The sequence below is a fragment of the Erithacus rubecula genome (assembly GCF_903797595.1).
Source record: "Erithacus rubecula genome assembly, chromosome: 18".
In the NCBI taxonomy this organism is placed as follows: Eukaryota; Metazoa; Chordata; class Aves; order Passeriformes; family Muscicapidae; genus Erithacus; species Erithacus rubecula.
This window is the reverse complement of record NC_136670.1, coordinates 8,827,975-8,942,755: the sequence shown is the minus strand read 5'-3', so window position 1 is coordinate 8,942,755 and position 114,781 is coordinate 8,827,975. Positions and strand designations below refer to the sequence as shown.

General features: G+C 46.8%; 1 protein-coding gene across 3 annotated transcripts; it reads right to left on the bottom strand.

Moving 5' to 3' along the window:
- Window positions 1-28,088: 28,088 nt before the first annotated feature.
- Window positions 28,089-103,642, bottom strand: KCNQ2 (potassium voltage-gated channel subfamily Q member 2). 3 transcript variants are annotated; one of them, XM_079321704.1, is made up of 18 exons: window positions 103,341-103,642; window positions 78,901-78,991; window positions 77,959-78,085; window positions 76,141-76,316; window positions 75,153-75,278; window positions 72,905-73,015; window positions 71,928-72,023; window positions 71,172-71,266; window positions 67,842-67,871; window positions 63,891-63,959; window positions 61,962-61,991; window positions 56,493-56,546; window positions 49,278-49,501; window positions 48,375-48,483; window positions 47,714-47,845; window positions 44,848-44,955; window positions 39,103-39,226; window positions 28,089-38,413 (listed from the first exon to the last, which is right to left on the bottom strand). In XM_079321704.1, the coding sequence occupies exons 1-18, from the start codon at window positions 103,634-103,636 to the stop codon at window positions 37,712-37,714; spliced, it is 2,700 nt and encodes an 899-aa protein (XP_079177830.1). In that variant the 5' UTR covers window positions 103,637-103,642; the 3' UTR covers window positions 28,089-37,711. The 3 variants fall into 3 exon arrangements, with proteins under 3 accessions (XP_079177830.1, XP_079177831.1, XP_079177832.1); XM_079321705.1 differs by lacking the exon at window positions 56,493-56,546 and having other exon boundaries at window positions 49,278-49,497; window positions 61,958-61,991; XM_079321706.1 differs by lacking the exons at window positions 44,848-44,955; window positions 56,493-56,546 and having other exon boundaries at window positions 49,278-49,497; window positions 61,958-61,991.
- Between the last annotated feature and the right edge of the window lie 11,139 nt (window positions 103,643-114,781).

The following is a 114,781-nucleotide window of genomic DNA, read 5'->3' as shown; positions in this document are numbered from 1 at the left end:
AATTCCTGGGAAAACGCAAGCAGGACAATGATTTCCACAAGGATCCATGTTTTCAGGCACCCAGAAGGTGCCAGCCACGCTCCCCCCACTGCTGGGAAGGAGGAATCTGGATTTCCCTGCATTTCCCAGGTTTGGCAGTGGCAGGACAGTTCCTTCCTGCAGTTTCCCGTTCTAATTCCCCACCTCCTTCCCCTGGATCTCTGCTCCTGGCTGTGTGGGACAATGCCAGGTGTGAGCAGAGCCCAGAGCTGCCCTTCAGGGGAGAACTGACAACCAGGAAAGTCTGAACCAGCTAAGTGTGCACAAGGGAGGCTTTGTGAGCCTAATGAGAGGTAATTAGAACTTCTCCAACGCCATCCTCCAAAGGCCTGATGAATATTTATTGCCCTCTTATGGACTGCTCCCAGGTATTCTCCAAGATCAGTGGTAGTTTTTTGGGGAAGGCAGTGATATATGGACTTTTAAAGCAATTCTTTTCCAGAATTGCAGGGGTCTGTGTAACTTACATGACTTTTACATACTTTTTAAAGTATTACAGGGGAGCACAATGACTTTTCTCAGGATATATATGAGAGGTGACCTGATCTTAGTAGAAATCTGTTATTTCTACACTATTTGGAGTTACACTGATGAGTTGAGACATTATTTGCACCTTGGGCACCATTGGTCACTGGCTCTCAGGAGCAGGGGAAAGTTTCTGGGTCCAGAGAGTAAAAGTCCAGCAGTGACACAGACACAGCAGCTTCAGATCTAATAATGTTCAGGTTCTTGGGGTGTGACCCCTCAAACCATCCAAAGACAGAAGTAAGGCTGAGTTTCTGGGTTAAACCTGGGCTACCAAGGCAGGATTTTGGAGGATTTTAGTAATACCTGCCTGAAAAAATTTCATACATGAACAAAAGCCACTGAACCCAACCCTCACAAGGCTGGCTTGTGAATGCCTTTCCTTTAAAACTACAAATTTTGGAGCCATGAAACATCCTATATTTTATATTATTTTAAATGTTGATTTGTAAATCTTATATTTGAAGCTGAAGTAAGAAAGGAAATTAGAAATTCACAAACAAATTAAAAATGAAAACAAATCATCTTTAAAACATGATGATTTTAAGCTTTTTCTTGAGATTTTCATTGGTTTTCATTTGTTTGGAGAAAAGGTGCCATGCACAAGCAATTTGTCCTTCTCCTACACAGCATCACCCATCTGCACTGAAAACCAGCAACCACAAACCCATGTGAGAAAGAGCAGAGGAGAGAGAGGGAGAGAAGGAGGGAAGGAGAGAGGGAGAGAAGGAGAGAAGGAGGGAAGGAGAGAGGGAGAGGAGAGAAGGGGAGAAGTTTAACAACCTGAGAAATTCAGTCAAGAAGGAAAGTTGCTGCAAGGCATGTGCTGTGCAGAGGGCTGAGGTGGGATTTCAGGGCCTTTTATACTTTTTTTAAGCACAGGGAACGTGCTTTGAAGAAAACATGGTTTATCTAAGTGGGAGTTTGTGCTCCTGATCCAAACCCCAGCAGGGGTGATACACAAGGCTCTGGCCATGCACCAGCAGTCAAGCACTGGGAGTGATTTACACATCTCATGGTGCAACTCTGTTTAAAATTATGGCACTTGTGTCTCTGAAAACACTCAGGGACCTTGAATATTCAGGCTCCATGCAAAGAAAAAAAAAAAGAAAAAAAGAATTAACCACTGATGCTGTACCACCCCACACTCAGCATTCCAGGGAGATGAACTGAAGAGCTTGCCTGCACTTGTGGTTACACAACTCACAAATCAACCCCCCCCCTCAACACACATCTCTGCAAGACACACAAGATAAATATAGAGAAGGCAATATCTCAGCTAATTAAGCTCTCACAAAGGTGAACTGCTGCAAGTTTAATTAGCTGCTGATGTTCCTCCTGCAAGGGTGTTTAAATCAAAGTCAGCTTCATCTGGATCTAATTTGTGGTGCACAGTGATGTGGAGGGGTGAGCAGACTTTCACCTTTTGCTGGAAGCAGCACATCATCTCAGGCACAGGGGAAATGAGGTAAATGACATCACCAGGCTCCTCTGGGCAATGTGTTACATTTTTCTGTTGGAATTATTCATCTGTTATTTGTGCCTCTTTCTACTGAAGATGCTGGGCTCGAAAATCCAATTGCACAATTCACCACAGTAATCCTGGTTTAATGGGAAAATGCCCATGGGAGGGCTGTGAGGGGCATGGGGCCTTGGGTGACCCTTTCCAAGTGAATCCCATCTCAGAGATCCAACTGGAGGTTACCAGAGCTCCTGGTTTGCTTCCCCAGGGACTGAGCCTCTCTTGATGGCATCTAAACAGAAGATAAATCAGTGTTTTTCAACAAAGGTAGAAATCTGATGCAGGGGAGAGGGGCTGTAAATAATCACTCCTGAGTGTCCATTTCTCCCTGTAGCCAGAGCCAGAGCTGCTGATCCAAGTCAGGGCTGTTCCCAAAGCTGGAGCAGCACCATTCCCCCTAGAGCAGCAGCTTGGTGCTCCCTGTGCAGTGGGGGCCAATTCATAAATCATTACAAGTGCTACTTTTAATTAAATCTTGAAACCATCAGCTTTCCTAAGCTAAAGTTAAAATCCTACCCATTAGCAGAAAACTCTCCAGAGCTGGAGAGAAGTGATCAAAAGCAGATGGAGAAGAAATAAACACATGGCAACTATTACAATTTTCAAATTGGGTTCTTTACCAGCTATATCCAAAAACTTTCTCCTCTCAGAAGTAAATCTTCTTTTGAGAGTGTAATATAAACTGGCACCAAAATTTCTGGCAGCTTTCAAACTCTGCCCTACACCCCCAAAAGGGAGAAGGCTCCCAGCCAGACAATGGGAAGCTCATCAGGAGCATCCAAGGAGAAAGGGAGGTCAAACACCATCACCACTTCTTGAGCCAAAACCAGCTAAACAGGAGGTGCTCTGGTTCAAAATTAACAATGGTTTTCCATGTGCAGAAAACCAGCATTTTCCTACTTATTCCTTTATGAAGAGACTGGACAGACAGTGGATTTAAATGGATTTAAATGGATCAATTTAAATATACAGCAGTGAAACCATCTCTCCCCTCCCCTCTTTCTTAGATTTAAAATCAAAAGAGAATCTTAATTCTGTCTGAACATGTCAGCTGTTCTGGTCTGCCCATGTGCCATCTCATCCCAGAGTGGGTGAGAGCTGACTGGAAATGGTTTGCCACGGGTGATTTAAAATATTTTTTTCCAAAAGCAAATCTTATGAGTCTGAAGCTGTCCTGAGAAATGTTAATAATGTTTGTCTCCTCTAATTTAGAATAATCCACAGACCTTTGATTCCACATCTTCCCAGCAGTATCAACAAACAATTAGTACTTTTGATGAAACTTGTTTATGCTTTCTTTACTTTCAAATGAACAGAAGGTATGACTTCCTAAAATAAAATTTTAAAAAAGGGAGAAAACCAGAATATGTCAGTAGGAATGAATTACATAGTGCCTGGAAGAGAACAATTAATAGCCTCTGAGTAGCTGAGTAGGAGCTACAAAAATCATTTGTATCCTAACAGGATTTCCTTTTGTAAAGGAAAACATGAAATATAAATCAGCGATTGACATATCTCCTTGGGGAAAAAGAGAGAAAAAGTGATGGATGACAGATGGCAGAGAAGTGACAGCACACTCTGCAGAGATGCTCAAATCATTTGTTGACAAGGGGAGTTTAAAAGCTTGAACGAAATGAGATAATTCTGCTCACACATTTAGTCAGATAGTGCTGAACTGGTTTTGTGATGAAGGCAGAAAATGCTATTTAAAGTTTCTGAAGATCTGGGAAAAAAAAAAAAACCTAGCTCAGGGATGATAATTTTCTTTAAAGTCCAAGTTGTGAAAATATGATAAAGCATTGGCAAAACATTTTCTTCAGGATAAGACTTGAAAGCCAGTACTGGAAATAGGTTAAATAAACATAACTTTACTGTCACAAGAAATTATAATTTTGCATCTTCCCTAAACATCTTTTTATTTTTAGGCAGGCGGTAGGAACTCTTTAAAGCCTCACTTAAAACACCCATATATTTATATCTATACATAAATATTTATATATACAAAATATATTTCATATACAAATATATAGATAAATACATAGGCAAGTAAATATTAACCACCTCATGTATAATTTTATATTTTTACATATTGCTTTTTTTATTGTCAGTCATTGATCAATGAGGAACAATGAAAGGAAACTTCAAAAAGTACCAAATGGGATTGAGGCCAAACAAAGTGGAACCAAACTTTAAAGTCATGTCTGATTCTTCCAGAGGTTTCTCAGGAGCTCAAGAAGCCAATACAATCCCTTGTTTTGTTTGTGTGGAGCAGCTCTGCAAAGCCCAATCTGTCAATAACAGATTTGGATCATCCCAGACCAGGAGAAATCAATGCCATGAGCTCTGCCAGAGCTGGGTTAAATTTGGTTTCTATTTGGTGCTGGTTACATGTACAAATGATGGATGGAAACTGGTTCATCTGCTCCCTTCCTCATGACATTTAAAATTGCAAATGACCAGGAAAAGAATCCAAAAAGAGCACTTTTCAGCTTTCAATAGAGACCATAAGCTCTCTCTACGTAGTAGAGAAACAAATATTTTTCCTAGGTACTTTTAAATACAATGTGCTGTGAGCCAGAGGTGCTCAGACAGGACAGGGGCGGTGGGATGTGCACATGGACCCAGCCATGGGTGGTTTCTCAATTCACAGCCCTGTGACCAACCCACCTAAATTTTGCAGCATGATACAAATTCAAAACCTAACACTTAAAAAATAATGGAAATAATTAGCAGAGCTACTTGACAGCCTGTGGCTGGATAAATTCACATCCACACTTAGTGTGGAGTGGATATAAAGTCTTAAGAAATGTGGGACCTTCCTGAAAAGAGCATCACCTCTGCACAGGATCTGCTGCAGACCAGTCTGAGGGTAACTCTCCACCTCTAAAAAGAGGAAACATGAAACAAGAAAGGTTTTAACAAGAAGGAATTCACTGAATCTATGTAAATTGCAAGGTCTACTTTAATAGGGTTAACAAATCTTTGTTAGCATAGAGAGCTGTGCATGGAGTGGAGTTTTTCAGGGCTATTAACTCTCATACCTTGTTGGTTGGGACTGTCATGCAGCAGAGAAATGTGATTTCTGTACATTGCATTTGCTTGCAAAGCCTGGGGCGTTTCAGGAGAGGGCCACCCTCGGATCTGAGCTGTTTGCTCAGGCTGAGCAGAAGAGGATCCCTACTGCTCCTCCTGCTCAGTGGAGCAGCTGGCTGTCTCCAGCAGAGGAACTGGCTGAGGGTCGAGCAGCAGGGAGATAACCTTGCCCTGCAGGGATGGGCCATTTTATGTATTCATCAGCCATTCCCTGGCATGCAACAGCAGCATAGCAATGAGCTGCTCCCACCCTTTCCTCTCCACATCCTAGGAGTCAGGCAGAAGATGAAGCTAAGCTTCCTGATAAACCTAGTTCTGTTCTTTTTCCCTTCATTTTTCAGTTGAAAGACAAAGCAGAAAAGAAAGAAAAAAAAAAGAGAGAGAAAGGAAAAGACTGGAGAATGGAAATTTCATGGGGGGAGCAACATCTTTAGGGTCATGAAGTGAAGCAAGGAAAAAGCTGCTAAGACAAAACCTAACACTGTGGATCTTCCAAGTTCCTCATTAATAGCACCTGCTCAGAGGCTTCTCTCTTTTCTTTTCTGCAAACTTTTTCACTTTTTCCATCCCCACAAAAGCTATCTTTCCAAATGTTTTTTTGTTTGCTGCAAATGAAGCAAGTGGAAGCTGATTCACAGAGATGCAGGTGCCTCTGTTCTGGTGGGTCAGTACAACCTGAAGCCTCAGAGGAGAGACAGGAGAAAGCACTCAGGTTTCCAGGAATGCATGAAAAAAGGATAGGTGAACCAAGATGATAAATAATTATCCTTTTGGTGCACACTTCAAAGAAACAAGTGAATTCTTTCTGTGGTGAGCAAGGGCAGTCTGTACCCCTGTTCTTGTGGCTCAGCGGGAAGTGAGTATTGGGGGTTTGTTAACACAGATGGAAAATTTCCATCCCTTTTTCTGCACCTCATGGAGGTGCCAAGCATCAGCTCCAGCAGCACCAGCAAAGCAATAAAGTTGGGAGCAGGCTGCTGCACTCCCTGCCTGTGTTTACTGCAGGGAGAATGAGTCCTTGTCAGGACTAATTCTGTAATGGGAGTGACAACCATTTAGGGGCTGAGTGGTGTCATTAGATGTGGCTCGCCTGCTCTCCAGCTACTTTTGCTGGCAATTTGTCTTTCAAGATGTGCAGGAGGGGATGAGGGGAGGAGGGAGTGCAAAGGGTTATTTATTTCCAAACCTTTCTGACAGGAAATAGTGGGATCCTGCAGGATGAGGGGGTCTCTTGGGTGAGGCATGGAGAAGAGTATGGGAATGGGAAAATAGCCCCAAATCTACTCTTCATCACGATGTGTGAATCTCTGATGTTCCCCCACATTCCCCTGAGCATTTGCAGGTGTCAGGGAACAGGCAGCAGCTCCCAGTGGGAAGGGAACCCTTTTCCTGCACAGCAACACTCAGGATTTCTCACACACCCAGAGGACTGCTGGATCCTTATTTTCATATCACTCTTGTGTCACTTTTGTAGACATAACAGTGCACATTCATCCAGGGTTTCCCTCCTGGAATTGCAGAGGAAGGAAGTGTTAAGCCCATTACAAACATGCTTTTTGAGTGACAGCTTAAAAAAACTTCAGACTGCAAAGCAAGTTGTCCCCTAGTCAAATATTAATTACCATTATTCACTGTGGAAAATAAAAGTTGTGGTGGCTGTCAGACACTCATGTCAGCTCAACGAGAGCTTGACTTTGATCAAGGGCAAACAAAATAGGGAAGGAGAGCAAGGTGCTGTTTGAGCTGGAAATTAAGTTGATTCTCATTTTTTGGGATCTCACCCTGAAGCCACAAACCAGCCTGGGCTTTGCTGGAACAACACTCTTCCCATGACACCTGCACTGGCAAAAGCTTTGCACTTCTCATTAGTCAACAGGATAACAAATTTTACTCTTTCTTTGGACAGAAAGAAACCAATGTGATGAGAGATGTGGAGAGGGTAAAACTCAACCAGAACCTGAAAGAGCCTGGACAGGCTCCCCTTGGCTTTGTTCCACCTGCCCACCCAGGCTGGCTGTGCCTTCCCTGATTCTCCAGGACCAGAGGAGCCTTGGTGCCAGCAGCTGGAGCCATGGCTGTGTCCTGTGCAGGTGCCCAGCTGAGCCCTGGCCCTGCAGCTAATCTGCCCTGACAGCAAATGAAGACATTTCCCCTCTTCTCCTGTGGACAGCCATTCCCTAAAACAATTTGGTTTTTTTCAGTGCTCTCACTGAAAGAAGCAGAGATGCACTGAAATGATTGAATTGACTCAGGGAAGATGGTTAATCACATTTAGTGGTGTGACACGCTGGAGCCTCGCTGCACTGATACAGTTTTATGAATCATGTTCCCACAGGGCACAAAGGAGTTGTACAGTTTTATATAACAACATGCATTTAGGTGATAAATCCCCCATGTACTTTACCTGGATGGCTCCACAGATCCCCACAAATGCTGCACCTGCTGATTTTTGTGTATTTGGGGGGGGATTTTTGGATTCATTTACACATACAATTAGCAGGGTTGACAGCAGCTATTCTTAGGAGAGGGCAGGCAGGCTGGGATTTAAAATTAATACAGATGTTAGACAGAATTAATGTTGATAAAATATTTCATCTCCAATCTTAGTATAAACCAAAAGGCAGTGGTGGGTTATTATTTTTTCAGTTGTCAGGTGAAAGTTAGATTTACACAGTGCTGAAGGAAGAGGGTGGAAGAGAAAGCTGCTGGGCTCTCAGCAGCCCCAAGCTCTCACTTGGAAATAATAATTTATGGAGCTGACATTCTGTGGACAGAAACCTGAGGGCAAGTCAGCCCTGTGAGGGGAAGGACACATCTGAGGGATGTGAAGTGTGAGGTCCACATTGCTGTGAGTGCTGGCATGTGTGATGGATGGGCAAGAAGTTCAAGTGAGTGCAATAATGGATTATGAAAGCTGTCCTCACTCTGGGAAGAAGAATTGCCCAGGTGCTGAAAGAAGCAGCAGCAATGGTGCCACAGGGAATGAAATCCTTTATTTCTGTCACTGGAGCCATGCCTGGAGGTCATGTTTAGGATCTGCATGTCAGAGAGATTCTGCATTGTGCAATTTATTTTCTGTCTCCTTGATGTTGATTGATTTACTGACCTTGAGTCCAACACCTTGCCCTGTGAGCAGCCCACAACCTGTGCTGCTCTTTGTCCAGCCTCTTCCCTCTCAGTTATCTCTCCATGCATAATCTAGGAATCTTGTTTGAATTCAGTACAAAATAACAGTCTTGTACTACTGCATAATGTAACATGGGCTGAGCCTATTGCAGGGACTTGAGAACATGCAGGTGAGGGAGAAACATCTCTATTATCTATTCATGCCTAAAGAAGCTGAAAGACAGGGCTCTGCTGTCCTAGGGAGTGTGGAAACTCGGTGGGGAAAGGTGTTCTCTGTAAAATGAGCCTCCTGACACCTCTGAGAGCAGAGGCTCAGCCACCCCAGGGGTTCCCTTCCAGCCCTGCTGTGTGCCTGGACAGGGAGGGTGTCCTGCTGCATCCCTGCTTTGGAAGAAGGTGGGATCTGAACTCTGGCCTCTGCATCCCAGAGCAGAGCCCTGAAACAGCTCCTGACTAAAACAAACCCAGCACATCCCCAACCCCTGGTGTTACCAGGCTCCAGCAGCTCTGCTCTGCCTGGCTGGGCTTGGTGGCTCTCCCTGCTGGACTCTGTGTCCTGCCCCCTTTCCCTGTTGTAATCACTTTGCAATCTCAATTTCTGTCGCCTGGCTGCCCTTCCCTCCCTTTTCTTTTATTTCCACTTTTCCAGACATTCTCCCTGCTCCATCCTCCCTTCCCTCTCCCCGCTGTCCCTCCTTTCATTCCCCTTCCCTCTCCATCCTTTCTGAGCTGAGCTTTTGTTCTGCTCCCTCTTCTGCGCTGCCTTTCTGTGTACAGCATGTCTGTACAAATCCTGTGTGTGATAAAGCCTGGAAAAGTGCCCCTCTGAGACCCTTTTCCTCTCGCAGAACAGACAGCCCTTTGTGCCAAAGTAATGACTCAGCACTGCCACTGCTCAGGAAAGAGGGATGCAGATGAGCTGCCCGGGCTTTGGACTGAATCTGTGCCTCCAAGATGATGCTCCAAGTGAAAACAGCGAGATGAGAATGGGGAGAAATTATTCAACAACATGAAATTAACTTTCAGCTTTGTTTCCCTCTGCCTGGATGGACCAGAGGCTGGACAAAAAAAAAGCAGCTCCTCTCTTGCTCCTGTGCATGCAAAGATTTCCCAGGGGTTTGTGCAACTTGAAACATAATTGTATTATAAACAGAAATTGCAGCATTTTGTCAGCTTTCAGCTACGTGTTCTTGAGTGGTCACTTGTCAGTTTGACTCCAGCATCCTTTATCAGTCACTTTATGCCATGGCATTTCAGCTTGAAGACAACCAGCTGCATCTTTCAACATTGCCCACTTGATCTGGCTGCCAGTTTCTCTCTGACTCACAGCAATTTATTTTAAGCAAAAAAGAGTCATGAAATATTTATCCTTTTTCTTGAGTAACTTGAAACTGGAGGCAAAATGTAACATTTTTGCTTTTCCTCTTCCACCTCCATGTCTCTCTGAACTGCTCCATTCACTCTCTCTGGGATGAGAGAGCTCAGGATAGCCAGCAGCATCACTTTACAGCTATTGGGATTTCTCTGTGGGACAAGGGCATGAGAGTCTCAGTAACACCAAACTCCTTTCACCTTCTGCCCATCCCCACAAATTCACCCTGTGCAGCTCTGTGTCCAAACCTGCCTTCCTGGTTCTGCTGTGAGTTTCCAGCACCACTTCTGGAGACAGGTAATTGCACACTTTCTCTAGGGATTTTTTATTTTATCCTAAAGGAAGTACCAGAACTCACTGTTATTGTAAATTTGAAAATCACAAAGCAATCTACTGATTATCTTTGTGTACTTTTGGTGCTCTTGGCTTCCTTTAGAGATGGCTTGCCCTCATCTATCACCATTGGGAAATGGGGAAAGGCCCTACTAGAGCTCCTTGGTGGCCTCTATAGGGATAGAGTGGGACCAAGCTGACTTTACCCCCATGAGATAATAATAAACCCGTGGGAGGAGGTGATTAGTGGAACAGATTCCACAGGCACCCTTCTGCCTCTAATCTGTCTGTTGTCATCCTGCTGCTGCTCTTAGGTCCAAACAGCCAGGCAAGGACACAGCCACGCATTTCTGTGAGGTTTATATCAATCTTCTGACTTTTCATTTTACTGGGGTGGATTTTTTTTATTTATGGAAGGTATAGCATTGGGCCTGGCTTGGGCTGTGGATAATCTCCGCTTAGAGCTTTTTGATCCATTTTCCAAAAAGATTATTTTAATCTCTTCCTCCCTTCCCCCAGCACATCTCACCACACCAAGGGATAATTATTTATCCTCTTGGCTCACCTCACTCCCACTGGGCCCTGTGTAATGCTGGCCAGATGCCTGGAGCAGAGGAGACAGGGTGAGTTTTGTGCAGGGATGCGATGGGACACGGTGTCAGTGATTTGAGAAGCAGCACAAAAGGACTAAATCCACACTGAAGTAAACTATCACAAACAATAGTTTTGTTGCTTGCCTGTGCCCTGAGCCAGGCAGAGGCCAGGCTGAGCCTGGATTGAGCAGTCCCTGGGATGCTCTGCTTTGCTATTTGGAATTATTCTGCTGAGCAAGAAGAGAGCAAACAGGAAAACCCTTCAGGCAGAGCCAGCCAGGTCCCCAGCACCCAACACATTTCACCAGCAAAAAAAGGCAGCAGCTGAGACCTTCTGCCTGTTCAGCTGCTCAGTGAGAGCAGCACTGAGTTTTCTCTGGAAGAAATGATCATATGCATGTTCAGAACCCCTAAATTCTCCCAAAATGAGTCTGTTATTTCCTTCAAAGGCTGCTCTAAAGCCCACTCTGGGAATGGCTGGGTTTGGTCTTCAAGATGGTAATTTGGGAGAATGTCACCAATCTTAGACCACGTGGAGCTGATAAAGGGAATTGGAAATTCACTCAAAAATATTATTCAGAGTGCATATTTTCCCCTTTCTCTTCCTCCTGCTTTTGTCTTTAGCAATCCCCTCTTCCTGCTCACCCAGTCCTGGAGAGTAATTTGTCTCTTCATAGCTTGTGGAGCCTACTTGAAAAGGTTCAATTAGTGAAAAAAGGTTCTGGCTCTGTGTTTGCAGCACTTCCATCCCCTGGTTTTGCTGAACCTCTGTCTTCATGGAGATTACACACTCATCTTAATTAGGAAGTGGAAGAGGAAAAGAGAAGCTTTTTAGCCTGCATTATTCAACTTTGATCTGACTCATTCCCTTTCATTCTGGAAGAAAAACATTTCAAAGACTTCCAGGATCCTCAGTCTAATGGCATTGACCAGAGGCACTGTCAGTCTTGCTGGAGAAGAGAAGAATGCACTGATATCACTGTTTCTCACAGAGTGTAATAATGCCCTTCTTAGAAACCAGCTTTCATTAGACAAATTTCTAAATTTAAGGTCATATTCTTCTCCTAGGGTGATTCTCATTTAAGAGTCTATAATGCATTCATATCTTATATTTTGGTTAGCTTTACCCAGGGAGAGAAATGATTCTTTGTCTCCTACTTTAGTTTCACAGGCAGTTATCAAACACACTTAAATACACTGAATACTTTTAAAAAAATTCATGGGCTTTACCCTCAAAAAGGAGTAGGGACTCTAAATTCAACTTTCTCCTGGTGCAGCATTGAGACATCGAGAGAAATTATTTACAAACTGGGCTGAGCTAGATTGTGACATCCTGCTCACTAATATTTGTTTAACAAACATCACAAACACAATCAGCTTCTGAGGGTTTTCTGGAGAAGTGTTGGGGATTTTTTGCCATTTTTTCAGGTGATGTTTGCTTTAAACATTAAATGTAGTCGTGGGGTTGGCAATGTATTGCTGGGTACCCCCAGAGATGCCCCATTCTGTAAGGGAAATGCACATAATAGAGGAGGTGACTGCACCTACACTAAATTACACCCCAAATCTTCCCAGCCTCTGTCATTACTGTGGTTTGAAGAGCAAATGGCACAGTGGAAATGTCCTGGGAGGTGTCTCTGGAGCTCACACTTGTGCCTCACTGCTGTAGCTGTCACCCTGCTGTCCTCCCCAGGCTGTGCAGAGCCTTCAGCAATAATGCATTATTAACACCCTCTTTCTGGGCACCAGAAATCAAACATTAATAGACTCATACAAAGTGCTCCAGTTCAGATTACTCCTTTCTTCCTCCTTTCTTTTGCTAACTGATGCCAATACAAAGCACACTCGGAGCTGGGGGTTGGCTCAGGGTGGAATTTCACCACAAAGTTACTTTCAGAAAAAGGGAAGGTTTGGTGAAGTTTTGGTTCACTTGGTCACAACTAAATACCTGCTGCAAGGTGGAAAATCCAGCTTTTGCTGATCTGTGGAATATGGAGCTTCCTCTGAGGTTTAATAATTAAAGAAAAACAAGCAACCACTCCCTGCAGAGCACACCCACCCTGCTGGTGTCCCAGAGCAGACCAGAGAGTTTCTCACTGACATCTCCAACTACCTTTATTTTAAATAATAATAAAAATATTTTTTTATACAGTGTATGTGATTTTCAAAATCAGGCAGTCCTTTCCTCCAAAAGCTCCCATTCAGTTCTAACAATTCCTCTTGATTTCAACAAAGGAGGACCCAGGGAGATTCTAAGGCTTTGTGCAAGTCTTCAAGTTGTCTCCAGCAAGGAAATACAGTGAGACAAATTTCTCAGTCTTTCAGCTGCCTTCTACCCTTCACAGGACACAGACTTTTCATTTCAAATGCCAAAAGGCTTTTTTTTTTTTTTTTTTTTTTTTTTTCTGAATAACCCATGCCACAGTGTCAAGATTTGTCAGATTGTTCTTTGAAAGGGCCATGGGAAACTGGGCAGTGAAATGGAATTCACTTTGCAACCTTGCTGCCCTTTTAAAACTACAAATAATAGAGCATCAAAAATAAAATCATATCTTAAAAAGCAGATTAGAATGAGGAAACCTGCTTCCCAGGCTGTCCGAAATAAGGAAGATCTTATAACTCCAACCCTAAATTTTCTATCCTGGCAACACTGACCCAGTACTGTCCTTCAGTCACAGGGCATCACCAATTCCTGACCTGGAGATGTTTTGTCAGACACAGAGGCTGGGAAAGAGTCCAGGATCTGCCATCCAAGGGTTAGCCAAGGATCCTATTTATAGATTGTTCTGGTGACAAATGAAACCTGAAGCTGCCTGGCCAGGGCTGAGGGCAGAGCCCCCTCCCACCCCCTGAGCACTGCTGTGCTATCAGCTCTGCCTCAGCACAGCCAGGTATGAATAAAATATCACATGAATACATTCATCCCACCTGGAGAGCTTGTCTGACACACTGAGAACCAGCCAGCTCTGTTTAATAAAGAGCTTCAAAGGAGCTGGTTACACCAATCTGTTGTATCTTTCAAATGCAGCTTAAATTGGACTTTCTTTTCTTTTTATTATTTATTTATTTTAACAAGATCCAGCAAAAAGACATCTGAGGATGGTGTCAAATTTTACATTAGTTCCTGTAATATGGGAGAATCAAATTAATTTCAAGCTATAGCAGGAGTGATTTTTTTAATTTAGAAAAAGACAGCAAAGAATGATGCCAAATGCAGCCTGGCTGAAGATGGACAATTGGGCAATAAATAGATTTCCAAGTTGTAATGAGCAGGAAGTAATTGGTAAGGGGAAGTGTTTATCCTTGCAGTGTTGACCCCAGAAAGAACTTGCCTGTTCCCACACACAGCACTGTCATGCTGGAATAATCAGTGCAGTACTAGAGCCTGGGACAAGTCCACAGGACCTGAGGACACATTTGGTGACCTCTGGAACATGAACTATTGCAGAATAACAGTGAGGTGGAGAAGAAGAGACAAACCAATGAGAAAAAAAGAGGAATGTTTTTTCCATTTCACTTTTTGTGATGAATATAGCACAAAGCCATTACTTTAGAGTTCACTCTGAATTAATTTCAATGGCACATTTAGGTAAGAACTCCTGCTCCTCACAAAGGTGTCAGACACTGTGTGTCCAGTGCTATTCCAAGCATTGAGCAAGTTTCTATATTTTCAATTTTCTATATTTTTATATTCCTATATTTCTATATAAATATATTCTATATCTAGGTTTTCCCCTGTTGGATGAATCACATCCAAACCAGGTTTATATTTGGCTCTCTAATTCAGCTCATTCCTTCATGGCCTTCCAGGATGGAATGCTCTCCCTCTTCTCTGCCTACCTAAGTGTGTCATTAGCTTCTCATTTTATTTGGTGTCTTACCTGGTTTCCAACTTTCTTAAAGTATTATTTTGATCACCTCAACTGTTCCAGCCCCTTTCTGTGTCATGCCTGGCACAGGTAGGGCCAGATCATCAGAGGAGATACAAATCTGCATAATTCCAGTGAACATCATGGAATTCAGCTGGTTTTTTGCAACCTCTGGATGTGACTGACAGATCTTGCAGGAGCCAAATGAGGTTTTGATGCACCCTGGAGTGTGTGTGTCAGAGTGACTCAGAGCCTGTGGAGGTGGGAATAGTGCCTGGGCACAAATAACATTTTACTTTTTTTTTTTTGTTATTTCTGTTGTTTTCTCTGCTTAAGGTAAAAGAATGAGCTCAATTAATTCCAATATATTTTCCCTTCACATTCTAACTCTCCTTCCCATAATAGTTTTTCCTCCAAGGTGTCAATAGGAGCATCCTTCTCTACAAAATACCAATCAAGAGGATTCCAGTTAATTGCTTCCTCAAACCCTTATAAGCTAAACAAGCCAACCCACAGTTCTTTAATTCCCTTTTGCTTTCTGTTATTCTGGGCTGGTCAGTGCTTGGGGATGCTGCTGATAAGCTAATAGCTGATTAGGACTCTAATCACGTGCCATCTGGAATGAAAAGATGACTCCAGGGAGAAGCAGAACACAGATTTAGTCTTTCTGAGGGAGAGAGCTGCTGTGCCTGTGGAGTGGCCAAGGGGGAGGTGGCAGGGATGGCCTGGGGACAGGGATGGGGACAAGTCCCTTTGCTGCTTGTGGTAGAGGCAAATCTCCTCTCCTGGCTGGATGCACAGGAAAGGCACAGCTGGGTTTGCTGCTGGAAATGCTGCCACTCCTCTTTGAAGTGCTCAGGAAATATAATCTTGTTTTTCCAGACTCTCATCTATCTCATATAAACTAAGGGCTGCCAAACACTTCAGTCCTGCTTGGGAAGGTGTGAAAAGAAGATTTATACATCTGTCCTTCACCCCAAAGATGGGTTCTGCCTCACTTTTCCCAGACAGGATCTGGGTCTTTGTGCTACAGAACACTTCTCACCTCAGTCAGTGCCTGTAATATAGTGAATATCTGGTAATCTGACTCCACCAGCTCAGGACAGGCTTCTTTTGGGTCAGCTTGAGTGGTCAGGACCTGAGTGCCATGACTTGAGTGTAGGAGCACAGCCATCCTCCCTCCCCGTGCCTGAGATGGGAACAGGCATCTGGGATGTGCAGCCCAAATCCACAAAGGAACATCTGCACAGCCAGCTCTGCTGCCCTCAACCTGGGGGTCAACAGAAAACCTCTGTTGTGGTGTGTAACCTCAGCTAAAAGGAGAGCAGGCAAAGAAAACAAGATATTGTCTGGATAGAGTCCTCTGAGCTCCTTTCTGAGGGCACAGAGCCAGTGACAGCTCAGTTATCCTGCAAAAAAGCTGGATGCTCCCCTGAGCTGTGCTCACTAAACACTGGGAGCAGGCAGCTCCTGCCCCAACAGGAAAGGAGCTGCTCTGGGCCAGCACAGAGTGCAGCCAGGCTTTCACCTTGCCTTGGACTTGTCTACAAGGTGATGCTGATCTTGACCTTTCCATGCTCTAAAAACGGCTGTGAATGAAAGATCTTAATTTGTTTTGGTTTTTCTCAGTATGTGTTTAAAGAACATGCTGGAGCACCCAGGTGGGGCACTGCAGGATGGAGAGGCACCAGCTCCAGCTGGAGCCAGGGATAGTGGAGCCCCATTGGGAGCTGCTGTTGATGGGAGCAGAGGTTTGATGGGGAGATCAGCATCACTCCTCCAGAGAGAGAGAGAGGGAAGGCACAAAGCCCTGGACCTGTGCAGAGCTGCCTGCCTGCACCTGGTAAGTGTTCTGCTGGGTTGGGCTGTGTGAGCAGACAAGGCTGGGGGGATAAACACAGAGGTTTTGTGTTCAGGTAACTCAGTGCACAGCCAGGAACACAGCAGGGTCACCTCAGCCAGGGACTGTCCCCAGGCCCTCAGTGCAGCAGGGTTTCTCTTCCATAAGTGTGCATTTTAATGGCTGAAAGAGGGTGTCTGTGCTTTTTATTTTTTCTTGGTGGGATTTTTTTCCCCACTTAATTAAGCATTTGGTATTTGATCAGTTTATTCAAACATCTCTGATGCCTATTTCCTCCACCCCCTCCTGCCCAGAAGGTCTCAGCATCTCACAGCCTGAAGGGTGGATGGAGGAAACTGCTATTTTCATTTCACAGGGAGCTGAGGGATGGAGAAGGAAAGTGATTGATCAAGATTAATCTATGGTAAAGCAGAGCCCCTCATCCCAAATCCTACCTCGTGTGTTATCCTTGCTCTGTCTGCCTTTAATAAGAGCAGATTTGGTCCTAGAAATCAGGCTCCATTCATGCTCAATGCAGCATGAAATCCTCCACTCTTTACTACATCTCTGGAGACCTGGGCTCTTCTATGTGAGATTTGGCTTTCAGCTCTGACTCCTGATTTTAATTTCCATCATCTACAGGTGCTTGGCTCGAGAGCCTGCCCTGCTGCTGCTCCTGAATGCTAATTCAGCCACGCTGTGTGGAAGAGCTGCTGTAAATGTGATAAGGAAGCACTGGGAGCTAGTGCCAGAGCCTCAGCTGATTGCAAACTGATACTGCTGCCTTGTTTAAGTGGAAAATTAGATGAGAAAAAAATGATTAAAATATGGTAGACATTTTCTTCGGGCTCTTTTGAGGGCTATACTTTCTTGATGCATTCCAATAAGAACTCTATTCCCTATGCCCTTGTAATACAGAGCAACTGCAACTGCCTGTCAGACAGTACATGGCTAACTGCTGCCTTTTCTCTGCTCTGTTGTAATTAAGGCACCAGGAATGTTTGTGGGATTTGGGCCCTTGCTTTTAACGAGGGTTGGGCTTGTGCCCCCATTTTAATCAAGTATGGGACTGGTTATTATTAATGTAGGACTCTGGATGCACATGACTGCTTCCAGAGTTAATGAAGATGGATTCCTTTCCCAGAATAGATTACAGACACAGGTCCTGCAACCTCTGATTGTGAGGTGTTCTTGGGGAGTAAATCATGAGCTGCTGCAAGCTGACAGAACCCTGAAGATCAGCAAGAACTGCCCCTCCTGAGGATGCTCTTGTGGTGGGAAATGATTAGGAGGCAAATGAGATTTTCTTACTTTGGATAAAATTTAGGCTGGGGTCTAGAAAATAAAAAAACAGCAAGAAATGAATCCTGGAATGCCCCATCCCTGGAAGTGTTTCAGTCCAGGTTAGGTGGAGCAGCCTGGGATAGTGGAAGGTGCCCAAGCCATTCTGTGATACAGTGATTTTGAATGCCAAAAAGCCAGTTTTTTCCAGGCATCAGGTTACTGCCTTCTTGACACTTTGCTGTTCTCACTCCCCATCCATCACACCCACCAGTGTGTCTGTGTCTGCACCCTGAGACACAAGCCCCCCTTGTCACAATATTCCTTATTCTGGTGTCCTTTCTGCCCTTCATGTGCCCTAAGGCAGATCTGCACCTCCGTGTGTCCAACTGCACAATAAAAACACTGATGTTTCTTGCTTAGTTCAACAATTTTCAGGCAAATCACATCCATTTTGTATCTGTGCATCTTTGTGCACAGTGGTGCATGATGGCAGCTGGGGGGTCTTGGAGACAGAATAATAGAAATACTAACTGAGTGAGAAAAATATGGGAAAATAGGACAGTGTGAAGGGCAGGGATAAAATCCACAAGGTCAGGAATTTCCAGCCATGTCTGGCCTGATCAAGTGCTGGCATTAGTCCTGCTTCAAGCTGGAGGTTGGATTAGAGGCTCCCAGGAGCACTGTCCAGCCAGCACTGCTATGATCTGGAGATTACTCATACAGTCAGCACTTCAGCACATGCTGAATTGCACCAGTTTTAAAACAGAGAAGTTGGGTGAATAAATTTCTGTCCCCTGAGATTCATGCCTGATTTGCATTTGAAGAAACATCCTTGGTGTTTAATCTCCTGTAAGGCAACTCAGTTGTGCAGAGAAGAAAAGGGAAGGACAGAGGGGAGCCCCCCAATTTGTTTCCATAATCCACATCAGCATGGCCAGGCTCAGGGTGCCAGGTAACATGGCAAAGTTAGGCTGATTTAATGAGGAATCTTAAGCAAATGAAATTCAGCATCCAAAAGGATGAAAGCACAGATGAGGGTTTCTTCTCTCTTCTGCTGAGCTGAAACTTGTCATGCCATGACTTGATTTCATTTGATTATGTGCTTACATGATTTGGCAGAGAAACTGCACAAGTGTAGCACTTGTCTATGGGTCTGTTAAGTTTAGATAACTGAGTGCTGCCTCTATTTTGATAAGGACTTTATTTTGATAAGAGCAGCCCACTGCTGGGTCATCAGCAGAGTCAAAATTGAGTCAACCCTTCTGCTGTTCAGCTTCAGGCTTCCCCTGCAGGTTTCCTGTGGAGGCTGGGAATTGTCCATCCCTGGGGACATTCAGAAATGGCAAAATAGCCTGAGCAGACTGGTCTGACCAAAGCTGGGTCTGACTTCAAAGCTGGGTCTGACTTCAAAGCTGGGTCTAACACCATGGTCCTCTCTGCTTGAGCACCCAGGGGCTCCTCCAGCCCTCCATGGTGTCACAGGGGGAAATGAGCTGGGTTTTCCTCAGCAAAAACACTCAGATCAGCACTTACACAGGCAGGGCCCATATGAATTACAGTGTCAGGAAAATTTACCAAAGCATGAAATTCCCCCTTCACCCTGAGTGTATTGGAATTGATTCATTCTCCTGAGAAATGTGCTCTCCCTTCCTTCACTTCTCTTTCAATCTGCTCTGAACACCCACATTGAAAACTTGGGGTTGGTCCCAGCATTTTTTAATGTGCTGGTTTGTAGATCTGCTGGCTGGAATGAGTGATTGCAGTAAACACTCCTTAAAAAGAGAGTGATGAAATACCCTTTTAACTTTCCATCTTCCTAATCTGTCATCATACTAGAGCAAGCTTGGTAGGCTCTGTGCAATCAAACCCTTCCACATTTAAACAGAATTCTGCTTTCAAGCAATTGGTGTACAAAATTCCAGAGATATGCTGTCCCTTTTGAAAATTTCACAGCCCAGGATATTCCCACACTAAAATCTGTTTTACTCCATATTTTTCTAGATTTTAACTAATCTTAACGTCAACTGCCAAAAATGGGAGTTTTCAGCATAAATATATTTTTACCTGGCAGTAGCACCTACCCTCCCTTACCTGTCAATAATTTTATTAGAATTAAAATTTTTACAAATTCCAGAAAAACTTGATATGAAGAAGACTCAATGTATCATCCTTCATTTCTGCTGTATATTCAGGGTGTTCTGCTTCCAAGCAAAGGAGATTTTAACTGTTTGATCATCCACACTTCATCTTCTTCTTCCTGTAGGATATAATGCTCTATAGAAGCTGATCCATGCTGAATGACCAGCTGTTCTAAAATGCCTTTGAGAAAACAAAATGGTTTGATTGCAGCTTCTAAGTCATGAAATCATGAAAAAAGAAAGAAAGAAAAAGAGAATTGGAATACAGAATGTGCCAGAACTGGTTGTTCTCCCAGTGGTTTGTGAGGAGTGGGATTTGCCTGTTGGGATGCCAAGGGCAGCAGCATCTGTTAGTGAGTGTTTCGATAGCTGCACACCTTGGGGACACGAGCAAAGGTTCTCAGGGACAGCCTGAAGCCTCAAATGCTCCTGTGAAACTGCAGATCCTCTCCTGCTGCAGAGGGGGTGGCACCAGAGTTAAGGAAATGCAAACCCATTTGGAATGCAAATTACCAAGGCAACAGTTTGCATTGAGAAATAGCAGCTCTGAATGTCAGGGAAAGAGTTTTAGAGGCTTCCTCTGCTTCATATCAGGCAAGTTCTGCAAATGTGGGCAGGCTGCTATTTCCAGAAATCTGGGCTGGAAAGGGAAAATAGTCTGGACAGGTTTTCTAATAATTTCCATGGGAGCAGTGACCTGGGAGAGCTCTGATCTGTGAGAGACCTTCATGGGAAGCCTGGGATGATGGGGGGGTCCCAAAGTGGGTTTGCAAGAGCAGAATTGGGGAGAAGATGGTCCAAGCTTCTGGAGACAGTGAGAGGATGATTTGAGAACATGACACAAGCTTGCTGAACAGCAATAGCAGAACAGGAGATGTCTGAACAGGCAATGCCAAAGGCTGGAGTTTAAAAAACAAGAGGGGAAGCACCAGAGATGGGCCAGGATTGACATTGTTTTGGAAGAGGAAGATTCAGGGGTCTTGTCTCAGCTTGTGACCTGATACTTCTCCCTCATGTGCTGTAAAATCTGTTTTGCTCACAATGTTGTTTTTTTTTTTTTTTTTTTTTGCAACAGCGTTTCAGGTTAAAAAGAAAATTCCACAGAGCTTTCCAAGGAAACAGAAGCTGATGTTACCTCAACAGCTTCAGCCACCCCTTGCCAAGTTCTGCTCTGGCACAAACAGGTCTCTTCCATCTGCTGTGTATTTCCAGCTCTCTAAATTGGTGTTCTGTGCATGTGATCTATTCTGTGTAACAGAAAACTTCATGGACCATTTCTAGCAGCTCCCTCTGTCCCTGGCTCTGCAGACCATGGTGGGTTTTCTGCCAGCACAGCCCATTGGGGCATCCTAGCCCATCCTGGGCTTGGACCCCCAAAAATATCCCTGAACCACTTTAAAATATACAACTCCAGGTAGAACAGCATCTCCAGCACCTGAAGAAACTGGGATTTGCAAGATGCTTTGTTCCTCCAGGGCATTGTGCTCAGATCTAGAGGAAAGGAATCAATACTTCCAAAAGTACTACCCAGTTTCACTTTGTTTTAATTTCGTGCCCTGGCCACCATTACAGTTAAGAATAGCAGTAACTGCTGTTATTGCAGACTGTTTTACCCACACACACTTCTTTACAGAAAGGCAAACTTCCACAGAACTCTTCTTTAAAAAGAAATTTTCTATTGAAAGAAGACCCGAGGCACTGGATAACATTTTCTTTAAATTGTCCAATTAAAACCAAAGTGTCCAAGAGCTAATAATCAAAGCAGATGTTAGCTGAAAATCTAAACCAATTATTTTTAAAATCTGCTCTTGATGGACTTATGCTAATGAACTGTTTTATTATCATGAGAAATTGTAGCTTGTGCTGTGGTTTTAACAGTCTAATTACAGAGATAACACTTGTTTTGTGTGCCCATGATAAGCACAGACTTTTAATTCACTCAGCAAATAGTGGCATGACAGTAATTGGCCAGGACTCTGCATCTGCAGCTCTACAGAAGGCAAAAACCAAGAGCTCTCAACCTCTGAAGAAGCATTCAGAGCTTCTCTGAATCTTCTCTCCCTGGGGGATTAATGAGTGTTTCCAGCAGAGCATTTTTTTCAGTGGTTGTGCCTGTGTAGGAAAGCTGCCTTGACTGTGCAGAGAGCTGGTGGCTGGAGGTTTATTTTAAAAAATATTTAAGATATTTATTTATTTTCTGTGCCTGCCTTTACTGCTCCAGAGAAGGAGAGAACACTGGAGATCATATCCCTGAGATGCTGAAGAGCAGACTGTGCTGCTGTTATGTTGACTTATGATTTCCAATACAAGGAATTAATTAAGTGCTTTTAAAAATCCTTGGGAAGAGAGCAGATCCTCATAACAACCCCCAGGCAAGGGGAAATCTCTGCCCAGCAGGGTCAGTTTGGAGCTTTCTTCACAAGCCCTTTGCTCACATGAAAAACAAAACTTGGCTTTTCCTTTTATTTTGCCAACATTACTGCAGGTACTTTAGCCAAAGGCAAGAGAACAGAACCTCTCTTTTTCTCTGCAGAAGTTGCTCTTTTTTTATTTTTCTTTTTCTTGGCATAAATCATACCTTGCACAAAAATGAGAAGTACAGTGCAAGGACCCACAAGAGCAAGGATTTCCAGAAATCAGGCACCAATCCCATCTACCACCACATCTATGAGATGCCTGGAAATTTCTCTGACCTCATATTAACATAACATCAATAAACAGAAAAGTTTTAAGACTTTTTCCAGAACCATGTGAGCAAAGCTCTGTGTGTTGCCTTCAGCAGGGTCTGTCTTTGTCAGATGCCTTCAGTGTAGGAATCCAAAACTGACCAGCAGCCAATGGGGAACAGTGTTCACAAAACCACTTACCTGGACTCTGCTTCAAAAGGGCTGAATTGGGCAAAATCCCCACTGCAATAAGTCTTTATTCAGAATGCAGAGGTAGATTCTGCTGCCTGTGTTTCTCTCCTGCCTACATCAGCTGTCCAGCCTGAGAAAATTGCCAAGCTATAATCAAGATATTTTTCAAGTGACTCTGACTGCCAAATAAATGTGAAGGTCATGGGGCTGTTTTCTCCCTCCTTTTTCTAAAATCCATTTTCATACAGATCAATATCTGTGAAGACTAAAGGAGAAAACAGGCTTTGGGAATCAAACTTTTTCTTTTTAGAAGCAGGGCAAGAACAAGAGGCTGTGCAGCAGTGCTGTGTTAAGGAGCAGGATTTATCATTGCAAGCCAAGGTTGGCTTCTCTTTCATTCTTCAGCTGGATCCTTCCTTTCAGGGACTCTCATTTCTTCCTTGTACAGCAAGAGGGTGAATGCTGAATAAAGATCAGCACCTGGCACATCCATTCACTGACAGTTTAAAGGAATTGTGTCTTTGCATAGCACAGGACTGAGCTTTCATCCCATTCATTGATACTGGTGGTTCCTCTGTACTGGAAATTTTGGAATTTAAAGACTTGAAAAGTTCCTTGCTTGCTTTTTTGTTTTTCTAGATCCTCATTCACCTGGGATGATTGAGGTGCAGCTTTGAGATTCAATCCCTTTGATCAAAATTCCCATTTTGCAGGCAGTGTGGTGAAAAACCTATTTAAGATTTACTCCTACACAACCCCATAATGAGACAGATAATATTCTCAAATGCTGCTGAACTTTGTGTTGGTGATATTGGGATTTTTGGTGCCTCCTCCAAGCTAAGCCTCAGCCACTGGCCACAGCAGGAGCCTCCACCCTGTCCCTGTGTGTCCCAAAGCCACCATGTGAGTGCACAGGCTGCTCTGTCAAACACTTTGGGATGCTGTGGGGAAAAGGGATTTTTGAAGAGCTCATATTTCTGCAAAACCATGGTATTTATCCCACATTTGCTAAACTCCAGCCCATGAAAGCACCATTTTTTTTTTTTTTTTGTATTTTGTGTAACACCACCTCACCCACTTTACAGCTGCAGAAATTTGATTTGCAAACAATCTGCTTTTATTCCTCTCTCAGCCACCCCATTTCTGTATTGAACACCCTCCCTATCAATATCCATCACAGAGCATCTCCTTCAAAGGCCAATTTCAGCCTCCCAGCCCTCTCTTCATTAGGAAGGGATGAAGTAAATCAGCTCTTCAGCTGGTCCCAAGGCTCCCAGGCTGTGGTGGAAGATGAATTGCACCATTGCCTTTTATGAGTAATGCAGAGCAATCATAGCAGGCCTTTACAAAGGGCCATACATCTTCCAAGAACTCTGTGTCCATTAGCTAAATAGCTCTGCTCCACACAGGGCAGCCTGCAGCTGTGCAAGATGGGGAGAAATAGTGCAGCTATCCCTCCAGCTGACACACACCTGAACCTGTGTGGGGAATCCTTCCTTTCTCACAGGACAAACCTCTGGATATGCATGAGGTGAGCACAGTCTCTGTAATCTGCAGGACACAATGCAGGTGAAATAACTCAGGGTCAGCTTATCAGCTCTGCATTAACAAATATCCCAAATTAAACGTGAGGAGCCATGGACTCTGGAAATAAAACTCCTGCACCCTCTGCTGGGGAGATGCCCGTGGCACATCAACCATGTCCTGTTTGGATGCTGCTTTTTCACAGGACTTGAATCTAAAATTCCTTATTTTACCATGGAAATACTCACAGGGATGTGTCTGAGATGAGGAAAACAAGACAGGATCTCCACCCACCCCAGCCCTTCCTGCCATGCTGAACAAAAAGCCTGCAGACCTCAGATGAGGAGGAAGCCTTGAATAATATATTCAGTGCTATCAATAAATCATGCAATAAAACCTAAATAATGTTTCTTCTCCTCCCATCCTCAGCTTGAAGGGCAAGAGGCCAGGAAACATTAATATTCCTGCCTCTGGTTTTTCCCACACAGTAACTTTTCCCACTTCACAGAATACCCCATTCCTTGCAAGAAAACATGTTTTGCCCCATTTTGAACCTGGTTTCATTGTATGCCTTTATTTTTACCAACAGAGCTGTTTCCACTCTGCAAAAAGAAGGGTGAGGCATCCTAAGGAAGACTTGTTAAATCAGGGAAGACCCCAAATTTGTCTGCTTTCTTCCTTTATTTAGGAGAAATGAAATCCAGATGCTTTGGGCTGCCGAGGTGGGTTGGGCACAGCCTGTGCTCAGTTCTGGGAGCAATCTGCTTCTCCCCAGACAAGCAGCCCCAGGGTACCTGGTTGTGATACTTCCCTCAGTGTGTGTGGTGTTTAGCTGTAATCACCAGCAGGAATGTGTTTTCCTGGACTCTGCAGGACCCAGGAGTTGTGCAGGAAAAGGGATGAGTGAGGGTGCTGCACCGAGGGGATGCTGAGCAGGGTTTCCAGCCAGCAGCAGGTTCCTTCTGCCCTCTAGGGTCCAGCTCGCCTCCCTCCCTCCAGAGAGCAGCTCCAGCTTTTCTGCAGGATGGCTGGAGAGGAAATTTCAGCTTTGAGCCACTCCAAAACCTGCCCTAATGGTGCTCCACTGATGAGAGCAGATGGGATTATGTGCTGCACCAGTTCTCCCAGTCCTTTGTGCCTTGCTGCTGTTTGGTTCAACCCTCAATTAAAAGTGTATTCATGGGTTTATATTCACTGGCTTCTTCATACTCTGGTTTCAATAAAAACTTCAGCTGGGTAGGAAAAGCCCAACTACAAAATAATATTTTAGCAATTACTCTTTAAGAAATCAGGACCTGAAAAGACACAGCAACTGTGGTTTTTATTTAGTTTGGAGAACCAGCCCCAAACCCATGCACTGCTTTTATGCCCAAAAAGGACTTGAGCAGAATGCTACATGAATTAAAAATATGCCAGTATAAAAAAACCCTCTAACCAGTGCTGACCAGTAACAGAGGGAGAAAAAGAAACAGCAAGGATTTCCACTAATTTTTGGTACTAGAAAGTTGGAGAGATAAAGTGTGTCAGTGCATCTAAAACATTTGTTCAATAAATCATTGGGAAATGTGTAATTTATAGGTCTAGTAATGGGGAATATCTGGAACTGGCTCAACTGAAGCTAAGAAATCTCTGAGTGGAAAGAGGAGCTCAGAGACATTTGTTTGTTTTGTTGAACAACCATGGTGTAAAGTGTAATCTTATCAGATTTTAGGTGTGTCCAAAACCTCCCCTCTCCATCTCTGACTTGTCTCATATTAACAGTCTTTTGAGGGCAAGGAGAAAGAAATTTGCTCATGAGTTTTGTATGAAAAGTCTCATGTTCCATTATTCACCAAATCCCTTATTCATGCCAAATTACATAATCCTTTAAAGTGTGTTCCTTCTTCCTTCCACTTCAATTTCTGTCTGCCTTTCTCTTTAACTATTAACTTCCTTATATAAAGAGAGTGACCACCTTGCTGCAAATGGTTTCTCTTTCTAGAAAGACACTTTATGCCCTAACCACCATTAAGTTACTATTGATGGAAACAGGGTTTCATCAGGAAACAGCTGCCAAGAAAGTAATAAGGGTAAATTACACCTCAGAGCAGAGCTGGAGTAGCATTTAATGGATCAGAGAGATTTCATTCACTGTTCTGCCACTGAGTTATTGCACAGCTTCTTAAGGGGAAAAGGTTTCTGCCCACCCTGAGCTCAAAATCAGAATCCTGGAATCAGGTGTTATCAAGAACAAAAGCTGGTTGGCTTTTTTTTCACCTTGGAGTGAGAAGTGTCAGCTTTGTGTGTCTTAAATGCAGTGCTCAAAAGTAGGACTGAGGTTTTACAAATTGCACCTTAATCTTGCAACACCTGCTTACACCTCCAGTGAATAAGGAAGAAATGTTCCTTTAATTTTCAAGTAGATTAAATGGTTTAATTAGTCAGCAAACAGAGCAACAAGATTGGGTTTCTGCTTAGGATCAGAGTACAGCAGAGTTTTTGGCATTGATTTCCTCCTGCAGAACTTCAGGCTGCATATGCAATCCCAAATAACTGGGCTAATTTGGGAAAATCACTTTTACTTAAATTCTGGAATTTAGTTGGAGCCAGGGGCTCTGAACTTGCATGTGATCATGGTTGAGTTGCTGAGGGTTGTTGTCACAGCTCCTGGGACCCAGCTCCCTGCATCCTGATGGGCCAAGAGCTAAACAGCACTGAGGGCAAATAGTTTGGATAAAATCAATTTCAATGAAGGAGCTTTATCTGTGAGAAGACAGGTAGATGTGTTCCTGTGATAGCAACCATAAAGAGTTTGTATTCATATAATTTTTTTCTAAGACTCCTGTATTTATTTCTGCTGCAGGGAAAGTTCCTTCCTGATTTTTCCAGTCTGTGAGGAGGCCAATGCCCAATGAAAAGCAGTGACTCCTCCTGCTGGTCTCCTCTCTTGGCTTGGCACACGTGTGAGAAAAGGCTGTGGGTCTGCTTGGCAGCTCTGCTCTGGCACAGCAGGTGCCAAGTCTGGCTCCAGCAGCATCCCCGTGGGATGCAGCAGGACAGTGTTTGGATGCAGCTCATAATCCTGTGCAGACAGCTGGGAATGTGCCTCAGCAAACTGAGAATTTCCCTGTTTATCTCTCTGGTGTGAAAAATAATGAGATCAAACAGAATGATGCTGTTGAAGCCCACTCAGTGTGCTGTATCCACTGGGAAATGCTCACACCTGGATTCTCTAATAGCTCTGGGGAGGATGGAGCTGCTGGAGGCTTTGAGCCAAGGGCTCTGGCACAAGCAGGGGCTGCTGTGCCTGGGCAGGCTGCTCATCCTGCCAAGCTCTGGCACTGCCTTGCCCAAAAGACTGGCAGGCTGTCTAAAACCCAGGCTCTGGATCATCCAGAGTCTCATGCTGCATCACTCTGGAAAAAAATATCAGCATGGAGGAAGGGATTTATCTTTTCTCTTACAAAATGGAACTGCTGTTTCTTCAGCCAAGATCACTACAGGAAACACTGTCAGTCAATCCACTTTGCTCCATGACAGTGCTCCAAAATCCAGATTTTTTGATTTAGGGCTGGTAAGCAAAGAAACTCATGGGTAACTCCCTTCCCAGTGCTCCTTCTTGGCTCTGAGCCCACCTCAATGACACCAACCTCCATTTTTAGCAGGGTAGATTTAGATGAGGAGCTGGCACAGGGGTGAAAATCTTCAGTAACCATGTTTTATCTGTCAGGATGTTGTTGATGTAGAACCTTAAGAGAGTCAATATTGTTAAAGGACTCCAAAGGGGCAGTGTCCTTGTAACTAAGGGCACTGAGATTTATAAGCTTGATTTTATGCTTCAGAAAGAAAAATGTATTCTAATATTGGAAATAAAAATGTGTGGAGATTTAATGTTAGGAAATCAGGTCCCCATTTCTCTTCATCAGCCATTAAATACGTCCCCAAAGTACCAAGAAATCCCCAGAAATAAAGAAACAAAGAGAACAGAAGAAGTGCAAAGAAAAATAAATGTGTATTTCATCTCATGAAGGTTAAATCTCTGGTATTTTTACTGAATGAAATTTTCCATTCTGATGCTTCGAGGCTTAAATTAATGATTGTGATTATTTAATTTTCCTCCATTTCCCTTCCAGTTGCAACGTCTCTGTTGGTTTTCACACCACACATGAAGAGTTTTGCAGCTGCCACAGTCATTCTTGTGAAGGTACAAGCTGACCCACGCTCAATGCTTCAGTGTAAAAGTCTGGGCTATGTTGCTTTTCCACGGTGCTCATGTAAAACCATGTGTGACTGTGTCTGTCAGCTTCTAGCCAGTCCCTTAGGAAAAATACAGGTCATTCCCTTGGCACCTGTCCCTATAAAATGTACATTGCACAAAGTCATGATTGAAATGTACAGAGGAAATTACACATTCGCCAACAGAAGAAAATAAAAAAGGGGGGGGAAAAAATAAGAGAGAAAAGAAAATCCGATTGCTATTTTACAAGAGAAAAGTGTGTCTCATTCCATACATACAAAATGTTTTCAAATTGTACATAAGTACCAAAGGCATTATGAGAGATTCTTTGGAGATGAAACGAAAGTGCAAGAAAGCCAAGGCAACAGAGCAAATGAAAGGAAGCAAAGCAGCAGCTGTCTTTGCTTTCTAAAGGACAACCAAACTTCCCCTGGTGGGAAATTCACCTCTCAGCTCTCACTGTCAGGACAAAAACACAAACCATTTGCAGCCCAGGTAAGGCCAGGCAAGGCCAGATGCTGTTATAAACCATGGTAGTGCCAAGGTATCTCAGGGAAGCAGCAGCACTCTGGCAGTGGGTGTACCCTCTGCTCAGTGACCTGTTTAGGGCTGAACGAGCTCTTGCAGCTGAGAACTTTGGACCCAGAGATGAATTTCAGGTCAATGAAAAAAATTGATTAGTATTTATTCAAGGCATCCAGCAGTATTAAACCAGGAAAGTCAGCTGTTCATGCCTTTGTTTATTCAGATTAAACACTGAAGGGTAAGCTCTACCCAATATAAATCTTTTATCTGTGAAAATACTGGCAGAATTCATTCCTAGAGGATGAGTCATTTGGTGAGGCTGGTGAAATCTCTGTTATAGGGGCTATTGGAGTCTGTGGGTTGATCTCCTTGAAAAATCAGATTTATTTATTATAATATGGTCCTTTCTTCCATAACTCTAAGATCAAAGATGGGCTTTTAAAGTTTCCTTTCTTCAACACCTCTTACCTAGGGGGTTTTAAATATAGGTAAAGGCAAGACCCATGGGGCACTGGGATGCTCTGCTTGGGTAGCAGGTTTGTGGGAGACCCTGGCACTGCCCTGAGTCAGCAGCGCTGCCGTGGGACACCCTGGCACAGCAGGAAAAGACTTTGCCCCTGGATCTCCAAAGGCACAGGACAACTGTTTGGCCACACATCTTAGGAATGGGCTTTTTCGGACTTCAAGTTGGCACTGGCTACTCTGTAATATTTGTTTGTTTGAAAGGAAGCCAAAGAAATTATCACTCAAGGAACTGCATCACTGCTGCACGGCCTGTGCTGCTTTCAGAAGTGGGATTTCTCCTTGGCATGGCAATCACACACCAATCCCCTCTGCAAATCTTCCTTTTTGACCTAAACAAATCATTGAAAAAGTGATTTGGTTTTGTTTTCATCTGTTTTGGCAAAGAACACGTGTGCACACGTGTTCACACCCACATGCACGTACAGCCACACGTGGGTGCATGGACTCCAACCACATGCACACACTTCTGCAGCCAAAGTTGTGTTGTCCTTTTATCTTGCATGTTATGACAAAGATAAACTGTGAGCTTCATTCAATCTGTACAGAATTTACAGTTCAGATGAATAGCAATGAAGAATACATAGGAATACAGTAGCTGGTGAGTATTTATGGGCTGTGTGTGTTTGTTTTGTTCAGGTATTTTTTAATTAACATCACAGAGGCAATCTTGTATTTTAGCTTCCTGATAAAATCTGTTTAAAGAAGCATTCAAATGCAGTGAATTTTTTAACAAAACAGGATGTTCATTTTTCCCCTTTCCCAGTTATGTTGAGTCACATCACAAACCAGGCAGGTGACACTTTGGTGTCTGTTCAATGCACATATGTTGATTACATGTAGAGATACCTATCAGCACATGGCATGTAATGTGCAATCCGTGTGCAGTACATGTGGATAATGTGCCAAAGTGACACCAAGCAAGATAAATTTTATAAATACAGTGTCTATATTGGAGAAACAGGAATATAGGTTTAGTGTGTGCAGCGTTGTTGCTGTATAAGAACAGTGGCACCCACCTATATGAATTACTGATAAAAGAATAAAACATTTATAAGAATAATTTATTGAATCTCCTAAAGCATTTGATACACCACGCAGCAACTGCAACTATGTTTAAAATCTGCTCTTGGTTTAAAATAACAAAATCTCTGTCATTTATCAGCTATATCTTGTTTTGCCTCGATGTTCCTGAAAGTCTCAGGTACTTTACAATGTGCGTGAATTTTTTGAGGAAAAGTGAAGAAACTTCAAATTTTAGGTGTTTGGGGGGAGGAAAGAGTAACCAACAAAGAAAGGTCTCCATCCTGCCTGCTGACAGGAGCGTGGGATGACTCCAGCTCCAGGGAAGATGCTGGACCAGTGTGAAGAACCAGGCAGGACAGAAAAGACCTGTCACCAGCCTTGGTGACTTGTCATCAGGTCCTCAGCAAGGCTGACCATGGTGTCTGTGGAGGTACTAAAGAACTGAGACCTCCATATCCAATCTGTGATTAATGCTTTTCATGAGCATCACTGCATATGGAAAGCACTGGGTCATGGCCATTGTCATGCTTAAGGGATTACTGTGAAATGCTGCTGATTTAATGGGAGGTGCCCATGGCATATAAAAATAAAGAGAAGTTTCCCCATTGTGGCTTGCAAGGCTTGTGCTGACCTTTTCTTGTGTGGAGTGGAAGGGAGAGAGCATCTCCCCAAGTCCACAGTCATCAGTGTCAAATGGAGATGAAATTCCAGCAGAGGCTTTGCTGACAGTGACATTCAGCCTTGTTTTGGGGTCAGGACCATTATAAATGGAGGTTCTGGCATGGCTTCTGCCTGAAATCATTAACCCTGCCCTAAAATTATAGGCATAGCTGCAGGTGAAATCCAGCCTGGGCTTGGCACTGAGCTTTGGAAAGCCTTGTGGTGAGCTCAGGTTTCTCAAAACCAAGCAAACAAATGCTGCTTGAACAATTCACCTGCAGCTGTATTTACAGGAATTGGGAGAGGGCAAGATGCTTCCAGGTTCACTGGCAGCTTTGGAAACAGCACAGCTTGGACCAGCTGCTTTCCAGTTCTCCCCATGCCCAAGCTGGAGCCTGGCATGCACAGCCACATCTGTGGGTTGCCAAAAGGGACAAGGGTCTTGAAAACAGCTCTTGATTCAGAGAGAAAAAACATCTACACTGGTAGAGCTTGTGAGCTCTTCTAGATGTTCACCTGGACAAGAAAACCTGAGCCAGACCCTCATCCCTGTTCAGCTTTAATCAGCTAAAGCCATGGGGCACAGAGAGCAACACAGACCCCATCCCTGCATGGAAAAGCTCCAGCAGAACAAGCCAGGGATGTGTTGAGGCCACAGTGGCTCAATGAGGAAGCAAATTAATTGCCAATAAAAAGCAAAACTGTCATCCTAACAAAACACAAAGGCTCTGTGGGCATCTGGTGATGCCAGGCCAAGTCTCAGAGCAGAGTTCTGGCATTACAGCTTCCCTGGTAAATAGTCTGGGGAAGGAAGGGGAGGATATGGGGCCAGGGTCAAACCAGGCCAGCAGTGCCAAGAGATGTGAGAGACTGCAAACACCAGCAAATGGACAAAACCTGAAGGTCTCATAACAGCCTGGTACTGCAGTAGGGAGAACACTGGCAAAATATTTATGGAGATGAAAATGTAGCTCAGTGCCACTCTGTAAGGAGAGTGAGAGATGCTTCCATGAGGAGTGGTTATGGCACAGCTGCAGGGTGCCCGAGACCACCAAGGCTCTGGAGAGGGGTGGGTGAATTTCCAGAGTGGTTTCCAAGGTTTGGAAGTCACACCCTCCCCTGTGCCTCGGGCTGTGCTGCAGGCACAAAAGCACATGGCACCCCAGGGCTGGCTGCAGGTGGAGAATCCTACAGGAACTAAGGCAGACACATGGCACGTCCCACACCTGTGGGTTCAAATGGCATCTTTGAAATGAAGACCAGGCCTCCACCCTTGGCACTGCCTGCTCCTCCAAACCCACAGAAAGGACTATGTGGGATGCTCTTTTTCAGGATGGGAAGGAGGTTGTGACACACAGCCAACAATATTCCTATTTCTTCCTCCCCATTTGCTCGTTTGAAGGAACCACAGGTACAAACATGGTTTTTCACCCCGCAGTCACAAGCAGAAATGGAGTCTGTGCATGCTGTGTCAGAGGGATGGGGTGATGGCCAGCTGCAGCATGAAAGACACTTGGTGTATCAGTGTTACCTACAGAAGGCTCCCTGGGAGGACAGCCCCTCCTCAGAGTGATGCTTTTGGCAATGTTACCTTGTCAGGTACTACAGCAATCTGGGAGTGCAGATACAGCTGGAGCATACTGCTCTCTACTCATCTCAGGCTGCATGCAGTAGCAGGCAAAATTGAGAGTACAGTCAGTGAGATAGTCCAGAAAGCACATTCATAAGTTAAAAAGGACCCTGCTGCTACCTAAATTCAAAGCATGATTAATAGTGTATCAAAAGGTGTGTGATCCCTCTCCCTCTAGACACTAAGGTAAGGCAAGCAGTATTGTGTCACTGGGGCATCAAACACTAAGATATACTAAAGAAGATTCCTATGCAGTATTATTATCCTTATTATTAAAAACCCACCCTATTGTTATTGTTAAAAAAAAAAAACAGTGAACCCACACCCCTGCTCTGAGCAGGTTTTGCTCTGTGAGGCAGAAAAGTCGGGGTGTTTGTGTGCTAAAAGCAAAGGTTTGCTTTCACACCTCTGAGCAGCAGTGACCCGCAGGGCTCGGGGGGCTGCTGCCCCCAGCCCTCCCCACAGCCCCCTCCTCAGTGCCACCTGCAGCTGAAGGAGCTTTTGTATCTGATTTCCTTGTTTCTGGCTCAGGAAAAGGAAGCTGATGAGAAGAGAGGAGCTGACCCGTGATGGAGAGAGGATGGAGGGGATGTGGATGTGCAGCTGTGGGTTGGGAAGAAAGGGCTGGAGGCTCAGGGCTCACTCAGTCTGATGGAGAATAGAAATCCTTATCCTGACCCTGGGCTTTTTAACATTCCCAATGAAATACTCACTGCTAAGGGTCTTTGTGTGGGACAACTTTGGGCAAATCCCTTAGAAATTTCAGTTTCTCTTTAAATATTTATATTTTAGTCTTAGCAATAATGTTGCTGTAACCACGGTGTTCTGAGGATATCAGGAAAATGAGATTTCCAGTTGCTCCCTCTTGGGAAAAGTATGAGTGAAGGTGTTTTTCTTTTCTCTTAGGTAATTATCTGTAAGAGGAGCATTTGTATCTGAGGTGATGCTCTGGCTTCTCAGGTAGCTTATACAAACTTTTCCTAAAAATTCACATAATTTAAAATTTTAAAAATCAAGTAAAAATGTAAAAATATACCTATTTATCCATAAATAGCAATGACCCTGCAAAATTTATTTGGACCTGTTAAGCAGCATTGAAACAAAATGCATTTTTAGAAAATCTGATCTATCACATAGTCTGTGTAAAGAAACAGAATGGCTTTCTGAGCAGGATGAGGGGTTTGGTTTTGGTAAGCTCCTTGACATTTTTTGCTTTAAAAACTGTTATTAAGAAAACGGGTCAACAAGGAAATTCACATACAAAATCTGCACTTGAGTAACATTAAAGTCCCTTCCCAAATATTGGGAAATTTGACTTATGGCTGTTCTTCTGTCTCGGGGTCACATTATGAAAGGCAACCTTGCAACATCTCCAGCCACATCTCCTGTTCAGAGAACTCCTCAGACCACCTGAACTCACCCTTAGACCTGAAGAACCCAAAATTTTACTGTGGCTTCATGTCCCAGCCCCAGGCATTGCTTCATCCCACGGGTGGGCCAATTACAGGATTTCTATCCAGACCTAGACCCAGATTATGGGGGAAAAAAAAGCCCAGAATTTTCTTGGAGACCAGAGCTCAGGCTCTGGTCCAAGGTCTGGCTTTACACTCAGCACAGACAAACCTGGAACCAGGCACAGAACCAAGTGTGGGCATGGAGCAGCTCAAGATGGTCTGGAAATTTGGCTTTCGCATCTTCAGCTCTCTTTAGACTCCTCTGTCCACACTTGGCATCACCTAGAACTTGTTTCTGTCCTCCAAAATATATGGAATAAGATTTAGGAGGAAGAGGGGAGCAAAGAGTAGCCCAAGAGAGGCTCAGCAGAGGAACAAAGTTTGCCTGTCCACACTTTTAAAGGTCTTTGTCAACAGGACTGCCTTATCAGCAAGACAAAGCTGATTTATTTTACTTTCTTGTAGTCTGGTGGTTAAAGCTTCTTGTGGGAGATTGCCACCAGGAATGTGTGGTACAGACATGGGGGAACTGAGTGATTAGAAGGGAAGAATTTCAGAGAGTACTGGACTATGATTTAGGACAAGAATGAAATTATTTATGTCAATAAGCAACAAGCAGGACCTATCATTGTTAATGCAGACTCAAATAATTTCATAGAAATGATCAGCATTATTTGTAGCTAATTCTAGTGTAAACTAGCCCCAAATTCCATGGGGTTTTGCCTGGATGAATGAGAAGTGATGATTTATGGCATGGTCATGCATGGAGGTGTGTCAGAATTTCTTTGATATGACGCCACAGAAAAATATATCTCATACCTTCAGAAAAAATTCTATGTGAATTCTATGTGAAATGTATATAAAACCAGTTTTCTGCAATCTGATTAGGGGACAAATCCAACAACTTTTCAAGATACAAGTCAAAAGACCTTTATAGATTTCAGTGCAGGAAGTTGAAGAGGAAAAACTGAATTTTTCCTATGCAACCCCTAAAGATGAGTTTTAAGGTCCCTTTCTACCCAAACCATTCTGTGGTTCTGTGAATCAACAATTCTGTGATTCTGTGACTAAAGACCAGTCATGTACCTGTGCTGCAATAGGACTGCATGACATTATCCTTATCCTCATCCTCATCTGGAATTCCTGCCTCTATATCATACCTTCTGTGCCAAATTTCCAGCAGGCCTTGAAAAGTAATTGCAAACAAGTAAGAGAATAAATCTTTGTTATCTCTGATTTGAACAAAATTTGCAGTGAGCAGCTGGCTGGAGCAATGTTGACTTTTGCCTCACCAAATGCAATTTCCATTCTTGTGGTGGGTAGAAAGCCCAGGCCACCACATTTGATTTAGGACCTGCTGACACTTCTTATTCTAGCAGAAAGGATCTCATTTTGGAACACACTAGAGGCAAATCTGCACAATTTACAGCATTTGGCATTTAAAGCTGTCTCTGTGTGGAGGTCAAGGACATTGCTGTGTTAACTCTGCACAAAGAGATCTGGAGCCAGAAGGAGTTTTGGAGCACAAACAAAGAGGGAAAAAACTGCAGAAGTTAACAAAAACAGGGCTCAAGAGGGGGGAGAAAAGAACTATCATGGCTGGAAGCCCAGTTTGTCCCTAAGAACAAGGTTTTCCCCTGCTGGAATGGTGAAAAATGGCAGGAAAAGTAGTGAAGATACTTCCCCCTTCCTCATTCCATGGTAAGACTGGTGTGCTGGCCCTGGGCACTAGCAAAAGAATGGTTTTATTTCCTGTCTGCAAGCTGTCAGACTGCACCCACATCTTCCCTAAGGCCAAAATTATCCTGGGTCTCCCCTGGTTGCTGTGTCTGGTCAAGCAAACAGGAGGAGAGAAAAAGGCTGTGAGTCTCCCTTCACCCCAAGCAAATCAATGTTCAACCGCTCAAAGGCCACACAGAAATGAAGTTGTTACCTAAATATCCTTAACAGGCTCTTGATATGACACAGGGAAAATGTGGGAAGACAGGGTTTGAAATCACAGCAGAAAACACATGTGGGATTTGGGCAGTGGATGCACAGCAAGGTTCAGAGGCACAATGCCAGCCATGGTGTCCCAGCCCTGGAAAGAGACCCCAAACAAAACTCCTCCTGATCCACCCCACTGCAAATAAAAACCCCTACCAACTTATCCACGTGAAGGATCACTTTGTGGCTTTGTTTTGGTCCCAAAAGAAACTTTGAGCATCACTTTTCCCCTCTCCTTCCCCCAGCTGAAGGAGATGCTGAGGTTCCTGGCAATGACACAATGACCTTTCCAAGTGGAAGTGCTTCCACAACAACAAAATGGGGCAGACTGGGATTGGCACACAGGCAAGAGGCTTCTGAAAGACCATGAAGAAACAAAGCAGTGCCTCACAGCTTGAGGGGTCCAAACAAACCAAAGGATGTCCCGAGAACATGGGGGTGAGATTCTTGGCAGGGCTGAAGAAGAAAGGAAAGATTTTCACGGGCATAGTTTGTGCAAAAGTGTTCAGGCACAATGCAAACTGTAAGAAAAGTGCCCACTCTGACCAACAGGACTTCCAGAGGATGGAGCTCAGCACTTAACTCGCAGCAAGGCAGGGACCACAGCATCCTGCACATCAACCCTCTCCCTTTGCCTAGTGGCTGTGCCTCCCCAACAGCTCTGTTGGCCATGAGAATGGCTTGGGATCATGGCAGCCCTCCACAGGGGTTGCCTTTGGTTTGTCTTTGCTTTCAAAGCACCCCCAGCTCCCTTGTCAGCAGAAGGAGAGATAATTAAATATAATACATGGTTTAAAATATAAAATTCCATCCCCATAGTGTCTTGTCCTCTTTCTCTGTTTCATTTCTTTGCCCTCTGGATTGTCCCTCTTCTTGCACTCAAGCTCACATTTCTGAGTTTTTCCTAAGATGGGATCATTTCCAAACTGCCCTGGTTGAGAGCAGTGCCCCAGCAAGTCCCACTTAAGGCCACATCTTCTGCTCATGCAAATATCCCAGCCACCATCCCTCTCCTCCAGGGGCCTACACAACACTTCCATGTATTATACTGGAATTATGAAACCTTCCTGACAGCTAATGAGGGACCACAGAGTAACAACCCCTCATTATTACACGTGCCCTGAAACCTAAGCTAGAAACAGACATGTATTCTGTCTGTGACTCCAAAACACCTAAAGGTGTGATCAACTCCTGCCACGACATAGCAATTGTCAGCCACCAGTTAATGTGATCTACAAAAGCCCTGGTTGGGTGATTTGCTCCTGCCCTGCGCTTCTGAAGATTCCCAAGAAATGCAAATTGCCTACTCTGCGCCATTGAAGTTTCACCTAATGATCTTAGAAAGAGAGTATGAAAGAAATCTGGACTTCACGGCTCCACTTTGCTCATCACCGTGACCTCTTCCACAAATGCAGGCTCGGACCTGCTCGTTCCCCCCCAGAGTAAGCTGCAAGAAAGTTATCTGCCAGCTAAGGGTGTCCTAGAAAGAGGAAAGCCTTAGCTGTCAATCTCCTTGAGAAGTTCCACAGCTGGACAGCCGGGGCTGCCAGCGCTGGGACGTGGCTGCAGGGAGGCTTCACTGCCGGGGGGTCGACCAGCCCATGTCACTGAAGGGTCCCTCGCCCGTGGCCGACCTCGGGGGGGGCCCGCAGGGCGTGCAGAGGTCAGAGTCGGTGTCCGACTCCCCTTCCGCAATGTAGGGTCTGATTTTGGCCACGGCTGCATAGCAACCGTTGTTAAGGATGTCCAAATTCTCTTTGGACTGGGAGATGCTAAAGCCGCTGAAAGAGCGCTCCAGCTCCTCGTGGTCCACCGAGGGGATGGAGATGGACGTGTCGCTGTCTCTCAGGGCGCTCTCGTGGTGCTTGGCCGTCTCTTCTCCGCGCAGGAACTCGGCGCTGGCGCGGTGCCCGGCGCTGTAGGCGGACAGCGAGCGCTCGTGCGAGGGCGGCGGCGGGATCCGCACCAGCGAGCCGGGCTCCCCCAGGGGCGACGAGCCGCGGCTCTGCCGCTGGCACGACGTGGAGGGCGGGCACGCGTTGCTCGGCGCTGGAGGGGCCGAGAAGTTCTTCTGGCCCATGGAGCTGGTGGACCTGATGATCTTGATGATGCAGCCGTTCTTGTCGATGTGCTCCCTGCTGTCTTCGGGGCTGTGGTAGGGAGGGGCTGGGTCTGGTTCTTTGGACCCAAAGTAAGCCTCTGTCTCCGTTGGGGGGATGCCCATGCGCTGCATGTAAATGTTCACCAGGAAGTCCAGCTTCTTCTCCATGGACTGAACCTGCAAAACCAGCACAGTTCCAGCACCACGTGCACAATAACAACCCGAGTAAGAGCAGCTTCCCTCGAGGCACAATGTGGAGCTGGGCTTTGTAGAGCACCTCTGCCTACAGTCACCCACACATCCCAAACTTTTCGTGAATATTTAATTGCCTTGTTCTGAAGGGTTTAATTCTCCTTTTTACAGGGTTTCCCTTGCTACAGCATTTTCCTTATGCCCCTCTAATCTTTATGATAGGCACCAAGTTCTAGAGAAGCTGCAGCACACTTGCTTCTTCCAGCTCCTTCCTGCACTTTGCACTTGTCTGCAAAATCCCGATGGCTTTCTGAGCCCTTGCTCTATGAAGATTTTAAATCTTCGGCAAGGCCAGCAGATCCAGCAGCCACGCTCAGGGACTCATTTGAAATGTGCCCAGCATGGTAGCAAAGAAACCAATGTGCTGTTTTCAAAAACAATGCAGGCTTTTGACAGACTCACTAAACTAGACTCAAAGTGCCTGCTTTGAAAGTTGCACTTAGGCTACCAAGGCATTTAGTGCCCTTTCATAACATCAACCTTGCTTCTTTTCCAAAGCATTCTGGGCTCTCACTTTTTTTTTAGCTGAAAGGAAACTGAGGGGAAAAACCCAGGAAAAACAACCCAATGCATGCAACATCCTCTGATAAGAACCCCTTCCTGACCCAAGATACCTGTTTTTCAACTTTTCCAAGCCTGCCCATCATGCTGGGGTCTTCAGGCAGCTCCCCTTCGGCCGGGCCTTTGGTCCGATCCTTGTCGGTCATGGAGGATCCTCTCCCAACGATCTGGTCAACTCTACCGGGATCAGAAAATCCCCCCGCCCCCGGAAAAGAACCTGGAGTCAGTTGGAGGCAGCAGGTGAGGAGGGCACTGCTTGTTGTGCCTCCATGGGACAAAGCAACAGCCTCTCTCCCAACTAACACTCCAAATTACTCACAGACACGCAGTGGCACTGAAGTGTTAATTCAGATGCAAAATTCAGAGCAGTATTAGCAGAGTTTGAAATTATCCATTTCTGTTTATACAGGTAAAAACCTGGCACATTATGCACAGTAAATTTACCCACTGCAAAGAATTTCTTTAACTGGCTTCCTTCCAAATCAATTAACTTCTTATTTGCATTGGGAAATTATTATTTTAGGGGAAGATCAAGTTTTCTGTCTAGCAAATATCAATGGGATCTTTTTAAGTCTTTGCAGCAGTTTCCTCTCCTCAATGCAAATGTCCATGTGTAATTCTCATGTCCATGAAAATGAGCTGCTTGTCCTAAGTTCCAGACAAACAGGTGCAGTGATAACTGTTTTAGTGGAATTGTATCAAGGCTGAATTTGGCCAGAACTCACCAGAACTCACCAAACTGCTTTCATCTTAACGCAGTTCTCATGTGTACTCTTAGACGTTTTTTATTAGCAGGGCTCTCAGCTGGGAGCAGCAGAGGATGCTCCTGCCAAATAAGCCAGGAAAGGTTACCAGGCACATAATTTGGTACTGAATTCTTTACACATGCCACATTTGCACTTCCTTATTCCCAGTATGGAAACACCTGGGTTGATTTTCAGCTCCATATACAGAGGAAGGAAGAGGGCAGAGCCAGTTTGGAAGCTGGGACGCAATTTTATTAGAAGCATCAAATATAAATTTCTGGAGAGTAAACAGTGGAGCTTCTTGATTCCTCCAAAGTCCGGGAGAACTTATTTTTGGAATAACTCCTTAATGGCAGCCAGATTTATAGACTAATTCTGTGCTGGGCAAACTTTACTCTTGCATAATGCACCAAATGTCAGGGTGGCAGGGGGAAAGAAGGGTTAATTAATCTGACTGAAACCAAGTCGAGGTATCTTGAGCGAAAACTCAAAATGCTTCTTACGCAGTTCTGCCGTGTGGGCCATGGGTCCATGCACCAGGAGGAGGAAAAGGAAGGAGCTGAACACAGACAGACAGGGGAAAATGAACAAACAAAAACCAAGGAAAGGAATGAGACGTGAGGCTATTTCCAACACAAGAGCCATCTGTTTGCTTCACGCTGGACAGGGACTTCATACGGATGTTGGCTGATGACACTGAGGGACAGGGACCAGTGGGAATGGACCAGCGTGGCTCCCTTAGCTTATATTAGAGCAAGAGCACTTCACAGCACCAGAGCTGGCTCAAAGAGATGAAGTGGGTGAGCACATCACACCAAAGACAGAAAATATGAGCCAACAATCATTTCAGAGTTTAGCTTTGATTCCAGAAGCTACTTGATTTGGGCAGGGATGTGGCAGAATTCTGTTCTGCTTAAAAAGCCATGTTTGATCCTTTGCTTAGCAATATAAGCACAGGAGTACAAGGAGCACCAAGTGCTGGAATTACAAGTGTGAGGAATATGCATGCCTTATTTCTCTCTTGTAATGGGAGAAGGAAATCACTGACATTTACAGGAACTCCCCATGAGGGATGCAATTACTGACAGGACATACAGCACAAGAAATCCTAGGACAATGTCGTTACCATGTGAGCAAGGAGCTGTTAAATTGGATACCTCGGGCTACCTTGGTGGGGAGTCACAAGTCAAGGCGTGGTACAGCCACTGTATGAACTCCTCTCCTAGATGCACAAGCAAGTAGACTGGTAAAACAATGAACACGAGTTTAAAGAGGCCCAAAGTCTAAATGTTATTGAGTATCGCAGAAGGCCAAGAACAATCAGGGTGCTCTGTCCTCCTGTCCCATCCAGCACCCACACTGACACTGAAATGTGTCCACTAATGGAAATGAGATGTCCCTCAGCAGCTGTGGAGCAGAGCAGGGAGGAAGGACAGACTGTGACAGAGAGAGGAGAACCCAACATTGCATTGTAATGACAGAGAGAGCCTTGTTCCCTAATTCTAGCCTTGCAGAAATCAAAGCTGTCTTTCATGCCTGAAGAGAAGAGCTCTCCAGTGAGCGAACCTCACATGGCCCATTTCAGGGCCAGCTGGCTCTTCACAGATGGACTGATCACTAAGAAGAGCAATAAACTGTTGCTCACCTTCAAAGCCTTTAGACCTGCTGGGGTTTAGGAGCAGGGCTGAAGCCTTTCACAGAGCTCAGCCATAAAGCATTCAGAAGCCCTTTCCCCTTATATCACTGACACCAGAGCCCAGAATTCCCACTTGATTCATTGTCTTTGTGTCTATACCTGAACACAGCCCTGACTCCTGGGGTGGTTGTCTTCCACAGCCCTGAGGAAGCAGAGCCAGATCTCTCCTGGGAGGGAGGGCAGCACCAGGGATGGTGCAGGGGGCAGCTCTGGGCCTCTGGCCTCAGTGCAGAGAGGGGAGAATAAGGTGAACCAAGTCCTTCTCTCATTATGGGAGAAACCATTCTCAAGGTCTCCCACCCCTTCCCTTCCCATGGCACAAGCTGGACCACAGGAGAGTGCTCCTACCCTCAGCAAAGCACAGAGATTTCATTTGTGCCTTATCTGATACAAGAGAAAAGAGGCAATTCCCTGCAAGCTCCCAACCCACCTGCACCAAGAGCAGGAGGTCCTTTTAGCCATTACAAGATTTTGAGGTTTTGTCCAAACTGGCCAATGAAGCTCAAAAGATGAAGAAAGAACACATTCCACTTTAGCAAGCAGAAGGGGATAATTTATGTTCTTACAGCATGACAAAGGAGCAAGAATCTTCTGAGGTGCCCATCCCACTTCTACACTACAGCCCATGGGGAGGCTTGTGTCTTCTTAATTCTTAATTTTGCTGTGCAAAATGCACATGTGCAGAGGGAAGAATTCAGCTGAAGCTTTGGAAGAGCCAGCCCCATGTTCCTCCTTTCCTGGCAGAAGAGGATTCAGAGATTTCTAAGAATGCACAACAAACTGTGCCATCTGCTGTCCTTGGTTGGCTCTGCTGGGCCTCAGCTTGGGAGGGAGAGAGAAGAGGGGATTGCTCTTTAAAGTGGACTTTACTGTCTTTCCTTCTTTCTAATGATACAAAAAAAAATGTAAATTCTTGCATCAGCCACAGTGCAGGTTTTCTCATGCTTCATTATGCTTCATGCTAACAGTGCATGCAGAGGTGTAATATGTCACCCTCGGGCCAGAAGCAGACATCAAAAGGTCAAACGGCTCAAATGAGATAAAAATGAAGTGTTTGGGAATAGATAGTCAAGTGTTTTCTTTTCTTTTTTTTTTCTTTATCTCTTAAAAATTTTTGTAAACAATCCAGGCATTGAAGCCAAACCCCCTTCATCCATGTCACAGGACTGGCCACTTATCCCTGCATTTGGCAATAAAAGTTGCTCTGGACAAATTTTGGTCAACAACTGTTGTCTAGAAATTACAGCTGAGATTGCACCTATTCTAGGCTAAATCAGCTGATCCAGGGAATTTTATCCAAATTGTCTGTGTGTAGAGCATGGAGCAAACACCATCAGCCAAACCACAGCTGTGAGCATCTACCAAAATCCCCCTGACTTTGCTGGGAGCTGCTTGCAGAAAGATTTTTGGCCAAACTGAGCGATCCATAGGGTCAAGACAGCTCATGGGACATCCCTGCCATGATGTTTGTCTGGGGCAGAATTTGGCTAAAACAGGAGGTGCAGACTGAAAAGGAGAGGCTGGAGCCATCCATGGGGACCTCACAGGACACATCCCCATGGCACAGACCCAAAGTTCATGGCAGCAGCAGAGCCTGACCCAGGGGCTGGATCTGGGCTTGGGGCTGCTCAGAGCTCTGGTTCCCATCCATCAGCCCCTTGAGCACCTCACAAGTGCTGCTGGTGTCTGTGGGAGGATAAAACTGCCAAAAATTAAGTGCTGCATAAGCCTTTGAATGGGTGGGAACAGAGATTTCAGCAGCCTTCTGTATCCTGCTGCTTTCTGCACCCACAGCTTGGTAAGGGGGAAATGAAAAAAATTGTTGGAAAAGGGAGAAATTATGAAAAGAAAGTCTAAACATCCCAGGAGCCTTGTGGGCACGTGCAAAGATTTTTTAATCAGTATTAGAAACTGTATAAACGGTAGGGGGAAAGTCATTAGCATGAAGCTGATACAGCAACACTCTTGGACTGAATAAAATAAATATCCCAGTTTGAGGCCTCCTCCCCTCAGATCCATCAATCACCTTGGCTGTGTGTGAGGCACAAGTTCTCCCATTAAAATCTTGCTTTCAGTGAAGGCTTGTTGGACATATCATTTTAAAGGTTAAATACAACAAAAATCCCTTTGAATATGTATTTTTATTTTTAAATAGAAATGTTTCTGCAAATAACAACGTTATTTCATTTTCAAAGACTTCTTTTGGCAAGGAGGAGGAATGGGAAAAATACTTTTCTGAAAGCATTTTTTTCAAGCATAAAGCTTTGGGCTTCTAGAACATTCTATTTTTTTAATGTTTGAGCTAGCTGAGTGGGAAAAGGTAAGCTTTCAATATTCCTTTTACTTACATTTCTCTAGTGAAGATTATTCAGAGCAGCTTAAATAAAAATCAAGAGATTTGTCACATATTAGCTCTTAGGGAGCAAATATATTTAGGGAAAAAAAAATATTTGAGGCTCAGCTTACTGCATTTAAAAATCACCTACTATTTCTACACAGAAAATTACTTTCTGGCAAATATTTATACCTGCCTTGGGCTCTAGTGGTTTCAGTGCAAGGAGAAAATAGAGCCCAGCTCATGGCCTTGCTGCCAGACCTCAGAATGCCCTAAAATGGGATTTTTTGTGACAATAGATTCCTCATTGCATGAGCTTCAGACATGGTTTTACTGAGGGAGAGAACTTAATGAGAACTATCACGCTGTGTGACTGAGGGCTGATTTTGACTCCTGCTCCTTTTGCTTGGAAAATCAGGATTGATTTATTATTTTTCAGAATACGAGTGCCATGGTTGTAGTATTTTAAGACAATTATTTCCTCCATGGTCAGTATAGTGGCACCAGGAAGAAACAGAGACCACTGTGCTCATCAGCTACAAAACACTTCATTCTTACTTTGCCCACTGAAATAAACTAATTTCATTGTCCAAAGAGCTGCAGAGGCTCCTTTGCTTGTGTGTGGATGGTGTCACCCTTCAGGAAGTGGAATGTTCACTTTATATTGGCTTTGTGGGGAAATATTCCACCTTTCACGTTTGAAGACAGCCTGATAAAATATGAAATCTTTTAAAAAGACATAATTTGGTTTTCTAACACCTCGGAGAAGACTGAAAACAGGAAACAGGCTCGCTGAAGGAACTGATGGTTATTGATGGCTGAATGAATGAACATCCCCTTTTTTGTTCCCCTCTGGCTTGAAGGCAAATCAGAGCACGCCCAGAGCAGCAAACCTGTGAGTCATGAGCTGCACTGCTAAGTGAGAAATGCCGTCATATAACTGGCATGAAAGGGGTTTGACATTAAGCAAATGAAAAAAAATTAAAAATCCAGAGAAAGCGGCATTTTGGCGAATCCTAACCTAGGCGAGTATTGGGGAGACTCTTTGGAAGAATACATGGGTCCTTTGGTTGGATACTTCTTATGCCGGGGAGTTGAAGGGGGTGGGGGACCCACAATCATATCTATCCTGGCAAAGTAAATAAGAAAAAAGACACCAGCAAAATGCATAATGAAGCAACACGTAGAGAAAAGTTGGTCAGAGAAAAGTCGCAGAAAGAAACAACTGACAAACAGAAGGACAGGGAGAGAAAGAGAATCTGAAAATATATTCCACTGGAAACAGAAGGCTGGTGGTAGGAGAGAGCCTTCTTACCCACCTCAGGGTAAGATTTGGAGATTTAGGCACCACTGCAACATCATTTAGGAGCTCCCCCCACCCCAGATATAACAGGTACCATGCTTTACCCTCTGGAATATATTTGCATATGTGTGGCAATATCCCATTGAGGTGGCTGGATATGAAACAACATATATTCATCCTCCTTTCAGTTCCAGTGCTAGAGAGCACATCCTCAGCTAGTTGAGGGAAGCATGAGCTGCTGGGAGCCGGCGAGGAACACTGCAGGGCTGGATAACTCAATGAATGGGAGACATCCATGGCTGGCAAGGTGTCAGGATGGAACACGAGACAATGTGAACACAACACTGAAAAGAGCACATTGCAGACACAGTGACAGAGGCTTTACTCGTTAAAGAGGGAAGTGCATGTAAACACCCCAGAAATGTGCTTGGATGCAGCTTTAATCCACCAAAGCCCTGGCTAGGGGAGGTCAGAGCCTGCCCTGCTGATCTGAGCTGGCCGGCAGAACACAGGGCTTTGACTGGGGAAGGAAAGGGACATTAAAATATCTGTTCTCCAAGTAGCCCATGACTTCCTCCCAGGGATCCACCTGTATGGGTGCAGGGTCCAGCACTGGCCATGGCCTTGTCTACAGGGGGCTCTTCCAGTTGTACTGGCAGCTGCCCAGCTGTGGGACCTGCTGGTGCCCAAAGGGTGGCCCCAAAGGGGTCTGCTCCCATCACTGATCTCCTGCTCAGTGGGGACAGTGAAACCAGTGAAGCTGCCTGGTATCTTGGACCCCAAATTCAGGTGCTCCATGCTTTTGAAGCAGCTCCTGGTCCTCCTGCCTTCCCTGTGAGAGGATGGGTGGTGGCCCTGTCCAGCCCCAGAACCTCATCCTCACAGTCCCAGAGCTACAGCTAAGAGGAGAATCCAGTTTGGTCTTTGAAAGCTTCAATTCCTGACCCCAAGCTCCCCAAAAAAGCAGACAACCAAACTGCTTTGTCTTTGCAGCACAGGCCCCTGAAGGACTGGGACACCTGGACAGGTGGTGAGGCAATCTGCCACAGCCCTCAGAGTGCTGGAGACTCAGCATCCCACCTGGAGCCAGCAGAGGTGACAACCCCCATGCCCAGAACCACTGTGGAGGTGGCCTTGAGGCCTCTTGATTCAGGTTACAGAAGTCAGGAAATCTCAATCCCCTCCCCCTCCTCTTCCCCCTCTATATTCAGCTACACATCTTAGATCTATGATCACTGAATTTGTACTGAACAGGAGTGAGAGGCTCACACAGAGGAAATTCTCCAGGATATTTTGGTCTCCATGGCAAGGGAGAATGTTCCTTCTGGGAAAAGCACAGTGTGCAGCAGGGCTGAGAAAGTTACCTCAGTGTCTTGAACATCAAAAATAGCAGAGTTAAAATGGCCTCTGAGAGATTAATGGAAGAGCAGAGATTTCTCTTTTTCCCAAGACAATTTTCATGTCAGCTGTTTGCATACACAAACACTTCCTTCTTTTTCACATTAGCTGACTACCAGGGACTTAGATGGGTCTGAAATTAAAGGAAAACTTCCTCAAAGCTTCTAGGGGAAGCTGGGCTGCCACAGCCATCAAGGGAAGCAATTTCATTCTCCAAGTGTAAAAGCAAATGGTGTATTTTTTTGACTGGAGATTGCCCATGGCCAAGTCCTGCCACAGTTCTGGGTGTCCTTCAAGCTCTGCAAAACCGAAGCTGCTCCTGCTGAGCCAACATAACTGGGGGTGTTGGAGGCTTGGGGTCAGGGCTGAGGAAGGAGTGGTCAGACTAAAAGTTTAAACTCCAATCCTCTGTTCAAAGAAAAAAAAACTTATGCGTTTGGGTTTTTTTTGGTTTTTTTTTCTTCCAGGAGAAACATGAAAAACATGGAACCTTCTCGGCTCCATTTGTCCCTTTTCCACAACCCTTCTCCTATTGAAATGAACACATCTTGCCCTAAAATCTGAGCACAGAAGCTGAAATGCATCTCAGCTAAACCCACCTACAGTGAGCTTGGATGAGAAATTCCCATCTGCACAGATTCTCAGCAGACTGTGCCATCCAAGGAGGGATTCCTCCTGAAGTGGTTTAGCATCCCAGCAGTGGGAGGGAGCTGCTGCCTGCTCACTGCTCTCTGTGTCTGTGGCAGCAGGGCCACAGCCAAGGCATCAAATTTTGTCATATTTCACTCCTAGAAAGGTAGCAAATGACCCACATGAGCCTTAACACTGGAACACCAAACCTTTGCACCCTGCCAGGAGGACCATGGAGTACCCACCCACCTTTCCTATGTGTTATATATATATATCCTATGGGATATACCATAATGCCAAAAGCTCTTAAAATTAAACAGGAGGATGAACCATAATTTTTGTATGTCCTGAGATGGGCAGTGAGGGAGTTTTAGGGCAATCCCTGTCCTGCTTATCCCTGTGGGTTCCAGCCATAAGCACTGATGTCTTCCTTGGGGATTTATCTTGAAAAGGAACAGAATAAGCTGCAGCTGCAAAGGGAAGTGTCTTTCTCTCGGCAATACCTCCACAGTGAACAAAAAGCAGTGGAAATGAAGCAAAGAGAGGGGTCTCTTGCCTGGCCTGGAGGTTTTTAATCCGGGAGAGCATGTCCAAGTGGCCAGCTGAGTACTGCTCAATGACATCCATCACGTCGTAGGGCCGGAGACTCTCCTTAAACTTGCGCTTGGAGACGAGAAACCTCATAATGCTGCAGGAGACAGAGCAAAAATCACAGCACAGTCCCTGGGTGCAGCCTGACCTGCTTAAGGGCAGACAGAAAACACTGCAGGGAGCTGCTTTTGGAAGGAAAGTGGAATAAATCCCAGCCCTGTGGGTTTGGGAGAGGATGCAGCAGTAGGAGAGAGGAAGGGGAGTGCGGGGGCTGGTGCTGCAGCCCTGTCTGCGCCAGGGGGTCCCTGGTGCCCCTTGGACTGTCATCTGTGCATGTGCTCTCTGCACCACTTTTAGAAATGTCAGCATTAAATCTCAGAGCTGGTGAGAACCGTCATTTGGATGCATCCCTGCGGGAGATTTTCCTGTTTCTCCGTTTATTCCTTCCCTAAGCAAAAATTGCCCTTCCTGGCAAAACTGTCTGTAAAGCAGGGCAGGCCACCCAGGGAAAAAACAGCCTGCAGCACACACATGTCAGCATTTGCAAGCACTTCACGGGCTTTACACTTCTCATTTTTCTTTATAATTTATTTTTCTGGACTGCTTCCCCCCTCTCCCTCTCTTACCACACTGCCCTGATGCTGACTTTCAGCCCTGGTGTCAAGTCTTCTGTCACAAACTCGCAGTTGCAGCTTTTGTTCTCATCAGGAATGTCTTCTCCAGGGAGGCTTGCTTCTGGGTTTGGGACAGGGAAGGAGAAACACAACACTTTACTGTTTCCTGTGCCAGTGCCACAGAAGAAAAGACAAGGCAGATCACAAACAGCAACCCCAGAGGAAGCAGCAGAGAAGCCTTTGCTGATCATCTAGATGAGAGCATTTCCCAGGATTTGCTCAGGTGACATTTAGCAGTGCCAATTGCAGCTCTCACCCCTCCCTATATCAGTGAATCCCAGTGTCATTTGGGCTGGAAAAGCCCTTTAAGATCATCAAGTCCAACCATTCCTCCAGCGCGGCCAAGCCCAGTCACTAACCCATGTCCCCAGGTGCCACATCTAGATGTATTTTAAATCCCTTCAAGAAGGTGACTCTACCACTGCCCTGTGCAGCCCATTACACGGCTTGATCACCTTTTCAGTGAGGAAATTTTCCTAATATCCAATCTACCCCTCCCCAGCACACCATGAGGTCATTTCCTCTTGTCCCAATGCCTGACTCTTCCTCTTTTCCCCATTCTTATCTACAGAAATATAAACATTATCATGGATATCAGAATGGGTTTTCTTGCCTCTTCTAGTCATTATTGACAAGTTTGGGTTGGAAGACAGTTAAAGACCCTCTAGCCCAACACCCTGCAATGGGCAGGGACATCTCCAAATTGATCAGGTTGCTCCGGCTACACCAAGCTAAAAATGTGAGAGGAAAGAACTCCCAACACCTTGTCTGGCAGCTCTGCCCTTCTTAGGTGGGGAGGGAGATGATGCTGGGGCCAGGTGGGGATTTGGGAGTGTGGGCAGGGGCAGCGCTCACCTTCCGAGTTCTGCCGCGACGCCGCTCCCTTGATGCGGAACGCTTGCCGGGCTCGGCTGCGGTCTCCGAAGCTCCAGCTCTTGGGCACTTTGCTCGGGCTGTCCTCGATGCTCTGGTCAGCACTGGGGGACCTCCTGATGCCCTGAGCCTGTGGAGAGCCTTTCCCTTTGGTGCCAGCACCGCGGGGACTGGAGAAGACACGATCTTTCAAACTGACCTTCTGACTGTTCAGAGAAACACGTTGAAACAAAGACAAAAAGGAGACAGCAGGAGGAGTCATTCTGGAAACCACGCAGTCCTTCCCCACCAGCCATTAGAAACCAAGAGCACTTCCAAGCAGCAGTGACATGTAGCTTTGCTGTTGGCTTTTATTTATTTTTCTTTTTTTTTTTCCAATATATATATATATTTATTTTTGTTTTAAAGAAAGCATTGTAGAAATGTTTCCGTCATCATGAGTGAAATGGGAATGGTTTGTAAGAGAGAGAAAATAATGAGGACTTGAACAGAAGCCCCTCATGGGATGCCAGGGCTGGCGGGACAGGATGACATTAACAATGAGGTTATGATTCCTTAAATCACTGATCGACTCCGATCACGAGTTAGGAAGCTTTTCTTTCACAACTGCCTTCCAAAACACTATGGCTAATAAGAAAATACCAATAAAAAAAACCCCAAACCATTATCTTCAAACTTTTGTGCAAACACTTCACTTCTGGTGCTCAGATCTGTCCTTTCCCTTTCTTCAGCTCCTGTATTTTCTCCCTCTTAAAACACAATCTGCCCCCTTTATATAAATTCCAAAGAGTTCCTCTTTATCCAGTTACACAGTGAAACACATAAATACAAGCACTGTGATGCTCATTTGTCTCCTATGAAAATCCCATCTAAAACCTATCTGCCATCTCCCTGGGGGTCTGCTATGGGTGTCATAAACATGGAAAGCCAAATTTTAAAACTCCAGAACATGGCACTCTAATATCTTTTTTCCTACTAGAATCCTTGGAATTATGGTTGGAAAAGAAGGTCTCTCCAAAACAGAGATGATCTCATTGAGAAATAGTGATCACCCAGCTCTAATTAATTTCCAAATCCTGAAATTTGCATTTAAAGCCTTTCACCCAAGCAAAGGTGTTGAATTTTCATGTGAAAATTTAAGAACAAAGAGATTTTGTGAATCTTCATGAAACCACAAACTTTACAGAGACAGCATTTGGGAAAGAAGACTGCAAATAGTTCTGGATCATTTCATATTTTCTTAACAGCAATCAATGATTAAACTCCACTGATTAAAGATTGGACAACCAGTGCAAGATACTTGCACCAAGAGCCAATATTTTATAAACAGGTGTATCAAAACTGAGTGAAGACAGGGATTTAATTCCCAGCATTCTGTACCACTGCAGCAGCCACTTATCATTCTGCTGCCAACTCTCTGCCGCAATCTGCGGGAAGAACATTTCAGAAATTTTAATTTCCACATCACCAACCAAAGACCTGCTTTTTTTTTGAATGCATCTTTCAGCAACACCAACTTAAAAGTCAGGGCCACACGAGCCTTCTTTGCCTTCAAAACTGGCACGAGGTTCTTCAATCAGAACTTGGCTGCTGGTTTTGAAGCAAAGCTTTTTGCTCCCTTTTCCCAGCCGCCGGCCGTTCCCTGCTGACAGGAGCAGACACCAGCTCTGGCCAGAGAAGGAAGATGTGACTTGAGGACACTCAGGGAGCAGATTTGTCGAGTAAGAAGGTGCTATTTTTACAAAGTCACTTCACATTGCGAGACAACAAACATTTACAGGGAGAGAAAGGTGCTTAGGCAGCATTTTGCAGAGTTGTGTGGGGAGGGCATCCCCTGGGCTGCAGGGAATGGTTGGCTGTGACCACAAGCTCAGCAGCAATTTCATATTGAAAGATGGATTGGAGAGAAAATAAAATTTGTTCGTGACCAAATTTAAAAAGGCAGAATTATTCCAATTAAAGAAGAATTTTAATTCAGGTAAGTGCTGGGGATTGGATTCCCAGTGTGGTGCCCATCTGCAGGGTCTGTCTGAAAGCTGTGGGATCAGAAGAGCTGAAATACAGATCAGAGGTACAAATCCACACAGGAATCTGGGAATAAGCATGTGCCTAAACACCTTTCTGGATGTAAGCCTTCATTACTAATGCTACCAAAACCACCATACATAATGAGCCAAAGGTTTAAAAGAAATTGTCACTGAGTTTATTGGATTAGAAACCAGATTGAAATTTCACCATTTGACTCCAAATAGGCCAACTGGAACTTTTCTCTTTATTTTTGTTGATTTTACACAACAATATTTCTTGAATCGACTGTGTTTCAGTAGCACTATTATTTCGAATGACCTTTTTAAAAATTAAGTTTTATGAAAATGCTTTAGCAACACAGCAATATTCAGGATTCAAAGGGATCTCTTTGTGCCCCTATCCTCTGCTGAGTTTTTCCCATCACCAATCCCAGCATAAAACCAGTTGCCTTTCACTGAGTATGGCAGGGCCTTTTCCTTGGAGCCCCTTTTTCATTCCCACAACAAATGTGCTACAAATGTTTGCAGGAATCACAAAATGCAAAAAAAAGAAAGGGTTGAACTTGGTGAGGGATACAAACAAAGAGTTTCAAGCCTGAGAGCATGAGGAGCAAAACATTCAAAAATCTCATAGCAATCTGATGAACAATTAAGATCTGGGTGGATTTTGTTCCCAAGTACTCACTGAGGAAAAAAACCCAACACTTGATGTAACTTCTTTGTTTTAACATAGACGACACAAGACACCATGAACAATTAATTGAATTTTTCCTTCTGCCATGCAGTTTCCTCACTGGAAACAACACCTGGAATCACATGCACGTACAATCCCTGCAGAGGAGGATGATGTCAGGGTCTGCAGGAGCTGGTAGGAAAAAATCCCAAAGAAATACAGACATACATAGGAGTATATGTTGTCAGTTAATCCAAGATCATGTTCTCACTCAACCAGAAAGTCATGCAGAGGGATGCAGAGTGTCTCAGGGAGGTGTTTGGTGTCACTCCAGCATGGTAAACGAGCCTCAGTTGGGTGGGGAGAGTTGGTGACATGAAGGGGAGGACAGCAGGGACAGATGGACACTCTCAGTCATGACAGAACTCTGCTCGTGCCAGGGGAAGGAAGGGAAAGGGAACTGTGGCTTTGCAACCAGAGGCACAGATTAGGGGAAGCCACAACAGACTGATAGGTGTGATTGAATTCTAGGTCCTCATAACCACTCCAAGTAGAGTCTATGAAAACAGAGTTGATAGCAAAAAATTACCTTTCCAGGCTGTGGGGAAGGTTTATAAATATTCAGGTTTTGACTTGAATTTAACAAAGGATAGAAACTGAGCTGATTTTTCTGTTGCCAGTAAAAAATGAAAACTGCAGAAACTGGGTGATGTTCACTGCTTTAGTGGGCTTTTTTGGTTAAGTCCAACTGCCCAGCACTTAGAAATGTGCAAGTACTGACCTTCAAAATGAGCTGCCATCAGCCTCCTTAGGATGCCAGGGGTTTAAGCTCCTGTTTGAAATGCTCTGGTTTGGGGTTCATTCCAGTTCTCTATAGTATTAAATCAGCACTTTCAAAAAAATGTGGACTCATTACATTAGCAGTAATTTTAGATCAATAAAAAGTATCAGTTGTAAGGTCTTGTCATTGATTTTAAACTCTCCTTGAGCCATTACTTCATTTTCTTCTCAGCTAGCCAGAATGAGGCAGACTAGTACACACTCAGATCCATCTCTGCATCCAAACTCAACCAGTGTCAGTGCTCATTCTTCTGAGAAGCTGTGGCCAGGAGAAAAAGGTTATCTCCTGTTGGTAAATGAGGGGCTTCTTTTAAATCAAGAGTTTGTGCTGAGCTTGTGGCATATGAGAACAACTCATTAAAACCAGGCAGGAGTGCCAAGAGTGAGTGATGGCCTTTGTCACTATCACTGGGCTCCAGTCTGCCTGCTGGTGTGAGTAAGAGACAGAAACCAATTACTGGAGACATGAAGGAAGGGAATATAAAACTGTGTATGCAAAATTTGCCATGACTAAAACAGAAACCAAGAGAGGGCCCGGCTCAAGCCTGGTTTGCCTCCAGCTATTCCAGAAAAAGCATTGCTAAAAGGTGAATTCAGCATAGAGAACACAGGTTCTAGAAAAACAGAGAAACCTGGGCATAAGGGAAACAAATCATCAGGCAGGGATTGTGTCATGGTGAGTAATCCCTCTCCTTTTCCTCATCCACAGCCATGGTGCTGGACCTGGATGGGAGCCACTGATGCTGTGATGGCAAAGACTGGAGTGGCACCATCCCTGCTGCCACCACACAAGCACAGAAAAGCACAAAAGGGCCCCGGATGAGTGAAGGGACACTGGAGCCAGACTTGTGTCTGGAACCCTTGCTGTCCTGCAGCATTATTATAATCACCCATCTCCTCCTAATTCCCAGCCCTCTTCTCCCAAACTGTTCTGTCACACACCACATCAGCCACATCACCCTCTCCCAGCTGTTTGCCAGCTTGGCTGTTCTGCATTTAGGGCAAAGCAAAGCAGCCAGGTCACGCCTCTGAGCTGGCTGATCCCAAACCAGCCTTTAAGGAACCTGCTCCACCCAGAGCCACAGGCCAGCCAAGGGCTCTGCAAACACCTTTCCTTCACTGCTCTGGGTGCCTCCTCTTCCCACTGAGAGGTGCCCTCATCTCTGAGTGTGCTGGGAAAGTCTCTTACAAAGCAGAATACGATACAGCTGATCATCTGGCTTGGTGTAGCTACATTACTGTCTAAAAATGAATGTGCTATTGCATTTATTGACAAAAGATCATCGGTTTAGTACATTAAGAAACCACAGCTTCTAAGGAGTTTCCTATTAATTTACCTACATTGAGTTTTCCATGATTGCCTCGTTGTGTGCTGTTGTTTTGTTATGTGCATCCTAGATGAAGGCTTTTAGCACTCAGCCTGAGCTGCAGCAAAGTGCTGGCATCTGCCCCAAGGGTTTGTGCAGTGGGGATGGTGGCAGACACCCAAGGGTCCAGAGAAACAAGACATCTGAATTATTTTTACATCCCTTCACAGTTAACCCACAGTTTTACTAAAGCACAGAGTGTGTAACACTACACTCAGGATGAATGCAGGAAACAAAGATGCTCTTGCAGCTACCCCAAAGTTCAAGGCTCCTTTTTGACTGGAAGAACCACAGTCTGCCATCCTGCTTTTCAGACTCTCCAGTAGATTAACAAGAAATTGAGGTAATACTTTGTTCCATCCTCCCTTTCCCTTGCAGAACTCAAGACAGGGGAGATGAAATGAGGACCACAGTGGGAAGGAATTCAGTAGAAAATAGAAAAAAATTACACCGGCTTTAGCAACTAAAAATCCATGCCTAGGAAGACATGCAAGGAAGACACTGAGATCAGAGTGGCTGATTTTCCAGAAAACAGAACTAGACATGAACAGATGAAAGGACAGATTATGAACAGCATTGCTCATTGTCACCTCTGCCAAAAACAACCTCAGTGTTAAGCAACTGAGAAGAGGCTTTCTCTGGGGAGGAGTCCCTGCTCACACTGCACCTCCACACATAAAACAACCTCACCTGGCAAATGGAAACACCACAGAAGTCAGGATCATTTTTTCCAGCTAGACTATTGATGAAATCTTTGCCATTTGTCTTGAAATACTGTCTGTGCAACTGATGATCACCCAATATTTACCCACATTTTTCAATGCTAACCTTCAAGGAAGTCCACAGCACCACCAAATATGTAGCAGGAGGCTGACTCAGAGGTTCAGGCTCTTTATCCAGATATAAAGGATTTCCTACCATGGAGAAACTGCTTTTTATGAACCCTAGATCATGCCCCATTCCTCTTTGTTACCCATTCAGAGATGGGATTTACCACTCTACTTCTGAGCACCTGGTACACGCAAACCTCAGCCATGAGTCCTACCCTCTAGACTGACAGAGAATAAAAAGAGCCAGCAGGTCAAAAAATAGCAAGAAAAGAAAAGATACAGGTTGAAACAATCAATGAAGAAAACCAGAGATACATATACTGTTAGAGCTGCAGTTTTACACTTTCAAAGCTGTAGTTTGTTGGCTTTCTGAGGGATACAGAGACTGGTGATTTTGAGAATTCAAACGGACTCCGAAAAAAGAGCATGCAAAAACTCCGAGTTCACAAACATGCGGCATCACCCAGTGCCCTGCCACTCCTGGGCTGTCCACCTGCCTGGCTGGGGCCACGAGCTGGGGGTCCCCTGCCAGCATGCACAGCATGCAAACTGCGGGCAGGGGGACATCAAGAAGGTGCATGTTTGCTGCCGAGGAGCAGGGGTGGGGGCAGAGATTCTTCTAGTGCAGGTGTGGAAGTATTTATGCACGAGGAAGATAAGATCTATGTGTCTGTGTACATGGCCATGGGATGCTGGCTGGGAAATCCCTGAAAACACCTCGCAGCTGTCGGCCGGATGAAAAAGATGCAAACCCTGCTTGTACAAAACCCTGAGCTAAAGCTGTCTGTCCCCCTGGGGGTCTAGAAACAGAACCATTCACAAGGCCAATGCTCAGGGGAGCCCGTGTCCCCTGTCTGGCGGGACAGGCTGAGATTAGTCCTTCTCTAGCTGCGTAGTAGAGGTGCTAGATAGGCAAGCTGTGGCTTCCAAAGGCCACCAGGCTAGGAAAGGTCAATTTGTCACGGTCAGAGAGCCAAAGGAATGGTGACTGAGCAGAGGCAGGAAGCTGGTAGTTCTCATGCTACTAACTGGACATTGCTGCGCAGTGCAAGTCCATTTGCAAGGATTCCCTGGACCTTGAGGAGGGATGGAGCAATAGGGAGGAAGGGATCCTTTGAAAAAAAAAAAAAATTAAATTTTTCATTTTGCTTGTTTTTTTAATTTTTTTAAATTTTTCCATTATTTATTAAACTTCATTTCCTGGCCTCCTCCCTTGCTGAGCAGACACTGGCTTGGCTAGCCCAGCCCAAATTCCCCATCCTCATCCCTTCGCTTCGTGTGCTCTGCACAACTGGCAGCCAGGGAAGGCTCTTCCACCTTTTTTTTTTTATTTATTTATTTTTTACTCATCTAGTACCTCTATTAAGCAGAGAAGTGATCAGAACGGGTGGTAGCAGGGTAGAGGGAGAATGAGCCGTGCAGCTTTTGATTAGTTTCGTGCGACGCATTTCCCGTGGTACCTAGAGTTTCCTGAGCAGCATCCGCATAGTGACTCTCTGCACGGTTTGCTCTTACTGGAAATGAGGGGAGAGTAAAAATTAGACCTGGAAGCAAATGCCAGACAGGAAACTTTTGATTACGGACTCTAGGTTTAAAAGACAGGTGTTTTGAGGGCTGGGTTCATGACAGGATTGTTCTGTTTGAGTGTACGGTGAGGAAAAAGAAAGCAAATCAAAAATCAAGAGGGTTTCTGAGATTTGTTTCACTGTGGTCAGTGAATTTAAGTATTAGATATGAGGTATTCTGCTCATTGACTTGGTGGTGTCAGCTTACCTACAATTAACTGGAAGATTTTTCATCTGTATTGGAAAAAAAAAAAAAAACTCTGTTCTTCCTCTCAAGGTATTTTAAAAATGTAAGTTTTTTCAAATTGTGTAAACCATGGAAAGCCAAAACTTAAACTTGTTTTGTCAAATAATATAAAAAAAGGTCAAATTTCTTCTTTTTAATCCCCCAAAAGCCCCCACTCACAAAGAGAGCTAGTTAATATGTGAATTATTCACTTTCCTTATGGGAAATACCATTATATTAAGCCTGGCATTGAAAAAAAAAACCAAAAACAGATAAAAGCAGGGTGTGGTGCAGTCCCTTAAGGGAAGGCAGTTGAACATCTGTGTTCACACATCTGTATTTCGTGAAGATTTTCAGACAGGCCCTACCACTTCTGGGGAGTTGCTGACTTTGAGGTGGCACCACCACAGCTCCATCCCAAACAGCTGCTCAGGCACTGCCCTGCCAGGAGATCCCCACCAGGACCAGGGTCCTCCACGCCATGGAGCAGCCCTCTACCTGTGCAAGGGGAATGACGTGGCCCCATCACCCCAGCAGGCCACCAGCCACCAGCAGGAAGCTCTGGCCGAATTCATGGAAAAGGCTGAAGGGCATCAAATGCCAATCTTGTTTTGCACTTGAGTTGGGCAATCAGAGGAGCTCGCGGGCACAGCATCCCATGCAAGCTGAGCCAACACCACCCTCGGCGTCCTGGGGGCTCCTCAGGTGTGCACAGTGGGATCCTGCATCCCCAGGGAGCCCCAGGGGCTGGTGGTGCTACCAGGGCTGTCCTGGAGCTGGCGTGGGAGGGGGACATGGAGCATGCAGGGCCTCAGGGAGACGCGGGGGGTTCTCTCCTCTCAGTCTCCTCTGCAGTCCCTCCTGAAAGATGCAGTTCCTTCCCTGCAAATAATCCGCTCCCCTAAAGGAAACTGATTATTTCCAGATTACTGTCAGTCCCAGCATGAGTCTCTGACACCAGTTAAATTGGTTAGAAGGCCAAACACCAGGCCCAGGCTCATGTGGCCTGTGGGGTTCCCATGATTGACCCTGGTTTCCACGGGCAGTAGAGGTTTGGGACACCTTGGACATCCTTGGCTGGATGAACAGGGGCCCACTGAGTCAACCAAAGGCATCCTCCAGTGCGTACAGAAGCCTTAATCACACCCCTGAACAGAGATCTTGGGGTTGTGTGTATCTCAGACAGACATATACACACACTGAGAGAGAGATATACACACAGATATACACACACAGTACAAAGGACCCAGCCCAGCACTCAGTACATGGCCAAGGTCCTGCTGAGCTCACTGGGGCCAAGGACAAACCACAGCTGAGGACAACCTTCCCAACAGGTTCCTCTCATTACCCACAGCACTGAACTCATGCTGGACAAAGTAATCTGAGTTTTAGCTTCCCACTTCCCTGGAATCCTTCTGTTTCTTTTTCTCTGATATTAATATGTTATTACAATCATTTGGTTCATTAATTTTTAGCTTTTCACCCAATCGTATTTTGGAAAATGCAAGAGGAAGAAATGTGGTCGTGGATGCCTTCAGATGTTTCTCAAACCATCTGTTAAAGAGCATCTGAAGCCCACATTTCATACAGGAGCCTCCATAGCCCTGGCAACCATGTGTCTGCCTTTTTGACATAACAATCAAAGCAAAACAAACAGAAATGAGATGCCACAGCTAATTTTCAGCCTGATTAACAGAAGAGTAATCACCCCCCATTGCCACTTTCATATGGCTTTCTGCAGCAGGAGGGGTGAGGAAAGCCCCAGCACAGAGCAGACCCCTTCCCTGGGGATATGAGGAGAGTGGATCTGTATTTGTGGCAGCAGAGTGGGAAGTGGGATGGATCCCAGTGTCCTGGCAGCACAGCCAGCCTGGGGAAGGACAGGGAGCAGTGCCTGGCTGGGGCAGGGGCAGGGTGGACACAACACCCAAGTGATGGGCAACAGGAGGCTCTGAAAGCCTTTGGCTTTTAAACAGATGGAAATAAAAAGGAGGGAAGGAGCACATAGCATGTAGAAAAAGGGCAGCATCTCTTCTGCTCATCACAGCCTAGGCTCCACCTCTGGGGGAGGTGAGCTCCTGGCCCCCAGGCAAGGCAGCACAGAGCATTCCCAGCACTCAGATGTGGATGCAGACAAGCTCGTGGTGGAAAAACACAGCAGAAACCACAGAGAAGGGACATAACCTGTCTCTCAGATCAGCCATCCCATTTCATGCCAAGACTAAATCAAAAGCCACCCAAGAGAAATTGCAGGTGACCCTGAGCCTCTGCCACACTGACCCCATCACCTCCTCGTGTCCTCCCAGCCTGGGCAGCAGCTCTCCCAGGGCTGTGTGGCAGAAATCAGCACAGCAGCACTGGAATCAGAGGGCAGGACCCTAACAGCCACCCTGTGCACTGGCAGAATGCTTGGGATGCTCCCTGCCCTCACAATGTTTATCCTGCACAGCATAATCCCATGTGCCACGCCAGCATCCCTTCTCTCAATTGAAATATAATAAGGTGAAAAACAGTGAAAAAGCTCTTTCTGTTCCATTTGCTGCAGGGGGTTTGTGGTGTATCAGTTATGGAAAGAAGGATGTAGGAAATCAGCCACTCCCTATCCACCACCAGAACAGGAGGAAGATCCAGCTACCTCCAGGTGTAAAATTATTTCTTTAAGGAAATGCAGAGTGGAAGATCCTTTCCCAGCTGAAGCAGTGAAAGTGTGGAGCTGGAGTCTGCTAAGAGAGACAATTCATCCCCAGGAGCTTCCTGAGTGAAGCATCACCAGCAAGTGGGTGATTAACTGTCAGGTGGGCAGAGAAACAGGATGAGTTCTCTTTTCTAAGGGCAGGATGACACACTGAGCATCACCGGGAGGCTGCTGGAAATTCGAGTGGGTGGAAGATTTGGGAGGTGAATGTAAAAGACCCAGAAAATGTTATTGGGGAAAACAGGCAATTTGGGCCACCCCAAATGCAAAATTCCTTCCTGAGGTCTGAGGCACTATCAGATGGAAGGAAGAGGACAGTGGGAACAGGTAGAATTGGTGTTGTCCTAACAGAACAGAAGAAGAAGCTTTGGTGCTACCATAGCAGCAGAAATGAACAAAATGGAATAAACTCCAAAGCTCTGCACAGCAGCTGCAGACCCTCAGCTTAAGCCCTCCCTGGACTGGGGTTTAGCAACAAAACCCATCAGTGTCACAAGAGACAGATGCACCACAGGAGCAGGAAACGGCACGTGGAAATGACTCTGATGAAGGATCTATAAATAGTAAAAAATACTCTGAAAAAGGACAGGGAAGGACTATTTTTACTTCTTTCTGTGACATCAGGTTGAGAAAGTAGAAAATGATCAGGGGGAAAACCTGCAACCTTTATGAAGAAATACTGTACACAACTTCAGGTTTCAAGTGAATAAATATGAACCCTGCAAGACGGGACAGAGATTCAAAAATCAGAAATAAGGCTAGTGACCCAGAAATAAGAATATTTCTTGTGATTGCAGAGATGCTGGCTGGTGTATCTCTACAAGGGACTGTCAGACCTCAGATTTCCTTGGCTATGGAGTGGATGGGGCTGATCATGGATTTTGTCTCATTTCACTGTAAGAAATATAGATTCACCCTTTGATACATCCAAAGTTGATCACTGGCTGAGGCAGGGCAGCAGGGCAGCCCAACCCTGGGATAAAATTCTGATCCTCCTGATGCCACAGGCCATGATTTCAGCCTTGGTCTGCTCCCAGAGAGCCCTGCCCAAGTAATTCGCCCTGCTTTAATAATGCTGGATGGAGGCTGCTTTCTCTTAAGCTAAGCTTAAGACCTCAAGCAAAAATAAATAAATAAATAAATAAATAAATAAATAAATAAATAAATAAATCTGGATAGCTGAAACATGATCTTGGAGATTTGGGTTATTTGGCAGGAAAGTAGATGGAGTGCTACAAAGGTTCTTCTTGCAAAGAAAAGCTCAAATGAATGACAGGAAAAAAAAGGGGGGGAGAGGGAGAAGGAAGGAAGAAAAGGTGAAATTTTCCACCTTTTAGTCAGCACTATATCTACCCAGATATCTTTGGTTGGCTTTTATGCCAAGGAAAAATCAGTTTCTGGCCTCTTATAAGTTAAGAGGCATGGCAGAGAGGTACATCTGCAGAATGCCAGGTTCTAGCTGTACTTCTGAAAAATGTATTCATTGTTTACAAAATTTAGGCTGTAAGCTATGTTTTGAGGAATGAGATGGAAGAGCTGAAAGCCAAGCAGATGATCTCCACTGATCATCACTTTGTGTCTCATCAGCCAAGAAAAAAAAAAAAGATTCAGTTCCAGAATTATTTTTTAAAAGAACTGGAAAATCTAGGACAAAAAAACTCCCAGAATTAAATACTTCTAAGTGGATGAAGAGTGTCCTAAAAGCATCCCAAACACCAGCCCTGTTGGTTCCCTGGGAGTTGTGAAAAGCTCTACCACAAGGAGATTTACAGCTGCCCTTGGAAGGTGCTCGCCACGACCCAGAGCACGCTCTGCACCGTGGGCTGGAGGCGTGGAGGGAAGGTGGAGCAGGGAAGGTGCTCCCCACCCAGGGGATGGGGTGCACAGGGGGTGTCTGTGCCATGCCACCTGCCGTGCCAGGGAGCCCTCCTGTCCCACGGAGCAGCAGGTCCCCGCTGTGCCTGCAGCCACACCAGCTCAGGAGAAGCTGCTGATGCGGCGATGGCTTCATGCTCCCCGTGTCCCCTCTGCCCAGCACGGGGGACAGAGACACAGGCAAAGCCTCGCCTGCCCCCAGGCACGTGTTGAGCCTGCCTTACACCGAGTTACTCAGCTACAACCCCAGCAATAAAATAAAATATAATAAAGAAGCGTAAACCAAAGCCCTGCTGAGTGTCTGCCAGCTCTGCCTGTGCTGCCACACTCTCTGCTCCCCCCCAGCCTTGCTAGCCTGCAGCTCCAGCCCAAGGCAGGCTGGAAGGAAGGAAGGAAGATGATTTAAGGTCCAGCATACATGTAGATACATCAGACTGCACAGCACAGGAAAAGCACGGTAGTACCTAGGAATGCTTCCCTTGATGGTGCCACGACATGGTACACACACACACACACACAGAAATCTACAGGGAATGCATGGGGATGGCGTGTTGGCAGGGATACAGACCTTGGCGATGGTTCAGGCTGCTGCTCTTTCCTTTAAACAGAAGCAATAGTACATTAGCATGGTGTCAGGTGGCAAAAGATGTTGCTGCTTCACTGTTAAAACATAACGAAACGACAATACCAAACAATACAACTAAGTGGAAGTTGTGGACAGAAGAAAGGGAAAGGAGCACTTAATTGCTGGAGTTTCTGGCCCGGACAGAAGATCACTGGAGACTCACACAACCTCAGAGAAGACACATACAACGCACAGGGTTGAAGATTTCACCCCAGCCCATCCTTGTGCCTAGGCACCACTGAGATACCTGAGGGTCGTGTGATTTGTGTGAGCACAGGAGGACTTCTGTGGGCTCAGAGAGCAGCCCCCTTCCTTTGGAAATGCACTGCCCTCATGTTTCTGCACGTGGGGAAGGGTTTGAATGGCTCCCATGACCTTGGTGCTTTCTGTTTTCCATCCTGGCCATTGGGACAGAGCTCACATCAGATCTCCAATGCACGGATCCACACTGGTGCTGGGATTGGACATGGGTGGGAAGGAGCTTGGACCCCTGCCCTGGCATCCTGACACCTCAGCTGGGCTTTATGCCTCCAGAGCCTTTGGCAGCTGCTTAACCAAAGCAATTGGCAAAGGCAACATGGAGGGAGTGGAACACCACAATCTGTGTTTGCAGTTTCATACTGAGATCCAAAACTGGACTGCCCTGAAAAATCACTGAGGACAAAGTGAGCTGAATGCCTTCAAAAGGGCAGCCAGGACACTGCAAGCCATGCTGAGGCCACACTGAAAAACACTCCTCACACTCCTCTGACCAGGTATTGTGGTGGTATTTCCCTCCAGCAATGAGGAAAACCTGCTCCAGCTGCTCTGATTCACAGCTCCTACTCTGGGGAACGGTGTTTAGTGGGGGCCTTGACCAGCCCTGCCCCTGCAGCCCCCCAGAGAGGGAGCAGACTGTGTTTCTCAGCAGAGACAGCTCTGCCTCCCCTAACACAGGCACCCTCTGAGTGTGATGCTGCACCAGCCCTGGCCCTGCCACTGCTCAGCAGTGACCACTGAGACCTGCACAGAGCCCGACCCCTGTCCCTCAGCTAAAGGCAGCAGCCTGGAGAGACTAACAAAAAGCTCTTTTCCCCCCTCTGCTTCTTGCTCAGAAAAGCTTGGAAGCCCAGCCCCAGTTACTCAATATTATAACTATAATAGCTATATATATAGCTATATAGCTATAGTTATATATATTATATAGCTCAAATATTCACATTTTAAAATGTTCAGGCTCACCCAGGGGTGTATTCTTTATGAAGGCACACATCCCACACCTCCCAGCTGGCCCCAATGCCCACTGGCATCTCTCCATCCCTCCCAGGGTCTGCACACTCCCCATTCACCAACAGGGCAGCCTTGATCGCCCAAAACACCCAAGAATTACCAAAAACCCCAAGAATTACCCCTCCCAAGCAGAGGGTGAAGGTGCAGGACTCCCACCCTTCTGGGGGACTCATGTAAACCTTGCCACAGCCAATTTAGCAAAAATGTCTCACTGCTGCAACCTTGCCTGCTGTCACTGGAGGGAATAGAATGAATTAACACATCCTGGGCCTGAGTGTCCTCTGAGTGTGTGAGGAGCAGAAAGGTCAGAGGAAAACTGGATCACAACCTCCATCAGCCCCTTTGAGAATGTGACTTTGAGTTGTCTGTCAAGCACTGTGACATTTCTCCAGAGCCAAGTTAGGCTGAAAGAATTCATGTAGAGCACGGGAGAGGGGCAGGGAGGAGGTCACTGAGTGACCCATGTGGGACCAGCTGTCAAACCTCTTTCATCTTCAAGGATGTCCATATGCAAAAGGCAGGAAGGAAAAAAGAAAATATAGGAGAAAAAGAAAAATATTGCAAAGTGTTTGCGTTCCAAACTGTCTTAACTCTGCTGCTAACCTGAATGTCAGTCCTGACTTGCTCTTCAGGTTCCTCAGGAGCTCCAGCTGGTTCAGAGGAGGGATGAGTCTAGAGGGAGAAAACAAAGAGCATTAATATCCAGACAGAGCTGATTCCAGAGCCTCCTGTCTGGGCAACTTCCCCAAGCTGCCCCATCCTTTCAACCAGAACCAGCTTTGTGCCACCAACTGCAGCTGGGGACAGCTCAGGAAGGATGGAGAGGGGTTTGGCTGCTACTTCCAACAGAGTCCTAAGGCAGAGCAGTGGGGTAAGAGAGAGAAAGTGACAGCAAGAGAGAGAGAGAAACTTGTCTGCACCACTGGATTTTGAACCTCCCCTAAACCAAGCAGCTGCCAGTGTTCCTGGGCAGCCCAGTGCTGTTTTGGCAGAGCTGTAGTCTGGCAGGTTGGCATTGCTAAATGGAGAGAAACTCCAGCTTTGGGGAAAAACAGGAAAACTCAACCCTGCTGCTCTTGGGAATGTGGGAAGGCAAAGGAAGGAGCAGCTGGTGGAGCAGAGAAAACAAGGACCTGGGAGCATTCCAGGAGAAACAGCAGCATGCTCCAGGGTTGAGTTTAACCAATTCCCTTCTCTCCATGTCAGGTTTTACCCCAAAATGAGACAAAAACTTGTGTCACTGCCTTCCAGAAAGCACAGGACTTCATTCCCTTCTCAGTAAAAACAACCAAAAAAAAAAAAACAAAAAAAACCCAAAAAACCACCCAAAAACAAAAACAAAAAAAGAATCCGAAAATGGGAATTCTGGTAAGAAAAACAGTGAATAAACATCCTGTGGCCTATCCTGCTTTTGTGCCTAAAAGCTCCACATCCATTTTTGGGTTCTTCCCTGAGACCCTGAGCTTGCTTCATAAATATTGATATTCATTTAATATTGATATTGCCAGCCAGGTTTTCAACCAAGAGAAACAGGCTGGAGGTGTCAGGGAGAGAGTGTAAGAAATGAGACTTCTAATAAAATAAAGGGAGAGATATTCATGCCCACATTTTCTCAGCCATGATGAGACCAATAGTTTCAAACTTAAACCAAAAAAAAACCCAACTCAACTGGAAAAGCCTCTTCTCTGCAGGCACAAAACTTATCCTCAAAACTACAGTGGCTCAGCAGAGATTTTATATTCACAAGATTGAGGCAATCACAAAATTTTCCAATTCTAAGTATGGAGAAAAGAATAAAAATAGGCCTGAAAAATTTTGGCTCAGCTCCCCAGTCGCTTCCATCCAGAGAAAAGCACATCCTGATCTGCTGAATTAATGATCCTCTTCATTCCAGCCATCAGGAAGAAGCTGACCTTGATGCAGTGGAGCTGTGCATGAGTGCTGGGCTGTCACCTCCCTTCAAACACAGGGGAGGGTTTGGAGATGCATTCCAGACTGGGAGAGCTGGTGCATGAAATCCAGCACAGGGTGTACTCAGCAGGTAATGGAGGGTGCACAACTCTTCTGTGGTGAGTTAATTCCTCAGGGAGGGCCAGACCCAGCAAAACACAGGACAATTGCCCCAATTTCTCCAGCTGGGATTGCAAATCCAGGGTTCTCACTGGAGCAAGTCTCAGCTGAGGAGTTCATTAGTTCAAAAGACTGGAGGAGTCAGGATTCCAAAGGGAACTATTTCTTTTGCATCAGCCCATGGTCTGCAGTGAGCTGAGGGTGGCACCTCTTGGGCCACCACAGATGCTTCCATGAGGAAGCACAGACACACAACAAACACAGAAATTCACCATTTCTGTGGTTGGTTCATGGGCCTGGTACACATGAGATGCAAATAACTGGTATTTTACTGAAATGATGATTATTAAAAATGGGTGGAAAACTTACACATATACTTGTCTTGAAATTTAATCTCAAAGTGCTCAGCCTAACCTGGGGAACAGCTCCTGCACCACACCATTCCTCTAGAACCTTAAAAACAAAAAAGGCAGAACTCTGCACAGCTCTTGAACTGATCTTTGCTGTGGAATGCAGGTGTGTGCCCAGGGCACAGGGGACACAGGTGCCACCGTGGCAGGTGCAGAAGGAACCCTGGCTGGGGCTCTGGTGTTTTCTCTCTCTCCTGGTCCGGGTGTCACTGGTTAGCAAGGGAAGCGCGTTCCGGTTAAGGGGGAGCTGGCTGGGGGATCTGCACACCACGGGACACACACAGCTCATGCCACCCACCACAACAACCCCTGGGAGCTGCTGCAGGGCCCCCCAGCTGCCTCCAGCTCCCCTCCCAGCACAGCACAGAGAGAGGCCACACCGACTCGGGGTGCTGGCTCCCGTATCCACAGGGAAAGGCGGATCCGCTGCTCCTGGGAGCACAGAGAACTTTCCAAGCATTAGGGGACAGGAGGGAGGTCATGCCTCGGGCCAGGACACCACCAGAACCTCACAACACGAGGAGGGCAGCAGCACAGGACACGTGGGAGCTACACAGACACACCACAGCACGCACACGGACGCCACGATGATTTTTTGGAACAGTCCCAGGGTGAACAGTGAAGGAGACCATGACAAGGAGATAGGTGCTGGAATGGGATGGGAACCTAAATGAGACTATGAGCAGCCAATTTTTTTGCCCTAACCGTGACTTTATGTCTCTAGCTGAAGCTATTTTTCACAACTGAGAACATTTATGAAGCTTATAAAATACTTCATTACGACAAATGGAAAAGAAGTGGCACATTCTTATTCCTCTCCCTGTAGTAGAAAAATGTCTTATTCTCAAAATAGGCTGTTGTTCAGCACAACAGGAAAATATATTCTTGATATTATACTTGCAGTTCATTGATGCAATTTGCTATAAATTAAGCACACAGAGCAGTAAGTGTGATTTACTAAGGCTGTAAAACTTGCATCTGTGAAAACTGGAACTGGGTTTCAAAATCAGACACTAAATCACACCAGCTCTAGTGGCATTACTGCATCTAGTGAGGATTTAAACTGCTCTAAGAACAGAGCTTGGCCTGCAGTCTTGAAATGCAAGTCATTTATTCCCCATCTTAAAATATTAACTTGACTACACCTTCAGATACCCATCTCATATTAAATACGCCTGTGATTTGCAATTCTACTCCTTTCTGCAGAACCTGAGATAATATTATTTATCATAAATCTTACACAGCCATATCCAGGGCTTAGCATTTCGATTGATCCCAAAAGGTTAAGTCCCAGATTGAATAACTGTGGCTAATAACTGCTTAGCTCCAGGTGGGTCTTGGAACTAAAAACTGAAATGGAAAAGTCCTGCTGAGATGTAGCATTTTTCACCGAAAAATCAGATTGGATTACTCAAAGAAATGAATGATCATATCAGTTTAGCATCCCAGATCTTTCTCTCCTCCAGGTTTTACCCTCAAAAGCAGGCACAGCTGCTGTGGAGGTTTTATTCTCTGCTACCACTGACGTGCCACCACACCAGCAAAGCCAGCATTACCAGGTGGGCACAACTCCTGCAGCTCAGAGCCAGATAAATGACACAGTGAGGGATGGGAGAAGAGGGCTGGAGAGAGGGAACACACGGGAGTGAGGGCAGAGGGAAATGGAAGATGAATGGGGATGTTTTCTTGTTAAGCATTGCATGGATCAGGGGAGGTTGGAAAGACCATCAAGAAATCATCCTTAACAAAGCAAGCTTATCAAGCACGCTCCCATTCTCCTTCCTTACATCATCATTTTGGCAGTTTCCCAACACTTGTGTGTACCAATAGCTAAAATGTAGATGGAGGGGCAGGGGGTTAGTGTATAGCAGCAGGAGTGCACATCTGCTTTGGGCTTTCACTCATTCCTTGGAAAAAACTCATCTTCAAAGGTTTTTTCTGGGTTTTTGCTTGTTTCTTTGTTTGTTGTTTTGTTCTTTCTTTTTTTTTAATTCAAAGCTTTGCATGTTACAGTCCCAAATGAAGAACAAGGAGTGACATGACACACACTTTCAGAGCCACATGCACTTCATACCTGGAGGCACCATAGGTTTGCGTTTGCGTGCTTTTCAAGTGTTTTCACCAAAGAAAACCAAAGGGGCAAGAGAAAGAAAAACAGGGGGGGAAGTTGGGGTGGAGGAGAAGGGGGAAAGAAACAGAATAAAGAAAATTAGCATATGAACCAAGTGTGTCCCCGGGAGCAGATGCTGTGGCCAGGCTCACAGGTGAGCACAGGAGCTGGGCTCCTGCTGGGGCTGGCTCAGGAGCCACGGCATGCCCGTGCCACCCTCGGGGACAGGCAGCTGGCACCTTGCTGCCAGAGCAAACGGGCACCACGGGGCAGGGAAAGTGTGGGGGCCTCCCAGAGACCTCCCATGGGACATCCACAGCCCCACCAGATCCCTGGGCTGGGCTGCTGAACGGGCAGGATGTGCCCATGGGTTTGGTTTTTTTAGTGGATATATATTCACTATTCAATATATGACAGTAGTTCAGATCAAGGCCCTGCTTTCACAGTAAGAGCAGATTTTTTTCCAATAAATCCAGTGGCTGATGCAGAACAGGTTATTTATGATGTCTGGTTGCACCAAGCCAACTTGTGCATCACACCTGCACACACAGAAGCCTTGTGCATATTTCAGAATTTGGTTCTGCCACATTTTGGATTTAAAGGTGAAATCTGTGATTCTCTCAGAGGCCACCACATTTTCCCCCAACCAAATCAGAGTAGCTCTACTGCAGTGATTGGAGTGATGCTCTGGAGCCATGTGAGCTCCTCCAAGGCATGTGTAAACATTTTCTCATATCAAGCAGCCAAGCCTTTCCAGAGATGCCTTGGGAAGAGAGATGAGCTAAAGGCACAAGCTCCTGCTATGAGGAATAAGCAGCTCAGTAGTGAGCAGAAAGGATGCTGAGGTAGTGGTGATTGCAGATCATCCCCAGCACCAGAGAGAGGGATTTTGTGCTCCTCTAGCCCACTTCCAAACCACACTGTGCATTGCAGCCACATGTCAGCAGCCATAGCCTTAAGGGCTGCAGGGCTGGATGTGCTGCTGGGGCTGCTGCACCAGCAGCAGCACAGGGCTGCAGTGCCTGCCAGCTGGCTTGGGGAAGTGGGGAGGCAAAGAGAGATGGTCAGTGTGAGTGATGCAAGCTGCAGCCAGAACATACAGTTACCCCCCTTTTATTAAAAAAAAAAAAAAATCCACTTAATGTATTTGACAGCATTCAAGATATAGTTAAAGGTGTTCACTTCTCTTTTGGTAAAAAAAGCAATTTCACTGAGGGCTGAATCCATTGGTGGACCCCAGCTCATTTGTCCAGGTGATGTCACTTGATCTGTGCACAAACAGGAGCTGGGATTTCAGGGAGAAGCTGAGAATCCAGAGAAATCCATTTCTAAGGAATTCCCAGGGTGACACTGCTGTGTGGGTCTGAGCAGCAGCAAAATTGCTACAGCCCTGCTACAAATCTGTCCTGGCTTTTTACTCAAGATAAGCAGGCTCTTCAAACTATGTTTTTTTTCCTCTTTCTCCTCCCCAGAGTTTCTCTTTAGCCTTTTCTGGAGATCTTTAGCTCAGATTTCTTCCTGCATATTAGCTCTGTGGAAATACAGGTTTTAACAAGGGGGTTGTGTAACAGGTAATCAAAAGGGTGTCACTGCATGGCTGGCTGCATGGCAAGTTCAGTATTTCAAAGAGCAGTAAAATCTGGCAAAGTCCACTGAAAACAAGCCCTGAGTGCCTGCATTTTGCAGTGGATTTTGGGCCAAGCTCTGTCCTCATCCTCTCCAGTAGCTGACCCCAGGCAGTGCTGCAAAGGTACAGCCAGAAGGTCAGGTACTGGGAGGGAGAGTTTCAATGGGTGGGTTTAATGCTATTGGAAAACAGCTTTGCTCTGTTCTGTTGGGTTCTTGCTGTTGTATTGGGTTTTTTAGACAGTCTTCATGTAATTTCATAAATTTCTAGGGAAAAAGCAACCAATAAGACACACACTGGGGATGAATCCAATGAGAACTTACTGACCACAACAATGGGACTTCCAACAGGTTTTTATGATGGGTTAAGAGGCTGGCTGCTGTGTTTGAAATACAGGTTAAAGCTTACCCCAGGAAATACATCCAGGCTGTCTGCCTGAGGGCTAGAGGGCACCAGTAATATGGGAGAACAGGAAGGGATTATTCCTGCAGTGGCACAGCCCAATGCTGGACCACAGCCCTGAGTGGGAGCAGGGAGATGGGGCACAGGGAGCCCCATCACACCCAACAAAACCCCACAGAGATGCAGGAATATCTAACAAACAATCTACAAACCCTTCTACAAACCCAGAGTCATGGATAGCCTCTATAAACACATCAGGAAGGGGCACATGGCCCTGCCGAGGATACAGGGAGGTGTGGGGAGAAAATTAATAGAACATTGTGCATTTTAGCTTCTGAGGAAGCCACCAGCACAAAGGGGACATGAAGGACAGTGCTTCCCCATGTCCTGGTGGGCTGGGGGGCATGGCAGGGGACTCTGCCCCCAGCTCCATGAAGCTCCAAATCCCAGGAGGCTGTGAATTTCCACAGCACTGCTGTAACCTGAGTGGTTTCACCTTAAAAACCTGCCTGGTTTTACTGCAGCTAGAGCAAGGCAGGTGGGTGCTGCTCAAACACTCTGGGTCTCAGCAGCCTCATCCATCATGGTTCCAACATCATTCCCTGCTTGTGTCAACACCCTGGGACGGATAAATGAGATACAAGATATGGGAAAACGCTCCCTGAATCCCGAGTCTGTTTTCCTCCTCTTAGAGATAAAAAAGGAAAAGAAAGGAAAGGAGTACCCAGGGGAAATGCACCTGGGAGAGTGCCAGGCTGGTCAAGGGTGGGAGAGAAGTTTGCTGAAAGGCAGAAGGACCATTAGAGACCAGTTGGACCAGCTAGGAGAGCCTGAGAGGGCACGAGGAGCTGCAGGTAGGGTGAGGGTGGTGTTTACCTATGATCCAGGGCAGCTTGGAGGGAGGTCTTCACACCTGGGCACGGCAACTGTCACAACACAATGCAACTACCAGCAGGCGTGGAGCAATAAAGGTGAAAAGAAAAGAATGTACACACACAAAGACATGGGAAGAAAAAAAAAACAAAACACAAAGCAACAGAGAAATTAAAATCAAGTCAAAAAGAAAAACAATGAAAAAATACAAAGCAAAAAAAAAAATAATCCAAATGAAAAAGCATATACCAGCCCTTAGGAGCTCAAAATCAACTTTTTAACAAAAAAAAAAAAAAAAGTAAATAAATAAGCAAAATTATATATCCAAATAACTCTGGAGACAGTGGCATCACGAGGAAGGCAATGGAGGAGGAAGCTGGAGGAGGAGGTACCTGTACATGGGGACGGTGACGGTGCGTTCGTAGTACTGCCAGGTGGAGTGCAGGTCTGTCCGGGACAGGTTGGTGGCATAAAATCTCCAGGCAGCCTGTGCAGGAGAAAAAACAGTGGGATTGTGCACCCAGGCATGGCCAGAACCAGCCCTGGGTTTATAAACCTCAACCAACACCAAGTGCTATGGGATAGATCCAGCATTCTCCTTCTCCTAAGTGACAAACTTGATACTCCTGACCAGGTAAGCCCAGCTAGAAATACTGTAGGTCCCAAGCATTCACTGCCTGGTTGAGGTCAGGATGGGAGTTGCTGTCCATTAAGAAGTGAAAAATATGGAGAGAGAGGAGCAAGGGAATGTAAAATGACTAATTTCAATTTTCCAAGACGCACACCAAGGCAAGCCTTCTGCACGGACATCTGTTCTCATGAAGAAAATGCTCCCAACTGTACCATTATATCAGGATAAATATGCTCTTTGGGGAGAAAAAATAGGTGAAAACAGACTGTCCTAATGCATTTGTCTTGCTGAGCTGGCTGCTTGCTGAATTCCAGCCCTTTTCTCTCTAGATTCCCAACCACATATGCTGTTTTCCCACGGTTAATTTCCTGGCATTTATTCCCAGACAAAACCAGTCACCATCTTCTGTCTCACACCTTTCATGGCCCCATTTGTCTTCTCCCCAACTTCTGAAAGTCTGTGAAGCCCCTAAAACCAGGGTGATGTAACCACAAGGCTCCTTGGATGTGACCCTCACCTGGATCAGGCCCGCTGCTGGGTTTCGCCTCTTCTCAAAGTGTTTTTGTCGATGCTGCTCTTGCACCTTCAGAGCAAATCCTGAACCTAAGATGCCCTGGGGAAGAGAACAACAATTTGATGCTAGCAGGGGTTTAGTTAAGCTTCCACTTTAAAACTGTGGCCAGCTTTCCCTCCAGACGTTTTTTTCCTTGGCTCATTTCTTGATTCAAATGTAGAGGAAGGAAGGAGCCTCCATCCCAGCAGCTGTGGCAGAAACTGTTCAAGGGGCAGCAGACTTTGCTGGCACTCATTGGAATTGCAAATTTTCCCAAACTACCTCCAGCCAACTGATAAAATACAAAAGAATCCCATCACGCTGGCAGTCAGCAGATTATCCCCATAGGAATCCAGATCCTGCAACACATTGAAATGTACTGCCAAAGGGACAAGGGGAATTTGCTGAAATGGTGTAATTGCAGAATAACAGACTGGTTTGGGTTCAAAGGGACCTTAAAACTCCTCATTCCAACCCCCTGCCATGGGCAGGGACCTTCCACTGGATCAGGTTGCTTCAAGCCCAATCCAGCCTGGCCTTGCTGGGGCAGCCACAGCTTCTCTGGGCAACCTGTGCCAGTGTCTCACCACTCTCACAGGAAAGTCTTTCTTCCTAATATACAATCTAAATCTACCCTCTTTCATCATAAAGTCATTAACTACCCCAAGGAACAGCCTCCTGGAGAGAAAAAAGTTCTTAATTGCTGCCATAAATATTTGCACAGAGCCGAATTGAAAGTTCCCATCCCCTTTGCCCATGCACACGATGCCCAAGTTGTGGATATTCAAACAGGCTCTTCCTTTTTCTCCCTCATTTTTTGATTCACAAGCCACAGAGCATCCCAGTCAGGAGGTCTCTGAGTGCATCACATTGAAGGTGTTAGAGTGCCACCAGCCCCAGGGGCTGGGGACAAGGCCCAGGTGAGCTCAGCCCCCACTTACGGCAGGGAGGGCGAAGAAGGAGACGCCGATGAGCGTGAAGGTCGCCGCCAGCAGCCGCCCGTTCCAGGTCTGTGGATACTTGTCCCCGTAGCCAATGGTGGTGAGAGTGATCTGCAGGGAGGAGAACAATGCCCAGCCCTTGGTCAGACAGCCTTAAAACTGAAACAATGCAGCCAAAACTCACACAACAGCCGAGTGGCACACGGAGGAGCCGGGAGGCAGCTCAGGGACCTGGGGACCAGCAGGGACGGGCAGCTCCACGGGATGCAGAGACACCCCAGCACCAGCCCTGCTCATGTGTGGGTTTCACACCAGTTGGGAGCGTTTTGGTGCCTTTTGCTGTCACAGGGAGAGCTGTCATCTGGTGCAGAGGCTGGTGGAGCTCAGAGCCTCCCCCAGGAGGGGCTGTGCCTTCAGCAGGGGAAGCAAACCAGCCCCGTTCCCCCAAACTCCCTTTCAGCAGCTCAGGAAAGATGTTTGCATGCACAGAGACCTGCTGCTGTTTATTCCCAATCTTTCCAGCAGTGGCCATCAGCTGGGAAGGTCTCCACTCCCCTATTTAAAAACAGCCTGTAAGTCAGAGGGGATGAATTATGGCTCCTTCACAGCACCTCATTTAGGGATGGGTTTGTGTTATTGCAATGCACCAAGAGAGAGCTGGAAAGCTGATGTCTGTATTTTGGGGAAGGACCTGAGAGATTTGCTGGAGACAGTCTCCTGAATTTCAAACTGCAAACTGCACTTTTTCCTACTTCAGTCAATGGACATCACTAGTGGAAAATGCTGGCTATTCCCCCAAGGCTTCCAAGAGGATTTGGAGAGCCTGGGATTGGCAGGGCAAGGCAGAGAGGGATGGTCTGATTAGAAACACTTTTGAGACTTCTGATCCCAAAGGCTGTCCCTGTCACACAGTCTCCATGGACAGAGCTGGCCCCAGGGATGGGAGCTGACACCATGCTGATGTGGCACTGGAAACATGCATTCCATTTAGAAAAAAAACCACTTTAACACAAATGGAAGTAGGATCCCAAAGCAGTTTTTAATTGGGCTCACTAAAAGCCTTATCAATTAGTTGCTAGTTTGACCAAGTGGTTAAAAAATGCATCAATGTGCTAATCCTCACTGAAACACGGAGTCAGAGCAAGGCTCTCTCCATAATCACTGCAAAGCTGGTTTACAATATTTTTGTAATTCTACAGACAACAACAAGTGTTGGATACACTAAGATTAACCAAGGGATGAGCTTCTGAACCTGAAATTTGATTTATCCCATCTCTCAACGTCTGTCCATATTGGATCCATGAGCTGGATGGACTCTGACAAAAACTGTTCATTTTAATGACACTCAATATTTTTCTGAACTTCTCAGTGGCAAAACAGTCTCAGAAGCAGAAGGGATAAATCTGCCCATGGTTGTCCCCAGACTGAGCTCTAATCTGGGCTGTCACTTTTCTCTCATTGTTTATTTTCTCGTTATGTCAAATTGGGCTTTGTTTTTATTTTTCTATCCAAACTAAGGGGCTTGAAAAGCAATTTACAGCATCTTTCCCTTTGTTGGAATTTTGTTGGAGGAGCTGCTTGATCAGCTGATTCCTCCCCAAGCCTGTTATTGGGATTTGATCAGATTGGGGATTTTCATTACATGCTTTGTAATCAAGGCCAAACTAGTGATGGAGCAGAAGAACAATAACACAAGAAGATTAGGACGTCATTAATTCTCTCTTTGTTAATCGGGTAATCCAATAATTCACATGCACACGCACAGCAAACCACAAGTATTGCCCTTTCAGCAGAAATGTGACAGGGAGTGCTCGCCCCACTGGAGTCTTTCTGCTACTTAGGCCCTATCAATTTATGAAATTTATTCCAGCGTGTTCAACAGCGCTTTGCCCAAGTGCAATTTCAATAATTAAAGGGCAGCAATAGTTGTCAAAACAATGATCAAAGCACCCCGTGGTGCGGGATCTCTCTCTGACCTGCCTCTGTCACGACAGAGCTCAATCCCACAACTGGGAGCATAGGAGTTCTCAGTTCCCCTGCAGCTCCAGCTAATTCAGAAACGTGATCCCCTACCAATTTCTATGAGGTTTATGTAAGAAAAAGAGCTAAATGGAACAGCCTGAAGCCATTTAATACAAATGTTAACTAAGCACTCTCTAAGTCGATACCTCACGTAAATGATAGAAGATGGAGGGTTAATGGACATTTTATTTTAATAACCAGCAGCTGCTCTATGGAAATTACTTACCAGACCCCACCAGAGTGCATCTGCGTAAGTATCAAAGTGCTCATTTTCTCCCTTCTCGGCCAAGTACACCAGGAAAGAGGCCAGGATGAGGCACAGGAAGCCAATATACCAGGCAGTAATCAGCTCCTGAGAGATCATTAAAAGAAAGAAGAGAATAATTGCAGTCCTGGTGCGCATCTCCAAATGCTGAGTTTCTTACTTGCTGCTGGATCTGAACTTTCCCTGCACTTGTTTATGGCTGGAGATTAGTGATGGCACTTTTGGAAATGGGACCATGGCTTGGCCAGGCCTGAGGACCAAATCATCCAAACACACACAGCAAAAAGAGGAGTGTTAAGACCTCCATTATTGCAAGAACTGGAACTGAGACTTCAAAAACTCTGATATTTCCCGAGTTCATAGAGGGAAATGGAGCTGCAACTGAAATAGGAACCCCCAGATCTCTGGAGAATCTACTTAGGGTAGGTCAAATCCACTAAAGGAGGAGGAGATGTGAAGTTGGGGTCTGGATGGACTATCCTCCAGTTGCAAGGAAGTCTTAATTCAGAATTCACAGGAGTGATTATTCATTGATTAGGTTAGTGCAAGGGTAGACAAAAGAGACCCAAAAATTTCCTATAATATTTATACAGTGCTGGAGAAGCTGGCTAAGCTTCTCTGGAGAAAAGAAAGTGAAGAAGGAAAAATGTTAAAATCATAAATACAGCATCAGGAAACAAAAAGTTATAAACACACTCTTCCCAAACTGATCCCCTTACACCAGGCATTGGTTCCATGACTGGAATCTCTCTCCCTTCCCTTCTTGACTGGTGGAACACCCCATCAGCCCTTGTGTCTCTGACTGTGTCACTCCCCTGCGTTACCTACGGTGTCCTTCCAATCTCCCCAGGCCAGGAAGAACTTTGGGATGGAGAGCTGAACCAAAGCAGTGTCTCTGGTGGGGAGAACACAGAGAGCAGCTCCACGTGCTTGCCTGGGCCTTGCTCACCTTGCTGTGTGCGTAGACCACCGAGCCCAGCAGCTTCCAGGTGCCGCCGCGCCGGTCCATGCGGATCATGCGCAGGATCTGCAGGAACCTCAAACTCCTGAGTGCAGAGGTGGCAAAGACATTCCCCTGGGACCCCGCTGCCAGCACGGCGATGGATGCGATCAGCACCATGATGTCTGTGGGTAAACAGGGCAGGAGAGGTGAGGAAGCACTGCCAGATCATCACCAAAGGGAACGGCATTGCCACTGCCTCGGGCTGTGCGTGATGGGTCTCTGTAATGGCTTGAAAGCAAAACTGTTGAGAGATTTTTAAGCCAGAAGTACAGTTTAACAGCAAGAAAAAAGTAAAATTAAATACATGCAATAGTACAAAAGAAAAACTACTGACAGAGTCAGAATACAACCTGACATTCTGTTAGTTAGGGTGGTGGTAGTCTAGATGAAGTGGTTAGAAAGGTCTGGTAGCTCTTGTCTTCTGGAAACCAGTGGAAAAGGCTTCTTTGGTGTTTCAAATCTCAGTATTTATCTAGGTAGGAAAGGCTTGGCTCTTTCCCCTAGCTGGAGCATCTCTCAATGGGATGATGCAATTTTATCAGTCATGCAGTGGGACTCAATGGCCCATTAACAGGAGATATCTTCTTGGAGGAAGGATGGGTTGTGGGAAAGATAAAGAACATTGCCCCACCTGTTTTTTTAACAGCTGGCCCATTAGCAGAGGATATCTCCCACAGAGATAAGAATTACTGTTCCACTTGTTAGCAGATGGTGATGGAATGCATACTTTTGGGCACATCTTTATATTGTTACCTAGGACAGTTTCCTACACTCGTGTCCCATGCTGGAAGGACATAATACTAATGTGAAACTGGATGAAAGGAGCCACTGCACACCTTGTGGAAACATCCTGGTTTCCGTCTCCACACTCATTGTTCCCATACAAAATGGGTGAAATGCTGCAAAGCCTGAATTTTGATCTGATTCAGTGTTAACATCAAATTAAATCCTTGCCAAAAGCCCCTTCTTTTATCAGTCATAGCTGCCTGTTACACAGAACAGGAAATTCCCCATCTAAACTGAGAATGAAAATCTATACATCCTCCATGGTAAACCCAAAGTGGTTAAGACAAGAAAAAAGTCTTGCTCAATACATATCAAAGATCCCATAAACTTCCCTTTTCCCTGATTTGCTACACAAATTTTATAGGAGTGTTTTTCTGTGGAATAAACTGAAATTCTGCATATGACCATTGCCAGCTCCCGGACAGTCAAAAGCAGCCTCCATAGCAAAGGGCACGGCCACTCTGTCCATTTGTAATCCCAGAAAATATCACTGCTGTGCCCAGATGGCCCCTCTCACAGGAGACTCGCTGAGTGCTTCACAAACAATAATTAATTAAGTCTCACAGCTCCCTTGTGAGGCAGCTCATCAGCATCAGGGAAGGCAAAGCGAGACACGGAGTTTCAATGACTAGGGAACAATTTGGTGTGGAGGCTGGATGCAGACTGCAGGATTACAGTTCCTGTGCTCAGCTTCTCCTGGCTAAACCTTGTTTCTAAAGCTGTGAGTGATACTTGAGGTATGCAGGGTATTGGGATGGTTCCCAGACCAGCAGAAAACAGGGAGAGCCCTGGGATGAATACCAAAAAGCAAGGCTATGGATTAGGACTTCGGCCTTTGGGTTTTTTTTCCTTTCTCAAGGTGATCATGAAGCAGCTAAAGTTTAATCCCCAAAATACATGCAAGACATTGGAGCACTATGCAAGTGCCTGGAATGGCCTCCTGGACTGGGAAATGTCCTGCAGGGACTCAGCTCTTACCGATGACACAGAAAGGCTTGCGGGCAAATTTCAACCGTCCCCTCCAGCCCCGGTAGCGGCAGCAGCAGCCGGCGGCCCAGATCCGCACGAAGTACTCCACCCCAAACACCACAATGGTGACGATTTCCTGCCAGGACAACAGGGGCATCAGAGGGGAAAAAAGAGTGCAGAGCACACTCAGAAAAACACACCCTAGAAAATATATCACTGAGCTGTCTGCACCGCTCAGCAGAGAGCCCAGGCTTGAGAGATCACCAGATCTCTGTTCTGTGTATTCCCAGCCCAGGGTGGTGAGAGGTGCTGCACGTTGTAGTGTGAACTGGAGTTTTACACCTCCTCACATTGTGCTTGTTCCCCTATCACAGGACTGATGAACACCTCGGTGTCTCCCCACCACCAGTCTCCAGGACTCAGCTCAGTTAAAGCTGAGGGAAGAGCAGAGATGGGGATCACTGAATGGGAATAATCCTAGAGGATGAGAAAAGGGGATTTCAGCTTTTTCCCTAGAAAACTGGCCTGGTTGCCTGTGAATGTTGGGAGATCTGGTGCAGCCATGGTGTAAATCCTCCCTCCCTTGATGCCACATGAGCTCTTTCCATCTCTTTCCATCTCCACCTGAATATCCCATGCATGCTCCCTTCCCTCTGAGATCCTGTCTCACCTTTCTCATTTGTCAAACCCAGCAAATCCCTAATTAGTCTGCAGCACCTTTTGATTTGATGTAGGACAGGAATGGGGAAGAGGAAAACAGACAAAAGGAGAGTAGACAGGTAAATCCAGCAGCCCCAGGCTTTAAAAAATTTTTCCCGTTTCTGACCCACAGGTCTGAGCGGTCCCTTTGTCACAAGGAACAGTTTAAATTCTTGCCTCAAACACCCCCAGTCTCAGGGGTTTGTGTGGTTTTGATTTTATTTTAATACCTCCCTGCCAGCCCCCACTCACCAGGATGTAAAGGGCCCCTTCTGAGCTGTTCTGGTACTCATCAATGGTCGAAAAGACAGACAGCACCAGGCAGGAGAACACTAGTAGAAAACTAAAGAACACAAAAAAGAGAAAGAGGGAAGGTCAACCTTAATGGCAGTAAATTTTCATACTCATCCAATGCACTCAGAGAGCAGTTTTGGATATATTTCTCTCTGAGTATTTACTGCTATAAATACTCAGTAGCTGCTGTAGCTGCTATACCACCATGGACAAAGAGTAAGTCCAGTGGCCAGTTTTGCTAACTGGAAGGTTTTGTGTGGATGGACACATTGGACTATCCCCAGTTTGGCCAGTGCCAATCAATCCAGTTCCCCTTCCAGCTGGCAGCTCTAATCACCTCTGACATTTTTTCCCCAAGGAAGTGTCAGCTCTTTCAGAAACACACATCCAAAAGCATCCAAACGAGCAGGGACATTTCTAACTGGGATCAGAGGGGAGCAGACTGGCTGAGGAGCAGGAGCATGGGCTGAGCATGTGGAGCTCATGCTCTATTTAAGCATTTACATCCACAGAAGCTCACACAGAAGTGGTGCTGCAATTCTTGCCAGAGTAGGAGATTTTTGGGTGGATTTAATGTTCCTTTCTCAGGCAGGTACTCCACATTAACTCCCTGCTGCCTGGAAATACTGGTGACATTTTGGGTTTGTTGGAGCATCACTGGGAGGTGAGTGGTTGCTCCTCTGCTCTTCTGTGGCCAGACATGGGACAGAAGAGGGGTTTGATCCAGCTCAAGGGAATGTGATCTTGGTGCTGTTGGCACTGGGGAGGGGGCTGGGCTGGGCTCTGTCAGGCACAAAAAAAGGGATAAAATAAGCTTCATCCTGCCATAAGCTGCATGGATACAACCTTGACACCAGCTCTCTCAGACTCTAATTTACCACAACACCAAGGAGATGCTCAAACCTCAGCATGCATCCAGATCTCACTGACATCCACATGCACAGGCAGCCTCCCAAAAGCAGCCTGGGCAGTGCCACCCCAGCCTGTCACTCACTGCCTGTCCCCATCCAGGCTGCCCAGTGCTGGATGCTCTGATGCAAATGGAAGGGCACAGAATGAGTGACAGGAGCTGGGCTCTCTTGTGACACTCAGTGCCTGAACCCACAGCTGCTGAGGTGTGCTGGCATCTGCTCAAGGATGGAGGATTCCACCCCTGCCCACTGCTTGCTCCAACAAAAGCAGGGAAATTAATTTACTCAGGATCGATTTACTAATACAATAAAGTAGGCCAGTGCAAGGAGAAACTAAAAGCTGCATTCTTTAAGAGCATTAAATAATTCATCTGTCTGACTTTGTCTCACATTCCTACAAACTGCATTGTGAATATTTATAAGGTTTGGTTCTGCTGGTGGGGGCTGATGCTTTTTGGTGAATAAAGAGAAGGAGTTTCACACTGCCAGGTCGTGCTTGTGGCTTTGCAGCGACCATTAATGTCACAGTAACAAGTAAAAATAGAGAGATTTGCAGTATTTATTCAGACCACAGGCTGAAATGTGTGGTGAGGTAGGGACTGCTGAAGGTAAGGGACCTTCAGAGCCATCTCAGCCAAGACTGAGCTTTATCAGCCACAAGATGAATCCAGCAGATAATTGCCTGATTTCTCACTGCAAATTTCTCCTTCTCACACCAGATTTGCTGTGCAGACACTTGAAACAACCTTGGGAGAGTAAGAAAACCTCACTTGCAATCCCACTCACGATGTCACTCAATGTCTTGTCTAGGTCTCACTTCAATATCTTTTTTCCCCAAGCTGGTCTTTTAAAACCCTTGCCAGAATCAATCCCTCCACAACTTGCCCTGCAGTCAGATGGGCTCCATCCATCCCAGCATCCTCCAGATTGCTGGGATCATTCCCAGGAGCTGCAGAAGGGGTCCCACTGCTGCCCACATCGTGGCAGGGAAGGAGGGAAGGAGCTGCAGCTAGGCTGCTGCACTCCTGGAATGGCCCAGATTTTGCTGCAAACTTCTATGCTGAAGTGAGAAACAAATGAATAACCAATGAGAGAAAAGGAGGAAAAACAACAACAACAACAAAAACAGTAATGGAAAGGGATCAAGGGAAAAGACAATTCTACTTTTTCATATTAAAGAAGTAGAATGTGAGTTGTATTTATTTTTGTGACCAAACATCACTGTAAATGTAAAGGAAGAGCTGAAAGCAAAGTGCCAAAATCAGAGCAGGCTTGCATACTGTGTTTGCTCAGCTGATCACCTTGGATGGACCCAGAATGAAGCCACTATCAATTCATGAGTCCTAGAAGGGACACTCACCACAAAAAAAATGGAAAAAAAAAAAAAAAAAAAGAGGATTCCTGTATGTTTAGTTGTCACTAGACAGATATTGATGGAACAGGAGATAAAAAGGAATAGAAATTGCTTTATCACTTCAAATGCCAAGGATGGATTGTACATCCTGTGGTTATGGGGAGAGCTGGGGCAGCTCCAGGTGCCACTGCAGCTCTTGGACACCTGGGTGCTGCTTCTCCCCTTCCAGCACATCCCTGCAGCTCCATCCCCAGCCTTTCCTCAGCTCCCCAGGGCCAGCTCAGAGCTGCTGCAATTTCCACTCCGGGCTCCCCAGGGCTTCCATTGCCAGGGAGATCTGATGCAGATCAGGCTGGCAGGGCCAGCATTAATTACATCTCTGCTGAGCACAGGAGGCAGCAGGGAATGCACCAGCTTCTCCAGCAGAGCGTGGGAGATCCATGGCCAAAATCCCACAGGGACAAAACCTCCCCTTGGCTCAGTCCCAACAGGTGAGGAATCTCCCTGTCCCAGCCTCCAGGTAGGGAGCAGCAGTGCCAGCAAGGGATGCAGGCTGTGGATCAGCACAGGGTGAGCTGCACACACACCCCAAAACAGCCCCATGGTGATGCACAGCTCCTCTGCCTGACCCTGCAGCCCACCAACCTCCAAAGGGAGACTCAGAGAACAGCACCTTCCTGCAAGGAAACTGCATTTGGGGCTTGAGGTCTGTCTGGATCCTGGGAGGCTTTGAGGGGCCTGCAGAGATTTGGACAGAGGAGTGGAAGAGGGAAGCTGAGAGGTACGTGCACATCAGGGCATGTATCCTCTGAGCTGTCACAGAGGGGAACAGGAAGCTGGACTCTGCTTTAATTCCACCTAATCTACCCAGACAGATCAGGAAAGGGCTTCAGATAATAATGGATAGCTAAGGGAAGGGAAACAAGCCAATAAATAGTGTAGCAGTTGGGATTAATCTAATTTTTAAAGCTACATATCTAATGAAAGCAAATTACGTCTGCAGCCTGACTCTGGGAAATGTTAATGTGCAATAAGGAACATTAATTAGGTCCCATCTAATGATTTTTACATTAAAGATGCCAATTCTGCTTGAAACATTGGAGAAGACAATATCCTCCTCCTGAGCAGACAGGTCCTGCCTGCATGGCTGGAGTCAGCTTCCAGCATCCCCAAAACTCTGGGCAGGATTCAGGGTGGTTTGGGACCACTGTCTCCTCTCCACAGTGACAGGAAGGAGAAATCTGTCTCCAGCCTGTTGGAGAAGGACACCTCATTGCATTTTCTCACCCACCACTCATTCCTGCAGGCCCCCAGCACCTTCTCCTGCTCTGGCATCCCCCAAACCTGTTGCTGAGACCTTTAAGCTCAGCCAAGACTCAGCTGTGCAAATCTGACTGCTGCTAATACCAGTAAATCCAAAGACCTCCAAAGTCTGACTTTACATCCAAAGGTTATGTTGACTTAAAACACCCGTGCAAGCTTCTTATTACAATTTTTAAATCCCAGCACAAAATCTGCATATCCAGATTTCATACCCACTGTGCTTCAGGTTAGCAACAGAAAAAGGAATGACTGAACTCCCTCTTGGAAATAAAAATACTTAAAATGGCATGAAACACGAAAGATTGTCCTTCTCTCTTTTTTTTTTTTTTTTTCCTCTTTCCTCAGTGAAAGCACATGATGGAATCATCCCAAAGCTTCTCAGGTTAATCATCTAATTTGCCTTCCAAAAGAAACCCCCTTGGAATCTACATGAGCATTTACATAAGAATTTTTAAAGGCCTCTAAATTTATTCCCCAAATACTCACATTCAAATAACATTCACTGACATTGAGAGATGTTGGGGCTCCTCTGATGGAGCACCACTAATTAGCAACTGGATTCCTGGGTGTGATGGAGATGGATACAAACAAGGAGGTGACAGAAGCTTGTAATAAACCACTGCGCTTGTTGCCCACTTTGATGACTTTCCCTGGAACTGGGAAAGGCCACTAATGATTTATTTAATTAGAAGGGGCAAGGCTGGAAAGGAAAGAGTACTCCACCACAGGCATTCAAGAGCTGCACAATGAAAAGCAACTTAAAACATTTAAAACACTTGAAAATTACTTTGGGGATGTAAACAAGGCATTGATAATTGTGCTAAAATAAAACTGACGTGCTTATGTGCAATCCAGCTGCAATCCCAGTAAACCCTGGGATTGCTGTGGCTTCTGTAAAACGCTGCAGTTCAAGGACCTAAAACTTTGATGTAAATCAAAGGCCAGGAAAATACAGAAAGGACAATGAGTGAAGGTGAAAGAGCATACACAGCAAAGAGAAAAAGAGATTGGAAAATGCCTTTTAGTGCTCAGAGAGCCTCGAAATCAGACAGGGAGTATTTGCAGCTCAATTCAAACCTCCATTGAGTCAGAAGCAAAATGCTGAGAACCCCTGAGATAAAGACTTTGTCGTATGGCACCTACCCTTAGCCAGGAGCATCCATCATCTTTATTCATGTAAGCAATCCTGCTGTGACTTGCAACCTGGCTGCTCATTTCCAAGGCTGAATAGAAGCCTAAATATCTCACTTGGTGCTCCCACATCCCTTGGTCTCAGCCAAAATCATCTCCCAAGGCAAATTCTGTCACTAGAAGAGCTGGAAATAGAAGTGGAGAGTCCTGCCTTTTGGTGCTGTGCCTTAATAAATGCTCTCCTTCCCTAAAATAACTCCTGATGGCATCCCAATCCCCTCAGGTTTGGTCAGGCCCAGCCCCATCCTCCATCCTGAGATTTTGCTCCTTGGATGAGCCTGGGGGATCCCTGAGCATCCATGCAGGTAGGAAACATTGTTTGTGGTGAACACACTGGCTGGCTCCAAGGCAGGGATTGTCATGGTTTATCAACTTTTTAATAAATCATTATCAAAGGCCTGTCTGGGACAGCATTTACAGCTCCTGTGTGCTCTCAGTGCACTCAGGTGATGCCTGAGCAGCCTTGATAAGAGCCCCTTGCTTGTACAAAGCCATAATGAGCAGTAAGGACTGTGTTGTGAATGGTTTGGGTTGAAAAGGACCTTAAAGATCACCTAAATCCAAGCCCCTGCCTTGGGACTGGCACCTTCCACTGGAGGTGGTCTAAAAGGAGCATTGGAGCATCTCCAGAGGACCAAAACAGTGTTCCAGGGAAGGCTGTGATGTGCACAGTGAGGCTTTAGAGGTGTTCTGGGAGGTGAGAATTCACCAGGCTACAGAGAAATAGCTCCCAGAGATCCATGTTAAAGGGCTGACCCTGGGATGGGAAGGAAAAGCATAGAATGGTTTAGGTTGAAAAAGCCCTCCAGCATCTTTGAGTGCAACCCTTCCCCAGCACTGCCAAGGCCACCACTAAACCATGTCCCCAAATGTCTATTTAGGAAGTACATTTCTCAGAAATAAAAAGCAGGATTTAGGAAATTTTCCCTTCAATATCCACCACTTCTGAAATCAGTTTCTGCTCCAAAAGCTCCTCCAGCTTTCTGCACACGAGTGCCAGGTCCTGATCCAAACCCATGGACTGCAGGAATTTGAGCTAAAATTGGGTTTCCATGGAGTAACTTGCCCCTAATCCAGCCAAGGACTGTGTGTATTCACACTCAGGAGCAAGAGTGAGCTTAAGAGCTCTTCTGGATTTAAGGCTCAAAGAACAAAAGCTGTCTGGAAATGCCAGGGAGTGGAGATCAAGATCTGAACATTTACAGTGGGAAAAGGAGTCAAATGCAAGGAATTGCCTGGGCTTTTTACAGGCTGGCTCTAATAATTTAACTTAGGCTGAATAAAAGCCTTATTAATAATAATGACTGCATGCAAAGTTCTAGCTCCAATGTTCCTCTCTGTCCTCACCCAGAATGAATCACTTGGAAATGCTTGTCTGCAATTCTCCTCGCCCTGCACACGCAGCCTCAGAGGAGCCAGATGTCTGGAGGAAAACCCAAAGTATTAATCAAGCCTGTGCACCTGCCAGAAGAGTCTGTTCCTGCTGGGATCCAGCTCTGCTGGGCTGAGATTTTCTTTCAAAAAATTTGGTGGGGAGAAATATATTCATGCAGCTGCAGAAATGGTTCATGGGAGAGAATCTTAAAGCCCACAGTGCAATTACAGTGCATTGGGAGGTAAATTAAGAGTATAAAATATTGGACATTTCAGTAATTCTTAAAATGTTTGTACAGGCATTTATTCAGATCATGTTCATTGATTTTAATGTGAGGGAAAGTTGCTGTCTCATGCAATACCCACATTATTCAGATTGAAATCTGAGCACTGCCTCTCATCCCACAGGGTATTTCCCCAAAAGAGCCTCTGCTTCCTCCCCACCCTGGAGAAATCATTGCTAGTGAGCACAGGAATACAAACCTTCCTGATCCAACCTTTGTTCCCATTAGAAGATGAAGTCATTTCTGTTTCTTAAGCCTTGCTTTTCCACAACACCTCAAGAAAAATAAATTTCAGAAGCCAAGGAAATGCTGCATGGTAGGAGCATGCAGGAATTGAAATTCCTCTTGCTGGGGTCAAACTCCTCTGACTGACCTGGGCAAATCACTCGATCTGACTTAGGCGAGCTCTAAAACTGGGTTAAAAGAAAGCTGTCCCTATAAAATGTAATGCTGCATCTCATCTAAACATTCCTCGAGGGAATGTGATGTACCAAAATAGGCTCTGGTCTAATTGCAGATAGGAAGATTGTCTCCAACAGGGCTGGTTCCCGTGGCAGACAGGAATAGTAGCTGGTTTTTCAGAGGTCTGTCCCAGAAGCAGCAATCAGCTGCAATTCCTGCCCACGAAGGACGAGCTCATCCCCCTGAGCCCCTTCAGCTTCACTTTCCCATCTCTTGACTCTGCACTAGTTGTACACAGCACGAATTTCAGCACCTCAGAAACAAAAATCCTTGCTGAGAGCATCCTTAGGGAGCTGCTGCCACACTCAGCAGCTCTCAGCAGACACCTGAACTGTCCCAGACCCACAGAAAGCAATTAAATGGCTCACAGTCCTTGTGCTGCCTTTAAAAATCTCCATTTCCCCATGGGTGAGGCCCCTGGCTTGTGCTTCTGTAAAAGCAGAACCCCAGAACTGTTGCTCTTGGGCTCCCTCTCAGCTAAGAGTAAAGGAGAATGGATAAAATACTGGCAATTTTGAAGGCACTCAGATGCCCCAGTCACTTCCCAGGTCAATCCCTAGCTTCATTCCTTGATAATTAGAAGACAAGGATGTGGTTTCTGAGAACCAGAGGCTAATGGATAACACCAGAGTGTAAAATGCAAGGATTACCAAAGCCCTGCTAATTTCATTTGTTCATTTGTTTGTTTAATTAACAGAGTCTTGGGAAAAATAAGGAAGTATTTGCAAACTGCCCATGTAAAATCTAAGAATTTGTAATTTTGACATCTGTTTAAATTTACTTTTCTTCTCCCAGGCAGTGAGCAGGAGCTCACAGGCAAAGTGCAAAAGAATTAATTGGCTTAAAGCCTTTGGATTTCAGTCCCCAAAAGTGGGTAAAAAAAAATTTAAAAAAACCCCAAACCCAAGGAATAACAGAGATGCCACAATAATCAGGACTGATGTTCCCTCTCACCCACGCCAGCACAAATCAGGAATAATTCCCTGAAAGTCAAAAGGGCTGCACTGCCCCAGGAGAGGCTCCAGCTCAGCTGGCTCCAAACCCTTCAATGCCTGTGAGACACCTGAGTCTGGCACAAGGGGAAATGCAGGATTAGGTCCAGCACCAGAAATCAAAGGCCAGAGGTCAGCTCTGGAGCACTGCATCCCTACCCCACGTTGGCAGGAGATGAGGAGGCAGAGGTGGCAGAACACAGCCCTGGTGCTTTCCATGCCTCTGAAGCTGCTCCTGCCAGCATGGGAACATTTTCTCCAGGAGGAGCATCTGGGCCATGCCCAGGGTGAAGGGATGCAAAACAAAGTTGGATCTCTGGAGAGCTCAGCATTTAGAAGACAGTGCTCTTCAGCCCTATAAAAACTGCTGAACCAGCCCAGCGACGCTGCAGGGAGGGGAGAACATCACACCAGCTGCCAGTCAATCCCTGCTTAACTTCACCACTAACAGAACTATTCTGAGTCTCCCAGGAGCTGCAACTCTGAATTCAAAAGTCCTTTTCCACCTTTTCCTCTCCATCAGCAAAGTTTCCCTGAGCAGTAGCCAGATTTGATGTGATGGGGACATCACCCTGCCACCACCCACACTGCTCACAGCAGGGAACAGCCAGCTCATGACACCTGCACAGGCAGTGCCAGGCACAGCCTCTCTTTGCCTCTCTGATAATCCCCAGCACCAAAGGACAATTAATTGCTTCTGCCACCTCTCACTTCTTCCTTGGCATTCCAAATTCTGCAGGTGAATGGCCAGGTGTGGATGGCAGCAGGTGAGCATGGCTCACACACTGAGAACCTTGTGCAGAGGGAGAGGCTGCCCAGAGAGCTGAACCCTTCAGAAAGAGGAGGAAAGCCACGGCCCTGCCACAGGAAATCAAGGCAATGAGGGAGCCTCCTTTGAACTGGGCAGCTTTGGGGGCCTGCTGCAAGCAGGGCTGGGGTTCAGAACCAGCACCTTCAGGGCTTTTGTGCTCACCTGGATACTTGCAGAAAAATAACATTACCTCACCCAAAGCTCCCCCAAAACCTCCATCAGTGGAAGAGGGGAGGAATGAATCCATGTCCCCCCAGCTGTCCCTGCAATGCTGCACTTCACAGGCCAGCACAACCTCTGCAGTTAAGGCTGCATTACCCAGGCAGCTCCCAAACCCCACTGGCCCTCACTGCTGCTCCTTGCTGAGAACCAGACATGTGCAGATGGGAATCAGGCTCAGACAGCACCAACCAGGTGGTGACCAAACCTCTGTGGAGCTCCTGACTCCTAAGGCAATGGATGAGCCTCAGGATTGCCCTGTCTGGCTGCCTCCTTGTCTCTACATAAAATTTGGGCCTGCTGGCTGATTTTCATCAAGTTTTCCCAAGTGATGGTCAGCAGTGAGGATAAGAACCTCTTCCCCCCTGTTTTTGCCCCTCAGAGGAGGTTTCCACGTGAGCTCCACGGGGCTGGCACACACCAACCAGCCTGGGAAAGCCACGAGCTCCCAAAAAGCAGCTCCCCCATGTTCCCCCGCACAGCAAATGACAGGTTTGCTCCCTTTACTTATTTCCCTGTGCCAGTAAACACAACAATAAATAGCAAGCTGCAGGAGGCAGATGATTGTGTGGTGAAAGGTGGAAAACATCTAAAAATGATTTAAAGCAAGGAGGAGAATAGGAAGAGAGAGCTGTGGACTATAATCTCTGAGGAGGAGGAGCTGCTCAGCTGGGGAAAGTCAGCAGAGGCAGGGAAGGTTTTCCTTCCCACCCTCCAGCTCCTTGCTCAGGTCTTCTGTGCAGGTTTCTCTTTGCAAAGCTCCCCAGACCCAGCCCTGGCACAGGACCCCAGCAGCCCCAGCCCTGGGATGGGAGCAGGAGCAGCACTGCAGGGGCTGGATCCTTTAGAAACTCCTAAGGAACAGGGACACAGGGCACGGACACAGTAAAGCTGAAGAGAGATTATCTAGCTGCCATTTCAACATGCTGGTAAATCAAAGTCGATGGAAGCCATATGCTCTGCTGGGAAGCATCCATCTCGTTGCCAGGGAAACATCCTTCCCGTTTAAAATGGCAGGCAAAGGCTTGCAAAAACCTGCTTTTAACCCCCTTTTCTCAGGCATGATCCGAGTCCCCCAGCAGCTCCCCCAGCCCTGCAGCATCGCTGTGCTGCTGCCTGGAGAGCTGCTGCAGCTTAGCCTGGGCACAGGAGAAGGAGATGCTGCTTCTCCCCTGGGGTCCAGAGGAAATCAGAGCCAGTCTGGCAGCAGTGAGATCCCACATCGAATTCCCAGCTCACTCCCAAGGCAGCTTCCATTCATTCCTCTGGAAAAGCAGGGAATCACCTGCCTGGTCACATCCAGCAGCTCCCCTCGGGGATGCTGCAGGTGCCAGGTACAGACACACACAGATGTGCCCAGCTGTGGGGTAAGACCCTGCAGCAGCAAGGGAATGACCAACAGCAGGGTCTGTGCTGCTCCACCCATCTCCTGCAGAGCTGCAGGTAGCAGCCATCCTCACATGCAGCGAGCACAGGCCTGACCTTGGGAATTACAGCAATCTGCAGCCAGGGCTGCAGGCTCCAGGAGCCACGGGGAACCAGCTCTGAGCTCAGCAGCTGCTGCAGCTGCAGCTGGCCCTGGCTCTCCTGCTCTGCATCTGCACCTCCTCCTTGCTCCCTCTAAGCCAGAGGTACAGTCCTGGGTCCAACACGGCCAGGCTGGTGTGCCTGGGCCACTGTCAGCTGCAGGAGGAGGAGATGGGGATGTGGGAAGGAGCACTTCAGAGCACAAGTTATAACCTGGCAATGTGGGAGTCTTGGCAACAAACACTCTTCAGCCTATTAGCACTAATGAATATGGGGTTTTGTTTTAAACAGAAGACACAAACCAGTGCCCACTGGAACAAAACTGGACATCCCCTGGTAAAGATCTTACTTCTCTGTGTTTACCTGCCACTGAAGCCTCTTCTGATTTTTTTTTTTTTTTTTAAATAGAATCACAAATTAGTTTGGGTTGGAAGGGACCTTAAAGATCACCTCATTCCAACCCTTCTGCCATGGGCAGGGACACCTTCTACTAGACCTTGTTGCCCCATGGCATGTCCAACCTGGACTTGAACACTTACAGACCATTTTTTTTAAACTGTTCTCATTTATTGTAAATCCCATAAGCAGATGAAACCAAAACCAGAGCATTTTCTATTCTGATAAGTAACTATGCCTTAAAAACATTTATAATGGAGATCAGAGACAATATTTAATAATTCAAAACCTAGGAAGGCGTGATGGGACAAGGATACATCCTGAAGGCTCCTACTCTGTATGGGAAATGGTTATTGCAGCTGGAGGAGGAAAAGGCTAGTGTTACAGCCTGGGGAGCAGGGATGCTGGATTTTTATGCTGCAGGCATCCTGTGTCACTGAATTCCTCTGTACCTCAGCTCCCAACTGGAAAACGTGATGGTGATTCCCCCCAGCACACAAGGTCTAAGTCCAGGTCTAGCTCAAGACATGTCCATGGCCCTCAGCAAGCAATAAATCCCTCTGGAGTAGCACAAAGCCTGGCACAAAACCACTGCAAAGCTCACGTGGATCAGAGCCAACACAGCATCTTAAAGGACAGCACAAAGCCTCACAGGAGCAATGTCCTCCAGCACATGACCCCAGGCCATGGCCAGCACCACAGCCAAGGGGCTGGTCCACCCCTAGGCAACAGCTCAAGGCATTTTCAACAGTCTTAAATTTAAATCCCTTTGCTGGAGGCTGGCTGGGCTCTGTAGCCAGCAGCAGCAGCCAGTGTGGAGCCTGTGAGCAGCCCAAATCCCCATCAGGGCACCCTGCTCCTGACAGAGGAGTCACCTTGACAGCAGCCCAAATCCCCATCAGGGCACCCTGCTCCTGACAGAGGAGTCACCTTCACTGCAGCCCAAATCCCCATCAGGGCACCCTGCTCCTGACAGAGGAGTCACCTTGACTGCAGCCCAAATCCCCATCAGGGCACCCTGCTCCTGACACAGGAGTCACCTTCCCCCGGTGCCATTGCAGCCACATCCCCCTGGACTCATCAGCCAGCTCTGAGATGTGCTCAGGCTGTCTGGGAATTCTGTCACTCTGTAAATATCCAGTGGCCCCTTTATGACCCCACACCCCCTGTCCCTCCTGCTTGGCTCAGAGCTGTGTGTGTGCTCCGTGCTGCGCGCTCAGGACACCGACAGGGACACGAAGCAGCCAGTGGATCACAGCCAGGGAGTGTCTGGAGTCACAGCATCCTCAGCCTGTGCTAAACCCTGTGCAGGAGCAGCTCCATCCTGCTTGTATAACCCGGCCTCCCAGGACTTTCCCCATAATTAGAGGGCCTTTCCCTGCAGTCCCAGGGGGGGCATATGCTGCACTTGTGAAAGGATGCTCAGAGCTGAGCTCCCTCTCCAGCACACATCTTCAGCCTTCTCTAGAAACAGCAAAGAGCAAGAGGAAGCAGGAAGGAGGAGGGAAAAAAAAAAAAAACTTTAATTAATCTTCATTTAATTTCTGCTGTCTTTTAGCAAATGGAAAATAAGTGAGCAAGCCCATCAGGCCTGTGCTGCTGCCCTGGGCTCTACCAGCCCTTGTGTTTCCCAGATGGGATGCACATCCCACCAGGCCACTGCAGGCAGCAGGGAATGCATCACAGGGCCAGGCTTGGCTCCAGCCACTCTTCCCAACACATCCCACTGGGATGTGGCTGCAGGGTAGATGGGCTTCCCCAGAAACAGATGGGGAGGCAATTCATTACCTGCATGAACTTCTCTGTGATTTTTAATAGCCATCAGCTCCCAAGGGGAGAAGAGCAAGGCCAGAGAGGACTGAACTCTTAGAGGTTCAGCTCATTTATATACAGCAGGCTGGGGTTTGGGCAGATGCTCTCTGCCAAACACACATCCACAGAGGGCTGTCTGCAAAGAGGGGAAGCAAAAATGGCAGGTTTGATGGAGGTGCTCCCCAGCTGCCCAAATTCTTGCATGTGGATAGGCCAAGTCCAGGCAAGATCAAGCCCTGAATTATTAGTAGATCTCCTAGGTTTGGCTATTCCAAATCTTGGGTGGAAACTACAGACTGGGTTATGCCCTATTTACTTGTAGCTGTTTACATGCCCACCTCCTGGTAAAAGCAGTAGGATAGAAACAACTTTAGAGTCCTATTCATTTGTCTTATTCAGACACATCCATTACCTTTTCCTACACTTACAACCCCAAATCATTCTGCCCATACTAAGATTGTTTAAAATCATTGCTTATTTAAAACTAAGTTTCATACCTATATGATGTTATCTAAACTGACAGAGGACAGGATTAGGTTAGATATTAGGAAGAAATTCTTCCCTGTCAGGGTGGTCAGACCCTGGCACAGATTGCCAGAGAAGCTGTGGATGCTCCATCCCTGGAAGTGTCAAAGGTCAAGCTGGACAGGCCTTGGAGCAACCTGGGATAGGAGAAGATGTCCCTGCCCCTGGCAGGGGGGATGGAACAAGATGAGATTTAAGATCCCTTTTAATGAAATTCTATAATTCTGTTTATCCCATTAATCTACTGATGCTCCTACCAAGCCTCAGCAGCTCTCTCTGTGTTATTTTATATGATTTGAGGTGCTCCCCCCACCCACATCTGCATCAGGAGGGGGAGGGTGAAGGCTCTGGGTCTGGAGGGGCAGCTCAGAAAACGTTTCAAATTACACCTATTTTCTGTTGCAGAAAAGGAAAACATCATAAGCTACAAAAAGTCAGTGCAAAAATTCTTCCTGCCCCTCATTAGCTAGCTCAATAAGCGAGAAGCTGCTAATTAAGAATAGCATTAAAAACATCTAGATGTTATAAGAAGAAAATGTGGAGAAAAGGAAAAATTCAATGCAAAATTCTGGTAAATTACAGACAAAGAGCACAGGAAATTCTCCTTCTCTCTGTGTCTTTTCCCTTCCTTACAAGAATAACCATAACTAAGGAAAAGACCATGACAGAGATGTGCACCCCCTACCCACAAGAACCAAACCAGACATCACATTAACCAGGTTTCTTTAGTGCTGATATGGATTAAATGCTCTGCTCCTTCAGGCTATGGAGACACAGCCCTCATGAAGTGCCAGCAATTGAGTTCAAGACATAATGACATGAGGACTTGTCCCTCTGGCTCAGGGTGATGCTTAATTGGGTGTGAAGTCAGCTTTTGGATGAACACTGCCACTAGCACACTGGCTTCTGTGCAGCTCCCTGAGAGGGGATGCTCCTTCCCCCCCAAATTCATTACAGAGCAGCTTTCTGTGTCCAGAAAGGCCCATCCTGGGGAAAAGGACACAACAAAATTCCTGTACTGGGAGTGTCTCAGAGGAGCCCACCCACGTTTGCCCATGGCATCTCCACTCCCTGCTCTGATCCCAATGGAGACTTATAGCCACTCAATACCTCATCTCTTCTAAATAGCAAAAACCCCACCAATCAAAAACCCAACAGGACCAGCAGAGGGGAAAAAAGAGGGGACAAACTCCACCTCCCCCTCAGCCACGAGCCACTGAAGAGCAAGAGCTGCTCCTGGACAAAAACACACAGCACCCTCAGGTCCCCACCAGCTGTCCCAGCATTTCCACACCCCAAGATGCACAAACATCCCATGCAAGCTCCTACCCATGCTCCAAACAGCCCTGCTCCTGCAGCCAGGGGAGATGGCATCAGCTGCATGGATCTTCCCAGGATGGAGCCAGCTTGAGGGTTGGTTTTGTTGCTCATTCAAGCCTGGAGTCTTTATATAGTGCCAGGGCAGGATCCAAAAGCGGAAGAGAGACACCCACTCCCAGGGAGTGTAACACACACACTGAAATAAATAGCTCCCTGCCTAAGGGGATGACTCAGGGATCTCACTAGTCCTTAAAGCACAAATCATTGCTAATAAACCCCAGAAGGATTGGAGGAAGGCCTAGCAAGAGGTCAACTGGGCAAGACTTGGCATTTCCAGCCTTGTCAGGCACAAAGGAAGAGGGAGGATGAGTAACCACTGAAAAATTACAATGTCCAACATTAAGGCAATGGTCACAGCAGCCTAAGCCCTTCCTGCAGTCTACCTGCCCCAAGAGCATTGAGTAGTCCTTGTTACTGGGGAGAGGTTTTGTTTTTCACTGCCTCTCCTGGAAGCACTCAGGCTTAGCCACCATATGGCTTCAAGTGGCAGGAGGAAACAGCCACAGTCCCTGTTTGTCCAGCTATAATATACAGATATTTATATTCACCTATTTTTCTCTCCTCTTGAGTGAAAGATGGAGTGCTCTGACATCCCTTATTCCATTCTTCAGATCAGGTAACAAACCTCCCAGCAAGCATAAACCCAATTAATGGCCACTTTGAGACTCTGAGCTGAGCACAAACCCATAAACATGCAGGAGAACCTCTCCCAGAGCTGTCATTTCACTGCCACATATGACACCCCAAAGGAGAAAGTCAATAAGACCCATCCACAGCCCTCTACTGCTGCATCTGCGATGGACAGCAAACTGTCCCTCTGTGGGTGATCCATGGCATTGGGAAGATGTCACCTTCATCCTCCCAGCCCAACATTAGCCCTGCTGAGGGTCTCAGGCTGGCCAAAGCCAACCCCACCTTCCTTTGCAAGCCCAAGGGGCACAGACAGAAACCAAACCACCAATCCAAAAGCAAAGCAAGTGACAGGAAAAGTTGTTAAAAAGAAAAGTGGAACACAGCATATACCAGCAGTGCCCCAACAACTGTTTTATGCCCATTCTGTGTCTTGAAAGTCAATACACCAACTCTTCCAACGGGGACTGGCTCTTTTTGACTTGATGGGCAGAACAGAAGCTTGTAGACTTCTACTCCCATTTGGGCTGCTTGCACATGCTCTGGCATTAACAGAGTAATACTTTCCCCTTTCTATTCACTTTAACTATTCTTTAACTGATTTTTTTTTCTTTTTCCTTTACACCCCATATTAGTTTTTCTACCACACCAAGCCAAACCTGCAAGAAACACAGCAGGTACCCAGACACAACCTGCTGCCCTCACACATGAGACACACGAGGTGTACACAAGTCACCCTTGAGTCAGGATTTCTGATAGCTTATTTTTTTCCTGGGCATCATGATAACTTCATGGAGAGTGACAGGCTCACTGTGAAGCTGTGTTGAGAGTGCCTGCCCTGCTGTGCTCATCCCTTGCAGTGCGTGACAGCAGCTCTGCTGCCACCCCAGCCCTAATTTGCTCCCACACTGTCACCTCCCCAGGGCTGGCAGAGCTCTAAACGAGAGAGCAGGACTGCCAGGCAGATCAGGGTTTGTTTACAAATGAGGAATTTGTGAATGCCTGGGAAAGACCCTCCGGAAGGCAAAATCTGTCCTGAAGAGACCAAGCACCAGCCACAACACACTGTTCAACCAGTTCAGCTGGAGAGCAGTTCCCTCCTAACCCAGTCATTCCCTCTGCCTTTGATCATCCTCTTGTTTCTTCTCCCTGTCCCACCCTCCCAGGGGAGGCAGCAAAAAAAGGAGGATCTCTGGATGAAGATGGCAACTGGACACTTCACTCTGAAACATAACTGGAGCCAGTTTGAACGAGGCTTGATTGCTTCTGATTTTTTCCAGTCTTGCACTGCAAATCACAAGAGAAGATCAGGGTTTGCTGCAAAGATTCCTTTCTCCAAACCACTTCTCAGATCCAGGTCATCCCATTTCGATGTGGATCAGCCTCATCTCTCCCCTTCACCTGCTGAGGTATCCACAGTGCAGCTCTGGCTTTGAACACCCCAGTCCACACAGGCTGTGGCAGGAGCTGGGAGATGCCTGCACTCACTCCTGCTTTTCAGTCTGAAATCATGCCAGGCTCTGTCTTCTCTCCTTGCCTGGACTGGTCCCACCCAGTCTCACTAAGATGTGCAAGGGAAGTTAGGCTCCCTCTGCCATCAACAGAGAGAAATGGGCACCTGCAGAAGGCAAACCTGCCCACCTCAGTCTGCACTGAGGCTCCTGTGGGAGGAATCCAGCACATATCTGAGCATCACCAAATTCACAGTGAAATCTCACTGCACCTTAAACCTCTGGACATTATAGGTCCCAAGACAATTAAAGTGGCTGCTCAGACACAAGGACTTGCACCCAGCAATCACAGTGACTCTGATGTAGCTTTAAACCACCTCCCTACAGCAGCAGGAGTGAGAGGTGAGAAGATTCCAGAGGTCTTCTTGCTTCCTCTCTTGGAAAAGGCAGCTGTTTGACATCCAAACCACTCAAAAAGATCACTTGGATGGATGCTTACCAACACCAAAACTTTTCCACACATCTAAAAAGCACATTAAAAGGCTGGAGCGATGCCAAGGAGAGACCAGAGGGTTCTGCAGAAACTCTCTGCTTTCCCTCATTTATTGGCAGTTGTAAGCCAAGAAGCCCCGAGGCTGTAAGGAAGCAGCTCTCACCATCCCAGCCTTGTGCAAGATACTCCCCATCAAACACTGCAAGTAATTATTTCAGTGCCTCACAATAAATGCACAGGATGCCCCTAAGACTCCTCTGCTGTCAGTGTCACCTTGCAGCTCACCCAGGGTAAGGCCACAAGAACCATGTGGGGAGTGAGGCCACCACAGCTTTGGGGAGCTGAGCAAGCCACACAACCTGCTCGTCACACAGACTGCTCTTACAGGAAAACGAAATTTACATTGAAATATCTACTCCTGCAGTCCTGATGGAATCATCTTTTGTCACAGGTGGCTGTCAGAATAGCCCGAGTCTTTTTGTCTTGTAACCTGATTAATACAAACATTAATTTATATTTAAAATTTAAATATATGGTGGCAAAGGAACCTGCACCCACTGTCCTTCTGCACTATCTGGTGCCATCATATGTTCACTACTCAAGTACATCTAAATACAATCTAAATCCATTCTAAATACATTCATGAAACTCAGTCCAGACCACCACAACAATCTGTTTTTGCAATATGGTTTCTTTTGGACCATCAGGGGCTAAAAATCATTGCATTATTCTAAAGAAATGTGTATCTCAGTGCTGGAGATGTACAGGGACATCACACCAACAAGGACAGGCCATCAATCCTTTGTAGTAACTACTCTCCACCTTTCTCAGCTCCACCATATCTGTTCCACAGGAGATTACATGGCAGGAAAAGAGACTGGCACATCTCCCTGTCACCACAATTTAAAGAACAATCTGTTCCTTAGGAACTAAGAAACCAGTGAGCATTTGAGTTACCTTAAAAAGGGTTATGCAGGGCTAAGTGTTTGCTACTTAACTCCCAGAAGCCAAACACTAAATTTACATGCTTTTTATTCTTGTGAGCACCACTGATGCTGGCAGGCAAGCCCTGTGCCCTGCTCACCCTGGACACAGTGTCTCACCCTGACATATCTTCCTTTTTCTGCAATGCAAAAAAAAAAAAAAACAAACAAAAAAAAAACAATAAAAAAAATCAAGAAACCTAATTTTTGTAACTACATCTCTCTGAGCTATGCCCATCTTCCCTTTAGTGCAGGATTTGGGGCTTGCATTTTGGGTTATTCCATTTTTTATACTTTGAACCATAGTAAGACTCATCTGGTTGAGGTGTGTTGCAGCACAAAAAGGAGGTCACCCAGGGGATCAGCTTGTTTTTCATTTCCTTCATGTCAGCGTGGGGTGAATGTGATGGCTGGAACGTGACACATTAAAGCACTGAAATCAGGTTGCTCCCACCAAGCTCTGACTAAGCAGCTGGAGAGGAGCTCGTGAGGAATCCCACCAGGGATGTGCTCTGGTCCCTGGGGTGGACACAACCCACAGCTCAGGGCAGAGGCACTGGAGCTCAGAGCCCAGCAGGTCCATTGAGCTCATGGGATTTCTGTCCTGGCCCCTTCATCCCCTGGAGGTGGGAGGAGAATCCAGGAGAGGTCCCTGTACATCACTGGTGGATGGGCTGAGTTTGGTGGCACTGTACCTGCCCACCACATCCCTTTGAGGGTGAGGGCTTGCCATGAACCACCACACCTCAGGGTTTGGGGATAGACAGTCGAGACTGTCAGACCACATCTACCCCAAATTCTGGTGTAAGAGATTATCTGTAAGAGATTCCATCTATGTGGAATAACCATGTTTTCATCATTTCTGAGTAGAGGAAAGAGTCACAAAAGAGGCCACTTCTGCAAAGAGAAACCCTGGAACTCCAGGGAAGGACCTCATCCACTCTCTGTACTCCCCCTGTGCCAGTCATGGCCATCCAGGATGCAGGCAGGGTGTGGGAGTCCAGGGTACCTCCCCAGCTCCTATGGGGATGCAAAACCCCCCCTGGTAGATCCCTCTGAGACCCCCAAGTGGTGCCCAAGAGCCGCAGGGGCTGGATTTAGCTCCTTGGGAGAATTTACCAACACTGAGGGAAGAAACACAAAACATGAAAACAAGTAGAGTATAAATTAGAATATTAGGATGTAGAATAAGTAGATTTTTGAATTGTTTATATTAAGAGCCATGTGGTCAAAATGGAGGAAGCTGGGTGTGGTGGGCTTCTTCTTCCTTCTTCTTCATGACCTCCATGTTGGAGTTGCATCCTGGGAGCCACAGATTGGATGGGGAAAGAACTGGACATTGTAAAGAGATTGCATGGCATTGGAAAGAATTTGTAAATATTGAATATGTAGTTTTAGGTATAAAAGTTTTGGCACGGCCCGCCCAAGGAGAGTGCTGTAATGGTCGCCTTGCAGAGTGGAACTGTGTCAGGCTGGCTGAAACATTTTGGAAGATAAGATAAATAAACAGCCCTGAAACAACACAAGGTTGTCTTGAGCAGCTCTCTTACCGGTGACTCCGAGAGAACCCAGACTCCTGACCACCTGCATGTCCTCTCTAAGGAGGTCTCATGCCTAAAGAGACCCTCAGGGACCGGACACCTGGCGTCCCTGGGTGGGCAGTGACACCTGGCGTCCCTGGGTGGGCAGTGACATGTGGCGTCCCTGGGTGGGCAGTGACATGTGGCATCCCTGGGTGGGCAGTGACCTGGCATCCCTGGGTGGGCAGTGACACCTGGCGTCCCTGGGTGGGCAGTGACATGTGGCATCCCTGGGTGGGCAGTGACCTGGCATCCCTGGGTGGGCAGTGACATGTGGCGTCCCTGGGTGGGCAGTGACATGTGGCATCCCTGGGTGGGCAGTGACCTGGCATCCCTGGGTGGGCAGTGACACCTGGCGTCCCTGGGTGGGCAGTGACATGTGGCGTCCCTGGGTGGGCCCCAGCCCACAAAGGCGGGTGCAGACCCCTAAACCCTGACACTTGGCATCTCTCTGGGTGGGCAGTGACAGCAGGGCAGGCAGGACACTGCAGAGAGAGGTGGCTTGTCTGGAAAGGGAAGAACAAATGGGATAGGGATGGTACACGGGGATTTTAATAGAATTAGGGAGGAAATGTTCCTCCTTATTATAATTTAGGTCCATGCACTTGCTTAATTAACTAAATGTATGGTGCACAGTATGCAGATGAAAAATGCATCTAAACTATTTTTAACACAATTAAAGAGATGCATTAGGGTTGTAAATTCTACATAGGAAATGCAAGAATTATATTAGTTCCTGAACACACAGCTTTCAAAGTGCCTGAATTCAGGCTGTTTTCTTGCCACTGTTCCAAATGCAGCCCCTTGTTCAGCTCAGGGACCAAACCTGAGCAGCTCACTCAGGGATCAGCAGATTTGTCTCCACACACCTCAGATCATGGGGGTGCCCATGCTTAGGCTGGCACAGAACAAGTGATCCCTCCTGAAATAAGATGGCAGGTAGGGACAAAAAAAATTCACTTTCAAGTATTGCAGCCCTTCCTGAGCACAGGACAAGTTAACACAAACCAAGCAAAAAAAAACCAAACCAAAATAAAACAAACAAACAAAAAAAAACCCAAAAACCAAAAAAAAAAAAAAAAAAAAAAAAAAAAACCAGAAGGAAAAAAATTCATTCAGAGTAATAAAATTGAAAAATTCTGGATGCCAAATGCCCACCTATACAGAGAACTAAACTGAGATCTAAGTGCTGCTGCACCTCTCAAAAAGCCTGACCTGCTATTTAAACACAGCTCAACTTTTCAAGGTTCAGCTCAGCCTTGAACAGAATGAAGCCATGTGCAGCATTGATAGGTATCTGCCAAAAAAAAAAAAAAAAAAAAAAAAAAAAGGTAGGGGTAAATAGAAAAGAAATATGTTGACATAAATATTGGGAGAAGGTGACAGATAAAGGAGGCTCAGAATTCTGGGATCCAGAGACCACCTCTAGCTACACTCAAAAATGGGGCCCACTGGGCTCAGCTGTTCATGGGGTTGTATAAAATACATATTATTTATCATATATATCATACACACATCTCCCAAGAACAGGTCACCCAGTTGTGTCAGTGTAGGAAGAGCTATTAAGTACAAAAATGAATCATAACTCAGAAATATAAAACCCTGCTTTTGCTCACAAAGGTAACAGCGCTTTTAGAGAGGCAACATCTGAGATGAGACTGGGGCTGGGGGAGTGAGAGATTCCCTGGTTTGAATTTCCCTGATTTCTTATGCATGAGATGGTGTGAAAGGCAATGATCGACAGCAGGAAGAGGTGGGGAATGAAATCAGATGGATTGGATCTGGGATGCAGCACTGGAAATAAATGCAACCTGCACAGGCATCTCAAGGCAGCCCCGTGCAGAACAGCCTGGGCCTCTGCAGGCAGGAATTTAGCAGAGGCACCTCTCATATTTATAAAAGCATCTCTGTAGTGGGAGAGTCCCGAGAGTTTTTGTCCTGAGCAGCTCCATGCCTGGAAAGGCAGCTGGGACTGTGAGCATGTCCACGAGATGAAACCCAGCCTTGCAGCATTACAAACGCACTCACTCTGGAAATAAATCTTCATGCAAGAAGGTCCCTGTGAGCAGCAGGAGCAGGGAAATAGGGGTGCTGGCATTGGAGAGGGCTGACTGAGCCCAGGACAGTGGCAGGACAGGGCATCCTCATCCAGGCTGCTACAGGACTCCCATTCCTGCAGGATGAGGGCTAAAGGTGCTTTTGTGCTCCAGGCTCTGGCACGAAATGAGATTTGGGGCACGAGGAGACAGAGGGTCCCCAACAGCACAGGCAGGGCACTGCACTGGCCTGCAGGACATGGGAATGGCTTCAGCTCTTCATACAAACTTTGTGACCTTGTGGCAGTCTTGTCATCCTCCCACACCTTTGCATTAGCTTTTTATCTGCTCTGTCTGCCTGCATTACTGATTTCAGCTAGAAAACCCATTCTGACACTCACAGACCCAGCACAGGCCATGCCAGGCTCACTCGGGCAGCAAGGAGGGATAACTGAAGCATGAGCTTATCCTGGTAACTTTGTGTGAAGTTTCCCATATCCTTCAGCTCCTCAAACACTGTAACAGCAATCTGCCAAGGCTAAACCTATCATGTGAATAGTACAGAAAACTGGAGTCCATAGAACTTCCCAATACACTGTAAAAAAATAATGGTAACAACAACTCTTCACAGACATTGGTGCAATTACCACTTCAGCCTCCATTTCCCAGCAGGTGCATGAGGGGTGGGGGCAGAGGCTGGTTTTGCACAGCTCCCTGTGGTGGCACAGCAGATACAAGTGGAGTCACAAGCCCAGAACAAAGGCAGGTACTTGGGCTGGGGGATGCAGCTAGGTGGTGAGAGCCAAGGGGCACTGGAAACAGCCTGGCACAGGGAACAGTGCAGTTTGGGGTGACCCTGCTCTGCCCTGGGAGCACTTCTGGCTGCCCAAGCAAGTGCCACCACTGAGAGCAAACATTTCAGAAGTTAAGACAGAGCAGCTGAAGAAGCCAAAGGTGTTTGTAAAGCCCTCGCAGACAAGCTACCCCTGCTGTTTGTCACTTGGCTTCCAGCCCCTTCCATCTCTGCCACTGTCACCCCAGTGTCCCCCAGCTGGGCTCTCACCTGTATTTAACAGCACATTGCACACAACATCCCCACCCTCAGTGCACACACAGCTCACAACATGAACACTTGGCCCCTCCACACGCTTCTGGAAGATTTTGTGGCACAAACCACCCACAGCTCCAGAGGATGGATGGCAACACGAAAGGTGCTCAGGATGCCCAGTACTGGATTTCATATCATAGCTGCAGCTGAGCTCCAGAGATGCTCTCCCTTCTCTTCTCCCATTTCCCCGGGAGATGAGCTTCCCCAAGGAGCCCAAATCTCCCCCTTCCACCCAGCCAGGATCTCCCCTCTCCAAGCGGTCCCACCACACCTCCAAGGAAGGCCTCAAGGTACAAAATGGCTGAGGAGCAGAAAGCACATCCCAACTCCTTATCTTACAGCAGCATAACAGCAAAGGGGTGGATGGGGGAAAAAAAACAAAAATGGCCCCAAAAATCCTTTTGTCGTGGCTGACAGAGGCCCTGGCCATGAGGGAAATCGCAAAAACAAAACAAAAAATCACTGGCATCAAGGGTAGGAGCAACTCAGCCCGAGCCCAGGCCTGCAGAAGAGCCCGGTGGGACTGTGGAAAGTCCCAGAGGGAAGGGAGTTGCAGTAACACCGAGATCTATCTTGACCCTCCCTTTGCAATCCTGGGAACAACGGGAAGTCATCTGCGCTCCTATGCAGCAATGCTTCAGAGATTCGGGGAATCCTTCTGCCAAACGCGGCTCAGCTGGGCCATTTCTATCCAAAACGCGGGTACCAGGGGGGATGTGCACCCAGGGATGCTCCTTTGTTTACCGCTCGGCTGTACAGGCAGGCAGCCCCAGACACCGATTAGCATTTCTTTCTAGACACATCTCCCATTCAGACGCTTCCCACGGGGGACAAGAAATACCTCCAGAACCCTGAGCAGAGCCCCAGAACCAACCCCGGCCCCAAAGCGACTGCAGGCACCCAACAGGCAAAGATGGGGCCGGGGAGGGAAGGATGCTGGGGGGTGGGGGGGAGGAGAGACGGTGCCTGAGCGGAGCTTTTTGTTCCTCTGCTCACAGCATTGCTATGGTGATTTCAAGCAAGACGGAGGAACCGTCGCTACCCATCACTCCCGCTGCTCCAGCCCCCTGCACCGACCGCATGAGCAGCCCCTTCCCCCGCAAGCAGGAGCGGGCAGGGGGAGACAGGGGCTCTGCCGGGAGCCACCCCCCAGCTCTGCAGGGGCAGCTTCTTCCCCCCCGCCCCCTTCCCCGGATGGTCGGGCACCGCCTGGGCTGGGGCGAGGGATGCGGGATGCGGGATGCGGAGTGCGGGATGCGGGATGCGGAGTGCGGGGTGCGGGATGCAGGGTGCGGGGTGTGGGTGCAGCGGCGGCCCGGCCGGCCGTCCCGGCTCGTCTCGGAGAGGATTGGGGGGAGCGGCTCAGCCTCCGCCCCCCGCAGCATCCCCCGGGGCTCCCCAACCAGCCCTGGCACCCGGCATCCCTACCCCGCACCCGCTCTGCAGCCGGAGCATCCTTCCTCTCCGGCGCATTTGAAGGGCTGAGGGGGTGGAGAAGGGCACCCCGAACCCGGGGGGTCTCTGCCATCAGCTTTGCCCCCCACCCTTTTACTCACACGTATGCATGGTAAATGAAAGCCCATCCCCGCGGTCTCTCCAGCACATTGTAGAGGAAATTCTGCAGCTTGCGGTAAAAAGCATTCCTTTTGGGGGGCTTCCCGCTGCCCGAAACCCCGGAGCGGGGCTTGCTGAGGATGCTGCCCCGCTTGGAGCTCTCGGAACCGGCGATGAGGAGCGCTCCGTCCCGGCTGGAGTCCGGCGCGCCCGGGTCCAGCCCCACGAAGCCCACCTTGAGTTTCTTCTCGGCGGCGGGCCCCGGGTAGACGCCTCCGTTGCGGGATTTCTGCACCATGGTGGCGGGGCCGGGGGCGGCGGGGGCTCCGGCGGGGGCTCCGCCCGCGCTCCCCGCCGCTGCTCCGCGCCCGGCGCAGCCCGAGCCGCAGCAGCCGCTGCAATCGGCTCCGCCAGCGCCGCCCCGCCGCCGCCCGCCCCCTTAACCCTTGGCGTGCCCCGCCGCCAGCAGCCTCTCGCACTCCCCCCGCTCGCAAAAATCAGGGTTTGCGATTCCTCACCCGCCCCAAATTCAGAAAGAGCGGCGCGGACTGCGCGCCGCCAGGAAAAGCGGTGTTCGGAATTGTGGGTCCCCTCTAAAGCAGGGTCTGACATCCCACCCTCAGATCAATGTGCAACATCTTCCCACTGCCCCCAACGCAGTGTCCGCTCCCCACACCAGGCTCTGGCACCCCCTTCCCTCAAAACCCCTCCTCTGCATCCCCGGGAGGGCTGAGCAGCGCCCTGCGATGGATGCGCATCCCCGCGGTCACACATTGCCACAGTGCCACAGGAGGGACCCGACCCCTGCCCCTCCTCCGTGAGCCCACTCAGCAACAGACCTGCTCAGCCTCTCCACAGATCTCCGTGTGCAAAGTCATTCCCTTTCTCCGTGCTTCCCAAAGGCCAACCTATCATCTTGGAAGCCCGAATTCATCCTTCATGCTGAAACTGCACCATGATATGGTCACCCAGAAGCCGAGCTCGCAGCACAGAAAGCTCATCTCCAGATGTGCTGACCCAAATCAGCTCTTTAACACTCCACGATTTATAGTCCAGCAGCAGCATTTTCCCCCTTACACCATGGCAGAATTCTGCCCCAAGGAATATTTCCTCCTGACATCCCTTCACTGGACTCAGGAGAAGACAGGCAGACTTGCAGGAGATAGGACAGAGGTGCCTGCCCCACGTAATTATCCTCCATAGAAAGGATTCTTTGCTGTGCAATGGGAAGACCTCAATCAAATAAAATCAAGCCCAAGATCATCAACTCCTAAACAATGACAATTCTATCCCTTACAACCCAAAAAAATCGCAGATGATCTGTGAACTACACACTTCTGCATGTTCTTTGTAAGTAAAACAAGGCTTTAGGATAAAAACTTTTTTTGTATGTAAATTAAATCACAAGTTCAGGTGAACTGCTCCTTTCATCATAAATACCTTGACACAATGTTAGCAGGGAAGCAGCAAGATGGTGGCCCCGAGTTTTATGGCTGCAGAAGCCACCCAGGGTGGGGTTTTATTGGAAAACCAGCTTTTCCTGAAATTCATATCTCAATGAGAAAATCAACATAACCTTTCAGAGTGTGCTTCTCAAGTCCTGGCTTTTTGGTCCTCTCCTAATTTTTCAGGAGGATCCCTGTGAGAACTGGATAAGAAGAACATTGAGATTAAAGCTGCTGCCTGTCACTCCCCAAACCCTTGTCATGCACATTGAGAAGAGCAAGCATGGAGCAGCCCTACATTTTTTATGAACAGAACATTTCCTGTGACCCATATTCTCTCCAACACATGGCTGAAAGAGAAGCCATCTCTGCAAGGCAGGCAGAAAACTAAAGCTGGGTTAAATACTGGAAAAAAACAGATCTGCAAGTATGTCAGTGAATAAATTGCTCAATTCAGTGAGGGGCTATTCTATTCATTATTTGTGAACACTTGTAAGATCATTAGTGTTCTTTAATAGGGTGGCCAATTACAAATGTGCCTGGCACTAATGTACAAAGTGCATTATTATAGATCCACTGACGCAGTCCCCAAGCAGGAAATATCCCCCTCCACAAAAAGGCCAACAACAAACAAAGGAAGCAATTTTCAATTAACAAATTCAAGATTACAAATAGTCTGTGAGCCCTAAAGAAGAATCGAAATTCAACTCGCTCCTCTTTGCCTGATTAGTTGGTCATTCCCAGTGTCACACTGCAGCACAGCTTTGGGTATTCTGCATCTCTGAGACCACCAGAAATTGGGAGTGGGAAAGGAAAGGGGTGGAATCTCACCCTTTCCAAGTCATGGGTGGGCTGAGGAAAGTTTTGGTGTGGTTGTAGGGACTGTCAGAAGTTGTTGCTTCATTCGGAGGGGGGAGGCAAAACCTCAAAGACAAACAAGGTCTTGAGAGCAAGTGGCACCAAGGATTGCCTCCTTTTGTGAACAGAGTGCTCTTTGGGAGGTGGAAAGGGCTTGAAATTGTGGATGAAGGCCTGTTCTAGCCTCACCCCTTCTTTCCTTTTACCTTGGACTCTTAGGGCATCTCTAACTCCTTGTTTATAATATTCCACGGGTTGGCACTGCCAGTTGCAGTTGAGTGCTCAGAAGCACGTGGCTTTCCACTTCCCACCCCCATGTGCCACTCACAGGAGCTGTCCCTTGATCCAGGCTCCAGTCCCTGGCCAGTTGCAGCCCCGAGAGGAGCAGCAGTCAGGGGGGACACAAACACTTACTGAGCTGTGTTGTCCTGCACAGAGCCTGCAGCAGGTAATTTTGGAGATGAAGTCACTTGTGTGCCACTTCTGCTGGGTGGCAGAAGACAAGACACAGCCATTAACATTGGGAATTAATGAGGTATATAAAAGCAGCAGTGGGAAGGTGCTTTTATCTGATCCAAGGACATTATGTCTCCACAAACAAACAGAATTACTGAGTCAGTCCTTTACTTTCAACACTGGTGATGGCTCTAAAACACAAACACCATGGCAGATAGCTTAGACCCTGAAGGCAGGATGAAATCCATCAGTCCATGTTAAGATACAGAAAGTCCATGCTCTGTCCCCTGGCGATTTTTTTTGAGATGTAGTAAGAAATGACTGGTGTGAAATATGTAGAATGACTCCAGAGATGAAATTTCTGCTTGAAACACTGAACGAGAGCCCTTTCTCCATCCCCACCCAGCTGGTGGTTTGTGTGAACTGTGCTACCCATAGCCTGGGTTTTGTCACTCACAGCTCTCTCCCAGAGCTATTTTCAAACCCTAAAGCAGATGGCTTTACCTCCCCTTGTACAGGATGCTGCAACATCGCAGCAACACTAACCTGCCAAAGGAAAAGACATGAGGAACTCGGTCTCTCTGCCCCCAGTGTCCACCCATCTCACTCTGCTTCAGCTCCTCCTCACCTCCCACCACCCCCATCCTCTTCTCTGAGCAGAAAACAGCCCTCAAGAGCCCCTGTCTATTGATTATTCATCCCTCTTCCCTGCTTGAGTCTTCCCAACACATACCAAATCAATTTTGGCTTTGAAACCAGCAGCCCTGACCCAAGAGAGGTTAGTTCATACAAGGAACTCTGCCTGGAAGGAGATGCTTCCCCAGCATAAGGTGGAGCCCTCAGGGAAAAAAAAAAAAAAAAAAAAAAAAAGCTGTAGAAAAGATAATTCATGTGCACAAATGGAGAAATCTACATATTTCCAAAGGAGAAAGGTGAGTGTGACATTTCTGGATGGAATAGAAGGCAATGCTCAGCTGAAGCTGCCACATTTGGGATAAAGAGATGTGGGCAGAGCTGTAGAGTATTTGTAGAGTGGTGAGTACACTGGTGCAGAAGGACCACCTTGAGAGCAAGAGAGTTCAAACTGGGCAGGGAGAAAAAGCTGCTTTTGGCAGTCACAACCACAGTATCAGCACTGATTTGTAATTTTTTTAAGCACCTGAAATGGAGATGCACCAGATGGTTTTCCAGTTCTGATCAAATCTGACAGTCATCTGTTTCAATGCTAATTAAGTTCCTATCAATTTTCATCAAAACTAGAAGCCTGGATAGACAGGGGCTCCCCGATGGTTCCTTCTTTTCCCTTCAGAAGGGATTTTAAAGTGTATTCTCTCCTTTACCACACACAGGAAAAGGTGCCCATGAGGAGGCCACGCCTCCCTGCCACTAAAAATCTTCAATCAGAATTTGCAAGCAACATGCTGATAAGAAGAAGCCAGGCTCCCTTTATCCTGCTGCTGACAGAGCTGCTTATTTTATATTACATATTTATTGGATGCAAAATTTCTGTGCCATCATCCATCTTCATGACCCATTCTTAGACAGCACCGACCTCATTGGAAGCTGCTCCAGAAAAGCCCAGGACAAATCCTGCTGTATGAGATCAGCTTGAGCTGCAGCTGCAAGTGTCTGAGTGTATGAACAGAAATCTCCCAAAGTTACACTGAGCTGACCTGGGAGACACACATGCTCTGTTCTTAAGTGGAAATTTGTGTTCCTCCTTTCTGAAGATGATTAAAATTGCTGAGGTCTAAGTATTAGTTTGTGCTGAGGAGGTCTGACTTTACAGGAAAACTGGTTTCTGGAAAGAACAACTGCTTGACTGGGATGTGGAAGGAGAAGCAAGTAGGGAAAAAAAGCAAAATTAAGGTGAATTTTGTTGAATTAATTTGTGTTACTCTCAGAGCACACACAAAGCTGAAAGGAAGTCACAGAGAGAGCAGCACCCAGCCCATTCCCTGTCACCTTTAGACTGTTCTGCTCCTGCCCTGCTCAGCCCACACAGACCCTTCTCCTGCAGATTCCCCACTGGCCAGGTGTCCTTCCCCACTGTCATTGCCCTCCAGCTCCTTCTCCTGCCCTCGCCTCCTTTGGGACACGTAATTCCCTTTCTTCATTTATACTCTTACCTTGAAGGTATTTTTAGCCCGTGACCACAGTTGCCCCTGAGCCTTCCTTTTCCCAGACTCTGTAAATTTAGCTCTCTTAGTCATCCCTCCCATCTCCCAGTGCTCACATTGTTCCTCCTGACCTCCTTGGGCTTCCACCTCCTCCTGCACCCACAAAAACCAAAGTTACACTGCCAAATTTCCATCACCCCAGTGCTCTCTGACCTCATCCCCCAGGACAGGGCTGCTCCAGGACCTCCTCCCACAACCTGATGGCCACTAGAAGCAACTTGGGGATGACCACTCAGGGATGGAGAAGCCTCCCCATTAGGAATCCCCTTCCATTGTCTCCAAACCAGCACTGTGCTCTCCACAATACACAACTTACAGCAACAAAACTAAACTTGCTCTCACCAGGGAGCTCTTCCAGCCTTGCCTGGTTTCAGGAGCTTGGAATCCAGCTCAGGACTGGCTCTGCTCCCAGTAAAGCACCTCCCAGAGCCATAACTGCATCCTGGCTGAGACCCAGTCCCACAAAGCCCATTAGGTGCTTTGTTCCCATTCAAGCACCTGCCTCCCACTGACTTCAAAGCTGAATCAAAACCTGCATGAATATTTAGGCACTGGAGGTTGTCATCCCAAAGAAACAAGCCCGTACTGAAATAGCTGATTCTGACACATCATCTCTGCAAGGAGGGGCACATCAGATTGCTCTGTGCTTTATCCTAGGGAAGGGAAATCAGCTCAAATAAATAGGATCCAAACGGTCCTGGGGGTCCTGGGCTGGGAGGGACCTTCTAGAGCCCAAGCTTGGGGGCATAAAAGGGGTGTTGGTGTGTAGGGTAGGAGATGCTGAGGCAATATGTGAGAAGATTCCAGCTCTGTTGGGGCTGGGGAGCTCTGCTGGATCAGAGGGAGTCTCTGAAGGAGACAATCCCATCAGATCTTGTCCCAGGGATGGGGTGTTCCTTAAGGAAAAGCAGGGAAAAGGGGTACAAGGCACTGCCAGCAGGGGAGGGCAGCATGAGGAGATGCAAAACCTGCATGGAGAAAAAAAATCTTTTCTTTTTTTAATGCAAAAACTTTTTTTTTTTTTTTTCCAATTTTTTTCTTTCTTTCTGAAATGTCAAAATCTACAGATTTGGCAAGGAAGAAAACCAAACTCAATTACTAAAATGCTGAAAAGTTTTAAGGTTAATTATTTTACCTCTTCATTATTGAGAGAGAGATTTTAAAAAACCCTTCCAAATTAAGAAAAACCTGCTTTCCATTTTTTCCATGTAACCTTCTTTCAATTTTAAAAATGTTAAAGAAATTGTATTAGATTTTGATTTTAGTTAGGAGGGTTGCTTTTGATCCATGTTTCAGGTTAAAAAATGGAGGTATTCTGTTGGGAAGCTGCCAGGCAGACGTGGCTGTCTCCATGCTCCTGCCTCTGTCACAGCATACCATGTGTCATCTGCAAAGAAAAACTCTTGAAGTAACTAAATTTGTAGTTTCTCTACGCTGTGGGCTTTTGCTGCAGGCTTTCTTCAGCCTTTCAGCCTGGACCCCTGGGAAATCAAAAGAACGTTAAAGGGCAAGGGTTTATGATTTATTTATCTTTAACCTGAGGTCTTAAGGAAAGATGGTGTATGTGCATCTGCATCTCTCTTCCTTAATAACTGCAGAGCTTTTGGGAAATTTTTATCTTTTTATTAAAGATAGGGCGAACATTTCAGATTGCTTTGAATGAGAATATATGATGAGAGAGAGAGGACAGAAATCTCACTGCAGGAAATGGTGATGCATGGACACGCTAATAATGGATATCAGAGAACCCACAGGACATTATTCAAAACACAAATCCATGGGGAAGTGGACACCCCTGGTTCTACTGGTCCTGAAATTCCCTCTTTGTGAGCTCGCTTTGGATCCTGTGTGGGAAGAACCTGCTGAACATGCTGCACGTTTCCCCAGGAAAAAAGCAGGTGCTGCTCCTGCAGGGTGACATTTCCTCACTTCCAGCCTGATTTTCATGCAACTCCTGTTTTGTTCTCCCAACTTTGCCTTGCTCACGCTGTTCCTGTCCTCTGGGCATTCGGCTGTGCCCTCAAAACTTCTCATTCAGCATCTCTGTGTGCGGGCAGAGCAGGGAGGCAGCTGTAAAACCAAGCTGTGTCTGGAGCCTGACAGGAGCTGTCACAGCTCAGCTGTCCAGGACACCACGGACATGTCCAGCTCCTCCTGGAGATGTGCTCAGCCCCAGTCCCGCTCTGCCCTGCTCCCTGTGCGGGTTTCTGGGCGGAGAGGACCCCAAAGCTGTGGAGCAGCAAGGTGTGGTTTTGCTGGGAGCGCTCGGAGCATCCCGGCGCGGTGACATCCAGCACCGCACCCTGCCCTCGCTGTCACCGGTGCCACCCATCACCGCACCCTGCCCTCGCTGCCACCGGTGCCACCCAACACCGCACCCTGCCCTCGCTGTCACCGGTGCCACCCAACACCGCACCCCGCCCTCACTGTCACCGGTGCCACCCAACACCGCACCCCGCCCTCGCTGTCACCGGTGCCACCCATCACCGCACCCTGCCCTCGCTGCCACCGGTGCCACCCATCACCGCACCCCGCCCTCGCTGCCACCGGTGCCACCCAACACCGCACCCCGCCCTCGCTGCCACCGGTGCCACCCATCACCGCACCCCGCCCTCGCTGCCACCGGTGCCACCCAGCACAGCACCCCGCCCTCGCTGTCACCGGTGCCACCCATCACCGCACCCCGCCCTCACTGTCACCGGTACCACCCAGCACCGCACCCCGCCCTCACTGTCACCGCATCCTCAGGGTGAGAATTCCACGCTGTGCCCTTGGACGGGATCTTGTCACCACACTGACAGAGGTGGCAGGGCTGGCACAGACCCTCCCGTGTCCCCTGCACTCCTGCCCTGCACCAAAACCCAGCTCAGAGCCTGTGCCAGGTAACTGCTGCCACACCCATCACATCCCCACAAAGCTGATCTTTGGGGATCGTCCTCTTCTCTTTCCCCTGCTTGTATCCCCATCCCAAAGCCTGCCTGCTGCCAGACTCATCACTCTAAGTGCTTGGCTGTGGCTGGCCAGGACTGCAGAGAGCATTTAGCAGATATAAGGCATGAGAACAGTGCCAGACTCGGGGTGATTACAAATCATTCAGACTAAGCAAAACCAGGCCATCCTAAATTTGTAGGCAGCAAAGGAGTGTTTGTGAGCAGAGCTGAAATGAGTTATTTGAAGATGCTGCAGTACCTCTACATAAAGCATCAGAGCAGTGGCCAAATGGTACCCGAGGCAGAAGGGAGGGTCTGGCCCAGAGCTGCACCCTGGGCTGTGCTACAGCTCCAGTTTCTCTTCAGCTCAGCAGTATCTCTGCACAGGGTAAAGCCCAGGCCAAGAGGAGGATGGGACGTGCTGCATTGCCCTGGCCAGAGCTGCTGCTTTGTGTTCCCCTGGCTGCAGATGCGCCTGAAAATGTGGAACTCAAACTGGGGAAATGCAGAGGGAAATGTTAAAGGAAATCAGTCAAAACCTCCCAGGTTTGGCCCTTGGGGTGTTACAAAATACTGGGGGAGACCCTGGCTCCCCACACTCCCCTCTGAATTTGTACCTCTGGGGCCAAGGGTGAAGGGGGTATGATGGAAGCAGGATGGAGACATGAGACCCACCCAGGCATGGATGTTCTCTGCCCTGATCAGCCTTTCCCCAGCTTCTGGTCTGATACATCCTCTGTGTCCCAAGAAGATTTAGTCCAAGGGATTTGTGTCCAGCCTCAAGGACACAAAAACAGGGAGAATTCCTCATCCCCACTGGGCCAAGCACTGCCCAGGCTGTGGGGATGGCCCCAGCCCCATCTGTTCTGATCTGGGTACCCAACACCAGGCAGATCTGCTCAGGAAAGAGGCCAAGCCCAGACAACTGGGCTGGGCAGCAGATAGAGGTGATTTACACCAATACTGGATGGAGAGTGGCAGTGCAGCTTTGCAGAGGGAAATGTGCTGTGCCACTGCCCAAGGAGAGGAGAAGCATCTGCTGGGACACAAGGGAAGGCATTGGTCAGTGATGAAGTCACTTTCTGAGGTCATTTAGTCCCTTTGTGCTGCATGTACACCCTTTCCCACTGCTACCACAGATGATTCAGCACCTCCATCACCAGCAGGCGATGGCAGGACCCCCTTTGGGTGGTGTCCTCTGGGAATTCTGTGCTGAACAGCACCTTGGCCTCCTTGGCATGTCAGTGGCATTGCTTCCAAGGCAGTAAAAACAGAGTGGAGGTCAGAAGATCTTAGTTTGTTTTTTCCCCCTAGTGGGGTGTGTTTTCAAATGCTGTGTAAATTCTTCAGATGTCACCAAGACTTTTGAGTCAGTGTGACACAGGCAGGACCTCACAGCCTGCGTGGGGTTGAGGGTCAGCAAAATCTGGTGCCAGATGATGGAGCCATGGGAGAGAGGAGCTGCCCTGACTAGAGAGGTTTTCTGTGTGCCAGTGACCTGTGGCCTATGCTGGGTCTCTGCAGGGACCTGCCCAGGCTGACAAGGGGTTGTGGCTGACGCTTTAACTCCCCTCCAAGTGCAGAAGGGCAGCAGGCAGTTCAAATTCCCACAGCTCAGCATCTGCAGCCTGGATTCCACTTGCAATCTTGCAAAAGCCTTATAAATTTTTTAGAGGAGCCCCAAACACTTGCTGAGTTGGCCAATCAGCTCCAGTGGCTTAAGAAAACTTACTTTAAATTATTAACAGCACACAGGCAGACACGAGGGTAGAGGTGGGAAAGGAGAAGCACTCACTCCTCATTCCAGTGGATGCCACAAGAGCAGCCAGCACCAGGCTGGGGTTTGGCAGAGGTGCCCAGTCACACCTCAAGGATGCTCCCATTTGTGAGATCTTCCCTTCTCCATCAGGAGCCCCCACCAAGGCAGCAGTGCCATGCTGTGCACAGGGTGTGCTGCCCCATGGAGGTGATGTCCCCTTTTGGATGCTGGTTCCCATCCAGCCCACACACCCCTCCCTCTCCTCCCCTCCTCTGCCAGACCCTTTGGGTTCTCTCCTCTTAAGGAGCTGATCCCCAGCTGCACAGCACAGCCAGCCCTGATGTTTTTTGATTTTCCTACAGCCTCAAATAATTTTCTCTCCACCAGCTATAAATTTCAGGAAATGCAATCCCATTTGCAAACTCTGGTCCCCAGAGAAATGGCAATAAGCACTTTGCATCTCCCGGGGCTATTCCTTTTGCTTTGGACGTGCTGCCTGCCTGCCAGGCTCAGGGACAGGGTCTGGGTTTCCTCTGTTCCAGGAGGATTTTGTCCCTGTTTCCACGAGATGGCAGCGATGAGGCTGCTACGGGAGGCGGCCACGGCGACACCTTCGGGGAGGGCTGCGATGGAAAACGACTCCAAAACAATAAAAGTCGCGATGAAAAAATGACTCTGAGCTCTGGGTTTTGGCATCCCAGCACATCTGGACATGGCAGGAAGGAATTGGAGGAGAATTGGTATTTTAAAATCCATCTCACCACCATAGTTCTATCACCTGCCAGGGGTCACACAAATCCACCTGCTCTGACACTGATGGTTACAAAATTAGCTTGAGCTCACTGCAGGGTTTGCCAAAATCTACCTGTGGTCCAGGTCAGGGGGCTCTTGGGTTGTTTATCATTTTGGTAGGACCCCAAAATGGATGATGTCAAACTAAGGGCATCATTGCTTGTGTGCCTGCAAGCCCTGTGGGGCAGGCAGTGATTTGCACATGGTGGGTTGTTGACCCAGTCCCAAAACACAATGGATTCAAACCCAAGGTTTGACTGGAGGCAGATTGTGGCTTCATTGGCACTGCGTTGAGATGCCCAGAAATTCAGCATATTTTTCTTTTGGGAACCTCATGCTTTGAAGTGGATTTAAATAACAATGTTTTATTAATTCTGTTTCACTAAAGATCCTGACTCAAACCTCCCAAAATGGAGGATGCTGCTGCTGAGATCTCACTTCAGTCACCATCTCCTCTTTCTGCTCTGCAGATCACCTGGGGTGCCAACCCACATTGAAATGAGGCTGAAAACTTGGCCCTGCTCTGAGCCATGAGCAATTCTGAGTTAAATCCTCTGGGGTTTATATTTTTGCTGTTCTGCAGTTCCATCATTAATTACCTCACCACTTGTGCAGTGCTACCAGCATATCTTTCACAGCTCCCCTGGCATATTTCTATGGAAACGTAGCCATGGTTTTGTCAAGCCTGTTTTGGCTTTTAAAATAGCGAGAGAGGTGCAGACTTTCTGCTTTTCCCTGTCCCCCACCTGACCCCACAGCTGTCCCCACTGCTGCTGTGCCAGGCTTCCATGGGGCATCAGAGAGCTGGAGGTTCCTGCACAGCGTGGGAGGGATATTCCCACTGGAGCTCCTGTGGCTGCTGCTTTTAAGGATGCAGGAAGGTCATCCACATGAGGATGTTCTCCTGCTTGGAAATACCCAGGAAGAGGCACAAGCTGTCTCAGGGAAAACATGCCTCAGGAGCTGGGAAATGCAGGAGGAGCTGGAGGATGAGATTAAACTATCAGTGGGAAAACAGGCTTC

Bases quoted from the DNA above. Each gene is read 5' to 3' on its own strand.
- KCNQ2 (XM_079321704.1), bottom strand. From the start codon at position 103,636: ATGGTGCAGAAATCCCGCAACGGAGGCGTCTACCCGGGGCCCGCCGCC. The intron at 73,016-75,152 runs GTAAGTAATTTC...TCCTCCCTGCAG, and splicing joins ATGCACTCTGGTGGGGTCTG to ATCACTCTCACCACCATTGG. The intron at 49,502-56,492 runs GTACCACGGGAA...TTCTCTGAACAG, and splicing joins TGCTGCTCAGGAAACTCTAG to TCAGAAGGTCAGTTTGAAAG.